Source organism: Cibotium barometz, chromosome 33, assembly GCF_041138505.1.
Source record: "Cibotium barometz isolate CiBa-2024 chromosome 33, ASM4113850v1, whole genome shotgun sequence".
Taxonomy (NCBI): Eukaryota; Viridiplantae; Streptophyta; class Polypodiopsida; order Cyatheales; family Cibotiaceae; genus Cibotium; species Cibotium barometz.
The window spans coordinates 40,075,367-40,219,545 of record NC_141078.1 but is presented as its reverse complement, the minus strand read 5'-3'; the positions used below and the strand labels follow the sequence as shown (position 1 = coordinate 40,219,545).

Here is a 144,179-nt window from a genome sequence, read left to right as displayed (position 1 = left end):
AAAGGATCCTAGAGGGTGCTGACCATACGGTGCTTGGGCTCTGGGTCACCAAAGATACCCACACGTACGTCGGGGAAGATATTGGAACAAGGAGTAAGAGTTGTTTTCTGAATTCGGGCATGGATCTGGTTGGTTGACCTTGCTAGTCCTTAACGGATGAGTCCATGGCTCTTTTATATGGATCCGTTGGTTGATCTTGTTGATCTTCAATGGAGATTCCATTTTGATATGTGAATATATTGCCGGTTACTATGAGCTAGGAACTATCGAAAAGGCCCCTGAGTGAACAGGTGGTGAGCGTTCTGGTTGCCAATGATGATGCCATAGGTACACCGATGAAGGAATGATTGGAAATAAGGATTCAATCGAAGATTTTGAGGATTGTGATCACTGACACAATGGTTTCATTAAATGATTGTTTTAAAGATAGCTGATACTGAGAAAAAGGCAATTTCATATTGGGTGTGTAAGTGGTGTGACCAGTTTTAAGTTTGCATGAATATTCGGCTAGGGGGCCTGGGAACTCTTTTCCTTGGTACCCGGGACAAAACCTAACCAAATTCTTAATTGAATCCTATCACTACAGTGGTTGGGCAGTTGGCTAACCCACGGGACTAGATGGGGTAGGCTGGACTGATGGATCCTTAAATTGAGACTCAATTCTGTTATGGTACGATAGATGAAGTAAATCTCGGACAAAAATTGTTCTATGGAAAAGAATCAACGGCTGTGCCTCTCAATGAGGAAAAAAGCGTTGGTCTCTATGATCCAAGTGCAGTCTTTTCCTTGATCTGATTTGGGACTTACGGGTTCGGTCAGATCAATTCAGTTAGTTAAGGCTTTTGACTACGTTAGAGAAAAGTTATCGTGGAGGAATCGCCCGTGCTTTCCGGGCAAGGGAAGTTTTTCCGGGATCGGTTTTGGAAGAAACGATGGATTAGTCTCTTGTCCGGATATCCGTGGGGCAAGGCCCCGAGTGTGAGACCCTGCCCCGTGCAAGAAATGCTACTTCCGCTGCTAGAACCCCTGAATTCGTTGCGTGGTGGGGATAGGGACCTTACAGATATGCTAGAAGAACCAAGCAGGAATTCAAATTGGAGCCCCATCATTAATTTTCCACTAAATAATATTAACTTTTGCACACTTCATGCATTCATGAGAATCTGCGATCGATTGCTTAAGTGCCATATCGATTATGCATTCACAATGCCTACACAAGAGAGGAAAGTTACAGCCCTTGGTAAATTAGAACATCTTTTGAATTCTTTGGGCTGCTATGGCAGAAACGTGAAAATTGAAGTGAATAAGTAGGCCTCTGGTATGTCATACGAGGTTGCTCAAAAGGTCTCCAAATTGAAGTGAATAAGCAGGCCTATGGTATGTCATACGAGGTTGCTCAAAAGGTCTCCATGACTGGAGCAAAGGCAAGGAGATTTTTGGAGAAGCCAGCAAACATAGAGAATTCAAAGAAGACTTGGAGACTCTGGAGAGACCTGTGTGCAATCACCACAAATGTAGATTGTCCAATGCCAGCTCTTGTAAATATGCACAAACAGCTTTGGATAAATTTCAATAACATGGTTTGCATTATGAATCAAAGTAGCACAACTACCCAAGAACGAGCATCATTCCAACAACATATTGTAAAATTTAGCAAAAGTGTGCTAGGTGCTTTGGGAGAGAGTAAAGTAACACACTATATGGTAAGTTGTACAATAAAAAAATAAACTGGTGTTTTAACCTAGACTTTTTCTAATTAAATTCTATTGTCATGTGTACATCACATAGTTTATGCGCATGGTGCATATTTCATGAACAAGTATGGATCGCTCGTCGACGTGGAGTACCCAAGGGATGGAGAAATCACATTATAAAGCAAGAGGGGTTTATTTCAAAAATACAAGACATGGTTCTACAAAGGAGGAATACGTACAAACTATCTACAAGAGATGTTCAATTGGTTTTATTGCACAACCTTTGGAAGGGTATTGGTTAGGGAGCGGGCTCAACAATCAAAGCTTGCGCAAGAGGCATGCAAGGCTGCAAAAAGTCATGCTCGGCTTGAATGGTTGCAGACCAATGCTCCCCATAGGCATGGTGCTTGGCGTGCACAAATGAGGAGACAAGGGAGGCATTGGGTTGTGCACGCACCAACACAAATCTAGATGTAATAAGGCTAAGAAAATAAGTTTAGTTAGGTTTTTTTTTTGCCCTTAAAAAAAAACTATTAATAGTTCCTTCTCTCACTTCATTTTCATTTCACTTTTTTAGAGAGTTTAAGCTCAAGATCTACGTAGGCACCCACGTAAGGACACCAGTAGATCACCACGTTAGCACAATAGGCATAGTTGTACATGGATATGGCATGCACCAAGAACACCGCACGTGTTACCATGCCTTCACAAAACACAGTGCAAGGCACCCAATGACCACATACTGGCGACACCACAGAAGAGAGTGACCCCATGGATTCTAGGACACGCACAATGGGATCACCAGAGTCCCTAACCCTCCTCCCATAGTAACACCAACGCACACACATGCAGACCCTTCTAGTGGGAGCAGGTGCGTGAAGAAGACCCCACAATGCAGCCACCCCAGAGATCAAGACAGAGAGGCTGATGATGAGCAGTTTGACTGGGTTGGTGAAAACATTCCTACATTATGCAGCACCACAGGTGGCAAGACCCTACTACCAGGACAAGGTTCCCTACCAACTCGGGAGAAACTTGATACACAAGTACCACAACAGGAGGAGGAGGAGGATTCAGACTATGAGAGAGACTAAGAGGAGGTTCTTGCAAGTGTGCGCAAGTGTAGAAAGGTCAAGCTCTTCAAGCCAAGGAAGTCCCAACCTCGCCAATGCACCAACACAACACAGAGAGCTCCAAGGAGAAGGATGCGCCAAGGGCCAAGGGCTCTACAAGAAATCAAGTTTTATTAGAGGAACACTGAGTTGCTGATAAGAAGAGCCCCTTTCGCTTGCACAGTGAAGGAGATTCTCCAACGATATAGAACAGAGTTCCGTGTGTAGGGGATTTCCCTTGAAGCATTGCAAGAAGCCTCCGAAGCTTACCTTGTTGGGCTTTTTGAAGACACCAACCTCCTTGCAATACATGCAAAGAGGATTACCATTTCTGCCAAGGACATGCAACTAGCTCGGCGTATTCGAGGCGAGCGAGACACGATCTAGAGATCTTAGATGTCAACCTTCTTTTTGAAGCAACTCTTTTGTTTCAAAGCCCCCTTTGTAACAAGCCTATCTGGCTTTCATTTGTAACCTTCTGATAATTAAAATTTTAAATTTCTCTTACAATGTCTCGGTGTCATCATGTTTGTTTAACATGGAGTGTCTATCATGTGCCAGTTTGTCACCCAAGGCATCAGAAATGCTCCTGGAGGACTGAGGAAGCTGTGCCAGAACAGTGTGAATTTGGTCTCTACAATGGCGATGTAGGCTAAAAATTTGCACTGTTTTAGCACTTCTCCCCTAGCCACTCAGGATCATTTCTGATGCATTTATAATGAAGTTGAGTACACTAATTGTGAGAAACAGTAGTTTACAAGATAAAAACACCTTTAATCATGTGTAAAAATACATTGTTTGTCATCCAATGCATCAGAATTACTCCTGGAAGACTGGGGAAGCTATGCCAGAACAATGCGAATTTAGGCTCTACAGCGGCGATGCAGGCTCAAAATTTACACTGTTTTGGCACTCCTCCCCTAGCCACTCAGGATCATTTTTGATGCATTTATAATGAAGTTAAGTACACTAATTGTGAGAAACAGTAGTTTACAAGATAAAAACACCTTTAATCATGTGTAAAAATACATTGTTTGTCATCCACCAATGCATCAAAATTGCTCCTAGAGGACTAGGGAAGCAGTGCGAGAACAGTGCGAATTTAGGCTCTGTAGCGGCGGTGCAGGCTCAAAATTCGCATTGTTCTAGCACTGCTCCCCCAGCTACTCAGGATTATTTCTGATGCAATGAAGTTGAGTACATTGATTATGAAAAACAATAATTTACAAGATAAAAACACCTTTAATCATGTGTAAAAATACATTATTTGTCATCCAATGCATCAGAATTGCTCCTGAAGGGCTGGGGAAGTTGTGCCAAAACAGTGCAAATTTGGGCTCTATAGTAGCGTTGCAAGCTCAAAATTCGCACTGTTCTGACACTGCTCTCCCAGATGCATTTCCAAAAAAATTAATGGTTCTCCAAGGGGTAATATAACGCTATCTAGGTGAGGATCGAGGTTGGACGTATTAAGGTCCACCTCACATCGCGTGCATATAATGCCCAAGCATTCATCCATTCTCAGCTAGCTGCCTTTTCAAGGTCATGAAGAATGAAGAAATAAGTATTCTTCACCTTCCACCACAATGGTTCTCAAGAGATTGATGTCAAGCTCTGGCAGCACCTTGCTCTCCTCGTGTGGGAAAGATGGCCCCGCATCTTCTACTATAGTGGGCTGTTCAGCTGCTGCAGATTGTACACCCTCTGGAAAGTGCTCTGATGCAAGCTGCTCTTCCACACTAGCACTCGTATACCTAGTGCCTTCACTTCCTTATCATCCCTCAAATACCTTGCCAACTGCAATGCAGGCATCTCTACTTCCTCATCCGAATCCTCATCTCGCTGATGAGGAACGCAAAAGTGGCGAGCCACGAGAGGAACCTAGCTCCTAAATTGCCCTTCCCTAACCTCTTCACCTCTTGCTTATTGAAGGTACAGTAAGCTCCTATGGGGATGCAAATGTCGATGAAGCATTCAAGGCGCTGGATGTAGGGGCGGGCATATTATTGAATGTACTTAAGTAGCTCAACAGGCACCCATCGATCATTGGGGCAATGGGGAAAGGAGATGGAGTGGGGAGCCAAGTATTGCTCCATGTATGCAATCTGCGTCTCATAATGTTGGGATGCAAGGGCGAGCGACTTTTCAAAGTCGACTTCATGAGCGAACATGACAAAGAGCTTGCTTTGCCCGCCTATAGGGTGGTGGAGAGGAACTAACACAAGTTGTCAAAGTGGGTAGCCATGTGAATGCAAAGAGATAGTGTAAGCTCGTGCTTGGTTTCTATCGCGTCGTGAAAATAAGAAAGAAGGCACCTTTGGCTATTTATAGTTAAAATTTAAAGTTTGGTGGCCTTTTCACACTAGACCACTAGACAAAAAAATCATAGTTTGCAAAAATATTAAGATTTTAATTAAATAAAGATTGGTTAAAAAAGAGCCTGCTACAAAATTACAAGCATGTCATCTAATCTAAAATTGTTATAATGTCTTCATTTTTTGCCTCTCTTATGACATTTACTTCATGTTGATCTCTATCTCCTTGTTGACTTGAAAGCTCATCATTGCCTTCACCTCGATCCTAAAACTCTTGCCCCTCACGTGCATCAGAATAGAGGCTATTTTCCCATATACCCAGTTCATCTTCAAGCTCTTCCACATGCCTACTATGTGTTAGTAGGACTATGCACCTTGCTGCTAAAAATTCAAGGTCCCCCATTTACCATGATTCTAAGACCATGGTTGTCCCCTCCTTACGCTTCCCAATCTGTAAAAATATAGAAAGTGGCACAATAACCAGAAAGTGTAAGGGTTAATTCTAGACATGTAGTGGAATCAGATATACCTTTCTTCTCATCAACTTGAAACTTGACTCTTCCACATTGTCAAAGCCCATGATGACGCAGGTCTACTAGGCTCCAATGCTTGCTTCCTGCCACTCGCTCAATCCATCCATTTTGCATCATCACAACTACCTCAATAGGCACAATTTCTTCTTCTGAGGTGGCTTGAAGTGGGATCCATGTCCCGTGCTTTTGCATCCATCTTTGGTAGTGTAGATGCATGTACAAAATAGAGCGTGCCTTCAAGAACCTGAAAGACACTGTAGAATCTACTACATTGCACTTATACACATCACCTTGATGTGACCCCTCATTAACCTCCCAGTCCTCTCCTAGTAATCCTTGATGAGGTCAGACCGTACCTCCTTACAAATATACATTATTTTTGTTTGGTACATTGGCATGGAATTGAACATGTGCACAAAAACATGTAAAGGACAAAACCAATTTAGCCCTACTGACCTAGATGCCTTTGAAAACTTGATTGATGTCTTGATATTGTTGAAATATACAAGTGAATAGGGTGTGTGTGGGAACAAGCTCTTGGATAGAGGCTGTAAAAGAGAAGATGTAATTGTGAAAGAATCTGTGAAAAGGTGAGAAGAATCTACTGGGAGAGAATAATGGGTAGCATGAGGGAATTTAGGAGTGTGGAGTTATTCTGGGAGATATTCAGGGAAAAGAGAAGAGGTGGAGAGAATCAGGCAAAAGGTGGAGATATTCTGGGAGTTAATCATGGAGAAATCAATGGGATTTGATGCTTGATGTAAACTCTATAAATTGAGGCATAGCCCTAATGAGAATTTGCTGGTTTTTGAGTATCCATGCCTACATTAATCTATTTGCTAATTATTCACTAATTACGTCTTAATCATTTACTAATCACTTTGTTAATGATGTTGATTCTAGTGTATGATCCACCATAGCTCATCATTATGCTCAAATTTCAACATGGTATCAGAGCCATGCCTAGAATCAATTAGGTTTATGAGCCCATTAGTTAATTAATTAGGATTAGTAGATAATTAGCAAAAAATCAAATTTTTAGTGAGTTTTTCACTTCCCCCTTCACCCCCAACCAGTGGAGGATCTCTAGCACCTTGCACAGTCAAAATTAGGTCTTGTGCTTCTAACACAAGCTAGCTAACATCTTTGGCTACAAGCCCATCCAAACGGCGCAGCAAACCGCCAAGCAACGAAGGAGCATTTTGCGTTTTTTCCAGCGCAGATTTTTCTGAGTGATTTGCAGATCTTGTGCTCATCAAGTCAAATCCTTCTAATTCCTCTTAGCCCAAGGGGTAATTAAGCATGCTCTACAAGCTGGTGAAGACAGAATTCAATTTCATCAAGTCTACATTGAGATCCAAGCTCTTCATCAAATCTACAGGTGACTTTGGTAAAACAGAGATTAAGCTTTCAATATTTGGTCAAATCTTGTGTTTCTTGGCTTAATCCTCTACTAGACTCATTGCTATTGATGCCTTTGAAAGCATTTGAGCTCATTTGAAGTGGAAGGCACCAGATCTGGACTCCCCACATACTCTGTTTTTTGCACACAAAACAGAGCATTAATTTGCTAATCAGTGATTAATCAATGCTAATCACTATATTTTGGTACAATTGAGGGTTCAAATTAACCATTAGGTATCTGATACAGATCCCTAAAGCTTCAGATTGCAAATCGGAGTTGGTTTGATACTCCAACCATCCCATACAAATTGGTTACCCTTAATTTAGTGTAATTTCTGGTGATTTTATGCTGATAAAATTGTTGTAATCATCTATTAAACACCAGATTGAGTTGTAAAAGGGTAGACACCACCCTTGAATCTTGAAATTGGATCAAGAGGTAAGACCCCCTTCACATCACCATGAGTTCAGCACAGGAAATAGCCAAATTTAATGGGGAACAGTTTTATACATGGCAGACAAAAACCATGTATTTACTGATGAGGAAAAATCTGTGGGGATTAGTTGAAGGGAGAGATGAATGCCGAGAGAGAGGGAAAAATGAGTGGAAGAGCAGGAATGAAAAAGCATTGGGACTTATTGCACTCAGTTTAAATGATGAAATCATTCATCATATCACAGGGATACAGTGGGCAAAAGATGCATGGGATAAACTCAATAAATTATTTGGTACACAAGCAAAAAATTCCAAGATAAATCTGTTAATGCAATTCTACAAATTGGACATGAAGGAAAGTGAACCTTTAATCACACACTTGAACAAATATAAAAGCATTAAGCAACAGCTGGCAGCTATTGGTAAAAAGGTAGAAGATGATGAAGCATTAGCTGTACTTCTGAAGAGTGTGGACAAAGGAGATTATGAAAACATTGTAGCAACACTAAAGAATGTACTTGAATTGAAGATACACGAGATAGAAGCAGCTCTACTAGAGCAAGAGAGCAGAGGCAAAGAGAAGAAAGGGCTCGACTCAACAGCAGGAGAGGAAAAAGCATTCTTCACCCAAGGAGGATTCTCTCGAGGACGAGGACGAGGAAGAGGCAGAGTAGGAGGGAGGACCTTCACTTGCCACAAATGTGAAAAGCCAGGACACATGGCGAGAGACTGCTACAGCAAACCCAGTGAAGAAGGAACGACATCGGCAAACTTCATGGAGGCTCCAAAGGAAGTGGAGTCGGATCATCTTTTCTGAGAGAGAGAGAGAGAGAGAGACCCCACAACCCAATGTAACCTGCCCCAATAAAGTAAAACCACCTCTGAGCCACCGATGATGTAGGCCACGTGGTAGATGTATGTGTGAGCACTTTAGTCAAGGTCGCGGGCACTTATAGTAGCCTTGGACACATAGAGAGAGAGAGTGTCAAGGACTATGGAGTTTAGGGACTTGAGGCACTGGTTGCGGGCTATCAAGTAAGAGGGAAACTTGATACAGGGTCCAGGTGTGCTAGGATTATTCACTTGAGGGGAGGTGTTGAAATATACAAGTGAATAGGGTGTGTGTGGGAACAAGCTCTTGGATAGAGGCTGTAAAAGAGAAGATGTAATTGTGAAAGAACCTGTGAAAAGGTGAGAAGAATCTACTGGGAGAGAATAATGGGTAGCATGAGGGAATTTGGGAGTGTGGAGTTATTCTGGGAGATATTCAGGGAAAAGAGAAGAGGTGGAGAGAATGAGGCAAAAGGTGGAGATATTCTGGGAGTGAATCATGGAGAAATCAATGGGATTTGATGCTTGATGTAAACTCTATAAATTGAGGCATAGCCCTAATGAGAATTTGCTGGTTTTTGAGTATCCATGCCTACATTAATCTATTTGCTAATTATTCACTAATTACATCTTAATCATTTGCTAATCACTTTGTTAATGATGTTGATTCTAGTGTATGATCCACCATAGCTCATCATTATGCTCAAATTTCAACAGATATCACTTACCATCTTAAACTTTAAGCATAAGATGGTCCAAGCATCAGGTTTGGGCCATTCGGGATTGTTAAGAGGGGGTTGGGGATCTCTTCTAGCTTGCCAAATAAACCTAGCTTTTTTATCTACAAAATACGAGTAAGAGGGGGGTTGGGGATCTCTTCTAGCTTGCCAAATAAACCTAGTTTTTTATCTACAAAATACGAGTGAGAAAAGAAAAAGATATTGTTCTGTACAAGATCACTTGTGTTTGAGATACAAACATTGCCTCTCCAATGGATGCATGCATAGTATAGAAAACTCCAATGAGGCTTTGGAGTGGTTGTTCCTCAACATACTTAGAGGGGAAAATATCTGCAAATAGGGACATAAGAAAATGGAGAATCATAAGAAAATTTGAAACAAAAAATCCAATATTAGCATGTTCTTAAAGTTGTGTTTATATTACACTGACAATTTGAAGGAAACCTTGGTCGTTGGCCTTGAATGTACAGGTCTCCAAGGGTATACACATGTTGCACTATGGCAACTAGTCCTTCCTTCTTAGTATGCTTGAAGCCTTATAGCCGCCCCTTCCAATGATGTAGCCCCCCCTTCCAATGATGTAGCATATTCCCCAATTGACGCACTCGATGTGGTCCCTTAGAGCTTGGCTGCATATAGACCCAAGCCCCAACACTGAATCTTGTTGGAGCCTAAACTCCATTCTCATCTCTTGTGTTATGCAGCACAAGCTCTTCCACCTGTTAAAATTACAGCAATGTGATGAGCTATGGTAGATCAAATGCTAGAATCAATATCACTAACAAAGTGACTAGACGATAATTAAGACGTGATTAGTGAGTAATTAACAAATAGCTTAATGTAGGCATGGATAATAAAAAACCAGCAAATTCTCATTAGGCCAATGCCTCAATTTATAGTGTTTACATCCAAGCATCTAATCCCACTGATTTCTCCTTGATTCACTCCACCTCTTTTGCTTGATTCTCTCCACCTCTCCCAGAATATCTCCACACCTCCTAAGTCTTCTCATGCTACCCTTTATTCTCTCCTAGTAGATTTTTCTCACCTTTTCACAGGTTCTCTCATATTTACATTTTCTCTTTTACAGCCTCTAACCAAGGGCTTGTTCCCACACACACCCTATTCACTTGTATATTTCAACACCTCCCCTCAAGTGAATACTCCTAGCACACCTGGACCCTATACCAAGTTTCTCTCTTACTTGATAGTCCGCGACCAGTGCCTCAAGTCCCTAAACTCATAGTCCTTGACACTCTCTCTCTCTATGTGTCCAAGGCTACTACAAGTGCCTGCGACCTTGACTAAAGTGCTCACACATATATCTACCACGTGGCCTACATCATCGGTGGCTCAGAGGTGGTTTTATTTTGTTGGGGCAGGTTACATTGGGTTGTGGGGTCTCTCTCTCTCTCTCTCTCTCTCTCTCTCTCAGAAAAGATGATCCGACTCCTCTTCCTTAGGAGCCTCCATGAAGTTTGCCGATGTCGTTCCTTCTCCATTGGGTCTGCTGTAGCAGTCTCTTGCCATGTGTCCTGGCTTTCCACAGTTGTGGCAAGTGAAGGTCCTTCCTCCTACTCTGCCTCTTCCTCATCCTCGTCCTCGAGAGAATCCTCCTCGGGTGAAGAATGCTTTTTCTTCTTCTGCTATTGAGTCGAGTCATTTCTTCTCTTTGCCTCTGCTCTCTTGCTCTAGTAGAGCTCCTTCTATCTCGTGTAGCTTCAATTCAGGTACATTCTTTAGTGTTGCTACAATGTTTTCATATTCACCTTTGTCCACACTCTTCAGAAGCAGTGCTAGTGCCTCATCATCTTCTACCTTTTTGCCAATAGCTACCAGCTGTTGCTTAATGCTTTTATATTTGTTCAAGTGTGTGATTAAAGGTTCACTTTCCTTCATATCCAATTTGTAGAATTGCATTAACAGATTTATCTTTGAATTTTTAGCTTGTGTGCCAAACAATTTATTGAGTTCATCCCATGCATCTTTTGCCCATTGTATCCATGTGATGTGATGAATGATTTCATCAGTGCAATAAGTCCCAATGCTTTTTCATTCCTGCTCTTCCACTCATTTTCCCTCTCACCTCTGGGCATTCATCTCTTCCCTCAACTAGCCCCCACAGATTTTCCCTCATGAGCAAATACATGGTTTTTGTCTGCCATGTGTAAAACTTCTCCCCATTAAATTTGGCTATTTCTTGTGCTGTACTCATGATGATGTGAAGGGGGTCTTACCTCTTGATCCAATTTCAAGATTAAAGGGCAGTGTCTACCCTTTTACAACTCAATCTAGTGTTTAAGAGATGATTACAAAACAGATTTATCAGCATAAAATCACCAGAAATTATGTTAAATCAAGGGTAACCAATTTGTACGGAATGGTTGGAGTATCAAACCAACTCCGAATTGAAATTTGAAGTTATATGGATCTGTATTAGATACCTAATGGTTAATTTGAACCCTCAATTGCACCAAAATACAGTGATTAGCACTGATTAATCACTGATTAGCAATTAATCCTATGTTTTGTATGCAAAAACCAGAGTATGCGAGGAGCCTAGATCTGAGGTCTTAGAGTTCAAATGAGCTTAATTCCTTTCAAGGTCATCAATAGCAATTAGTCTAGTAGAGGATTAAGCCAAGAAACACAAGATTTGACCAAACATTGAATTCTTAATCTCTGTTTTACCAAAGTCACCTGTAGATTTGATGAAGAGCTTGGATCTCACTGTAGACTTGATCAAATTGAATTCTGACTTCACCAGCTTGTAGAGAATGCTTGAAAACCCCTGGATCTATGAGGAATTAGAGCAATTTGATTGGAAAAACTATGCTGGAAAAAACGCGATTTCCTCCTGAATGCGCTGGCGGTTTGATGAGATTTTTGCATGGGCTGGAGCCCAATGGTTATGGCTAGCTAGGGCTGAAAGGTTTTGAGCTAATGTTGTGCCTAGAGTGAGAGGGAGCTCCTCCACTGGCTGGGGGTGCAGAGACTAGTTGAAAAAAGAGGTGAAAAATTGGCCTCTTGCATGATCAAAGTTGGAGAGGGAAAAATAGGTTGTGACTTCAACAATTGGGTTCACTTATTCTTTTTCATCCAAAAAACAATCTACCACGTGTCTTATCTCACTCGCGAAGACGTCCTCTCTGAATTCACTTCATAACTCACTGTAGGAGACTCTTCATCAGTATCAAAGTCTTGCAAATCTGAATTACATAGGCATCTAAGAATCCATCATCAGACAAAGGCTCTGACCACCATTTCTTCTCTCCTTTACCTTTTGGCTTGATATGTAGGCATGCACAAATTTGCTAAACACTATGCAATCCCCTTTGCAAGGCATTGATGATCTTCTCATCGGTTGAACACAATCATAGTCACCTAAATTTTCTTCCTGCATGTCCTCTTTGAGATTTAATTCCCTCTACACATGCTCTTGCTTCTTGTGAGCCCTTTTGAATGACACGCCATCCTCCTTGCATTTGAAATGTGCAAGCTTGTTCAAAATTCCTATACTATGTAGCATATCCATCAAGTCATATGAGCACTCCTACCCCACCATGCCTGCAATTTTGTTGAAAAATATTTCAGCCACATCCGAGTCAGTGAGATGTAGTGAGATGTAGAGGATGCTTTAAGCCTAGGTGAAAGTCTTTGAAATATATGATTAACAAAACCACGAAGTGGCATGAGACTTGCACATCCAAGAATGCCTCCTTGCTAATGAAGTTTGTACTCACGTATACTTGGTATGCTGTACAATCCATGATTTCTAAATCTGGAAGAAGAAAGCCGCTTTGGCTGCTAGATGAACTCTCTCCACCAAGCTCAAGTGCGGGGACAATGAAATATCAATGTAGTCACTAGCAACCTCAAGATAGGCTTGTGTTCCTACCATACTCCGCTCTCTTCTATGTAGCCCATTGTTCACAAACTCCCCTAGACACCATTGCACCTGTCTACTACATATCCTTTGAGCTATAACGCTTTTGCCGATCATCCCGCGAACGACTGATATCTCCTTCCCTAAGCATATGCTTATAGTGAAAGAATTATACACAATAATAACATGGTTCAAGGTAATCCAAACATCGCCAAGAGCCAATTGATGCTTTGATTTATCAAGAACATTGACCATCTTCTTTCCATTGTGCATGAAGTCCTGGTCATCACGCATGCCTAAGACATCCCCTTTTGTTGACACTTTGGCTAAAATCGGCCATCCATCCCATCCATGTCGTACCTGGTGCCTTATTTGTTGACATAATCAACAAGCATCAATTTTCTTCAATGATTGTCTCCATCTAATAATAATAGAACCCACTGTAGAATTCAACTTCTCATCCCATAAGCTCGAAATCTTAGCCCACCATTACCTTCACACAAAACATGTAGCAAACCGATTACACGTAAAATGGGCTACCAAAATGAAGCGTGGAAGCGCTTCATGTAGCAAGTTTGCAACAAAAACTCTTGCATAACCACCAATGATACAATTCTCAAACACATCAATAACTTTTCAACTCTACATTGGTGATTCAGCTCAATGGCAATCCCACATTGTCAAATGATAGACTTACAAGGGTATGGCAAGGAGTGTACTACTCTAAAGAAGAGATATCTAATGCAGTCATAAATGAGAATCTACTTGGCATTGGATTTGACTGTGCTATATACTTTCAAGAAGAGAAGACCAATGGGAAGATCACAAGGAGTGTACTACTCTAAAGAAGAGATATCTAATGCAGTCATAAATGAGAATCTACTTGGCATTGGATTTGACTGTGCTATATACTTTCAAGAAGAGAAGACCAATGGGAAGATCACAAGGTCATGCAAGGCAAGCTCTTCAAGAAGTAAGAGGAAAACAAATAACATATGGTACTTGGGATGCGTCCAAAAGATGAGCAGAAAGGTTGGTGGTGCATATGTGGAGTATAAGAGAGGGTTCAGCCTCTCAGTACGAGAGTGGAGGTTTAACTTGGATGGTATCAAAAAGCAAAAGGAACAAGGTGCTTCACATATGATCTAACGGATCTTCAAACGATAAAAAATGAAAGTGTGATTGCTCTTGCGAACCTCACATATGATTGCAATAAGAGTAAGTATGATCTCAATGAAAATGAGTGGAAGGTTTTCAATGACTTTGTGAAGGATCATTAGGGATACTTCAAAGGTGCATCAGTTCTTCTATACTAATGCCTACTGTGTGAAAGGAGTGTGTGAGGAATTTTTTTAAAGCTACATTTCCATCATTTATGTTTCTTGATGTAAAATGCATATCTCTTACGATTTTTACACAAACATGACTTGTGCTACTTGTGGACTCTAATTTTGACCATGTGGTTAAGCAAAAGACAAAGCTTCCTCGAAGCTGAGAAGCAAAGGCGCTATAGATATTTCATTTTGGGCTACAAAAGAGAAATTTGTAAGTACTTTTTTGTAGCTCTACCTCTTAGACCTATGAATGAAGCCGGATGTATCTAAATTTTACAAACAAGGAAGTGGGATCGATGAGGTTTTTGTGTAGATGACAAATTGGGAAGGATTATTATGTTTCCAATATAGCATTAGTATATGGATTATTGTGTATGCTACCTCAAAGCTGAGAATGGGTTGTAAAAAAGCATTTTGTATCTACATTTTTTGTATAGATACCTTTTAGAAATATGAATCAAGCCAAATGTATATAGCTTGTACATTGGAAATCACAAAATGGCCATGGCTGATTACAGTCAAGTGGAGAGTTTGGTGTAACTGTTCATCTATATATCAGCTTGTTTGTCTAGCATAATTTGTTGATTTATAATGCTACATATGTCTTTTTACTTCCATGAGCTTCAAATATTCAACATTATTTCTTTATTTTTAGTGTTTGTAATATGTTTTAACTTACATGAGCTTCAAATCCCTGTTTGTACTCTATGTCTTCCTTTCCTAATGGATAATGTTGGGTTTTTTCTCTTGAAATGCAATCATTGCAAGATAAGCCAAAGAAGTACTAACATGTTTTGAAGATATGCTGACTGCTCAAAACACAAGCTCCGATCATGCTTGGTTATTACTTGGAATGGATTTTTTTTGGTAGGATATGCAGCTCTTGTCATGTAGGAGGATTAAAAAAAAGATTGAAGCCATGACGAGATGCAAAGCACAGAACTTTGATATGGCTTGTCAAGCTTTATATTTGGGAAATGCTCTCTTTGTTTGCTTCAAAATAGAGGTAGGTTGAGAAAGCTCTGGATTGATGTTGATGGATGCAAAGTAAGGGTCTTGTCCACTAGTTGATGCTGTTTGGCATGCTATGATGCCACATGTTGAGCTATGTATGCCCGGTACAACCGCATAGTTTAAGTTTGAGAAACTTGCTCTAACTCGAGGTTCAAGCATCCATCCTTGATGAAACTTTAGGGAGAGGTGAATCATGATTAGTAGAAGCCATGTATATGGGTTACATGCCACTTTGAGCATGTATGTGTAATTGGCAACCAAATTAGCCTTTTTTAATCAGTTGTGAAAAACTTTCCCATACGACATCAGAAGTGATTATTCTCACTTGGGAGGTGTTCTCCTAAGTGTCCCCCCACCATCCCATCAAGTTTGGTGTGATTTTGACACCATTTAGTTATGGCAAAATTAGGGTTTTCAATCGCTCAGTCATGCATGGCTTGATCATGCTAGACTAAATTTCCAAATAACACTTGGATGAGTTCCTCCTAAGTATCCTCTGCATTCGAATCACTCATTGATGAGATATGGGGTTTTTGGCAAACCTGCGTAATTGGACAACTTCACACAAATCCCAAAAGATATTTCCCTATTCATCTTAAGTTCAATCCATCTGAAGTGTAAAATAGACATCAAAAGCTTCCTATCAAGCTCTTGATCATCACACAAATCCGACACTGTTTGGGTCTCCAACACTGAATCGGTCCAAAATGTTACGTAGAAGCTGAGAGCCAGCAACACTCCAAGTGCCACTTCGAGAAGTGGATGATAATAATCCTATCAAAGGAAGACCATGTGAATAACGATGATAATGATCCCATAACCCCGAGTAATGTGTGCACTTAACTGCAAGGGCCACCCCTTTGGACTCTTCCATCATGTGATGATGATAATGCATGATGTGATTGATCAATTGAGCTCCAACATTAAGGCCTTGATCAATGAAGCCATGAGCTTGCTTTTCAGGAGGATATCTCCTCTTTGAGGTCAATGCGTGCAAGTCCATGTGATGGTAATGAAGAAGTGGCACGGAAGGACCATGGGGGTAAAGCCCTTGTTGCTCTCGATCATACTAGGGCATCGAGTGTTCACTTTTATGAGCATCATGAGAGAGCATCCCTCACATGGCATGTCACTGTAAGAGCATCCCTCACATGGTGTGTCATTACTTGGGATGCACTTATTGTAGGACATGCTGTACATGGTGAAGATGAGCAAGTGATAACGAGGTGATTTAATCACATGATAAACATACTTTGGTAGAATGTGTATGCTAAATGCGGCTTAGTCTAGTGATTTCTCAACTTGCCCCTCTTGCGAATCTTTTTCCAAATGCATCTGTAGTGAGGTCCTTCCTCACTTCGCATCCATTCTCTTCTAGTTCTTAGGGTTTGCCATAGCTCCATAGCCTAACTGTCTATGCTCTTGCCCTTCCCCTACTCCTTGAGCTAGCTTCAAAATCTAAGACCCAAGCAACACAATCTCATGACATATGAACTATGGCGTTGTATAAGCGAGCCAAGCTTGCATGCTCATGAATGGATTTCATGGACTGATACTCAAGGTATGCCTAAGATCTTTTGAATGCATAGTTTATGTGGAGTCTAACCCCTTGAAATGTAAGATTTGTGTGTTAGACTATGTGTTGGAAGCGGATTTTATCCTAAAAAGGGATTTGGGCTACCTTGGTGCAAGTTATACTGCACTTCATCAGTCGGACATGTGCCATGAAGATTTCTAACAAAGAAGTGGTGGTGCCATTCTATGAGAAGGATGAAATAACACTCAACGCTCTTTATAACCTTGTTTGAAAAAAGCAGTAATTAGCTTCTACATTAGAAACCTCTCTTGGTGAAGAACCACCATCTCCATCGAGGATCCTTTATGATGAACTATGTAAATCGACCAATCCCCAACAAAGAACGAGTCCCAAATCTACATATTCAGAGTCCTCAAATTGTAGATCTCCATGAAGGTGACCATTTTGTTTCTTCAAAACTCAAAATAAAAACTACATCTTTTTGAAGTAAATGCTACCCAAAAAATAGCCACTATGTTTAAAGAAACTCTTCTAAATGAAGCAACAAGATCTAAAGCATCAAACCTCGTCTACAAAACAACCACTCCTAGAAACAACTCCCAATCACCACCAGTGGCATCAATGGTCAAACCAATGTCTAACAAGAACACAAGGATGAAAATTATGTTGAAAGGGAAATTCCTCAATCAACATCACCTCACACTGAAGGAACCTCATCATTAATCACCTCCCTATTGTCACATCCACAATCCTTGATAATAGCAACCAAGTTTATCACTGCCAGAAGCCGACAAAGGAAAAGCTATCATGGTGACCTCATTACAACGATAAACCCTTTTACTAAAGTTCGTAAGTCTACAATAACAAAAGAGATCCAACTCCCTATTGGATTTAGTAGAATCCAAGCCAAAGCCTCAACATCGGCAGTCCCTTCTATATTGAAGACCCTAGTGTCATCATCTATGTTGCAAAAACCCATATCTAAATCCTCACCAACCAAAACTGGTACAAAAGCTTCAATCACATCAAGAAAAACTCGTTCTTTGCTACCGAGAAGACCATCAAGATATTTTCAAAGCATCAAAAGGTGGGCAGAAAAGCGACTACTCCAAGTACACAAGATCTACAAGGGTAGTAATAATGTTTGGCTACCTAGTCAAAATAAGTTGCATTCATCTAGAGAATTTCAAAGGCTTGAGAAGAAGAAGAAAATAGGATAGCCTTAACGATGGCATTCAAGGCAAACACACAAGAGAATGCCAGTAAAGGACATGGATTCCAAGTGTATTATTGCAAGCCCAAGGATATCATGAAGGTGTAACCCAAATTTGAATCCCAAAAAGGCAAACCATGCTCCAAAGAAGCAGAGGTTTGCAACCAGGAAGATGTTTGTATCAAAATAAAAACTACATCAGCCAAGGTACCACGCTCGACACCCACAAATTCATTCCCATCACTTCCTCTAATGAAGGAATGTAATAAGAGATGTCCCCATGGATCATATACATGAACCCACTCTTTGAACCAGTTTGCTGAAGTTGCAGAAGCTCAGTTGTAGAAGCAGGAACCTACTTTTGGGGACCATGGTGGGTGTATGCCTGACCCATGCTTCAACCCATCACCTGTAATTCCTTAAAGTTTAGTCTCACCAGCATCCAATAAACTTGTCCAAATACCCTCTAATCCTTTTCAACAATTGGCTCCACAACCTTGCAAGTCAACTAAATTCTTTTAATCCTCTCCAAATGTTTCACAATTAGCTCCAACTAAGTTTAAAGAGTCAAATTTTTTGTACTTCATGGTATATCAACTTGACCAATGGTTAAAGAGCATCTAATTGTTCTTAATGGATAAAAAGCACATAGGAAGTAAAGCAGGTCAAATCAACACAATATCCTCTCACAGCCTACAAGGGATGTATTAAACAACAAGATGTGCACATGAAGGCTTGCTTATTCCACGATCCTCGAGATCTTTGCCTCTCTTATTCAATTGCTAATAGCCATAGAATCCCCGCTAACCTCAATAAACATTGTAACCATGCATGTGATTGCCAAAAAAAGAAAAACAAAAGAAGAAGAAGAAGAAGAAGAAGAAGAAGAAACAAGCAAAATGAAGAAAAACTTATGATCAATGTCCGTGATTGTATTGAATCATTACCAACAAAAAGCTAGTAGTGTTTATTCTTAACCTTGCAGTCTCAATGGGTTGCTCAGTTGAACCTTGTTAGAGGATGATTATCTATCCCCCTAATATGAGTGGCATGATTTCCTTTTAACTGGAGTGACTCACTCAAAAGGTCAATGAAGTGTGTAAACCCAGAGTTTGTATGATGCATCATTGCCATTCACTCTCATATATGTTGGAGGTACGCTTGTGGTGGGTGCCGAACAAACACCCTAACAATCAACATTATTACTTGCACACTCATGACATACATCTTATTTGTTTGAAAAGTGATTTTGGAATTTTCTTTTAATACCCCATTACTAAAAGAAAAGAAAGTGGTGATTCATATCTCTTCAAAATCTATCTCGTCAAAGCGTTGGTAACTCTCTTGTAACTCAAGATATAAAGTGCGTTGTACAGCTAGATCATGTGCTCTTGCTATCTCCACTATGTCACTTAAATGATCACTGATGCAAGTGGTTACAAAGGTTCCATCCTCTCTTAAAAACTCATTGGCAAGCACACATGTAGTCTCAGCAAGCTCTTTCTTCCAAACATTCCACTGAGGGACTAGAGGATTGTCCTTCTCTATAGGCAACCTTGTTGGGAAATCTACCCAGACTATTGACCATCCTCCCAAATATGCTTCCTACATTTCTAGACTTGTTTAAGCTTGTAATAATGAACTTTTCCAACCTAGTGTAATGCCTTGGAGATAAGTTAATATTAGAACATACTTTTTTGGAACTAAAAATAGTTATGTTCAAAATACAATTTAGGGTTCAGATGCACTTACTATAATATGTTTCTCCCAATTATATTGTCATCTACAAGTTACGGTTCCAAAAACAAAACATGGTTACACAGTTGGATGCATGCTTAATTAAAAGGAAACGATTATAACAGCTATAAAAGAATGTCAATAACCATTTCTAGTTGGAGGATTGTCTAAACTACCTATGTCACACGTTGCGTTCGATGTGCCATGCTTCAATAAAGCATCATCATCTTCATCCTCCTCCACCTCCTCATCTTCCTCGTCATCGTCCTTCTCTTCCTTGTCATCATTCTCCTCATCTTCTCTTATAACCTTTCTTTTTTGGGTGACTTTATTTCTTTTATGGGGAGCAATTCTCTCCACAGTTGACTCACCCCCACCTTTCTTTTTCGTGCAAAGATTTGTTACATCTTTGACTTGCCCACTTGCTTCTTTTGATCTCATAATTGTGGTGGTACTCTCTGTCTTACCTCTAACATTTGTAGGCAATGCTTGCCGACGAATGATTACCTGTTACACCTTTTTGCCATGGCATGTAGGTTGCTTTAATCCCTCGGCTCTAGACCGCTTAGATTGATGTAAATCTGCATCATAAAATTACGTTAAAGGAATGGATAGCTATGCAAGGCATGCAATATATCACATGGAGCAAGTTGTGGGACTATACCTTTCCACAAGGCCTCCTCATCAGCAGGGGGTATGTCCCATTGGCATAATCGAACCACCATGGGCACAAACTCCAAACCTTTTTTTTGATAAGTTCTTCTATCCATCCTTTTGGATATATGCTAGTATCATCAACCTCATTCAACACCTATTCATCTGCGGCATGGCAAAGCTCGGGGAACGAAACTATGTCTTTGATCAAAACCGACCACCTAGTAATAAATAGGACAATTCAAAAGTAGTCTTATCAGCATAACTATACCTGGTGCATAACTATACCTGGTGCATAAGCTCGAGGAATAAAGGATTCTTTTCTAAACATACCTATATATGATCCGTCTCCATACACATGATGTGTTGCTGAGCCGATGCTTTGATCGAGGACTGCATTACTTTGTGCCAAGACACAAATGCGGTGTTAAAGTGTTTTGCTTTGCAATTGCTCAAATAATCTTTCAAGGGCATTATTCCCTTTGATTCTCCTTCCTAGTGAACCTCTCGTCGCAAGATTGGCTTCTCTTCTTCCATTTTGCACTTCATATCAACTAGTGTGCTTATTAAGTGATGCCAATACATGTGCTTGTTGAAGAATGCACGCAATGCAAGTTCTTCGCATTGTACATGTACAGTCGTCACCATGACATTCTCTCCTCTAGCAATTATTTGAACCAACTTGCTCTTTCTACATAAATAGAGCCACACATTACACTCTCACACATCATTTAAACCAACTTGCTCTTTTTACACAATAGATTAGACTTACTCATTTGGAGGCAAGCTAGAGCGATATTTGAGTTGTAGCTTCTCTATTGTGAATTATTGCTGCTTCTCATGCCAATCCTAGTACTTAAATACAACATCAAAGAAATCCTTCCCATTTTCAAGATTTTTGATGTTTACGAATGTGTAGGCCTTTTTCATGAAAATTAGCTCAGTTTCCTTTGAGTAATTCTGGTACACTTCCTCCTTAGATGCTATGTGTTCCCCTTCCTTAGGCAATTCTCTTATTTTTGTTTGAATCATCTTCTTGAAGTCATCATGTAATAACAAATCAAGATGGAAAATTTTAGGAAAACTAGAGCTAAACAAGCTTGACATAAATATGAGAGGTATGCACAAATATTACCTAAAAAATAAATTAGGATAACACCGCCATTGGGACATTGAACTAACTTGGTTTATCTACTTTTTTATTATTGCGAGCAACTATTGTGGACGCCCACTTTTGTTCCTCCTTTGTTAGCCTCTGTAAGCATATTATTTGGATTTGCAAGGCTGAAACATTGCATAAGAAAAATATCATGCCCTGGTGTATGTGGTACATGCACACGAGTCACCTTGAGAAAAAAAAATTATTAACCCATTCACCACCACCAAATACTTGCATACAAGACATTGAACCTCTTATTAAACTTGCAAAATATTTGTATATCTATTTAGGTTTGTAAGGTTCATTAATAACTTTACCTCTTCTTCCTTTGTGAGAGGAAATGACACGACACCGAACTTGAGGATACATATCCTTTGAATGTAACCATTCTACGCATCCAAGAAAATAAAGAAAATTATATTGGAGCTCTCAAGCGAATTAGAAAACATTTCAAAGAAAGAAGTGTGAATGTAACTTACTTTTTTGTTTGCATTGTATCCATGACATAAGTTTATGTATTTTGTCCCAACTCGCAAGGTGTTCCCACTTCTGTGTTCCTTTGAGCTTTTCATCAAACATACTCATTTGTAACCCATTTTTCCATCTTGGGGCTTAAGGTTATGATTGGGGGCTTCCCCAGGGAAACTCTCTGAAACAAATCAATGGCACATAACCGTGTCTATTGAAGCTCTCTTCAAGTTCCAAAAGATGGCCATATGTAGTTCAAATGGCTGGATTCACACAAAACCTATTCAATGGTACAGGTGGAGTCTCACATCATCAACAAAGTGTGAAGAGACAACAAGTCCTACAACATCTCAATTTGCACTAACCTCCCAAAAATTTCAGGTAATGCGGGCAAGTTATCATCCTCTTCTTTCATCGATTGGTTGATAACTCTTTTTTGAGAGCTTTGTGGGCTAGAGGAGCCTACTACAATAGTTTCTTTGACCACATTTGACACAATATCAGTTGGCCTTGCATTTTCAGTGCTCTTGGATATTGTCAGTTGATAAAATGTTAATGACCTGACGAGCTTTCCGAGATTAGGTTGATGAAGCCATTCTACAACATACAACACTGCAAATGAGTTAAAATTCAAGGGGAGCGGTGTCAGATCATTTGTGTATGTTGAGAGAGAGAGAGAGAGAGAGAGAGAGAGAGAGAGAGAGAGAGAGAGAGAGAGAGAGAGAGAGAGAGAGAAAGATTATGTATGAAAATTGGGAAGTTGTAGCAAACATGTGAGTTGTGCCTTTTGGCTTTCTGAAATTCCAGCGGTGTCCATCGTCTTTTAACTAGCATGTATAGGAGAGATTTGTGTATATAAGAGAGAGAGAGAGAGAGAGAGAGAGAGAGAGAGAGAGAGAGAGAGAGAGAGAGAGAGAGAGAGAGAGAGAGAGAGAGATAGTGATAGAGATCGCGGCAATACACATCTTTTGAGCTTGCATAATGTTTGTGTTTGCCCTAATTTCTTAGTGGGATGAGGGAGAACAGGCTGTGCTGAAGTTTTACCGCCCTTTTGGAGCCATTCTTGTAGACATATTTTCCATATGGGCAGTGGAGAATTCGTGATTGCGACTGTGCATAGATTTACAGCCTCCAGGAGTGTTTATGTTTGCTCCAATTTCTCTGTGGGTGAGCTTGAAGAGTAGTTTCATAGATGTGCTGGAGTTTTACCCCCTTTCGGAGCTATTTGTGTAGACATATTTTCCATCCGGGTAGCGGAACTTCTCCTCTTTATTTGCAGACTGAAACACAACTCTTCTCCTTCTTCTGCTGCTGGAAGCATTAATTTTTGGTGTTGAGTAGTGGAAATGAGTCAGGGAACCATAGAAATGGATTTTGTAGAGGCACATGTGTCAACAGAAGATCCATAGAAGTTTGAGGGTAGAGGGCCAGAGCCAGAGCCCGAAGATCAGGCTAAAAGGTAGAGATTGATCAGAGGTGAATATGGAGGGAAGGAGGCTGGTTAGATGCTTCAGGATACCTTGCTCCTTGATGCACCTCAGGAAGAGAACCATGAGGTGGCTTTTGACTTTTGAGTTGCACAAGCTAATCAGATTTTGCAGCCATATGTGATGGCAAATCATGTTAGGGCTACCAAGGTTCTAATAGAGGAAGTGGTAGATGCCCTAGTGGAAACATGGCGGTTTGTGGCACAAGTGGAATCCTTTTACAACAAGGCCGCAATTTTCTTTTTTTACTAGACGAATTCCATTCTTCAATAGGATTATAGATTGGTTATATGATTTATTAGATGGTAATTTTGTGGAGATGATCTTTAAACGGTCCCAGAGGATTCTATGAGGTCCTATTCTCATCCAAAGAAGTTTGAGTTTTGGTTATGCAGAAAGTCCAGTTATTTCTAGATGGACAGTTGTTGCATGTTGTACCTTGGCACCCTATGGTAGAGTATAGAGATATGTTACACTGGGCATGCCCTATTTGGGTTTAGGTTGTAGACTTTCCATCAACTATGTGGGAATTGTTATCGTTGGCCACCCATGAGTACTATTGGGGAGGTGTTGGTGGAGCCCAGAATGTTGTCCAAGATAAAAAATAGGGTTTGCGTGTTGTGGGATACTGGGAAGCCCATACCTTGATAATTGAGGTTATGTACGGATGGATTTCACCCTTTGTATTTTGAATTAAAGTGGGGATCGTTTGCAGGCCTTTGCTTCCGTTGTGGGGAGATGGGTCACTTCATTTCAAAGTGTCCAGAGGAGGTGAATGCTCAACCACAATTGAATGCGTCCCAGGGTCCGACTCATAAGGATACATTAGCTCCTATTTTGCCATCTGGTAAAAAACAAGTAGTAAAACAAAGTGAGCAAGTGGTAGATAAAGGTAAACAAGTTTTGGGAGATACAGAAGATAGACCTTGGCTTATGGTGGCGAAGAGAGGAGCTCACCAGACAGCACTTCTAGTGGTAATCAAAATGTGGGTGCTGGTCATGGGGCCTCTTCATCATTTCTTCATGGTGCCACAAGATGGACTTGAGAGAAAGATAACCAAGGCAAGGTATCACACTCTTGATATAATATGAGACCTCGAGTTACGAAACTTTCGAGTGCATGTAATCTTAGTTGGGGTGTTATCTCAATATTCAAAAGCTTTCTCGCCCCAGTATAGGCTTCATAATGCATCATATTTTAGAGAGAAGTTGCGAAGCCTACTAGAATTGTTTTTGGTTGATTTGAACCAGGTGGTTGATTTGAACTAGGTGGTTGATTTGAACTAGTAGGTGGTTCAAGAGGATGACTCTGGCCCTGACATTGAGAGAGATATTGATTGGTTGTCCCATCAGGTTGTCGCATTGCACGAGAATCAATATGTGAGATATAAGCTTATGGCTCAAATGGATGCCCTAATGGATTCTAATTATCACTCACAAATGTGCTTTGCTCATTTGCAGCAAAAGCATGCACGTGAGAATATTGTCACGATGCAAGATAGGCAAGGAGTATTGATTACTGATTCTTCTTGTGTTCTAGATGTGTGTATGGACTTTTATTGCCATTTGTTGGGTCTGTAGGAGGTCATATCTCCTAATGTCATTGTAGCTAGAGAGTCTTTGTTTCACTTGGTTCGTCATCTCATCAGGGATCAGATGTTTCTACAAATGAATTAGAAAGAGATATTTATGCAGATGAGGTGGAAGATGTGTTGAAGCATTTGCCTAAAGGGAAAAGTACAGGATGGGATGCGCTCCCCAATGAGATTTTCACACGAAGTATGTTGATGAGTTGAAGGTCCCTCTCGCTTCTATTTTTCAGGAGGTGTGGAATATAGGTATCATGCCTAACTAGCTATGAGTTGGAAGATTAGGTTTGTACGTTTATTGCCTAAAGTTCCATCCCCAGTTAATCCACGTCAATGGAGACCAATCACATTAATGGGGACCATGTATAAGATATTTACAAAGGTCTTGGCCAACAGGTTACAACAACGATTTCTTCCTACTTTGATTCATCCAAGGAAATATGGATTTATTAAAGGTCAGAATGTTTTGCATAATATACTGAATGTACAAATTGGAATTTATTATGCAAGGGCTTCGAGGCAAGAGGTGGTTATTATTCAACTAGATATTGAAAAGGATTATGATCACCTTAGTTGGTCTTTTCTTTCATAGCTTATGATCACCTTAGTTGGTCTTTTCTTTCATAGCTTATGCAGGTTATGGGATTTGGCCCTCACATATCTTCTTTAATTTATATCACCTTAGTTGGTCTTTTCTTTCATAGCTTATGCAGGTTATGGGATTTGGCCCTCACATATCTTCTTTAATTTATACTGTTAGCCAACACATAGTGGCTAGGCTTATGATTAATGGTGGGGTGATTGAGCCCATTTATTTGACGAGATTGGTCAGACAGGATGCCCACTTAGCCCTCTCTTGTTTGCAATTGTTATACATCCAATCTTATCTTGACTGGATAAGCTAGTGGAGGACGGTGAAGTTCTAGGGCTTACTCTTCCAAGTGCAGAGAGCAGATGGGCAGCCATGCATTGGCATTCTTTCATGTTCCTTAAGGCTTAAAGAGACAATGTTTAGAAGGCTATGGCTGTTTGGGATACTTTTAGTCTTGCTTCAGGGTTATACATTAATATGCAGAAATCTACTCTGATAAGCAGTACCGAGAGAAATTTGCTTGGTTTGGGATGGAATGGGTAGGTCATACAAAGGGGATGCATCACATGCCACTTGGGTTATCCGATTGGAGTTGATGTTGATTCACATGCTTTGTTGGCATGGATTTCTGTAAGGATAAATGATAAGTTTGTGTATTGGAAATCTCAAGGTTGGTCTATGCATGTTCGCCTCAAAGTGACACAATCCATTATGATTAGCATGATATCTCTTTTCTTGCCTTTATTGCCATGGATGGGCAAAGCTTTGCATCAGATACAATAGTCTATTAGATTTATGCTACAGAAAAGAGTAGGAAATAAGCCAGGGTAGACGTGGATTTCTTGGTAACATGTTACTACTCCTCCAAAGGGAAGTGGAGGGGCAGCCCTATTAGATGTTAGATTACATATAGTCACTAGGAGATGGCCTTTATTGCAAGATATGTGTGTATATTAAGAGCCATGGGTGGTAATGTCTAAGGCCCTGGAGGTCGCACTTGTGCATGGTAATACCAGGATTGATGGTACATGGTGGGATGTAGTGAATGGTTCCCGAGAAGTTAGAGTGGTGGCTTCATCTCTCCTTTCTCATTTGATGATCGCATGGAAGGAGGTGTTGGCACACACTAAATGGAAGCCTTCACATCAGTCGGTTGTAGTTGAATTCTATGGTGGGCAGGTGAGGTGTTGGCTACTTCATGACTTCTGGAGGAGTGGTCTGACAAACTTGTTGAGCAGCCAAAATTCAATAGAATGGCTTGATTGGGACTAGTGAGAATTATGGATGCTTTGTTGCCACACGTAGAGGCCGCTTATTGTCTTTTTGGAAAATCCATCAATATTTTTGGGTTCCACGTGGATATGTAGTGAGGGTAGGCCTTACACCATTTGGTGATATTCCTTAGTTGGAGGATCAACAACCTTGGTTCGATTGGGTATTTAAAAAGCTTCAAGACACATTATCTAGCGTACAACAAATCAAGTGTACCATATGATGGTGGAAGATAAGCGTTGGATCACTAAGAAGGCTAATAGGGTATGGAACATAAGGAAAGGTAGGGCCTGGTGGAAGGAAGTAATTTTACAAGGCTGGTGGTCTAAGATTCCATATAAAGGGAAGGTGTTTATATGGCGCATGCTAGTTGAAGGCCTACCATTGGGAGACCAGTTTGCGAAAGCAGCGGATTGCTTCCGATAATTGTGTGTTTTGTACTACATACTTGGAAACATGCCCGCATCTTTTCATTTCATGTCTGGTGGCCAAGAAGGTATATGATTTCCTTTCTTGCGCATATGGATTCTGTTAACAGATAGGTCTAAAAGGGTAAAGACTGGATTTTTGTCAAGATTTCGAATGGGCCGGATAACCAAGAACATTCAGTTTTCTTTCATTTTTTCAGGTGGACAGGTTTGTGGCATATCTAGTTTACTAGGAATGCCTTCATATTTGATGCAAAAGCGGGTATTATATCTCACATAGCTTATATAAAAGGGCTACTATTGTGGAAAATCTCTTCCTTGTGGGGTCAACTCATTTGGTGGAGAATGACACAGCTATATATTGGATGAGGGTACTCCGAGTTGCTACACCTGTGGTTCGAAATAATTAGTGAGGGAAAGCTAGTACATCACATGGTGGCCATGTGGCCATTTGTAAAGAATGTTTTGGTAATATATCTTCCATTACGAGAGAGAGAGAGAGAGAGAGAGAGAGAGAGAGAGAGAGAGAGAGAGAGAGAGAGAGAGAGAAGGAGGTGAATCTAACCCAACCCGAATCTTAACCTAACCATGCACTTAAGTTACACAACTAGATCAATTGAGGGAGTTTAGTACTCTTTTTGCGGACATACGTGTGTAAAGTGTAGGCAACTAGAGAGAGACTAGCCTCCTCAGACTACATGCTATTGCCCTCAACTCCAAAATGATGTTAAAAAGGTTTGGTGAAAAAAGTTTTTGTTATTTTGATATATTAAACTCCAAAGCAAGTTCTCCATTTGAGACATGTCAAAATGATAGGCCTTCAAAAAAGTTTTTGTTATTTTGATATATTAAACTCCAAAGCAAGTTCTCCATTTGAGACATGTCAAAATGATAGGCCTTCAAATTTCAATGATAAACCCAACTCTAACCATGAGTTTTACTTACCATTTTAGTTCAATAGGTAGAAATGGTAGTGTAACATGGGTAATCCTACCCTAGCCTATATGCTAGCTTAGCTAGGGTGCCAATATCTTAGGCTCCCTTCATTCCTTTCAGGTCTCTCTCTCACCTCTTAGTAGAAATTCTTAAGTCATGTCTTTTTTGCATGCATAATCATAGGCATCTCTTTCTCTTTCTCAGTCGTCCTAGAAGTAAGGTGTTATCAAGGTGGGGCTATTTCTCATGTGGATTAATATCAGTGATAAAAATTAGCTAGAGTAAAAATTAAGGACTAAGCCTCATTTTCTAATTGTTATTGGATGTGATATATATATATATATATATATATATATATATATATATATTTGCATGTTACAATATAAACTATGGGCTAATCTTATAGTTGTATGCGTTGCTACTCAATATGAATAACTATAGTGTCCTTGCATGGTAATGGATCACTCTCAAACAAACAACGCAGAATACACCATACATTAAGACCTAAGACTACACCATACATTAAGACCTAAGACTGCTATGGGGATTCTCACATACTAAGACTTATCTAGCTAACAATTACTACAACATACTTCCACGTAATGAATTATTTTCAACAAAGAACATGGAATCATTGCAGGACTTTTGGAATGGCATTAATTGCAATTAGTGGGCTACACTCCAAAAGATCATACAAACAGTTACATCATACACTAAGCCTACTATGAGGATGCCCACATTCCAAGTCTTCTCTAGTAACAACTATTACAACATACTAGCATTGCAACGGATCACTTTTAGCAACAACATGGAATACCTCCGCCTGTGTGTGTGTGTGTGTGAGAGAGAGAGAGAGAGAGAGAGAGAGAGACGAGAACTTTGCCTTTGTTACCGTCAGCCTCTTCGTCTCACAACTGATGTAAGAACACCAATCACTCAATGTTGATGCAGCGATCACTCAACGCTGATTTCAAAACGCCGAAGAAAGCAACGAACAAACACTGTCACCAGTTTTAGCATGTTGAGAGGACGTGGCAGTTAACTGCCCTGTCATATGACATGGTAGTTAACTGCCACATCAACTGTCACGTCAATTTCAGCATGTTGAGAGAAAATGGCAGTTAGTCACCATGTCATATTATCAATGCTCATCAGCAATATGACGTGGTAGTTGATTGCCACATCAACCGCCACATCGCAATGGTCTCACCATTGAAGAATTACCAGTAGTGGCTCCAATATCGCAATGGTTACCTCCATTATATTATTGAGCATCATATTACCAGTAGTGGCTCCAATATCGCAATGGTTACCTCCATTATATTATTGAGGTGGCGATGTGATGTGGCTACCACATCATATTATTGAGCATCGACAATATGACACGACAGTTGTTTGACACGTCAGCCATGCTTGCTTGCCTTCTAAACAAGGGTTCCTTTTTATAGTCTCCTTTGACACACACAACAAATGGGGTGAGTGACTTGCTATGGATGCAATGGGGCTTAGTGTGGGGAGAGGTGGATAATGGTTTTTGAGAGTGCACCAGTTTCTTTGATGTCTAATAAGATGTTCCATGTCTCAAAAAGGAACCATAGAACAAATGGTTACTATAAAGAACAAATAACATGGACGTCCACTATAATTGGGAGCTATATAAAGAATTTAAGAGCTATGTGTAATCTTATCGATCCTTTGAGGTTGGCCAAGTTTTGTCTACTTTTAGGACTATAATAAATGAATATGTCTAGTGATGTCAAGGTTTGTTGGAGATTACCTCTTGCTTTGATACGCTTTAAAATAAGACGCACACAGTGATCTCTACACGAACTTAAAGGCTATATTTTTAATAATTTATGTAAAAAGAGGCCTTGAACATATGAATTTAGCCCTAGGTCAAGATTGGAAGATAAGAATTTTTAGTCTATCTTTTGGGGGTTGATGATTCTTTCATCATTGGGTCAAAGAAATTAAAAATAATTAAAATCAACATGATATCAAATGAGAGAAAGACAAATAGGTTTGCTTTTTTGCAGGGCACAAAGTCTCTAGGGAAAATGTATGTAGTGCCTTGGGGAGACCATGATTTCAAATGGTGAACTCTTGTATGGCACTATCATTGTTTTTGGTAAATTCTTGTATGGCACTATCGTTGTTTCTTATGAAAACTTTGACAGTATCTTTGAATGTTTATGTATGTTTCATATGATTAGGTAGTCATGTATGCTTTGAGATGGTAGAGATGCAAGGGTATCAGGTTTTTTCATGGGTTGGCATCTCTTGTGTAGGCTTTAAGGCCATTGTTGGTGCCCTCATAATTTTCCTTGCATGTGGACTTTGTGGAAGTGAAGATGGAGGTAAGGAAGGATATGTTTCATACACTTCATAAGTTTGACTTGACAGACAAGACCAAGAACACACTTGACAATGTCTCGCTCTAAAGGTGGCATAACAGAAATTGCTCTAAAGGTACAATTGCTGGCCCAACGGTTCTATTATTTTCATATTATATAACTAAATGATTTGTGTTATAACACCTATGGAATGCTACTATCTCTCCTTAAATCATGGGTCCATAATAGTTATTGTATCTCATTTGATTTCTCTGCACACATAAACTCTCTTGTCACTTAGCAAAACCAAAGAATGTAATAAAAACTTAACTTTGAGCCAATGTTAATCTAGTTGCTCACTATTTTCTTGCACATTACTCTTGATGCATACATTATCACCAATGTTTGTGTTGATGGTTGCCTTCCTTTTTGTTAACCATTACATATTTTGGGTAATGGCTATCAATCTCCAAAATAACACAATGATTTGAAACGATTATTTACAAAAAAATTCAAAAGAAAATTTAAAAGAATAATAAAAAATATAATTGAAAGAATTAAAAAAGAAATATAATGTTTTTTGGTAAAAAATAAAATTTTAAAATTTTTACATTTTTTACACTGAAGTTAAAAATGTTAACACACTAACCCTAACCCTAATGCAAACGATAACATAAATGATCTTTGGTAATCATTTATTAAGGACCTCCCAAACAACAACAAGATTTGATTCTTTTTCTTATATTAGTGATTTTCTCTCTCTCTCTCTCTCTCTCTCTCTCTCTCTCACACACACACACACACACACACACACACACACACACACACACACACACACACACACACCTCTATCTCTATTATGGAGGCCAAGCTTATTTCCCCCCACAATGAACCATGTGAGATTCAGGTGACTTTGAGCAACGGCAAAGGATTTGTGAATAAGGAATTTATTATTCCAAAATGTTTACCATTGCAGTTGACGGTTTTAGAGGTGATCACAATCACAATAGATAAAGAATCACGTGTTGCCCTTGTTAAACTACAAGATATACAAGGTAAGGACCTTTATATCCTTGATAAACTGATCTCTCTTACATATGAGGAATGTGTAAGCTCAAAATTGAGTACATCAATTGGTGCCTCTAATTATGTGAACATTGAAAGTCCTACCAATTTTGATGATAGTCTGCTACTATAGAAGACATCTCTATTAGATGTAGTGCCTCTATGCACCCAATTTCCTAACCAAGAAGTACTTTCTCCCTTGAAATCGAAAAGCACTATGAAGTTCTTGTTGAACATGAGGAAGGAGAACACTTTGACAAAGTTGGTGAGACGTATACCATGGGTGTTACAAGTGAATGAGATTCCTAGATTATATGATGGGGATGTAATATTTGAGTTTCCTGCCACTATGGGTTCTGGAGCAAGAGTGGATGGCATGGATCATAAGTACGATGGTCACATGTGGACAAAGGCAGCTCCATCGAATGTCAACTTTCCAAGGGTGTGTATGATAAGCCATTGCATTGGTGAAATGCAGTGTTTACACACCACATGCCCTTGGTATTTGAACAATGGCTTCCCTAATGAAATTAGTTTCAAAGGGTGCATAAAGAAAACTTGTGCAGTTGTTGTTGTCCTCGCATTAATGATGGAAAGCTCAATTGTCACTATTGTAAAAAGCCAGCTACTTGCAAGGCATCTTGTGCATGTTATGTGTACTATGTCATGCCTAGTGATGACAGACTTACATGGCTTTTAATACACAACACTAGAATTCATTCACATGGTGTCCAGGCTGGAATATCAAAGACATTTCTTAAAGCAATGGTTCAAAGAGTAATTAAAGTTGATACAACTGCCGGTCCAAGGAAGGTACAGACGTGTGTTGCTAAGGAGTTGGTGCTAACTTCATTAGTCCAAGAAGGAGATCGAGGACATGACCTTGGAGATAAAGAATTCAATAATGTGCTAGAAGAGCTCAGCTCGCTTGAGAACAAGTGTGAGTTAATTTAATGAAGCTTTTGTTAAGGCCATATGTATAAAGTGATTAAAATTTTCTTTCTTATAGGTTTTGAAGGTCAGTAACAAAGGACCACTTGTCTGATATTTTGGCCATGATGACTTGCTACGTTTGAAGAGGGATTGCAATTACGACTTCTTCCATGGAAGCTGATTTCCAAGTCAAGGTAATGAAACTGATCGTTGTTTTGTTTTCAAGATGTCTACTAAAGGACCAACCTCATGCATCGAACTCGTCAATAGAATGAGACATTCAGGGAATGGTGATATAAGGAGAGCTTGGATCCAATTTGATCGCACTAGATTAATCATGGAGGATTGGGTAACAATGTCTTGTCACATTTACAATCCAAGGTCGTGCTAGTAATAATGGTTTTTGGGAAAAAGTAGTTCTTTATTATTACCTCTTTTAGAACATTGACTTTTATTTATAGCCTGCAGGAGCTTCTAACTATTGCAACTTGCGAGATGAAAGACGAGGACAAGACTTCCCAAGTATTATTTTGGGAGTGCATAAATAATGTTATGGCTACACATGGATTTGAAAAGATAGACTTTTTTGGTTTCATGGTAGATGAAGCCCAAGCAAATTGGAATGCCATTAGAGAAGTCTACAATAATGAAGGACGAAATGAAAGGTTAAGAACTCTCTTGTTTATTTCATTGGGCACAAAGCCTAAATATACATATCACAAAGTATGTTATAAAGGCTTTCCAAGGTGTACATAAGAGCATGTGTGAGAAGTGGCAGACCGAGTCAATAAAAAAGGCTACACTAGCTCAAGGTCGACTTATCCGACAATGGCGGCATAGTGGAAATGTAAGAGATTCAGATATACCTGCCATGGACCTTTGGCTAAGCTTGTGGGAAGTGAACATTACACATTGGGCCAACGTAATGATTTCGGTATGTATAAGAATCATTGTCTTAAAAAACAGTGTCTTTAATGATGTTTCAAACTATTGAATAGGTGGAGAAGACTGGTGATCAGTCATGTACGCCAATAACAAACTTGTTAGAGGCTAAACATGGAAGCTGGTTAGCTGGGGAGGGTTCCAAACAAAAAATGACACTCTACAATGCATGTGTATCAGCAGACATGGCTAATGCTTTGTTGCAAAGTGCAAAGCAAAGTTCATAAAGCATATTAGAGCAGATCCAAGTCTTGAAAAGCTCATTGTTGAGAGGGTAAATGTGTATACTCCAAGCCCAATAGAAGTTGTAAGGCCAGTAAAGAGAACCACTGTAGGTACACCCATGTACAAGGCCCCAATTCCATTAGCACGTGATTGAGAATTAGCCCGACACAAGAGACAACAATCTAATGATGTGGATGATGATGCTAGTCATAGACCTGAGTACAATGTGCATGTAAGAGATAGGAGGTCTATCTATTGGATGTCGTAGGAAAATACATTTTATCGATGAAGATGTGGACACAAGATATGAATTGAGTGACATAAGACATTTTGGGAAATTAGGAGAACTCCAATGGGCATCCGAGTAAAGTGTTTGGGTGTCATATAGGGATTAGTAAGTGTGGTCGCATGATTGTAGGATGTGCAAAAGGAGTACTTGCACCATCATTTTTTTCAACAAGGTCCCATGCTACTAGGAAGCCTAGTCAAATGATGTGGTTTTGCAATAATGACATCCCATATACATGGGCTGTGGATAAGAACATTGACCATCCCCCACACAATATGCCCACTATATGGCTAGTGGTTGAAGGCACTAATCTGATTGTTAAGGAGGTCAACGCGTTGGTGCTTTTTGCAGGCTATAATTTACTGAGTAAGACACTCGGAAGGGAGAAACAAACTCCTATGAGCTCAAGTCAAAACAACTAAAAATGCCTAGGGAAGAGGAAAACACATTCAGAAGTGATATATCATGAGATGATCGTCGCACAAGATATAGAACGGGCATTTCAGAAGAAGAAGTTGCAAAAAGGATCAAGAAAGCACTAGATATTAATGCACAAGTTACACAAGTGCAAGTGTTTCAAGCTTCCAAACATGAGGCTTTCACCATTGAGACATTTGGAAAAGGTTCTCATATGGGAAGTTATGATGTGCACATAAAAATGCATCCATCATACTCATGTCTAGATTTCTTGGGAAGGGTTAGAAAACAAAAGCCCTACTTAGCATGCAAGCACTTGTACTTTTTATACATGAGAGTCATGAGATTGAGCCAAACTCAAAATATGCTCATCACCGACTAATTTTGATAGAAAGAGAGGTAAATGAATGTCTATGTAGAGAACAGACTTACCCTAAATTGGTTTAGTGGACAACTCATGTTCCAAGTTTAGCTTTAGAGATGTATGGGATGTCCAGGGTATCATTTTGTTGGAATAATTTTATTTTTCTTTTGATTGGCCTGCATCATTTTATTGGAATAATTTTATTTTTATTTTTATTTTTATTTTGAGAGAGAGAGAGAGAGAGAGAGAGAGAGAGAGAGAGAGAGAGAGAGAGAAAACCTTGCTTAGCAAGTATTTGTACTTTGTCTGGATATGCATACTATGCACATCCAAACCACATGGTATTTGAAGGGAGGTTCGAATATGTATACTATGCTTGAGTTGAGAGATAAAGCTAGAGAAGCACCACTTGTTGTTCAAATGCTCAATTTATTGTATTATGAGAGACACAAGGGAGGTTTCATTGCCTCTTCAAACATTTGATTTGGCCCTCTAGATTGAGTGATGTATTTGCTACAAATAAGATCGACAAGATGCACGGTTAGAGAATTGCTCTAGTTTGTAGGATGAGGATCCAGTGGTTCCCATGATTTGTAGACATCATTGTGGGTGCATCAAGAAGGCATGTCCGTAGTTGCACAAGGTCTATCGACTCCACATTTTAAAATCTAGAGTCCACATCATCAACAATCCAAAATCTAGCACATCTATGTTCACAATCCTTGATGCTTCCCTGATTTTGGTCTTTTCTAGAAACGGGCATGATGGGAGGGAACCTCCCTGTCCCCCCCTCCCCACAAATCATCCTAGCTCAGAATTAGGCTTAGCTCCGCCATGCCCCGTTTACATCCGGGATCATGCCCCTGGAGTAAACATTTCTCGATCTAAATAAATTAACATAATTTCCCATGAGCGTGGAATAAAGTGCTTTGAAAATTGTGGCCAATCAGATTTGCCTTGATTTTGGTGACTAATAACTAATGTACTTTTTCTTTTCTAGAAAGGGACTATATTCAAACTTGTATATTGGATACTAAAACAAGTCTAAGATTTTTTAATGGAACGACAACTTTACAATGTGATGTTGACAAGCCATTATGGGATAATAAAGTAAACTTGGACTGTAAAGGTAAACTCAGGTGAATTTTTAATGGAAGGACAGCTTTGCAATGTGATATTGACAAGCCAATATGGGATAATAAAGTAAACTTGGACTATAAAGGTAAACTCAGGTGGTCCAAGTTTACTTTCCCAGTTCGAGAATTAGGAAATGAAATAGCATCTAGTCATTGACAAAGTAAACTTGGATGTGATATTGATAAGTCAACATGGGATAATAAAGTAAACTCGAACTACAGTAATGGAGTAGTAAACATATCGGTGATTGCATCCTCGTGTCACCCAAGTTAGCGGTGGTGAAGTTGTTGTTACTGGGGTAGAAGGTGTTGAAGCTGTTGTTACTTGGATAGAAGTTGTGGATGGTCTAGGATCATCCATAAAGTGGTATAGTTTGGGACTAATCTATAGGATGATGTAGGGCAAAGTGGTGGGAAGCTTTGGGTAGCCCTAATGGCAGGTAGCATGTCAGGGCAACATGTAAAGTGATAGGTGATGTAGAGGTTCTTCATGCCAGGCCTTTGTTGGGTGTGAAAGTAGCATGGACCCTTCAACATGAGGTAGTTGGTATGCGGTCACCCTGTGATTGGGCGCGGAATGAGTGCTAAGACCACCATAGAAGGATTTGCATTAGGTGGATGGTGATACATGCATGGAAGCTTGTTGAACTACTTGCAAGGTCGAGTGTTGTCCAGGCCATGGGTCGTACCATGGGCCAGGCTTATGCCATGGTCTCTCCATCCAGAGACGTACCTAGAGGGTGGTTGATGGGGTGAGGCTCAATGCATGTTTGTGAAAGAATAGTGTCTATATGTCTATTATATGCATAGCTCGTGTATATATTACAGGTGGCAAGGACATTTGGCAAAAGGTGGGCCCATGTAGAAGCTTCTTCTAGTAAAAACTCCAACACTGCATTCTTTGACACTCATGTGTTTGCTTTCTTGGACTCTTACACATGGTTTGAGATAGGGAATCGGTGGTTGATGTATAACGAGGTTGGCCGGAAAGGGGTGTGAATGAGGTTGGGGTATCCATGGAAGAATTTAGAACACCCTGTATGGTAGGCGCATTGGTAGACCACGAACTACAGGTGGCATGTTGGACATGGCTGAATGGATTTGGGTGCTTCTTGAGCCTCTTTTTGAAACATTGGTGGCTATTCAGCTGGCTTGTTGCCTAAAGCATAATAATGTTGGTAGAAAGAGGGAAGCATTATAGAGCTTCCATGTCTTGGGGTTGAAATTTGGGATTGCCAGACAATGCTGACCTTGGACATGCGGTGTTGCTTTTCTCTACCTTGCTTGCTTGGCACGGATTTTAGGAAAGTTTTATGCCTTAGAGGGAGATGTAGAGAGTGGTTGAATGAATCACCATTGTGTGTGAAGATCACCATTTGGGTGCATGGATCCAATGGCTCCATGGATCAAGATTGGGAGGCCCATTTGATTGGGCAAAGTCCAAGCATGCCGTGCACCAGTGGAAGCCTAGTAGCCCTTGTGAGTGTGCAGATGTTGAAATTGTGATTAACGGATGGAAAGAGGGTTGGACTAAGTAAGAATGAGACTTAATAATGCAGAGAAGACAACTGGATCCAAGGTAAGCATGCAAAGTGTTGGCATGGGACATGGATGCTACATGCAAGAATGGGATTTGGTGTCGGAGTGCCTTGATAAGGGGGGGCTAAGGCCATTGGGTGCAATTGGCAAAAGGCATGAGCGCATGGATAGGTGCCAAATAGACCACAAGGTAGGAAGGACTATCCGAGTCTATGTTCCTAACTGCTGATGGTGGCGAAAGGATGTGAGTGAAGGAGGTTAAATGTACACCAAAAACGTGCAAGGTTCTCGTAAGTGGAAGTTGATTTAAGTTTGTTCTTAGCGAGATTTTCTTTTGGACTTTTGGGTGGTGTAGCGATTAGACTATCCAACGATGTACTACAAGCAAACCTAGTTCGACCTGTTCTACCCTTTGTGGGGGAGCGCTCTACCCACTCACTGTTTGGGACCCAAAATAAGTTGTAAAAGAAAGGTGAGAAGTGTTTTACCTGCACTATGATAAAGCAAGGATAACTTTGCACACTTAATTAAGCTCCCACTTTTTGGATCTCACAGACATAACCATTGCATACGAGGAAAGCAAGGATTCTACCTTGAGTCTCTATTAAGGAAGCTTATGTTGCAGGATACTCATTTCAATTCTTTGAGCCACACCTATCAGGAAATGAGGTGGGTTTCAATCCAGATGACTCTTATAAGGTTGTGGGCAACCAATGAATAGTGCCGTATCAAGAATTGAGAGAGCTTGCTGCTTCCCTCCACGCTACTCCAGAAATGGATACTTTTCAATTAGATCAAAAGTACATTAAGAACTTCCTTGCTTGCAACATTATTGGCTATTCACAGTAATGCTTTTGGTTGTCTCACCACATATGGTTAGACAACCACATTTGCTTGTCTCACCACTTACTCTCTAAGATCCTGATAAGGCTTATAGCAAATGCATATGAGGTGATACTTCCAAGTGACATTTGTTCAAATCTCAATACATTTTTACTTATTTTTGGATTTGGTAAAGGCACATGACAAATGGTGGTCACTTATTGATATGAAAATCCCTTTGTAAACGGGTATCTAACTCTTGGTTGCCAAATCTAGCTTGATACTTTAATAGCCTCTATGTCTCAAAAATAAAGGTTGATATAGCTTGCTAATAATCTAATTATGAAAAATATATTATGTAGCAATTTATGGAATTCCTTTTGCTATCCTTAATGCACGCGCACGCACACACATGCACGCATGCACATGCACACACATGCCTTCACAAATGCACATATGCACCCCATTCCAAATGCATGTGCATGTGCATGTCTACGTATGCACATGCACATGCATGTACACATACATGCAGACATGCACATGTGCTTGTGTGTACACACATGCACATATGAATCCAATTCCAAATGCTTATAAGTAAAATGTTTACTTTGTTTGGCACCATTGTATGGACAATTTAAGGGAGAAGTATAGTGAAGAATGGATTGGTTATGATCATACAATTACTCACATGTAATTGCCAACTTGATCCAAGTAAGTATATGAAGTATAATAGCACTCTCATGGTCTTTGCGCCGTATTGATCACAAATTTTTTTAAGATCTTTGCAAAAATTCTATAAATAGTTTTTTGAAATGGATATGTAAAGGGTATATTGGTGTCAATGGAAGCAAATAAATAGAGGTTCATGGTGAGGTTAGCTATGAAAGAAAGGGACCAATATAAAAATAGCAATGTTGATCATAATGCATTTTACCCTCAAAATGAGGGGTACCACTAGGTTCTACATGGACTGACAAATAGTATTTAATGTGTTGGCTTTTCCATGGCATGTTTGTCCACCCTTAATGTGTAAACCCTTCGGTGTAGCTTGTTGCGTTTGCAAACAATCTTAGTCACACAAGCTAAGCCACTAAGAGAGAATGACATTAGCACATGACTTTTCAACCAAAGTTAGGCCACACGTTTCATGCACTGTGCAATGTGCATACCAAGTGACCCACAAAACATTGTGTTTGAGAAGAAGTACATCTATTTGGATTAGAAAACAACCTAGCTATTTTTTAAAAAAAATTTGTAAAGAATGAAGGGCAATAGACCAATAAATATGTGCTTTGAGTTATTGACATTGTCAAGGGGAAGAAGCACCAAGTTGGCTATGTCATAAGTTTAAAAATGCAATGGAACAGTGGCAAAGGCTTCCTTTGAATTGGCAAGAAGATTCCACCATCAATTTTTTAAAGGGGCATCATAAATCACCTCACAAATTATAGGTGGGCTCTAGAATGATAAAACTCTCAAGTAAACTATAGACAAGTGCGCAATTGTGCTAGCAAGATACGAACCTTAATACTTAGTGCCCATGGTCTCACGAGATGACTCCAAATTCCCAGAAACTTGATGTTCAGTCATCCATTTTGTAACACTCCCTACGTAATAGATTGGGGGTTTTGTTCTGTGTTCATTCTATGCCCCTATTACCTAACACCGAATTTTGCACATAAGAGTTACTGTACTCATTGAGGCCATATTATTTATCATAGGTCATAAATTTGATTTATTAGGTTCAAGGTTGAGTTGGTCTTAATCATCATGTTAGTCTGAGTAAGGTTAGCTCTTCTCTCAATCGATTCTCTAAATGCATCTACTGAAATCACAAAAAGAGAGAAACACAACGTAAAAGTGAAGAGTGAGAGGCACGGAAGAGTCCAACTTGTGAGTCGATCCTTCTGTAGTAGCAACTTGAGTGCCCACTGGAAGGCGGCGGCTTGGTCTCCCACCCGAAGCCGAAGGGGGAACATTTCTAGCTGCAAACGGATTGGATGCTTCAAGCGAGGGAGCCTCTGTAGGGATTTGAACTCAAGACCTTCCCCTTCCCAGACACAAACCCACTATTATGCTAGGCTACACACCCATTGGCTCTCATTGGCAGCGTTCATTGTGTGCATGTAGATATGGTTTCGCTGTACTAGAGGCCCATTCACAAATATTGGAAAATCTTCTATTATACACAGTCTGGATTGAAGTAAAAAAATGATATCGGACACACGTGACAGCCCCATCGATCTTGGTTTTACTTTGCAGAAACTTTTGGGTGCAAAGATTGAACAGGACCAAAATAAGATGAAATTGACTATACTGTACAAGATGAAACCTCAAAAAATACAAGACCAAAAAAACAGCTTTTTCATTCCCTTTTTTGAAACTTAGTGCAAGGCATTCCTCTACACATGTCATGCTCATAAAGGTTCGGAAAACGCTGCCTCCGGGCGGCAAGAACTTCTTGCATTACTTTTTTCTGTGCAAAAAAAATATCAGCTCCTTCCAAGTTAAAGAAAACTTGGACAAGAATATAAAATCAATGAGAAATTTAAAAAGAAGTTTGGTTCTTTCTAAGAGATGTTTTGGGACCTTGTAGAGCGCCCATCGGCAGGTCTTTTGGTATTGCTGAAAGATGTATTCAATCTTTTTGTAGTCCTGTGCATTTAAAAGAACACGGTCATGTTAGTTAAAAAGCATTGAGTTTGTTTCACATAGCTTGACTATGCCTCAGCAGGGTCACTTCAAATTATAAAAGGTAGCGAGTGTGTGAGTGCGTGCATGCGCGTAGGTACATGGGTTCAAACTCATGACCCCTTTTAGGGGCTGAAATGCAAGGGCCTGCCAACACGGGGTAGAGCTTTTAAATCTAAGAAAGAGGAAAAATTTGTACACAAGGGGTACTTTTATTACCCTAAAGTTTACTAAAGGGGAGTCTTTCAAAATCTAAGACTCCTTAGAAAAAGGGTTTTTTTTAGTACCTCTTGAACGCATGTGCTATATGGGCTTTAAATGTAGTGAACCCTTTAAGCATTTTGTATCCTTAGTATACTGAGGGCGTGCAGTTAACCAACTGAAAGAAAAAAATGGCTTACATTAGCAGAAAGACACTCTACAATGTCCCTGTCAACTTGTCTGTTGAAGTCCCACTTGCTAAGAACCAAAACTTCCACGGCAGTGACAGTCAAGATGCTCGCTTTCCTTTGTGAGTGATGTAAAAGACCAATCTGTAACACATATTCAAAGCATGAGATTTAATAAAAGGTGACCAGTAAGAACTGTTAACTTGTAAACTTGTGTACATTGTATAAACCCAACATGCGGGCAGGGAGTCTATGAAAACTCGACTTCATCAGGGTCTACACAAAGCTTCAAGACCCTTCACTGTCATCACATAATATTCATCAGAGTGATGTAGACTGCACAGAGCTACGGCCCTATTCACACCATCAGCAACCAGGAGTAGGTGCAGACTTATGTACACTTCGGTCACATTTTTATACCAAAGCCACGATTCTGAACTTCTATTACTTCTACAAAAGTGACTGGCAGTCTCTGCCATAATGATTATATATGTATTAATGATTTACACAAGAAAGTGTGATCCCTCGATGAATCACATAGATAGCTTAAGTATGCCTCTGGCAAATGGTCTTATATTACTTGTGCATGCCATGCCACACGGACAGGTACATGTATGCGTGCCTGCGTGTTGCCGTGTTATGGGCACCATGTGTACAGCGTGCATGTGTGCATGCCTGCGTGGGTGTCACATGCACGGGCACGTGTGCATCAGCATGTGCATGCATATAAAAAAGTGTGTGTCTGTGCGCGCGCGCGGAGTGTGCATGCATGTGGGGGGAGAGTATGTGTGTAAGTGTCGGTGCTTGGTGTGACCTGCAGCCCCTCTGACGCGACCTGATGCATCTCTGTCACAGATCTGACATGATTCTGACGCAGATCTGTCACATTTCTGATGCCCATCTGACACGGATCTGACACATCTCTTGCTTGCGACCTGCTCTCTCTCCTTTGCTCTGTTTTTCCTCTGTTCAGCACCCGCTCCTCGCTTTTTTCTTCTCTGTACAACCCTGTGTGTGTGTGTGTGTGTGTACTCTTCTCCGGATCAGTTAGTTTCAGACCAGACTGTAAATATCAAGGTTTATCATCATACTCACAAGAATGATGAGCACAAGAACAAGGTTCTCTGTACTGAACTTGGCAAATCTCTTGAGGAAGGTTTTGTTCATGATATGCTGCTTGGTGACTTTATGGACAGTAAAAAGAATTGGCAATTGCCAGAACCTGATTTTCAGTTTGATATCCCTCTCCCTTTGGTGGTCTCACCACTGAAGAAGTTCTTAGAAAATGCTGCAGTCGTTTTTTTCGTAGGAAAAATGCCTCTTGCGAATGAGCTGGCACAATGGATAAAATCAGAATTGCAGGGAAATGTAATTCATGGTGTGTATTGGGCTGCCAGAGGATCTTCTGAGGTTCTTTTTAAAGAACCTAAACACAGAGTAGCTTTGTTGGAGAAATCACCCCTCATGTTTGGCACTCAGTTGGTTCATGTATTACCGTGGTCGGTGAATGAGGACTACGAAAGTGTCATTAAGCATATATGCCTGGTGTGGGTCATAGTGAAGCATTTCCTAGAGAATTTCCGTGAACATTTTGCCTATATTGGCTGCTTCATTGGGTAAGGTAATTTTTCCTCCTCGACCTACTGAAGATGGAAATCGTTTTATGATTCTCTGGGATACAACTAGGCTTGTTGTCCCCTCAGTCTCTATTTTGAATAAAATGTACTGATAATAGGCAGCTTGGGATTGGCCATCGGAACTATGAGCTTATTTGGGGCACCTTTGCTGGAAATGTAAATAATTTGGGCACATCTCCAATAAATGTCCCGTTGTCATTCACAAACCACTAGCTACGGCCTAGCCTCCAGTGGCGTCAGTTTCGCCTTCTACTTCTATTGCAAATGCCATTCCTATGTAGCCCTCTGCTACTATGGTTAAGCAGCAAGAAAAAACAAAAGGTTCATTGCTTGTAGTTAATCAGCAAGCCTCCACCAGTAAGGCTGTGCCATCTGGCAAGACTAAAGGGGAAAGTACAGGGGATTAGGATGGTTTTGTTACCCTGAAAAAGGCTTTCAAGGCGCCCTTGTACAAAACTCATAATTGGACCCAGATCCAGGAGAATGTAGCTCATAATGTGGATTCCTTAGTGGCTAATGTTCTCAATCCAAAAGCAAATCCCATTGCCATTTGTCAACCAGCGATAGGAATTGAAGAAATTTCAAATCCTTTGCTACTCATGGGAAGATTGAGATCCATACACTCCTGCAAACTGGAAAATTTCACCCCACAAAATACATTGTATAATCATACATTGACCCAATGAATCATTATATTCCAATGCTGGCTCCATTTCATGTCGCAAAAAGAAAACCAACACCCAAGAATTGTTTGCTTCCCGCATAGAAGATGTCATATCCAACAAAATGGCCAATTTGGCCACCATACTCATGCTGATTATGTTCTTGCAAACAAACTATATCTGGTCTCAACATATGTACATAATCCCATAAACATCTCCATTTATGAGGATTGCAAATACCTTGTACATATAGGTAACACACTTTATTGGAAGCATCTCATGTACATGACAGAGAAATGAGGGGATTTAACTCTCATCCATATGCACAGATCCCCCCGGATCCTGCAATACATTCCAAATAACATCATGCTTATCAAAGATCTTAGTACCTCCAGTACAAACTTGAACCCAATTATGTGAGACCGCATTGCTTTTGTTTGTGGAGATTTTAACAACTCTCCACAAAGGGAGGATAATACATCTAGCTCTTCTTATATGTTACATGTTGAGCCTCAAGCTTGGGACAATTTCATCCTACAAGTTGATGCCAGTTATCTACAAATTGGCAACTAAAATGCTTACAAATCGTATTGAAGGACTACTTTTTCATGGTTTGCATCCACAACAATATGTTGTCCCCAGAAGACAAATTATGGATAATATTGCTAATGAATATTTGGCGATGGAATATGCCAAATATACTTATCAGAACGTCCTTGTTATGGAAGTGGATGTAGCAAAAGCCGGGAAAAAAAGATCCGTGCGGTACTGTACGACAGTGTCGTATGACGTATGAGAGCAACTATGCGATTGCCACACATCCACTTTTGATGTATATGGATGTCTTGACTGCACAGGGGCAATTACATGGTTTGTAGTTACCCAATGGTTTGCATTTTGTGGCCTAGGCCTATGCAGATGATTCTTTGTTCATGCCCAAAAATCATCCAAATGATCTCAACTGCATCATGAGAACTTTGAAATTATTTGGTAAAGCAACTAGACTTTATATCAATTTTCCTAAGTCTAAATTGCTTCCGTTGACTTCTTGTGACTAGCATGCACTGTTATGGCCACGGCAAATTATTTTACCAGACCACATGGTTAGACATTTGGGATATCCACTGGCATGGTATATGTCTACACAGGATGCCATTCATTGTGTATTGAACAAATTGAAGGCCAAGCTAGCATATTGGTGTGAGAGCAAAAGGACGAAAGGACCAAATGCATGAGAGATAAGAGCAAATCAACACAACATGAAATGAGTGAGTGTATATATGATGAAATCTAGTACAAGAGCTTGGTGGGAGACTTTGAAGGAGCAGAGAGGGCTGCTGTTCCATGATAATGCTGAGGGTGGAGAAGGCCACAATCCAAGGAAGATGGTGGCTGCTGTCCCGAAGAAATGAGCAGAGAGGGCTGCCATCCCAATGTCGAGGTAAAGGAGAAGAGAGGGCTGCTGTCCCGGTGATGATGGATGAGGGCGGAGAGGGGCCGCGATCCTGAGGTAGTAGAAGCTGATGTAAAAAACGCTGAAGAGCTCTACTGTAGCAAGAGGGTTGCTGTCCCATGAGCTGCAAAAGAAAATGCGGGTCGATTGTAGCAGAGAGGGCTGCTGTCCCGTGAGCTGAGGAAGAAAACTCTGATGAGGTCTACTGTAGCAAAGAGGGCTGCTGTCCTGTGAGCTGAGGAAGAAAACGCTGATATGATGCTGCTGCTGCTGATGTAGAGCAGATGCCGGCTGCAGCAGCAGAAGCTCGTCTATGGAGTGGTTGATCTGGGCGCTGCCAACAGGACGCTGTGCTGAAGGTTTTGATGTGAACCAAGCACCTGCAGCAGAGTATATGCGCAAGCAGATCAAGTCGTTTTGTGTTGTCTTGTTTGCAGATTTATGATGCATCTTTTTATATGAAATTTGGGCTGCTGGTTGGCCAAGCAAAGAAGTCGGCCAGCAGCAAGACGTAAAAAAAGGCAAAATAAAACACCGTTTTTGGGCTGGAAATAATACCAATTTAGGTATTTTCACACACCCCCTCTCAGGCCAAAAGGAGGGGGGGGGGGGGGGCATGAGAGAAGATGAGAAGGATGGTGAAGAGTTTGGTTATCGCAGATGTAGATCATAAAACAGAATGCTATGCAAAGGGAATGCAAGATGGTAAATGCAATGTAGTGGGTTTTCACATGAGCCGTGCCCTCATGGGGTTTTCACTGACTCATGCGCTCGATACAATAATGATAAAAATGTGAAGGGAGAGGATGGTTCCCCTCTCAATATGCGAAGGGTGATGGTGGAGGACCGATGCCGATCCGCTCGCAAAGACGCTCGAGGATGGGCCGGTTGACGGACTTTGTAAGGATGTCGGCGTAGAAATGTACTGGAGCCTAATGGTACCAAGCTCAACCTCTTCCCTCGTAAAACATATGGACACCCACATGCTTGGTACGGTTAGAAAAAATAGGATTGCCAGCAAGGGCAATCACACTCTGATTGTTAACGAAGATGGTAGAAGCGGTGTCAATGGTAACACACATCTCCATAAGAAGCTGACGAAGATACATAGTCTCAGTGGTGGCGTCAGAGAGGACCCGGTATTCGGCCTCATCGGAAGAACCTGCAACAGTATCTCGCTTCTTGCTAGGCCAAGAGAAGGGGGCAGATCCAAGGGAGTACAAATAACCACCATGAGAACGCTAGGAATCGATATCACCGGCCCAGTCCGAGTCCATGTAACCATGCAGGGTGATCCCACGATTGTAGTGAAGTCCAAACATATAGGTACCTACTAGATAGCGAACAACCCTCATCGCTGAACTCCAATGTGGCCCCTTAGGAGCATTGAAATACTGACTTAAAATGGATGTGCAATAGGAAATGTGAGGTCGAGAATTTGTGAGCCATATGAGTTTCCCAACCATATGAAAGTAGGAAGTAATGAGTTGAAGACAATACTTTTGTTGTAACACAAAAATACCATTAGGATGTTGGATAATCTCCATGCCAAGGAAATATGAGAGAAGACCGAGATCAGTCATCTCAAAAGTTTGTCTTAGCTGTGCCATGATATCAACCACTTTGGCTTAATTTGAACTAGAAATGATGAGGTCATCGACATACAGCACTAGGTAGCAAACCATCTGCTGATCTGTGTGGATATAGATATTGGGATCATAGTGAGATGGTTGAAAACCTTGGCTACGTAAAAATTTGTCGATGTGATGATACCACACTTGGGGAGCTTGCTTAAGCCCATAAAGAGCTTTATGCAGGCGGAAGACTTTGTCCTCGAACTCATGGAGCGGGAAACCCGAAGGTCGGTCAACATAGACCTCTTCCTCGACAATGCCATTTAGGAAGGCACTCTTGACATCCATCTGATAGACTGGCCATGTGTGGTGTGCAGCTAGATCGAGTAAGAGACGGATTGTCATCATTCGAGCAGTAGGTGCGAAGGTCTCATCGAAGTCAATAACTTCTTTTTGGCGAAAACTTTGCACCACAAACCGGGCTTTGTATTTGTCCAAGGTACCATCGGCTTCAAATTTGATGCAAAAGATCCATTTGGTTCCAATGACCTTCTTACAATGAGGGCGATCCACAAGGGATCACGTGCGATTACGATCAATGCTTTTCGAGTTCTTGTTCCATAGCCTGTTTCTAGGCTGGCTGTTGGATAGCATCTTTCCACGATGTTGGCTCCTCATGTGCCACATAGTTTGCGGAGAAAACAAAGGCAAATGAGGCACGAGGAGTGAGCTTGGTACGACGAGGACCATCCAAAGGGGTATCATGGGGAAGCATGCTAGAACCACGCATGGTCTGTTGGTACCAACGGGGTAAAGGGTCCCTGGGTGGCTGTCAGGAGGAGGAAGGCTCCTCAAGAGGCGGAGTAATAGTTGATTGATTGGGTTCATGTGGCACAGCTGGAGATTCTTGTTCGGATGGTATGGGCAACGGAAGGCGAAGTAAATCTCGCTCATCAAAGACAATGTCTTGACGAACGAAGACTTTGTTCGATCTTGGATCAAAAACTTTGTAAGCCTAGAGTAGCCCACAAAAATGAGCAACTCACCTCTTGGCTCAAGCTTGCCTCTTGTGTCATTCGGAGTGTGAGTGTACGCACAACACCCAAAGACACGGAAATGAAAAACAGTCGGTTTTTCACCATAAAATGCCTCAAACGGGGTCCTGTGAGGAACAATGACCGAGGGGCAACGGTTCAGAAGGTGCACCGCAGTGTTGACCAATTCTAACCAAAGGCGTTCAGGCAGCTCAGCTGCAAAGAGCATGGAGCGTGCCATATCCATCACAGTTCGGTTCTTGCGCTTGACCACTCCATTTTGTGAGGGGGAGTTGGTGGAGGTGAGTTGGCGTTGAATGCCCTATCCTTGCAAGCCCTCAGTAAATTGATGGGAGATAAACTCACCACCATTGTCACTGTGAGCAATCCCAATTGAAACGCCCATTTTATTAGTGACTAACCGAACCCACGTGGAAAAGTATTGGAAGGCATCTAATTTATGCTTCAGGAAATACACCTACATGTACCTCGAATAATCATCAACAATCAGTATGTAGTAGAGAGACCCATTCAAGGACTACCCAAGTGACCGGATGGCCATAGAAGTGTTGGGTGGGCTTCGAGGATGGGCACAGAAAGATCATCAGATAACTGGCAAATCTGAATGAGGGCAGATGCTTCCACATGTTGACTGCCTTATCTAGGTCATTGTTTCCTCTTCTTTCCAGAAGAGTGGCCAAAATCAACCTCCAATGTGACTTGAGCGACATTGGCCGAGGAGTCGGGATGTGGTGTAAGAGATGACCAATCAGACATCTCTTCCGGGGTGGCAAAGGAAACTGATTGGGTGGGGGGGCCTTGAGCGACTTGACCAGTGGGTCACCCCGGAGATGATCTAGGCCAATTTGTACCATTGCCTTGTTGCTGGTTCCTTGGTAGGGAACCCTACAGAGTAGGTTCTGGATTATTACCCCCTCTTGACCGCCAATTAGAGGCATTGCTGCCACCTTGGTTGTTTTGGCGATTCGAGTTAGTGGGGTTGTTACCTCTATTTTCCTTGGCTTTAATCCTACACTCATCATCAACATGTCCAAGCATTTGGCAATGAGTGTAGAATCTATTCTATCGGTAGGGAGTGGGTGTTGAGGCACGGTTTTTGGGATCAGTAGTGTTGCCTTCAGGTTTGCCTTGATTATCTGAGTTGCAGTGTGGTAGTGGACACAAGGGCCCCCTCTTGAGTAGAGGAGGAAGATTTCTAGGGATGAAACTGGGCATGCAGCCAAGCAAAGCGCAAGAGTTGGCACTCACACTCATATAGGTTAGGCATAGGTTCTAGACTAATGGTCTGTGTGACAAAAGTAAGGAAACTAGGACGCAACTTGTTTAGTAAAGTGATAACCTGGTCTTCTTGAGGCTTGGTGGAGCCAATGGTGGCGTACTCCGCATTAAGGCGTCGGTATTCAGCAACCTTAACGATCAGGTCATCACTCTCTTTTATAGAGAAAATTTGGATTTGATGTCCGAGATCAATGCAATGCGTGCGATCACGTGCTGCATATCTCTCTGCAAGGTGTGCCCATTTGTCAGAGACGTAGGGGAATTGCTTGAGTTGTGAATGAAACTCCGGCAAAAGGCCTTGCATGAGCTCCACTATGGTAGTGGCATTCCTAGTCTCTCAATAGCGGATAACTTCAGGAGGCGCTAGCGAGGGGTGGGGTTTTGGTTCAAGTCCCTTCACCAGGTTCCAGGAACCTTGGGAAGTTCCATAAGATTAGCCCAGGTGGTGTAATTAGACCCATTGAAACGAGTCTTTTTTGTGAGAGCATTTTTGGACATAGAGACGTGAAAGGAAGGAGGTGGGGGGGGTCCAGGATGGCTGATACCCATATCCGGAGTGTAAAGAGTGAGGAGGAACTCCAGAAAATCCACTAATAGGCACAAATGTAGGACTTGGCGAGGGTACTCCATAAGATGGAATAAAAGGTTGGGCACTCGGCATAGATGGAATACCTAGTTGAGGCACAAATCCTTGAGTGGGCACATAAGCAGGAAAAGGAGTAGTGCCAGGAGGCATAGTGCTAATACCTCGGAATGCTAGGTGGCACCACAGCGCCAGGAGGCATAGTGCAGATAGATAACTGTGTTGGGTAAAACCCATACGCAGGACCCAATTGGGGTGCAGCCGGTAATGGTTGCATGCCAACAGTAGCAGGAAGAGACATGGGTTGGGTGGGAGGGTTTTGTGCTTGAGGTTGTGCAATATTCCAAAACACATTAGGAGCAGAAACAAAAGATAAACCACAAGAGAAAACAATGTTACCTCCTTAAACACCAGTAATCTGGGAGCGAATTGTGCTCCTAGACCCTCCTCTATTTGGGTTCAAATAATTCCAGGGATCGAGGGTAGTTGATGGTCCCATGTGTTGAACCTGTGCTACAGAAGAAGACACCCAGGTAGAATTAGGAACATAAGTACTCAAAGGTACATACAAACTTGACGCGCTCACCAGCAGGGTTGATGACAATGGATCTCCGAACGACCGAGGAGGTACCTGTCCTTCCTAAGAAAAAGTCCCATACTAAAGCCCAGGCTGTCGGCTAGACTAAGCAACAGGGCTCTCCAGATGAGGCTGGATACCTGGGTCCAGTACTGGCACACTGGCTGTAGGCATGTATCCTCCTCTGGAAGTGAAGTTTGATAAGCTCGGATAAGAAAGATGAGATGCCAAGGGTGTAGACGGTGAGTAGGTGTAAATGGGCTGGTCGTCTCCCAATGAAAGACCTCAAACGGGGCTCTCAAGTGGATAAGAAATCCCATCCTCCGTGTGATCTATATCTGAATAAGGAAAATCAACATCTGGTAAGAAAGCCTGGTCCTCCGGAATCGTGGGTAGACAATGTCATGGCCTTGTGAAATTGGTACAGCATAAGTGTGGGCATGGTGGTCGGTGAGCAAGATAAACATTTAATTGTTCATACTTGGGTGCCCGGACAAAAAGTTAACTTGTTGACATCCCCAAGTGTGAAGGGGGACCAAGGGATTAAAGTTTTTAAAGTTTATAACCTTGGGTGGCCCCTAGGAAAGTTTTAATAAACTTTATGGGCCTTAGGATTTTTATGGGGAGAGGGGGCTACTCTACTTTTAGAGTACACGCCTCCCTCTCTCTCTCTCTCTCTCTCTCTCTCTCTCTCTCTTGCTTTTTCTGAAAGGAGGGCGCATACAGCCTAGGGTGATTGCAGGTGTGGAGAGAAGGCGGCTGCAGCAGAAAACACACAGAGGGCTGCACACGCTTGGAGTTGGCAGTCTGCGCAGGTGCTCACCAAACCAGGTTGCAGGTGGACAGAATTGCAGGCGGCTGTAGGACAGTAGCCGTACAGAGCTGGGCGAGGGAAGACTACTGGCGGGCTGTTGACAGAGCAGTACCTATGATGGGCATGAATGCAGGGGCTAGCAATCTTGTGAGGCCACTTCCTTACGATAATCTAACGCCTATGGGTAGGCGAAGGATTATAAGGGAAGGGGGAGCTGCAGTGAAATTTGACACTTTCAGTGGGGCCAAAGACAAGCTAAAGGCACTTAACTTTTTACAGTAGTTTGATGCTGCTTTTTCTGGTGGAAATTACATGGAATCCTCGAAGGTGAGAAAAGCTGCGACTTTTCTCAAGGGCGATGCATTGCAGTGGTGGTCCACTCTTCTTTTGCAGGGCATAGCACCATCTACTTGGGTACAGTTTAAACAGGTGTTCTCTTCCGTGTGGCTCACATCTACATTTGAGGTGGATGTAATGATAGCATGGCATAAGTTGGATGCATCGAAATGTGAGAATCTTGAGGATTATGATAGCCTATGAGAGTCGTGTATTGTAGAATGCCAAGAAGCATTTACAGGTTTATGAGAAAGAGATGTTGGCTGTAATTTATGCTCTTTCTACATGGCAACACTATTTGCTTGGGGCTGATTTCACTGTGCAGACAGATCATCAGACTTTGCGTTATTTCCTCACGCAAACTAAACTTTCTGAGAAGCATATGAGATGGGCCAACTTTCTGTCTCTGTTTCACTTTCAGATTGTACATGTGGAAGACTCTTACTACGGCTCATTCAGGTTCAGCAGAGCATGGGCCTGAAGCATTGCCTGATGCTCAAGAGGGGGGTAGCACCTCCGCTCCCTTGATACAAATAGGCTTAGATGACATTTAGAGGTACTGTATCACCAGATTGCAATTGAGGACGCTTGTCATTTTTCAAGAGGGGGGTATGTCATGGCCCTGTGAAATTGGTACAGCATAAGTGTGGGCATGGTGGTCGGTGAGCAAGATAAACATTTAATTGTTCATACTTGGGTGCCTGGACAAAAAGTTAACTTGTGGACATCCCCAAGTGTGAAGGGGGACCAAGGGAAAGTTTTTAAAGTTTATAACCTTGGGTGGCCCCTAGGAAAGTTTTAATAAACTTTATGGGCCTTAGGATTTTTATGGGAAGAAGCGGCTACTCTACTTTTAGAGTACACGCCTCCCTCCTATCTCTCTCTCTCTCTTGCTTTTTCTGAAAGGAGGGTGCATACAGCCTAGGGTGATTGCCGGCGTGGAGAGAAGGTGGCTACAACAGAAAACACACAGAGGGCTGCACACGCTTAGAGTTGGCAATCTGCGCAGGTGCTCACCAAACCGGGTTGTAGGTGGACAGAACTGCAGGCGGTTGCAGGACAGTTGGTACACAGAGAGTTGGGCGAGGGAAGACTACTGGCGGGCTGTTAACAGAGCAGTAAGTGCAGCCTAAAACTCTCTCTGTGCCGAGTGGCGATTGGCCAAGCTCAAAGTGTCATCACACCAGCTTGAGATTGAGGTAGGTAGGACAGCACAAATCCCCAGAGCAGAGAGGATATGCAGACTATACCAGGAGGAGGTTGAGAGTGAGGAACATTATGTATGCAGATGCAGAGCATATAGTGTCATTAGAGAGAGATACACCACCATCTCCAGTGGACATCCCTCACTCCGCTAGATCATGGAGTCTGCAGACCAGCGTAGATTTGGCCAGTTCTTGTTAGAGACACAACGCCACAAAGAGACACTGATATGGACTCATACCACAGGGAGAGGTGGGCAATAGCTCCAACTCACTGATTTCTTCTAGAGATCTATCCCAGTGCCTACCTTGACACGGGAGGGGGTTACACTTCAGCGCGCTGCGGACCTCTGAGCCAGACGGAGACCGAGAGCACCAGGCTACCAGACTCCCAGACTACATCAGAGGGAGATCACAGAGATACGGGCTCGACATCAGCACCATATGCAGGAGCGGTTAGCTCACTTACACTCACACCCGGAGATCATGCTCTGAGGTATTTTTGCCTCGCCATCGCCTATGTATCACATATTACACCCCCATTATGGTACTGGTTGGAGCATTGCATTCTTGTATACCCTACGCATATAGGTTGCATACTGAGCCTCTAGCAGTAGTGCTCCATCCATCACACCCCCCCACTAGCTCAGTACTTTCATACTTTATTTCATGTTCATTTTGTCCTTTTATTTTCTGGACATCCAGAAGACATTGATAGTTGTACATTGATTTGTCTCATAGGTCGAGTTCGGCCTCTAGTAGACGTTAATACAACTTTCTTTCTTTCTCTCTCTCTCTCTCTTTCTTACCCTCGTGTGAGCTCTGGAGGGCCAAGGCAGGTGGCTGTAATTCAAGATAGCATACACTATTCCCTCAGGGCTGGTGTATCTGATGAGGACTGGATTGAGGGACAACAGTGTACCGGCTGAATGTCTCTCTCTCTTTCCACTGGCTCACAACTGTTTCAGAGTTGTTTCATTTGGCCCTTTGTGAGAAGAGGGGTTTGGCAGTTTGAAGGGTGGAAACAGAGTAAGATTGTGGATTTGTTCTTTGGGTGAGTTTGAGGCTACGATCATGGAACAGCTAGATGCGTGCTCAAGGCTTCCCTGTTGCATTGTCTTGGTTGATTAGAGAAGACAGCAGTGTGTTGCTTTTGTGGGACACAGATCTGTGTGTGTATCCTCTATGCTAAGAGGTCTTGAGGGTTGCCAAATTGGACATGCAGGTTTCTTTTCCTTGACTGGCTTTGTTGTACTCAGTTAAGCTTTTCCATTGAATTTGAATAAAGAAATACCGAAAGGGGCGCCAAGCTTTGGAGCCAACAGGTGTCGTTTTCTTTCTTGTTTTGGAGCACTCTAGCTCCTGCTTATTTGTTTATTGTCTGGACTACGATTGGATTGGGTGACTGCTAGTCTACTGCACTTTGGTTTCTACCAGAGGTCGGTTTTAGACGATACCTGCTCTGTGCTCTCAACGTCTTCAATCCCTTTGCTCACGATAGCTCTGATACCATGTGAGGGCAAAAGAACGAAAGGACCAAATGTATGAGAGATCAGAGCAAATTAACACAGCATGAAATGAGTGAGTGTATATATGATGAAATCTAGAACAAGAGCTTGGTGTGAGACTCTGAAGGAGCAGAGAGGGCTGCCGTCCCGTGATAATGCTGAGGGTGGAGAAGGCCACAATCCAAGGCAGATGGTAGGCTTCTGTCCCAAAGAAATGAGTAGAGAGGGCTGCCATCCCAATGTCAAGGTAAAGGAGAAGAGAGGGCTGCTGTCCCGGTGATGATGGATGAGGGCAGAGAGGGGCCGTGAAGCTGATGTAAACAACGCTGAAGAGCTCTACTGTAGCAGAGAGGGCTCCTGTCCCATGAGCTGAGGAAGAAAATGCTGACGTGGTCTATTGTAGCAGAGAGGGCTGCTGTCTTGTGAGCTGAGGAAGAAAACGCTGATGAGGTCTACTGTAGCACAGAGGGCTGCTGTCCCGTGAGCTGAGGAAGAAAATGTTGATATGATGATGATGCTGCTGATGTAGAGCAGAGGCCGGCTGCAGCAGCAGAAGCTCGTCTATGAAGTGGTTGATCTGGGCACTGCCAACAAGACGCTGTGCTGAAGGTTTTGATGTGAACCAAGCACCTGCAGAGCAGAGTATATGCGCAAGCAGATCAAGTCGTTTTGTGTTGTCTTGTTTGCAGATTTATGATGCACCTTTTTATATGAAATTTGGCCTGCTGGTCGGCCAGGCAAATAAGTCAGCCAGCAGCAAGACCTGAAAAAAGGCAAATTAAATAACCGTTTTTGGGCTAGAAATAATACCGATTTAGGTATTTTCACACAATTGGAAGCTTTCTACATGGCCTTTACAAGTGCGTCTTAGGATTGTTCAATCGATCATTATGACCTATGTGCAATTTTACTTGCCGTTGTTGATTTCACGTAAAACTGATATTGATATTTTTATGTATGATGCCTTGGAATTGTTGTGGGGAAAACCAACCATCATACGAAATTGCGTCTTTTGAGACGATCTTCCTAAAATGCATGGTGGACTAAATATACTTGATCTGCATTATCATCTCTTGGCGAGAAAGGCCACCATGATTCCCACTTTTTTTCAACTTCGGCAAGCATGGGTCATAATGCTTGCAGACATGTGTGCTTCCATCAAGAGTCAAGACTAGAGCTTATGGCAATTGACACATTTCTCATTGGGAAGCAGTGCTTAGTAAATTTGAAGGAAAAATTCCAAGATGCCCTTATGCATCTTCCCTTCTTTGTAATTGGCAATTAGCCTTGTCTTCTATTTAGTGGCATGGTAGGGATGCGCTGATTGGGAATTCTCTTCGGTTGGAAAGCATTCATTGGTCTTCGGTGTTTCCTCAACCACTTGTAGTAAATGAACCACGAAAGGCCTGCTTTTTGGCCTCCATTGGAGTTAGAACTGTGGCGGATGTCGTAACAGATGAGAGATTTGTGTCGACTTTCCCACAAGCCTGTTTGAAACATAACTTGGGTCTGCATTATAGGCGAGTGTGGAAACTATTACTACATTGTTGTGGCCTTTTGAACCCACCTCAAATAGCGTCTATTCTTATGGAGATGCCTTGTGGGAATACTTCCAATTTCCACCTTTCTGGCAAAACGACATATCTCCAATGATAGATGTTGTAAATGTGGACGACATGCAGAGTCCATTCTGCATCTTCTTTGGCATTGCACAGAGTCCATGACTTTCTTGTAAACACTGACTTGCAATCTCGAAGGACGTTTTCCATCCTTCAAAGGAGGAAAACTCTTCTGGATTTTTGGTGTTTTGCCATCTTGCATGGTTGGATTTGACACTTTCATGGTCTGGATGAGATACTGGGCACTCTAGACTATTTGGAAGGCTAGGAACCATATTATGTTTCGACAACATTCTCTAGATGCTTATGCTTTCTTTCGTGCCAATCTTCGCCAGTCCCTACATGACTGTCGACAGCTGGAGGCTATTGATACCCATTAGTTTGAGGTCTTCTTCCACTATTTCTAGCTTTCTTCATTGGATGACTTCTCTCTGAAGTACATCCTCCCCATGTGCATTGCTCCTTGGTATAGATAAAGGCTACTCGTCAAAATATTTTTTCAAAGGCTTGCATACTTCCCGACAAAAACCAGGCATTGCAAGGATCAAAAGAACAGATGGTACTTGGACATGGCTCAGCTTGCAACGCTTGCCATGAATACTTTTTTGTCATGTTTGCTACCCCTCTACCTCTTTCAGGGAGGCTCTTGCTCGAGAACTTTTCTTACAGTAGGTTATGCCTGTCATCACACTGCAAGAGGCTAATAACATGGATGAGTAGATGATGCTATAAAAGGTCTAGGAAAATGGAAGTCTCCAGGCTGGGATGGCTTGACTTTGGAGTTCTTTCAATTGTTTTGGGATATCTTGAAATCGCTGATCTTACTTACGGTGAATCACTATTGGAATGTTGGACAGTTGCCATGCTCATGGAAAGAAGGTTTGCTGAAATTGCTGCCCCAAAAACAGCTCAGTGAAACTATGGCGTCCCATCTCCTTAATGCCTGTCATATGTAAAATGGTCACCAAGATGCTCGTTAATAGAATAAAGGGTGTCCTACATGTAGGTTTACATCCAGTGTATAATGGATTTGTACCTATAAGACAAATCATTGATAATATAGCAAATGCATGGATAGGCATTGAATATGCCAAGCATACGCAACAGGATGTTCTCATCATGCAGGTTGACATAGCCAAGGTCTTTTACATAGTGCATTGGGACTTTATAGCTCAGGTAATGGACAGAATGGACTTTGGGCTTAGAATGAAAAATGTCATTTTTTGGCTTTACCAAGAGGGGAACAACTACATGCATTTTGGGCAGAGAACTTTCAACCTCTTGGCAGCTTGGGAAATTTGTTCAGCAGGGTTGTCCGCTTAGTGTGCTACTATAAGCCATCGCAATTCACCCAATGCTCCTCTACATGGACAAACTAACACAAGATGGGCAGCTTCATGGTCTTTCCATGGTAGATGGAACACAGTTTGTGGCGCAAGCATGTGCTAATCACTCTTTCTTTTTCCCAAGAATACATAGGCTCTCATGAAAGCATTGTTTAATGACAAAAAGCATTGAGATATTTTGGCGAAATTCTCATTATAAGAAGGCCTTGTGTCTCCTTAAGTACGAGTTCATATGCTTGCCGAAAATGCATGAAGGGTTTAACATTCTGAATATCCATTATTATGTTGTGGCACGCAAAGCCACTCTGCTTCCGACTTTTCTTGCGCAGCAGCAACCCTGGATGCTTATGATTGTAGCTCTTTGCTTTAATGTGAATACAACTGCATTTGGCAAACGGCAGCTAATTCACTAGGAACTTTTATTTGGCCATGTGGAAGGTAAGATTGCTCGATGCCCTTATGTCTCTCATCTCCTTGCAGACTAGAAGCTTATTCTGCAATATATTCAGTGGGCTAAATGCCTTCTTGTCGGCATCAGAAAGAAACAGTGCCACATTCATTTTGGTACTGTCCAGACAATAGATCTTTTTTGCGAAGACTTTTTTGGTTTACTTATTGTAAGATTTCCTGGGATCACTTTTTCCAGGAACTTTTGGATGTTTGGAAAATATGAGTAACAAATGGATAAATATGCTCTCTTTATTGCCTGGCTGCGATTTTGGGCACTATGGACTATATGGATTGCCTGCAATCAAATGGTTTTCCATTCGTCAAAGATTGATGAGTATTTTTACTTCCGTCAATGTTTACGACAATCTTGGCATGACAGCTATCAACTACAACAGATTGATCAAGCTCAGTTTGAATTGTTTTTTCACTGTTTCTAGATGTATATCATAGTGAAGATTCCTCTTTCAGGGCTTCACTCTGTACATTAATATAGACAATGTTTTTACAAAAAAATGTGTGTGTGTGTGTGTGTGTGTGTGTGTGTGTGTGTGTGTGTGCATGCATGCGCACGTGCGTGTTGTGTGCATGTGTCATACACAATACGTACATGCATGAAGTTGCGTGTAAGTATTTTGTAATCATGTAGCCCAATTACCAACAAGCAAAAACTGACCTCTCCGAAAAAGTCCCCCGCATGCAAGGCTCCAACATCCAAGGGCACAGTATCCTGAACAAACGACATACTAGTGCTTAACAAATCTGCTCATTGCAATCAAATTGGCATTAAGAGCAATGCAAGATTATTGTCATCAATTACAATAAACCTTGATTATGAGACTTCATACTAAAGAGATGTTAGACAAGTGTAAACGTAGGAGAGAACACATCATAAACATAATTAATTTACACGCATTGTTAATTGTGACCTAAATGTTAAGAGGTGAGTTTTGAACCTCAGAAAGAGCTGGCTTTTTGGTCCTAGATGGCCATGTATTCCACATCAAATCTTTAGGGGTGTTTGATGCAAACTCATGGTCAATAGCAGCTTCAGCACAAAGCCTTCTCTCTCTTGCCAACACTCTTCTGGCCCAATTCTCAAATTTAGCTTGATAGACAGCTGCATCACTGATGTCCCCTCTAAGCATCCCTGTCAAATTTGTTCCTGTATTCCACGACAAAGCTTGTTTATCCGAAAAACCAAAGTCTGGGATAAGATCACCAGAGTCTCGTCGTTCAAATTCTCTTAAAAATGACTTCAGTGTGTAAGAGGGGCTCAGGTTCTTCACATTCCCAAATGGTTGCAGAGTCCGTTGGGAATGGCTGTGCCCTTTCACGCTATCTCTTGAGTCCAAGTCACTGCCCATAGCCATGCTTGCAAAAGACAAGCGACTCGATGCATGCTGATTTCTTCTCTCTTGGAGTGCAAATGCACCATGACACCCTTCATCTGAACCTAAATAGTATTCAGAGAATTGGGGTGAAGGTCTTCCAAAAGGAGAGAAGGTATCATGCCTTAGACAATTTCTGGATGCACTCGCATACATTGGTTGAAGTGTAACCATCTGCTGCTGAAAAGGGGGGGGCTCTGCTGCGTATTTCAAACCGAAGCCATGTTTTGCTACAAAGGGTGAAACTGCATGTCTGGTCAGCTGTATCTTTGATGAGAGACTGGGCAGCCTGAAAAACAATGAAATTATCAACTGAGACTATAAACTTACCATTAGACAACAAAAGGAGTCGTGCAACCGTACAATGCTGAGAAGCACTAAGTTATTTTGAAAAATTGCCGATGCTAAGCTTCAAACTCAAACTGAATCTTCGGTTATAATTCCTTTCAGCAGTCACCTAAATGGTGACGTTTCCTTTTGAAGTATCCAACCGAAATGAATTGTCAAGAGAGAACCTCCTGTATAGGAGAATTCACCATAAAACACTGGGTGTTCATGAAATCACCAGCAGAGCAGAGACTGTGCTAATGGCACCAAGGAGCTTCAATACCTTGAACTCCTTGTAAGTTGATGGTCCTGGCATATTTAGAACGCCAAATCATTAGCGTAGAGATCACTGAAGCCACTGTCTCTGATAGTATAGAGCCAGTCCTTCCAAAAGAATCCATAAAATCATCCAATTCGTCTATTTAGTGTCCAAAAAGTGTAAGGGAGATTGGGACACCCTTATTTCACCTTTATAATTCCATGTACCGCACTGCATGTAGAAGGCTAGGGTGCCCATAAGCGTGGATGGGGAAAGTGAGTGAGTTATCCCATAAGTCAAAGGGACTGCAAGGCCTTGGTGCATTTTTGTATAAAAGAGGATTTCCCCACTCATGAAGGCAATCAATACGTTTCAGCTTACTCACTCCATTTTCATGTTCTACATAATGGCATTTAGATCTGCACCCCCTTCACACACGGGCAGTCCACTACTTCTTGCCTCCATCACTTGCTAAGGCGGGCCTAACCATTATTTGATGGCCATCTCAACCACTTGCCCCTTCACACACTGCAGCCAACGACGTCTTCGCACACGTAGCCAATTTCACGCCCTCACCACCATTGGCGGCTAGGCCAAGCCGCACCGTCACTGCCAGCAGGCTTCAGCCTCCATCACAGGCCCCACCCTCGCCTCACCAACCGCCTGGTCTGCGCCTTATTCTCTGCTCTTGCTTGGTTCCATGGTAGAGAAGCGGGCATGGAGGCCACTCTGTGCAAAGACGATGGCATCGCTTCTACCCCAAGAAGGGTGCAGCAGCAGCACAGCCGCAGGCAGAGTAGCAGCAGCGTGCATATGGTGACCCCCTTGGCTCATCTCACTCGCCACCATAACTCCACAGCGACCCCCTACACTTATCGCCCCCTCCACCGCCTGCTGCAGAAAGTTGGTCAGGCCGATGGCTGCACTGTAGAATGGATTAGTTGCATCTGATGCGAGGGCGGCCATGCGAGGGAAGCCAAAGCTAATTGGCAGAACTGGCTGCTTCCTTGGCACGTGGACTACACCACCACTACTTCAATTTGGAGTCTGGATTTCATCGCGTGTGCAGAGCTGCCTGCCTGCGTGCGCATATCTGCATGTGTGCAACTGGTTCAAAGGCTGCCTTCTTCCCTTGTAAGGGCTGCGCAGCCAAACAGTCGCCGACCAGCATCCCAATCGTTAACAGCCGTCCCTCTCTCTCTCTTTCTTACAGATTCGCACAGCTGACAGACTTTACACCTCTTTCACTTGTTCAAAAAACACAGCCCTTCTTCTAGCTAAGCAAAACAACCCTTACAAGACCATAATCCCCATCATGGGTTCTTAGGATGCAAAAAAAACATGCTGAGCACGAAAAATCTACTCCAGTCGGCGCTGTTTTCAGAGGAAGTGTGGCAGGTGACGGGCCCTGCAACCGACAGGTGGCGACCAGCCGCTTTTTGTTTATTTAGCTCTCGTTTTTTTTAAAACACACGTTGTTTTTTCGTTTTTAGAACCTGTAGCCTGGGGTTTAAAAAATTCAAATCGAAGAGCTGTTTTTTCAAATTAAAACACAAAAGCCATACAAAAAACAAAGCGCTTTTAGGGGGGCTTATAAAATACCCCTAGAGTGGGCTTCTAGCCACACATCTCCTCAAGCTCTCTAGCACTCTTCCTTATACAAGGCCAAGCTTTTCTCTCATCTTGCCCTCTTCAAGATGTCGACCCAAGAATCCGAGATGGAACCCATTCCCGAACGTGTAGACCTGCCGGCTACAGAAGCCACCAATGGCGATCTTTTCAACGATTTTGTTTCAAAATCTAATTTCCAAGAGTTTAAAGTTGCTCTCGAAGCTTCTTTCTCGGAATGTCAAGGACAAGTCGCCGCGTAGATGCAGGCTTTACAAAACTCCATCTCTTTGTTGACCACTACCCTATCTACTCTTTCGGGTATGGATACTTTGGTATCTGCTTTAGGCCCCAATATTACTCCGAAATAGTTTGGGGGTGAGCAAAAGCAGCGTACCAAAGAGATAGTGGACACTTGGCTACATAAGTGGCAAGTCCATCTTCAGTTTCATCCATATGATGATGGCAAAAAGATTCAGTTAGCAGCAGGTTTCCTCTCAGGTAAAGCTTTGCTTTGGTGGAAAGAACTCAAACCTAAACCAACAACCTGGGCACAGTTTGAAGAAGTATTCAAGAAAGAATTCCTCAAAGAGGATGACTATGATATTGTTGCCCAGTTTGCTACTTTGACCATGACCTCGCAGAACCTCACTTATGAGGTCTACCTCTAGAAATTTCGAGACTTGCATATGAAAGCTACGAAGATGGATTCTACTACTCTTTTGGGTTTCTTCGTAGCCGGTTTATCCGACTCGTACCGTTTACAGGTTAAAAACAACAAATGCAAAACTTTGGACGAGGCCGTTTATTCCACTCGTATTTATGACAATACAATGGTCTCTTCCAAATCTAAACCCGTGACCGAGCAAGGGAACAAGCATAAAAGGAAGTTCTCTGCATCAATGGCTAGCACGACAGAAGGAAAGTCTTCGGACCAACCTTCGAAGATTTCTACTTCGACACCAGCAAAGAAAAACTGTCTCCTCAAGGCTTTGAAGCTCAAGAAGGAGGGACATTGTTTCATCTGCGAAGAAAAAAGACATATGTGTAACGAGTGCTCGAAGAAGAAGGGTGCCAAGACCAACGCAGGACCCAAGCTGAAGGCAGCTAACCAGTTGACTTTGACAGGTACGTCAATTACTGTACTTTCTCGCCCTAGTTCATGTTCTGATTGTATATTCAACTCTAAAGTTTTTGGCTTGCATGATCTTCTCCGAGTTTATGGAGAAGTGAATGGCCATAGAATACACATTCTTCTAGACCCTGGCAGCTCAAACAATTTTGTTGATTACAAACTTGTGTAGAAATTGGGTCTTGACACAACACCCAGCGATCATACCTATAAGGTACGCTTACCTGCGGGTCGGCAAGTATGGAATCGAAAGGTGGAGACGCTACTGATCTGGATCCAGGACTACGAAGATACTTTGAAGTGCTATATTATGCACCTAGAGCATGTAGACTTGTTATTAGGGATTGAGTGGTTTAAGACTCTTCAAGTCCAGATAGATTGGTCTAGTCATTCTTTTTCTTTTGAACATAGGAACACCCAGTATTGTATCTTAGGTGATTGTATACATCCCTCTCAGGGACCTCTTGTAAATACAGTTGATTTTGGAAATATAATGGATTCTTCTTTGTATAATGCTTTCCATTGTGTCTTGATTGCACTTTCTTTATTTCTCATACCTACTATGGATGTTAATGAATTAAGTGTGTTTGAAAGCAATGAATTAAAGAAGATACTTTATTTGTTTCAAGATGTATTTCCTAAGGAACTGCCATCAAGCTTACCACTTGAAAGGGTAGTACATCATTGTATTGACCTGGTCCCTGGTGCTCAACCTGTTAGTATTCCACCTTACAGGATGAGCCAAGCTGAGGAAGATGAGTTGGCCAAACAACTCGAAGATTATTTGAGGATGGGCCAGATCCGTCCAAGTAAATCATCTTGGGGTGCACCTGTGTTACTCAGGAGAAAGAAGGACAACACCTGGAAAATGTGTATAGATGACAAGAGATTGAACAAGCTGACAATTAAGAACCGTTAGTCTCTCCCTAGATCAGATGACCTGATTGACCGGTTAGCCGGAGTGAAGTATTTCACAAAGATAGATTTACGTATTGGCTATCACCAGATACGTATTCATGAAAGGCATGTCGAAAGAACCGCCTTTCGGACTAGGTATGGCCATTACGAGTTTCTCATATTACCTTTTGGATTAACCAATGCTCCAACCACTTTCCAGCAAATGATGAACAATCTTTTTCGTGAACATTTGGAAAAATTTGTGGTTGTGTTCCCGGATGATATTTTAATATATAGTCGTACTCTTGAGGATCACGTTAGACACCTCACGATTGTCTTGACTATTTTAAGACAGAATCGACTATATGCTAAATTAAGTAAATGTGAGTTTTTCATGATAGACATCATTTACTTGGGACACAAGATCACTAGAGACGGGTTGAGCATTGACTATGACCGAGTTTAGAAGGTTCTGGCCTGGCCTATACCGCAGACTGTGAAACAACTTCGTTCTTTTCTTGGTTTTGTTGTTTTTCTTTGGAAATCTATGCGGAAGTACTCTCAGCTCACACTACCGATGACCGACTTATTGAAAGGTCGTGGACGTAAGTCGAATCAGCCTATCACTTGGAATAACGATCTGGATATGGCCTTCAGACTTTTGAAAGATAAAGTCAAGGAAGCATCTATCTTAGCATTACCTCCTAGTCGGCCTTATGTTCTTGAAACTGATGCCAGTGACTGTGCAATCGAGGCTGCTCTATTTCAAGATGGTAGACCTGTTGCTTCGAGAGTAAAAAGCTAGACGACACTCAATTTCGTTGGCCAATCCTTAAGAAGGAGCTTTATGCTGTCATTCACGCTCTCAAGGTTTGGAGACATTATTTATATGGCTCCAAGTTTGTGATATTGACTGATCATCAGTCAATCAAGTATGTGTGTGATGCAGATGATTTGAGAGGAAGGAAAGCTTGATGGAATGAATTAATGCAAGATTTTGATTTTGAGATTCGTTTATCGAAAGGGGTCCATGAATAGTGTCGCAGATGCGCTTAGTCGGATTAGAGAGGTGAATACTTTGTCGTTCACCGCTTACTATTCCGTAATGACAAAATTTGTGTACCACAGATCCCGGACATTAGGTCCAAGATTCTTAATAAGGAGTGTCACGACGCCCCTTCTGCTGGACACCCTGGGGTACACAGGACATTAGCTTTAGTAAAACACACTTTTTATTGGCCAAAGATGAAAGGGTATGTAGAAGATTATGTCCTCAAGTGTCAAGTTTGTCAAGTAAATAAAGCTGAACGCTTTAGACAGGCCAACCTAGATCACCTGTTACAATGCTTATGTATGGTTTTCAACCTAGATCACTTGTTACAGTGGGATTTTCAGGACTTTAGCATGATACAGCACGTAATTTTTTGCAAGAAATGTTACAAGTTGCGAAGGAATCTATTAGAAGTACTTAAGACAGAAACAGATTTTATTCTAATAGACATCGTTCACCCAGAGAGTTCGCTGAAGGAACGATGGTGTATTTGTGAGTTCCGAAAGATTCCGAAACTTTACGGACAGGTCGATCTCCGAAATTATCCCCTAGATACTGTGGACCATTTCATATTACACGACAGATTAGTTCAGTTGCATATGAATTGGATTTGCCTTCTCATGTGAAAGTTCATCCTGTATTTCATGTCAGTAGACTTAAGGAAGTACTGGGTGGAACAGACCAGTTAGTTACTCCTCAAGAAATTATAGATGTCGAGGATATGACATTTGTTCCACACGAACCTGAAAAGATTCTTGGATTTCGTGAAAGACGATTGCGTAATACACTGATCACGGAATACAAGATCAAGTGGAAGGTTCGTGTTGAGGAGGACGCTGCATGGGAGACATTGACTACCCTTCAGAGGGATTACTCTGGCTTTTTAGTGAGCTCTTAGAGGAAGGGGAGTATGTCATGTGCACAGTGTGTATCTACTGTGTGCTACACGCACACAAGACTAGCTTCGAGGTTTGGGAAAGCTTGGAGCTAGGCAGGCTGATTGGTGAGCTGGACTAGGGATAGACCAGGGCGCGGGCACCCAAGTATGGACGAGTGGGAGCCCAAGTGTGGACGCTCGGTGACCGGCCAAGGGCCTATAAAAGGGTGGCCAAGGTTAGTCAATAGTTCATAGAGTCTCGTGTGACTTTGTGAGAGCTCTATGGTCAGGAGACTGGATCTAGTACAGACGTGCACTTGCTTTATGCAGCCAAGGCCGGTAGCAGTCTCGAGGCCCGCGAGGGTAGCTTCGTGGCGGTATGGGACATCACGAGGTAGAGATTGGTTGGCACATCCATCTAGTTAGCTCAACTCATGGCTCGGTGGGGACAGCCAAGACTTGTCAAGGTTGGGAGGTGAGTCAAGCCTGCACCCCCTTCACGTTTGCTTGGTTTGTTTTGCAGGTTTTGAGTCTTGTATCAAGAGCATTCTACGAGGTGATCCTTTGGGGATTTGACAGTGTATGCACATCTCTCCAATCCTGACCACTGCATGTGATGAGATGCACCAAGTGGCCGACCGGCCTCATCCCTAATGAACTCGTTCCACATAATAGGTTGTCGGTCAGCCTCATCCAAAGACCTAGGAAGCCTTTGTCGCAAAAATGGTCTCATGCTTCTCCATGCTCTGAAAATGGCTGCAATAAGAGGGGAAGATTGTGTCCTGATATTAGCCTCTGTGAACAAAAACCGTGCTAGGCAGCCAATCTCTCCCAACATGAGGTGTACATCCGGAAATTTGAGACAAGAAAAAATCCTTCCAAGGCTCAATGCCTGGTAGGAAACCTCTAACCACAAGTTTGCAGAGCAACGCCATGAACTGAACATTCGGATCAATAATATTCAGTCCCCCCTCTTGTCTAGGCTGAATAACTGTGAGCCAAGCTACCCTGCCACGAGTGTCTGTGGTGCCATCCAAACCCAACCAAAGAAAATTGCGGATCAATCTCCACAATTGACCAATGCACGCACGAGAGAAGCACCAACAAGAGGCAATAAACCAAGCTGAGGCAAGCAATACTTTTTGTGGGGTTATTCTTGGGCTTTTTTTAAATCTACACATGCGCACGCATGCACACGCGCACACACTTGGAAACATCTTCGGGCGTAGTGGGAGATACATATGTCATCCCATGTCATCCAAAAAAGAGGATAATGTTAATGAAAAATGGGCACAAAATATTTAGTGTTGTAAGAAGATTTTGATGGGGACAATTAAGGCACAACAGGTCAAATCTTGATAGGTTACAAAGTTGTCTTGTTAAATGATACACAAGGGGGATCCTAACTCATGCATCATCATAAGATGTATGTCATCAATGCACAACTTGTGTATGGGTGTTGTGTCATGGTTCGTAAACTTCCGGAAACTCTTTTGTGTCCAGAACTGCTAGTCTGGCTTCTGCCTTGACTAGCTCCACTTTGTCTTTATCTGCTCTGACCTGCACCTCTTATAATCTTGATGTGCTCTTCTCGGATTAAGAGGGTCTAGCCCTCGGCCCTTGCTTGGCTTTCCTTGGCCCAGTCTATTTCTTCTTTGAGCTCCCTGTTTGCCTCCTCATTCTTGGCCAGGGCCCCTTTTATTACTATCATCTCTTTTTGTCTCTTCATTTTCTTTCTGGAGTTTCAGCAGCTGCTTTTTCATCTCTTCCATCCTGCCAGCTTCCCTCCTCCTTTTGTCCAACTCTTCCTGCAGGGGTTCCTGCTGGCTTCTCATGGTCTGGATGATGCCATCTTGCTCCCTGACGACGCCCCGTCCACACTCAAGAAAAGACGGAATGATTCCTCTTCACACCGGGCTAAGTACATTTGCTTCTTCCTAACAAGTAAGGTGGCAAAAGGATCTCTGCATTGGCGGTAAAAGGATCTCTGCATGCGAAATGCAGAGATCCTTCCACACTCCCTTTTGTGTAAGGGGCGAAGCCGCATGGTTTTGCACTCGTTGCCATACCATCCTTCTAAGGTTGTAAACTGAGGAGGGGTTTGTCCATGGAGCAAGTAGTATGAGGAAAACTGGTGTGTGCAAAGTCATGAATGATGGTGGTGAGTTGTGACATGACGACTGGGAAAGGTGAAGAGAGATCAAGGTCGGCTGTCTGCTAACGGAACACGCGGGCATCATAAACCGAATTGAGGTCGTAATAAAAGTGAATGTGGATGAATGTAGAAATGGGGGGTCGGGGGGTGGGGATTGGCAAGAGATAGTAAAGGAAAAATGTGTGGTCAGCCCCAATGGGTGGTGGGGCATGGTGAAGTCCTAGCTGTGTCGCATGACAGCAGGAGACCCCATCAAGTAGTCCACAGTGCTTGAGCCTCCATCTCTGATGGAAAATGAAGCTCCTATAGACGGACTAGAAACTGGGATCTCGGGGCTGAATTGAAGGCAATTGGAAGATCCACAAAAGCAACAATACACCCAAAGCACTGTCACTCAGTCAACCTTCTGTCCATTTTTTGTGTGTACCAAACTCCTTTTGGCATGCAGTTACTTGAGAATTTCGTTCACTCTTTCTCACTCATGTTTTCCTCCATCTCTCAGCTAATCCATGACACTGCACAACAAACAGGTAAGGGCCCATGCCAGCAGCACACAGCATGGCCCCAATTTCAACCCACTGCTGTTTGACAAATACCAAAACACCATTGAAGAAGATGACTGCAAAAAAAAAAAATGCACACAAAATTGCCTATAACTAAATTACTCTCTGCAACAACACAATCAAGATTCCTGTGGGGGAAAAAATTCATTGCAAAGGACCAATACATGTATTATGGACAAACCTGATACACACACTAAATATGGGAGAGCAAGCGATGAGAAGGTCTGAGAGTCTAGACTGTGTTTTGCCTCGTATTCTGAGTTGGCACTTCATTCATTGATTTATGTATGAAAGTACCTTTTTCTGATGCAAGCATGCATACACAGGAACGCATGCATGCATGCTCATCTTCTAGTTGAGATCGTAAACACACATCTAGAGTTTTAACATAGAGCATGACAACTGAAGTGGACGTGTAGACCCAAGGAGTTTCACAAGTGTTTATTGACTTCGTGGCAAAAATGATACCATCCATGTCCTTAATAGAGAAAATAATACTAACTTTTGGATACAAAAATGCTGCAAGGACAAAACTTTTGAGTGATTAAATGAAGAGAAAGGCTCAAGTGAAACACAAAATGGGCTCTAAAGAAACACTTGCTGCCTTGTCCTTACCGATATGACTTCAAAGCTGCTTGTGGCAGTGGCCTAGGCACATTTTTGGGTTCTTTATGAACTTCCATCACAACCTGCACATAGCAAACTTATTACCCTTGTTATATGTACAAATCACTAACCAAATTCAATAATTTGTTAGTTGGCATTAAAAATTCAGTAATTTTTATTGTATCCCATTACACATGCGCGTTCGCAAACGCATGCAAGGTATGACAAACTCTAATTCGTGTTCAATTAAAAGACACCAAATACACATCTAGTTGATTGCTTAGCATGTTTACATGCCATTGGCAGGTAGCATTATGATCAAACATGATGAAATTCCATGTCTCACCCACCATTACTCTGTCTAGGAGTTTACTGGTCTTTGCTCCCATTGGTAAAAAAATTAGTATTGAAGAAATGTTTACCTTGCTTACGAGAATTTTCTAAACAGTGACCTGATAACACAGCTGATCCATAGCATGATAATCAAGGTCATGGTCATTCCACATGCTATTTGGGATAAAAAGATTACTAATATAGCTGCTTGACACACTAATTTACATCACTGAAAAGAATGATCTTGCAAACAAAGGACTCATGAAGTGCCTCAAGTTCTCACACTCAAGAGAAGATCCTGAGCAAAGATCGATAAATACCAGATTAATGTTGGCTAGAGAGAAAGGGATGTGTGTGTGTGTGTGAAAAAGAAAGAAAGTAACTTTAACATCTACAAAAGACCCCAAGGGTATGAATGATACTATGGTACCATGGGTATACTCGGCCATGGAAAAAGTAACCGAAGGAAAATGGAAACAACTATCACTAGTGCATATACATGTGATATCAGCATAAACGAACCTGTGTATGAGGTAATTAGCCATGATCAACTAATGGTAATGCCCACCTCAGACAATACCAATCTGCTGGCCAAGGGAATATCAAGCCTATGCGATGGAACGATCTATTAATGTCTTCAAAAGACCCAGAGGGTCTATGAGACTAAAAGGGTAGTACAATGTATGCATGATAAATGTGAAACATCGAAAAGAAAAGAAAAATGTGAACAAAACTAGCTACATAAGCTAAAGTATCTATGTGTGTTAATATTGATTAACTTATTTTACATGCTTCATATAATCCTTTGGTGCTCAAGAGTTGTAAGGCGAATTAACTATAAGGCCATTAGTCTACTAGACCCCACTTTTTATGTTTTGGGCGGCCACAATGTGAACACATGCCCAACGTATACGAATGAACTCTCACTATTGTATTGGGAACTCTTATGCATAATTGAAAAGACTCTTGGTTCAAATAGAGAAAGAGAGAGAGCTTGAAAGAGCGTGATTAGGTTATACATTATGCCTCTTGGTTGCTTGTGAGAGGGAGAGAGTGACCATATGTTGATGCGGAGCAACCACAATATGTAAGACACTGGCAGAGCGTGTGGAGGAACGACCAAATGGAAGTAGGACTATGGAGCTCGGCTCGGTACGGCTAACAAATTCGTTCCCAATGATAGTTACATTTCCATTCTAGCCTAGATCAGGGTGGGAAGTAACATCCATGATTTGTGGCCTTCCTTCTTTTGCATTGCTACTTAGCTCAATAGTTGCCCATGACTCTTGTAAGCATAATGGTTATGTGCGTGTGAAGAAAGGGTTTGTTTTATGCTTGTAGAAAGAAGAAAAGTTGATTTGTATTATTTTATTTGCATTGAAGGGTTGTGACTGTGGAAAACCATTGGGAAGCCTTGTCAATGGGTTGCATTGCTTAAAATAGGTTCAATTTCTTTTGTTTTTGCATTTCTTTGTTTGTTGTTCATTTTTAAACCTCCTCCCCCCCCCCCCCCCCCCCCAAAAAAAAAAAAAAGGGATTTATTCTTCAGTTGGTAGATAAATTGGGTGCACACAACTATGATCTATCTCTTGAAACCCAAAAATCCATGAGAAAAACTAAAAAGTGTCCAAAAAGTAAAAAACCTGCAATAGTAAGACAGAAATATATAATTACACAACATACAATTGTATTTGTACGTGATAAAGTTGGGGTCCAATCAAAAGGTCGTACAAGTTTAGAATTGTGCAACTTACAATTGGTTTTGTCTATGTACAATTAGAGTCCGTACACTTCGGGCAGGTATCATTAGAATTCGGACCATTACAGTCCGCATACGATTTTGGAAACTGTCCGCATATTATTAGAATTGTTCATGTACAAGTTCACTTGGTACATGTACCAAAGGAAAAAAAAACTCGCGTACCGTTCTTATTCGGACATGTACCGTTCTCATTTAAAAAATACCAATCTAGTTGTGCGCTGTACCATTCTCATTTGGACGTGTACCAATCCAATTGTGCGACGTACCGATCCTTTTGTACGCATACCATTCAAGGTGCACGATGTAACGATTATTTTGTACAACGTATCAATCATTTTGTACGCATATCGTCTCAATTGTATGCACGCTCTTCAATCATTTTGTACGCATATCGTTTCATTTTGTACGCATCGGTTAGGCGCAAGATAGGGACCAGCTTTCCATGTACAGGTCATTTCATGGCTCCTATGGTTGTCATGATGCACAGATTGACCGCTCCAAAGTTGGTGCCGCTCTATTGTGGAGGACTTTGGTTCGGATGGACCGGAGCTACAGTAGTTGGCCATTCGCATACTTAGCCAAGCCATTAGTTCCTCTTGCTTGGAGCAACTTTGGAGCACCTACAACCACATTGCCTCTAGGAAGAGGAACCAACTCGGGGCAGAGTGTGCCAGTGACCTTGTCTTCGTCAGCGCGAACTTGCGAATGCTTTGCAAGAGCATGACCAAGAAGGCAGATCCCTTCACTGTGTGGGAGATGAGTCAACAAGAAGATGAGGTGCAGCAACAGCATGCCAGTGAGGATGAGAATGAGGATGAGCTTGATGTTCCTTTGGCACAAGCTACCCATGACCATGAGGCGAGCACTTCACGTGGATGATCATTCATGGATCATGATTCATGGGCCTTACTACTTAGCTCTAGGGTTTAACACTTTTGAGTCTTTCCATGTTTTAGCCTTTTTAAGTTTTTTGTCCTTCCATGTATTGTGCCTCCTTAAGGCTTAGTCCCGACTCTTGAGTCATGACTCATTTTGTATCTACTTAATTATTAATACAATCAACCGTCAATGCCTTCACTCTTTGATAGGCGTATTTTGTTAATGTGACTCAAAAGCTTACCATTTTAGTGTAAATTTGTGCTCATTTTGATGTACTTCTAAAGTAGAATAAGTGTAGAGTAGAAAAACTTTAAAAAAAGTATTTTTTAAGTGTCGTTCCCTCCCCCGTTTCCTACTTATGGCCGTCCCCATTCCCGTTCCCGTTCCCATCCCCGTTACCGTCCCCCGCCCCTTGTGACTATGCCCATCTTCCGTCGTGCATTCCTTCATGGTATTAAAGCACTGGTGACTTGCAGCATTAGTTGCTCCCTCCTCTTTCTTGCGTTTTTTTTTTTCTCAGATCTGCTGTTGCTGGTCAGTTTGCCCTCTTCCAGGCGTGTCTTCCAGGCGTGTCACTGTTGCAGTTTTGTGGTCGATCTTCATCAGGATCCGTCCCTGGGACTCCTGTAGTGCTGTCGGCCTACTCTGTGTGCAGGGCAACGACAGTGTATTTGCTGCCTTTTTTCTCCTACAAACTCGTTTGCTGATGTTGTTTGGTTGATCTGAGGCTTGGTGGTACCTTCCAAGATCTGCATTTTCAGATTCTGCCTTATCTACTGCCCCTTTCACTTCTGCGTTTTTAGATTCTGTCTTATCTACTGCCCCCTTCACTTCTGTGTTTTCAGATTTGCAGCCCTGTTTTGCTGTGTTTCTGGACTGTTCCTGTTGGTAGCTCTACCTTCACCTGGGCTTCATCATTTGGACCTGAAGATACCTTCTCTTCAGCATTTTTTCCTCATATGAGGTGTGGAAGCTGGTTGGCCTGTATTTTCAGTTTTGCAGCCTCTCTGTTGGCTGTGTTTTCTTCTCCAGTGGACACATCACTTGCAGAGGGGGTTTTGTGTGGATTGTGGCTTTGATGACAGTTTGGTACCTGAGGAGGAACTGAATTTTCTGATTTCAGTCAGCCTTTTGCTGATTTTGGAGCATCTATACTTGCGTTTTGTTCCTGGCCTACACAGTTCCCTGGTTTCTTCATGTTCCTTGCCTTCTGTCGGCAGTGGAGTGCTGTTTTTTGCTGGACAGTAGTATTTTGGCCGCGTTTTTGCTTCCCAAAAGAGTTTTCTACACTCAGCGGAGGCCCATCTCCAGCTACTTCACTTGAGAATTAGTTTCGGGAGCTATTTTGTATTTGTAGAGACTTTCTTCTACGACTGGAGTTTGCAGATTTTGGAGGAGAGTACTTCTTTCTTGACGACAGTAGTGATCTTTTCAGAGATCCTGAGCAGAGTTTATTTTGTCCGAGCCTATGTTCTTTGCAGTGTTTGCAGAGAAAGGAGGGTGTTTTGCCTCTATTGCTAATTCTTGGGATCTGATTCTATGGAAGAGTCTTCTGCTCTCAATGATGCTTTTGAGGACTTTGTTGGCCTGCCATAGGCAAAGGCCTTAGTGTTTGGTTTCATATTTTTCTCTAGGGGAACTCCTGAGGGTATTTTATCTTCTTCTTTTTTTTTTTTTTGGGAAAAACGATCCTTCTATTAGTTAATGAGAAAACGCCATAAGGCTACAAAGCTCACCTCACAAGGAGGGATAATAAACACAGTGAACCCCGGAGCTCCACCCCCGTGGCTGGCCGCTCTCTGGGGGGGGCTACCTAGTAATACATGCGGGAGGTGAGAAGAGCCAAACTGGAGGCCTGCAGTGCCAAGTGACATCCTCGCCCCTCGCGATGAGGAAAGGGCCAGGCTGCCAAGTGCGGAGGAACGCCTTGCGGCGACCTCTCATGCGATCCGAGTCGCCTTGAAGTTTCCCCCAATGTCCTCTCAAGGTGTGAATGATGTCCACCCAGAGGGCCTGTATGACCTCCGCCGGTGGAGTCGCCTGGCAGTCTATGGCCTCCCTGCATCGGGCTCTCCATATGTGCCAAGCCGTCATGCTGCTGATCATTTCCCATCTGTGCCCGTCCCCCTCCTGGGAGACTGCCGAAGAGAAGTCTGGCGTTGGAACCACCGCCATCGCCCTGTCAAAGACCTGGATGGTCACACTGCCAGGGACGTCCTCGTATCCAAGGGCCGGGCCGCTGTCCGTGGCCCAAGCCACCGCACCCCACGTCACCATCATCTCACCTGGCGAGCCTGCAAAAACCATCTTGAGAGCGCGCTGCCAGACCTGCTGTGTCTGTGGGCAATCCCATAAGCAGTGCCGCTGCGACTCCTGTGCATGGCCGCACTGCGGGCAGGACGCTGGGTGTCTGCCAAAAGCTAGCCAAGCCCCCACATCCAATCCTCTATGCGCTGTAAGCCAGAGAAAAAGCGTCACCTTCCGGGGTCGGAAGCTGGCCTAAAGGCGCTGCCAGAAGTCCCTAAGGAAGGCAGGGGAGAGCCCCTGTCGCCGCCAATGCTCGGCCCCCGCCGGGGTGCCCGCTATCTTGTGCATCTGGATCCGCCGCCCCAGCCTCGCTGTGTACTGAAAAAAGGGGGTGCTTGGGCTGGTAGGGGCCGAGTAGGGATCTCGCCAAAGCCACTCGCCTGGATCCCACTGAAGGCGAATAAGAGGCCTGCTGTCCCAAGCCCATAATCTCCAAGAATAGTCCTCTCCTATCGAGGCCGGTGAGGGGTCTACATGCCATTGTCTCTGATGAAAGCCGACCACCCGCACCCTCTGAAAGATACAACCCTGGAACTCATCCAAATCTAGTCGGGTCCTCTGAAGCAGGCCTCCCTCTCCCACCTCGAAAGTGAGTGGGGCGACTCTCTCTGCTGAGCCGCAGACCGCTAGAAGGATCTCATGCCGAGTAAAGACGCCCATCCACTATGGAGGTGGAGGGTCCTGTACTGGAGTCCACCACTCCCGGGGGATGGCCGCCTCAATGTCCTGCCTCATCAACTCTCTGCTCCTCATCCCGCTGAGTCTCCTCTCTTGAACCTCTAGAGGCAGCTGCTGAAAACATATCCAGTCGTCTAGGGACTGGGCTGGGCCGGAGCTCAACGGGCCCCACGACACGTGAGATCGCGATCCAACCATATGACCACTGGGAAGTCGGATCAAGGGGTTCCAGATCAATGGCTGCCTCAGGCGCTCCTCATCGGTGTCCGGGGGAGTCTGGAAGAGTGACGGCCTCAGATGCTCCCAGGCCCTCAGAAGGCTAGCTGCAAAACGCTCCTCAAAGCCAAGGCCCACTCCTCTGGATCGCTGCTCTGTAAAGATCCACCTGATGCTGGGGGTCCAAGGGCCACTAAGAGAAGGAGTGCGGCTGAGAATCCTGGAAACAAGAAACTCCTTCCACGGCTCAGCGCCTGGTAGGAGGCCACGAACCACCAACTTGCCAAGCAAAGCTCGGCTCTGACAAATAGGATCAACTATGCCCAAGCCGCCTCTCTCCCTCGGCTGAGTGATCACAGCCCATGCCACCTTGGCCCTGGCGGGCCGCCCGTCGCCACCGGACCAAAGAAAGTTCCTGATGAGCCTCTACACCTGGACAATGCACGCCCGAGAGAAGGCCCAGCAAGAAGTGATGTACCACAAGGTAGCAAGCAGAACCTGGTTGGCCACAACCACTCGGCCAGCCAAAGATAAACGAGCGGTACTCCAATACAGAAGCTTCTTCCGAATGCTCAGAAGAAGGGGGGCTATCTGCTGCTCCGGAGATATGTCAATGCCCACATAGCATCCCAAATAGCGCACTGTAGTGCCGGGAGGCAGCCGCTGAAACCCATCAACTGGCCTCCAAGTCGGGGGGGCACAGAACTGACCCACAACCCACACGACTGAATGGGAGAATTAGGGTTTAGGTTAGAGATTCATGTGGGAGACATACACGGAGAGAACAAGGGAGAGAGAGAGAGAGAGTTGTGGGGATAAGTCAACTCACCAAGTGTGAGTGTGTGACTCCCCTATCACACATGTATATTGCACTAGTACACATAGTGCACTTAGTACATTAAAAGTACTAAGTGTACTATGTACTATAACTTATGGGCTTGTACACACTATAAGGGTGGGCATTATGCCTTTACTCCAACAACCTCCCACTTAAAGGCAAAGTGCCCTTAAGTAAAGGAAAAGAAAAAATCAGCATGTACATGATAATATACAAGGCCATATCAAGGCTGAAACTGGCCTCATCCAATGCCCATCAAGTGTCTGCAATGAGCAAACCGCTCCGGAGGCAAACTCTTTGTCAACAGATCAGCCGGGTTGTCATCCGTATGAATCTTAACAAGCTGAATTTGCTTGTTCTCTATCACCTCTCTGATGAAGTGATACTTCACATCCACATGCTTCGTCTTTGCATGAAAGACGGGGTTCTTTGCCAACTGGATGGCACTCTGACTGTCACAATGCAACAATGGAATATCCCCTGTATAACCCAAATCAACCACTAACTGAGATAGCCATAATGCCTCCTTGCAAGCCTCTGTGGCTGCAATATACTCGGCCTCTGTAGTAGATAAGGCAGTGCACTTCTGCATCCTGGATATCCATGACACAGCACCTCCTGTGAATGTAAACACATAACCGGTAGTAGACTTCCGGTTATCTGGATGACCGGCATAATCCGAATCCGTGTAACCATGCACTAATGCATCCTGTTTGCCAAAGCAAATGCACATATCCTGTGTGCCCTTCAGGTATCTCATGACACCTTTCACTGCTTCCCAATGCTTCTTGCCAGGGTTGGCCATGTATCTAGAAACCACTCCCACTGCAAATGCAATGTCCGGCCTAGTAGCAACCATGGCATACATGAGACTGCCACAAGCTGAAGCATACGAAACCTTGGCCATATCAGCCCTGTCTCTATCCGACTGTGGGCTGTCCATAGCACTGAGTTTCACATATGGAGGCAAAGGAGTACTAGTCTTCTTCCCCCCATCCATATTGAACCTCTGCAAGACTTTGCCAATGTATTCCTTCTGAGACAAATACAACACATGCTGATTTCTGTCCCGAAGTATCCGCATACCCAAAATGTGATTTGCATCAAGGCATCCATCTCTTTACGAGATTTCCCGGCAATCAACATATCATCAACATACAAGATGAGGATCAATAGACTGCCATCCAAAGCTTTCTTGGTGTATAAGCAGTGATCTATGTCACTTCTCCTGAATTTCTGAGATTTCATGAATGTATCAAATTTATGATACCATTCTCTTGGTGCCTGTTTGAGCCCATAAAGACTCTTTTTCAGCTTGCATACAAGCTTCTCCTTTCCACTCACTGCATAACCCTCTGGCTGCTGCATATATATCTCCTCATGGAGATCACCGTGAAGAAAAGCAGTCTTCACATCCATCTGAATCAAGTCCAGATCATCATGTGCAACCAAAGCTAACACAGCTCTAAGTGTGGTCATTTTGACCACTGGAGAGAAGATCTCCTCAAAGTCCACACCATATTCCTGCTTGAAGCCCTTAGCCACTAACCTGGCTTTGTATCTTGGCTTTGCATCAGGTGCAACTTTGAGCCTGTAAACCCATTTGCATGGCAAAACCTTCTTGCCTGCAGGCAAAGGCACCAACTTCCATGTTCCATTTTTGTGGAGAGAATCCATCTCTAACTTCATGGCACGCTCCCAAAGAGCCTTGTCTGCCCTCTGTAAAGCCTCCTTATAACATGAGGGCTCCCCACAGTCAGTAAGCATCAAGTAGTCAACCCCTGGAACAAACCTGTCAGGGGCTCTGGAGGGTCTAGTGGACCTCCGTACCCAATGACCATCATTTGCAGGTTGCTGTCCAGCCTGCATATCACCCATTGGTGGCTCCTGTTCCATGCCATAAGGCTGAAAAATCATGCCCGGTATCTCCTCTAACTGTGGTATATCCATAGGGATATCTTCTGCCATCTCTGGCTGTCCATTCGGACCATTTTCAGCACCATTTAAGGGCTGGTTTTCGTGCTGTAATGGCTGATTTACAGCCCTTGGTTGTTGTCCATGATGTCCATCATCATCAAAGATGACTCTGCCAGGCTCCTGTTGCCTTGCAGGCTCCTTATACATGCATGTTTCATCAAAAATGACATCATTGCTGCGTATGATCTTTCTATTCACGGGATCCCAAAGTCTATACCCCATTTCACCTCTGTCACCATATCCTAGGAATATGCATTTGTACTTAGGATCAAGTTTGGTGCGCATTTCCCTGTGTATGTGCACGTACGCAACGCAACCAAACACTCTCAAGTGCTTGTATGACGGAGGCTTCCCTGTCCATACTTCCTCTGGCACTTTCCCACCAAGCCTCGTGTTAGGTGACCTGTTTATAAGGTGAACGGCTGTCATAACAGCTTCAGCCCAAAAACCATGAGGTAACGCAGCATGTGACAACATAGAACGGACCTTTTCCTGAATGGTCCTGTTCATCCTCTCTGCTGTCCCATTTTGTGGAGGATCATAAGGAGTAGAGAGCTCCCTCTTGATGCCTTTAGCATCACAAAAGTCCTGAAACTGTTTGGACATATACTCTCCACCATTGTCGGAACGCAAAGCCTTCAGTGTTTTGCCAGTTTGATTCTCAACAAGAGCAACAAACTTCTCAAACACTGAGAATGTATCACTCTTCAAACGAAGAGGATAAACCCACACCTTACGTGTGGCATCATCAATAAAGGACACAAAATATTTTGCCCCTCCCAAAGAAAGCTGAGGCATCTCACATACATCTATATGCACAAGCTCTAACTGAGCATCTTTCTGTCCAAGAGCTTTCTTGTGGGGGCACTGCAGTTGCCTACCATATATACAATGCTCACAAAACTGAAAACTTGAAAACTTTAGAGAAGGCAAGTAACCCAAACGAGACAATTGCTCCATTCTCTTGACACTCATGTGTCCCAACCGGCTATGCCACATAGAGATTTCCGGCAGCTCGGTTGCATTTACATTAGCATGGTGACAAACACCTGCATGCATAAAGTAAAGAGTGTCCACCTTAGAGCCTCTGGCAACAACCAGTGAGCCCTTACTAATCTTCCACTTTCCACAACCAAATGTGGTAACATAATCAGCATCATCAAGCTGTCCAGTAGAAAGCAGGTTCTTCTTGATCTCAGGCACATGCCTGACATCATGGAGCATAAGCTGTGAGCCATCTGAAAACACAAGCCTCACATCACCTCTGCCAAGAATCTTGCATGCATGGTTATCACCCAAATAAACCACTCCTTCATTGCCAACAGTATACCTGACAAACAAGTCTCTGCAACCTGTGACATGAAAGGAGGCACCTGAATCAATGATCCATGAGTGCATACCATGACCACCTGTAAGAAGTGAATGGGCATGAGTGAAGACGTAAATAGAACCTCATCCTCACTGCCACCTGCATGTGACACATTGATTTCTTCAATCTTGACTCCACTTTTGCCCTTTGGCTTTACATCTTTGGCTTCATCTTTCTCTTTGTCTTTGCCTTTTCCCTTTTCCTTTTGATCATTTTTCCATTTGTAGCATTGCTTTTTAATGTGTCCCTTCTTGCCACAATAATGGCATTCCAAATCCTTTTTGGAGCGAGACTTGCTCCTTCCCCGTTCTTGGCTTTTTCCCCTTTGCTGGGATCTCCCACGTGCATTCATTGCATTGGACTTTCCAACAGAGTTGTTTTTCCTGTTCATCTCTTCTTGAAGAAGAGCACCCTCAACATCTGCATATGACAGCATAGCATGCGAATTGCTAGTGGCTGTCCTGAATGTGTCCCAACTCTCTCGCAAAGTGCATAACAGAAACGTGGCTTTGAACTCATCGTCCATTGCCAACTTTTGATTAATGACCTGGCTGACAATACCATTAAACTCATTTAGATGGGCTGTCATAGACGCCCCTTCCTTCATCTGAAGACCTATGAGTTTCTTCAACCAATACACTTTGCTTGAGGCACTTTGTTGGGCATACAAGTCCTGCAATCTCTGCCACATTCCCCAAGCTGTCTTCTCTTCACGAATGCTGAAAAGTAATGAGTCTGACACAGACAACATGATAGTAGATCTTGCCAGCTCATCCATATCTTCCCACTCTTCAGCAGTAAGAGAAGCGGGCATTACACCCTTTTCTTTGATAGGCTTGTGCTGCTTTTTCTGGAGCAACACATTGTAGCACTGGGTTTGCCAAATATCATAATTATGCGAGCCTTCAAGCTTCTTGATATGAAGCAATGAAGAGCTCTCACCTGTGGTTGCCATAGCAAAATGCAACCTGTCAATGCCTGACTCCCTGCAAAAATGTGCAAACACTGCACCAAAAGCACACAAAGTGCTCACAGGTGTTCTCCCAAGCTTTATCTCCCACTGCGGAAGCAAGAATGCAACTTTTCTCCCACTGTTTGTGATGAAATCACCAAAATCTGGTTGCTGCAGATTTTGGACAGCACCTTAAATGTGCTCTGTTGCCCTTCCAAAGTACTGTACAGCAGTACCAAGGGCTCACCAATGATGTACCAAACCTGTACCGGCAAGTACAGCAGCTGAAATTGAACCTTTTGGTTACTCAAAACAGTGTACAGCCATGCCAAAACTTGCACAAAGCTGTGCCAAATCTGTACCAGCAGGTACAATAGCAATAAATGCTATCCTGGCTGTCCAAATGAGTGAAAATCAGACTTTTACAGTCCCGTACACTGCATACAACAGTCCCGAACAGAAATTGGGCAAAAGCCCCTTGACTGCAAGCTGATTTTTGAGGATTCAAGGCATAAATGTCTTGCCTGCTGCTTTGCCAAGCTCAACAAGCATACGAACTTGAAAAGCCCCTTGATTTAAGATCAATTTCTGATCATACATGGTACATTGACGCACATGAAGGCATCGAGAGTGTTCGCGATGCTTCCCCCTGGCCACATATACATCAAATACATGAAACCCCCTTGATTTACAGGCACATTGAGTGCTTGTAAGGCATCAACACATTATCCACAGCATCAATTGCGAGTGCCTGCATGCAAATCAACCCAATCGGCACAAAAGCCCCTTGATTTGCACTGCAATTTGCTACAATTTTGCCCAAATGTGCGATTTCTCACATCATACAGCATGTATGAGTGCTTAATTGCACAACTACATCAAAAGCCCCAAATTTCAACATTCAATTTCCTGCAAATTGATCCTGATTGTGACCAATGTCACCCAATTTTGCCAATTTTGCTCAAAAATTGAGCAATTCGGCACCTGTACCTGCTCAATTGATGATTGTACCTGCTCAATTGCAAGTCCCAAAAAAAAAATTGAAGCAAGATACCTTGTAATTTCTGATTTTTTGTTGCAGAAAAAAAAAGTTGATGAATTTGGTGCTGATGCTGATGCTCCTGCAGCTGTGCAGGTAGGGACGGCTGGGTCAATTAAGTGCACCTGTAGACGGAGAATTCAGCGCTTTGGCTACCTTGTTATAGTCTTGCCCACGACTTAGCTATGCCAACAACTAGCGCTTGTATGAAGCACATGTACACGTGGGGTAGCAAGGTACACGCTCTGCATCTTCTTTTGCTGCAGGTAAGGTAGCCAAGCACAACGTGTAGGCTACATGTACAGATGTGCTTCATGGCTGAAGCAGAACGCTGCGAGAGCAACGAAGAGCAAGAGCAGCAGCGATGGCATCGAACAAGCCATGAGAGAGACAGAGATCCCTTCGCTAATCCTGCAACAATAGCCCGATTGCTGTGCGCTTAATAGCCTTACGCTACGTGTGTTTTCGCTCGGTGACCAGCGGTCGACTAAAGCCTTCGCCGCCTCCACCTAGTAGCGCTACGGGTGTTTTCGCTACAATGCGAATGCGCTCGCTCACGCCCAGTTGCCGCCTTCGCTCGAATGCGCTGGCCTCCTTCAGGCTTGCCTGCCTTCGCCTAGCGCCTAGTAGCCAGTTGAACGCCCAACGCTCGCCTTCGCTCACTTCAGTGGCTCGCTTGTTCGCCAACGCCTTTGCCAACGCTTCTTCGCTCGCCTGCCTTCGCCTAGCGCCTAGTAGCCAGTTGAACCCCAACGCTCGCCTTCGCTGATGTATGGACGTATGCTGCCCAGCGCTGACACCCCTGCATTTGCCTTCTTCTCCACCTGCGCCTGGGAGAGCAGCACTGCTTAAGCCAGCTGACAGCAGTCACAAGGTACGACCAGCTCTGATACCAGTTGAATGGGAGAATTAGGGTTTAGGTTAGAGATTCATGTGGGAGACATACACAGAGAGAACAAGGGAGAGAGAGAGAGAGAGTTGTGGGGATAAGTCAACTCACCAAGTGTGAGTGTGTGACTCCCCTATCACACATGTATATTGCACTAGTACACATAGTGCACTTAGTACATTAAAAGTACTAAGTGTACTATGTACTATAACTTATGGGCTTGTACACACTATAAGGGTGGGCATTATGCCTTTACCCCAACAACAACTTGTGCCAGTTGATCAAAGCACCCGAAGCTCTGCAAAACCTGTCCATGGCTGAGGCGAAGCGGCGGAGGTTCTCCTCCCCTCCCTTAAGATAGACAGCAGTGTCATCCGCAAACTCCGAGTCTAGGAGCTCCTCCGAGGTGCGGATGGGGAGTTGGAGGCCCCGCAAACCTGTATCTTGTGCCGTCAAGAAAGTGCTCATGGCCTCCGCCACAAAAAGAAAAAGAAAGGGCGCCAAGGGGCACCCCTGCCGTACCGAGCGCAAAGCTGGAACCTCTCTCCGCGCACGCCTTGTATCAGCACCTGGCTGTGAGCCGATGTGTAGAGTGCAGAGACCCACGGATCCACTGCGGGGGGGAGCCCTTCCTCTCCATAGTGCCTTCCAAGAAGGCCCAGTCCACCCGATCATATGCCTTCTCGAAGTCGAGAAGGAGCACTGCCAGATCCTCCTGCCGAAATCTAGCCAAGGCCGTAGCCTCCCAGAAAGAGAAGATGTTATCCAGGATGCTCCTATCCTGGATGAATCCTGTCTGCGTGGAGTGGATGATGTCCGGAAGGTGAGGCTGAAGCCGCCTGCTGATCGCCTTAGCTAGGACCTTGTAGGCCGTGCCTAGCAAGGTGATCGGTCTCCATTGTCTAATCTCCAGTCTGTCTCCTCCCTCTTTGGGGATCAAGTGGATCAACCCCTCTGCCATGCTGTCCGGCATGTCTCCCGACTCCATGATCTCCTGGAATGCCAATCTGAAACCCCTATGCAAGAGACCCCAGTACCTCTGGAAGAAAGCCACTGAAAGACCGTCCTCTCTTGGGCATTTGCCCGGAGGAAGTGCCTGAAGAGCCGCCTCCAGTTCCGTATCCGAGAAGGGGGAGAGAAGGGAGTGCTGCAAATGAGCCGGCACAACCGGTCTCGTGAAGCTCCAGACTGCCTCCCGAGCCTCTCTCACCCTGTCATCTACTGGCTCAGCAGAGAGCAGATTCTTGTAAAAATCTGTGGCGATCGCCCGAACCCTGGGGGGATCCACCACTACCTGGCCATCAACCTGCCGAAGACGCCTGAGACCCTCTCGTCTGAAGCGAGGCCCTATCACCTCAAAGAAATCTCGAGTCACTCTGTTTCCAGCCTGTGTCCAAAAAGAAGCCCGAGCATGGAATCGGATCTCCACCCTCCTCTCCTCGATGGATCTGATCTCTGTGCGAGCTGACTCCATCTGCTCTGAAATCCAAGGGCTCGTAGGATCCCTCTCCTGAAGTCTCTGAAGGGAAGCTAGACTCCTCCGCAGGCTCCTCTCCTGCTCTCTGAAAGCCTCCAGACGGTCCAAGGCAGCCTGTCTGAGCATCCTACTGATCTCCTGCAGACCCCTGTCAAGATCGCTGGCTGCCGATCCTCTCCTGAACTGAAGCTCCTGCCAGACCTGCTCAACTCTGGTCGTAATCTCGGGCTCCTCTATGAGACAATCTGGAATCCGGACGCTCTGGCCTCGCTCTCCTCTCGTAGGGTCCTCAATCTGGAGAAGCACTGGAAAGTGGTCTGAAAACGAGGAGCCTGCAAGTATACCCACAGTGCCACCTCTATCGTAAGCCCACTCATCAATGTAAAACCTGTCGATGCGGGAAAGGTTAACTCATGTGGCCCGTCTATCCGAGCGCGAGAAAGATAAACTCCCCTGCAACCTGCCAAACTCCGGAGAGTCCACGGATCCTGGCCTCTCACCTGCAGCACTAGTTCCTCCCAGGCAGCGAGCTCCGGCCCATGAATGGTCTCCTGGCTGCCCCCCATCCTGTCCTCTGCATCCTCCAGCATGTTGCAATCCCCCCCTAGGCACCAATGGTCTGCCATGGGGAGGGACTGCCTAATGGTGCTCCAGAACTCACCTCTCCCGGTCGCCCCATTAGGGGCGTAGAAGTTGAGGAAGCCAATGCGGTCTTCCCAAACCCGAAGGATGATCCACTGCGCTCGACCCTGGACCAGAGTGCCAGAATCCACAACCTCGGATAGAAGCTGCTCGCTGACTGAGATGCATACTCCACCCTGGTTCCCCTGGGAGCCATATGCCGGTGACCAAAAAGTGTGACTCTTGCCTGGCAAGATCTTCCCGCAGGTGCAGGTACGCCCGGCAGAAAGGTGGTGCTCCTGGATGAAAAGGATATCTATGGGTCCTCCAACGGGAGCCCTCTGGATCTCTTGGCGAAGTCTGCCCCGACCAATGTAGTAGCGAGGTCCACCAAGACCCTGGATGTTCCATGAGAGGATCCTCATGGATGAGCTATGGCAAGTGAAGTAGCCGCCACTGGCTCACCCCTCTCAGCCGGCCCGGATGAGCTGCCCTCCACTCTGTGAGTCTTGGGCCCCGGCTTGGAGGGAGAATAGTCACTGTCTGTCCGGGTGCGGAGTCTCTCCAAAAAGAGGGTGACCTATCTCTGTGTCCAGCCCCACTCCACCTTCGCCCTGTCCAGGGCATAGGCGTGAGACCAATCCTCTGCATATATGTATCTAAAGGTAGGCTGCATCCTCGGGGCGGCGTGGAGGAGAATCAGTAACACCGCCTCAACTGAGGTGTGGACCGGATCCGCCCGTCAATCTCCTATACCAAACAAGCTCATGCGGGCTGAGTGTAATCGGGTCTGCAATAAGTCCGTGAGCCCCAAGTCACTGAAGTGGTGAGAAAACTCCAGTATCTGATCACGCAAAACTTCCTCTACAGAGTTGCAATCCCATGCTGTGTCTGGGGCAACGCTGAGAGGAAATGAGAAGGCCATCATGCTGCTCACCACTGAAGGAGAACGAGAGGGATGGCACACCACGCAAACTCGCAAGGGCGCGACCAGTGTCTCGAACGGGCTAGCATCCAGCTGGAGACACCTGAAAAAACCGTAATCCACTGGGAGCCCCATCACTCGCGGGGGCCCCCAGGGGAGGCTGGAGAGAACTCTGTGGCGGGCGAAGCTAGGATCGCCATCTCCACTGGCCCGGAGTGGCGGTGGAAAAGGCGCTGAACTAAACTCTGGCCTACCCAGCTGCGCTGCCCCGGGGCAGTGGGTGGTCTGGAGGAGTATCTTGGAGAGGCCGAGGGAGGAATGGTGGCTCGCGGAGAGGAGGGGGGAGAGCGAGGAGAGGATGGATAGGCATCTCCCAGAGGAGAGGTGTCAGGGGGGGCCGCTGGGGGAGGCGGGAGGGGGGGGCTGGGGGGGGAGAGGGGGGGTGGAAGGAGTGCTCTCCGAGTGAGGGGAAGAGGGGCCGGGGGTCGCAGAGTGCGGCCCGGGATCCTCAGGAATCTGCTCCATGGAGGGGGCGGGCCCCCCCGCGGGGGGAGGCGGGAGCGGGGTCTCCACGTGGAGGGCTCCACCGGCGGCCTCAACGGGCACTGAGACTGAATCCTCGTCCATCGAGGTGGGACCTGCTGGCCGCCTATCCTTGACTGGAGCATAAGTGCGGGTAGGTGCCTGGACGCCAGCCGGAGTCGCCTGTCCGCCAGCCTGTGCTGCCTCCTGGCGTCTGCGACGGTCCCTGCGGGCCGGGCGTTTCCGTCGGCAAACCTCCTGCCATCTGCCAGCCTCCTGGGTCTACGCGGCATCCTCCGCCGGGGCCTGCTTGTCAGATGATGGCGTCTGCTGAGACGAGCCAGGGATGTCCGGTCTCTGAGGCGGATGGCCACCCCTCGGGCCTCCTGAAGGGGGTCCAGAGGCGGCAGAGCGTGAAGGATGAACCCCCTTGCGGGGACAGGCGCGTGCGAGGTGGCCCATCTCCCGACAGATGTAGCACTGGCCGGGGAGGCCCGAATACTCCACGCGCTGTATCAGATGTCCTCCAGAAAGACAAGGGAGGAGGATCGTCTTCGGGAGGGACTCCGGTGACGGAACCACAACACGAATGGCCGGGAGTCCTACTGTCCGAGCTATCACTGAAGCCGCTGTCTGAGGCGTCTCCACCACCTGCCCGAACGCCTTGCCAATGGATGACAAGAGGGGCAAGTACTCCCTGCGGAGTCCAAGAAAGCAGATAGTGATGGGGAAACCTGTCGCGCCTGCTCTAGCGGGTCAGAAGCAGGGTCGAAACCGTGAGTCCATCGCGCCAGGAACGCCCAAGATGAGCGGAGGGCAATGGGGCTCCGAGCCAGCACCGTCTGAGCTGCCTGGGGGGGACTCGAAATCCACCTGGTAGTAGCCATGTCCCAAAAAATCGACGCTGACGATCTTGGCAGGCACGCGAACGAGGCTGCCTTGCAGAAGGTCGCGAAGCTCTCTCCGCATCGGACGGCTACCCACTATCTTGCAGACCAAGGAGGAGGCCTCAAGAGCGGATACTGTGGAAACAAACAACTGATGATCTGCATCTGTGAACTCCAGACGGAGACCGGAATCGGCAGGGGTAGTCGGAGCGGCTTCCATGGAGTCCTCCAGAGGGAAAAGGCCAGATACCGGGGTCACCAACGGGAGGGACACAGCCCTACGAGGAAACGGAGAGGCGGAAGGAGAGAGGATAGCGGGGGCGGAGCGGGGGGGGGGGGGGGGGGGGGGGAGGGGGGAGCTGAGGCGGGGGAGCTAGCGGTGGGAGGAGGGGCGAGACGGAGGGAGAGGAGAGGGAGAAGGCGGGGGGAAGAGCCGCGAAGTGGAGGAGAAGGCGGGGGGGGGGGGAGATGGCGGGGGAGAGACGGCGGGGGAGGAAGCGAGGAAGGAGGCGGGGGGGGGGAGAGATGGCGGGGGAGAAAACGAGGAAGGAGGCGGGGGGGAGAGAGATGGCGGGGGAGAAAACGAGGAAGGAGGCGGAGGAGAGAGGCGGGGGAGATGGCGGGGGACAGGCGGGGGGGGGGGAGAGGGGGGCGCGCGATGGCGAGAAGCAGCAAGACGGGAGGAGGCGGAGCTCGCGGGAGCAGATCGACAGCGACAGCGAAGTCTTGAGATGGACAACTTAATAACAACTGCAAATTGAAATGAAATAGATGGACACCAGCACTGGGGCCGGAACGGGCCCTCCTGAGGGTATTTTATCATTGCAAGGAAGGGGGATTTATTGAGGGTTATCAATTATTTATTCTCTAGGAGAACTCCCGAGGGTATTTTATCATTGCAAGGAAGGATTTATTGAGAGTTATCAATTATTTATGTCCAATCTCTCTCTCTCTCTCTCTTTTCATTTCGTCATTTCATTTAGTTATTTAATTAATTTCTTTTCATTTCTCTCTCTCTTTAGTTATTTAGTTACTTTCTTTTCCTTTCTCTTTCTCTCTTTTCTTCAGAAACTAATATTAATACTTTCTTTCTTTTCATTTCTTTTTATGGCAGGCCATCTTAAATTGTTACCATTATAGTTCATATTCTTGCTTCCCTTCCTCATTGTGAGGAGTCTACCTCTGCCTCTCTTTGTGATGCTTCTGAGGATGCCCCTCCGTCTGCTAGTTCTGCATTTGATTTGATGCGGCATGCAGGATTGTTTTGGAGGATGGACTTTTGGACCCGGTGGGATACTTTGGATCTGTGGTTGCTAGCTGTGCCTAGGGCACAGTGGTACTTCCAGAGTTTTTTGGATTTGGATCAGAATCACGTAGGGCTTGTACCAGTCCGACGATGTCATTTTTCAGAGGGGCATGTGGAGTCCTTTCATCTGGTGATGCCCACCTCAGTGGAATGTGCTATTGGGCAACTCATGGTATGGAGTTTAAGCAGATGAACCCCATCTTTTCTACAGAGCCTTTACATCTTGCGATGCCGACCTTTCCATAGGATGCTCCTTTTCAGCCTTTGGCAACTCTTGTTACAGAGTTTGAGTAGATGGACTCAGAGGGTTCCAATGAGGAGCAGCCTACTTCTCCTAGGATTGATTATCTATAGGATCTAATCTTGGTTGGTTATGAGGTTTTACAAACCTTCTCCAAGCTCGAAACACGACATTCGACTTCGAGGAGTGTTCTTAGACTTGGGAGTCCTCGGGCAATTTGCCGGTCGACCTCCAATGGCCAACCACGTGCCATCAGCCAAAGAAAGAGGGTGATCTTTCAGGGCCGAAAATTGTCCCAAGCCTCTTCCAAAAATCTAAGAGAAAACACTCGGAGAGGCCTTGTGACTGCCAATGTACTGCTGCTACCGGGGTGCCATCAATCTCTAGCATCTGAATCTTGCGGCCTAGCCGCGCTGTGTATGCAAAAAAGGGGGCATCCAGAGTTTCCTCCCGATCAGCAAGATCACACCAAGTCCACTCTCACGGGTCCCACTGGAGGTGTGTGAGTGGTCAGCTCTCCCATATCCATAGTTGCCAGAATCTCTCCCTGGCCACGGTGGCCGGCGGGGGGTCTATGTGCCACTCACGTGCCTGAAATCCAATCACCCTTACCCTCTGTAAGGTGCAGCCACTGAAATCCTCCAAGGGGGGCTCAGATCTCTCTAATCTGCCATGGGGACCAATAGAAAAAGTGAGCAAACCGCTGCTGTCATCCGCTCCATGGATTGCCAATAGAATATCATTCCTAGTAAACACACCTAGCCACAATGGGGGGGTTGGGTCTGGGATAGGTGTCAGCCACTCTTGAGGAATAGCAGAGTCCATGTCGATGTTGAGCCTGTCTCTACCTTGGATCCCTGCCAGGCCTCTCTCCTGAACCTCTGGGGGTGCCTGTATGCAATCCAATTTGCAAGGGACCTGGCAGGTCCTATGCTCAATGCGCCCCATGATACATGAGGTCGGGCCCCCAACATATGGCCACTGAGTAAATAGATTAGGGGTTCCAGATCAGTGGCTGCCGAAGACGCTCCTCTGAGGCTACTGGAGCTAGCCGTCTTGAGTTGATCCCAAGCTCGACGTAAGCTGGCTGCAAATCTGTCCTCAAAAGCTGGGCTAAATCCGTTGGCCCACATCTCTGTGAAGATCCATCTAGTACTCTGCGGCGGCCAAGCGCCCCCTAGACTCGGGGTGTGGGCTAAAATCTAGGCCAAGAGGAAGTCCTTCCAAGGCTCACCACCGGGAAGGAGTCCTCTAAGCTTGCCCAGCAGGGCACAGCTCTGAATGGTAGGGTCAATGATGCCTAGGCTCCCTCCACGTCGTGGCTGAATGATCACTCTCCATGCCACGGTCCACCTTGGCCCGGGGAGGCCTCCCATCACTGCCGGCCCACAAGAAGTTCCGGATCAGCCACTGTACCTGACCAATACATGCTCGGGAGAAGGCCCAACAAGAAGTAATCTGGGGGGTAGTCGCTTGGTGAGCTCAGGTGTCCCATCCGTGCTTTCTGTCCCCTCAGATATTGCTTAGGTTGAGTATCCGTCACAATCACCTGGGGGACACCAAAAAAGTCTCTGACGAATGTCTGAGTGGTATCCAATTGATCTTGTCTCTTGTTGATGACGCAGCTCTGGTATGTAGAGGCCCAAACACCTCTGATCTCGGTAGTGCATCACCTGTCTCAGAGGGCCAAATCCCTCCTTGCAGAGACAATGAAATCTCCTCCATATCTCATCACATTGGGCATCTTAATAGGTAGTGCTCCTCAGTCTCTATCTCCCTGGTGTCATGCATAGTCTGCAAAACCTCACCTCTTGTAGTATGCCCTCTGCCCTCCCAGTCTCTACCCGAAGGTGGTGGGAGGACAGCCTCAGTTGACCAATGGCAATCCTCATGGCATGGGACACATGTCTGTATAAATATCCAGGTTTCCTAATGGAATCATCCTCCATGGAATCCGAGAAAGTGTTCTCTGTAAAACTATAGCTTTGTGGGAAGCTTTGGTGGGGACAGCCATGTCCTGCTCATGTGAAGGCGAGCCTGGTCAAGACAAATGATGCGGTTGATCTCCTCCCTGGAGAGATTCAAGAAAGGTGCATCTAAGCTATACTCAAACAGGGGAAGGCGATCCATCTGAAGACCGTGTGAGTCAAGCCAACCAGTGATGCTGGAATATCAACAGGTAATATGCATATGCCTCTCCTGTGCAAGCTTCCTGAGAGACTCAAGTACCAACAGTGGGAGACGGCTGCATCACCTCTGTACATGAAAGGTTATCTAAATGCAACCTGGGTTTTACCAAGATTCATTGTGAGGTCCCTCTCATTTTACGAAAACACTGAAGTGCATCGAGATGTCTCTGCACAGTGCAGCCCCTCTGCTGAATCTGATATGAGGACTATAGCATCATCCTCATATAAGAGGATAGGCACCACTATTTGAGCTACCTGGGAACCTCTGCCCCAAATCTGTCGAGAAAATCTAAGAGCCAATCGTTGTACAATCCATACAGTGTAGGGGATAGAGGGCATCCATGTTTGACCCCGATGGTGCTTAGGATCTGCCTGGATAGGCCTCCTGGTGCCTGGACCGGGAAAGGGGAAAGAGGGTATTCCATGAGCATGATGCTGCTGGCCCAATGGCTGGGGATCACAATGCTTCTAGTGCTGTCCATCATGGCATTTTGAGACCCAGCTGGATTCAGGCATGAGGGTGACCGTGCCGGGTGGCTGGTTGGGGGCAACTTGGTGACCATGCCGGGTTGCAAGTCTGTGTCTTACTTTCACCATCTTCTTCCCTCCTCTACCACGCACTCCAGAACCCCCATTTTCCACTTCACCCGCATTCATTTCTATCATGATCTTGACTCCATCTTTCTCTTGGGTTATATGATGGTTTTGTACCATGGGACCCATGGATATGCGTTGGATGATGATTTTGTGCTATGGGACCCATAGAATGGTTTTATGAGTTAGATGATGGTCAATGTACCATAGGACTCATGGAGGTACTGGGTTATATTATGGTTTCACACTAGGACTTATTTTGGCTATATGATGGTACTTGGGGCCCAATGTTAGTACAATCAATGTGAATGGGAGAGTGTCCAATGAAATGTGTACATGTGCATATGCATGTTTTGATGCGTGTGTGCATTTTACTGTTCTCCTGGAGTGTTAGCCGTCATTTTTCTTGCTGTGGTGGGATGGACGTCACCTGTAGAGAGGGCTCTTGCTAGATCTTGTTCATAGCCGAGCCTCTGCTTCTGCTCTGCCTCAAGGCTTTTGTTTGTGTGTGTGTGAGTCTCAGTGTGTGTACAGAGATGGGTCTTCTGAGCAGATTCATAATGTATATACTAGACGCCACTCTGATCCCAAGGTTACAGAAACGCAACGAGCCAAGCTTGCAGAGAATCAGGAAATTCTATTTCTCTATGATGAACTGCACAAAGATTATAACTTGGCCCAAAACAAGTGGAGCAAGGAAAAACTGTTGTTAGGTGAAATTGGCAAACCCCATAACCTTGTACAGAATTAACCAAGGCGGTGTGTGTTGAGCTCTGGTATACTCAAATGAATGTACTTTGTGTTTGTGATTGGAGTAGTAGTAGGATCCTCTGACGGGGATGTACTGATGATCAACTAGTATGCTTGCATTATGGTTTGAGTGATGCATCGATTCATCTTTGTATATATAACATGTTGCTTGTTGCACAATGTGTATGTTTGTAACAAGGCTCAAGCTTCTAAAGAAGCTCTTAATGACATTGCACTCTTGATCTCGGAGACTTTGATGGTATATGGTGCCATTGACTCACTTGGGCATTGGATTGATGATGAAGTTGTAGCTATCATATCTTGAGAAACTTGCTTTCGGGAGAGAGTGGTGGCCGCGGACAAGTGGATGTGGTGGTGTTGTGATGGACTTGTTAAGTGGGAGCCTAGCCATGTGAACAAGGGCTAAGGTTTTAAAAACTTTCGAAAATGGAGACTATGGGCAGTCATGTGGCCGACGACCACGCATTAGCGGCGTGTATGCAGCATGGCAGCTAGTTAATGTACGTGTGATGGCGGCATCAAGAGCTCTTGGAGAGAGAGAAGGATAATGGAGCAGGAGCCCACGTGGGCATGGCGTGGCAATGAGCCGACTGATCCTGGGGGTGTGGAGACTGATTGAGATGGGCATGGGGGGTCCTCTCTTTGGCATGAATGAAGGCGCAGTGTGGCAGCACACAGAAAGGTGATGATGGGGCGACACGGCAGCTGTCCAGCGGCGTTGGGACTGATCGAGAAGTAATGGCTAGCTCCTTGTACACGTGGAGTTATCAGGGATCATGCAGTGTCCCTTTGGAGAGCCAGACAGCCCTGCCCCTCCAGATTCGGGCCATTCTCTCGTCAGCTCCAGATCCGGAAGATACTCAAGCACCACCCCAGTCAGTGGACATTGCCTCCTTGTATGCTGTCACAGAGAAGGATGACCCATGATGAGCCCCATGATTCATTGGCCTTACTACTCTTTGACTATATGGGAACTGCATAGTACGCCGGCCTATTTTGTTTGGCATTTTTATGTTTCCATGTTTATGTTTATGATCTTCACCTTACACATGGAATATATGTAATGCTTTGGTCTCACAGACCCACTAGGTCTCTAGTAGACGTCACTAGAACTTTATTTCTTTCTTTTTCCATTTCCCCCCGTCTTTGGGGTTGCATCACATCCCGCTTCCATGCAGCACCTTGCATTGTACCGTTTGCCGAGCAGCATCGGGCCACAATAATGCATCCAGTCAGCGCCAAGTGCCTTGTGCCATCACACAATATTCTTAGTTTGGCATTGTTTGCATGCAGCTAGGTTTCCTGTGACTTTGAAAACTTCAAATAAGACAGAGGGACAATGGTACTTGCACAAGAGCTTGCTTACCAACAACATTATAATCATATGAAAGCTTGAAGTGCCACAGTTGCAGTTTCAAGTTTAGAGAATTGATACCCGACATTCACCAGACTTCATGAAATACATCTCCATTGCCTCCTCTCCTTGAAAGGCAATCACTGCAAAAATTAGACAGGTTATTCTATTCTTTGTGAACATATTCAAGTATCTGGATTGAACACACATAGCCTTCCAAAAGAGAAGCTAAAGGTGATACCTTAGAATCAGCATAAATTTTTATGCCAAATCAAGGGAATCCTTCATTGATGCGCATAACACGTGAGTGCACAGTATCGGTTCCTTTTTAGTTTTAACAAAAGGGGAATATACGATGCGTGATAGGGTTTCACAGAAGCCTTGTGTATGTAGTAAATAAGGGTATCCATTTGAGAGTTTCCACATATAAGAGGTGTTGTGATGTTTCTCGAGGGGTCGTGCATTAGATGGCATCATATATATACTGAATGAATCCTGTGGGTACCAAATTAATCCAACTACCATAAAGAGCTACATAATAAGTGTCCCTTGAGGTTAAACCTCGGTCAAATCTTGATCGAACCCATAATAAGTGACCCTTGAGGTTTAAACTCGGTCAAATCTTGATTGAACCCACAATAAGTGTCCCCTGAGTTTTAAACTCGGTCTAATCTTGATCAGGCCCCATAATAAGTGTCACTTGAGGTTTAAACTCGGTCAAATCTTGATCAGGCCCCACAATATATCCCGTGAGGTTAAAACTTGGCACATCTTGATCAGGCCCCATAATAAGTGTCCCTTGAGGTTTAAACTCGGTCAAATCTTGATCTGGTGCCGAATTGGGAAACCCTAACCCATTAAATGTAACAGATTTCTTGCTATAGTTGTTTGTGTATCATCATCATACACACAAACTCGTGACAACAAGCAACACCAGCCTTGTTTACCCACCACATCAAACAACACAGCACATAAGTTCAGCAAGGTCTCTTTATTTGTTGCTTACCTCTATTTTTAGCAAAAGTACGTGGAATAAGTAATCTAGCAAGTCGTTGGATACTTTCATCAGAAATGCCACGCAAAACTTTGATGCTCTGCTAGACCCCACCCAAGAAAAAACTGTTAAAACAGATAAAAATCCCATTATATCGTTTTGAAAAAGAAAGAAAAAACCCCATTTTCAAATATGAAAACTTAACATTTTGGCATTCTATTTCACCTTCAATGTTTCCACTTTTTCCTTCACTTCTTGTGAAAGTTCAGTTTTCAAAACATTGTCATAATCTTCCTTGGTCAAAACCACCAGCTCACACTAGGAAACAAAAACCATGCAACTTCAATATTGTGGCACACCTTACAGCTGATAGTTGATGTCAAAAAATCAGTAAGGCAGAGGGTTGAGAAAGAGAGAGTCTATGGAAGGCCAACTTATCCTATGAGAACAAAATATTACAATCTATGCAAACTATAAGAGAAAATGCCCAGAGCATCCCCTAAAAACTAATCACACACACACACACACACACACACACACACAGACACACTGGAATTGCATCCCCTAAAAGCTAAGGGAACACAATTTTCCTCTGTGAGTGTGTGTGCGCGCGCACACGCGCGCATTTGAGTGAATGCGTGTGTGTGTGTGTGTGTGTGTGTGAGAGAGAGAGAGAGAGAGAGAGAGAGAGAGAGAGAGAGAGAGAGAGAGAGAGAGAGAATGAAATGAAATGAAATGTTATATTAACGTCTTCAAAAGGCCATAATGACCTATGAGACCAAAAAGTTACATCATGGTGGATCTGATACAATGTCTGGATAAAAAACCAGAAAATGAAAAATAAAGATGATACTACTGGCACCTAGAAAATGAAACTGGAACTGGAAGGTAAAGAGAGAGAGAGAGAGAGAGAGAGAGAGATTCTAGCTTTTAGAGGGTGCAATTCACATAGCCAGAACATTATGGTACTGAATCATTTAGCCTGCATGATAGAAGTACTGAACCTTGGGCTACACACACACACACACCAGACAAAGGCAATGGATCCCAATGGCCAACCAGCACAGACATCAGACGCATGTGACCTGTCTACTAGAGGACACTAGAGGTAGGGTTTAACAGAGTATTTCAAACCTTTGTGGGCACTCTTGATTAAGATACAGAGGCCACGAGTGTATGTAGTGAGGATAGATTTGCAGAGGAATTCAGACTAGGTGCACACCTGTAAAGGGGTATCCAAGAGCCAGCGACATAAGATCACGTGATTCGAGACCATGTGAACCAAAGAGCAGGAAATGTGTGCACCGAGGGAAGGAGCAGGTTGAACAATCGCTTTGGAGGAGTTTTGGATATGTTTGTGGCAGCCAAAACAACTCCATCCAGGTGCCCAAAGCTCAGCCAAGAGCCATCCAAATTTGGCCGCCCAAAAAGGACATAAAGCCCGTTTTTCTGGTCATGGGCTAATGGGCTAGCCGACAGCAGGTCCACTGACCAGCATAAAATAGGGGATTGCTGACAATAAGTAGGGGGTTTCCCTCCCCACTTAGCCATTGATTTATTCTTCAGCCCAACGACAAAATCCAGAAGCAGAAGAAACTCAGAAATTGTAGCATACAAGTGGACTGCTCCCTTCCCAGTTTGGGAAGCACTGAGAGAGGACAGCGATCTAGTATATTCCAGCATATTGCCTTGTATATTTCTAAAAGCAATTACCCCGCCAAACATGTTGGCTGGTGTTGCGTTTGAGTGCCAGTGCCTTGTGTGAATGTATTCTCTCAAGCTTTTAGCACTTTTATCACACAATCTAAATGATTCAAAACCATGACCAAAGGTTGCTTCAGACGGATAAAGGACCTTTAAGATGAAACTAGCTTCTAACATAACATCCAACCTTCCATAGAGAGAAGATTAGGGAGTGATAACTGGAAGTTTGAACTAATCTCTCTCTTTCCTAGCTATGATCTGGATGCTTTCTGAGTTTTTTTAATTGTAAGTGTCAACCTCAAGCTTATTCTTACCTTTTCTTGAGCAGTTACAGTCTCTCTCCTGGAAGAAAAGGCACAAGTCAAAACCTTTGCCAACCAAAAACAACTGTTTTTTAACTTACCAACATCTTTATATTTGTGTTTGTGTTCATGTTCATAGACCTACTCGTGCTATGAAAGTGGTAGCACAGAAAGAAGTACAGTGGAAGACTTGCAGAAGCACAATCATACACAAGTAATCTACTCTAACTTGTATTGACCTTGAGAAACCAAGCTTAAATATACAATAAATAGAAGTACAAATGGCTATCTGAAAAAGTTGCAAAAGATCAATGCTCAGATTGAAGCCCAAGTGGATGGAATCAAAGTTGCTTTTCTTGCCCAAACATGATAATGAATATTGAGAAAATTCCGCCCTCCATGCATCTTTGGCGAACATATCCATTCACCTCTCAAGAGCCTAAGAACTTTCTTTGGATGGCTGGTTTTCCATAGGACTTCCATGATGGTTTAAGACATAAAAGAAGTGATATGTTTCTTTGTCCATACCAATAGAGGCAAGAAAAATTTTACATAAGCCATCAAGATGGACTGTACTATCCTCAGTTGCACATTGAAAGAACGCAGAGCGCGGAGCACCAAGCGAAATCGAGGCGCAGCACGCGGAAGACGGCCATCAACCGGCCGGGTCCCCCCCCCCCAACATCGTATGAGACCATCAATAAAGGTGGGGGATGAGGGGAGACCAAGGGGCATTTTGCCCTATATAGAGGGGTTAAGTTGACCCAAACCCAATATGTGGGATAATAGACTGCCACATGGCAGCGTGAGAAGCGGAGGGCAAAGCCCGAAGCCGAGCAGCAAGAGCGGAGGAGGCTTTGATACCATGAAAGAACGTAGAGCACACAGCACCAAGCGAAATAGAGGCACAGCACTCGGAAGATGGCCATCAACCGGCCGGCGGGTCCCCCGCCCCCCACCCAAACATCCCATGAGACCATCTATAAAGGTGGGGGATGAGGGGAGACCAAGGGGCATTTTGCCCTATATAGAGGGGTTAAGTTGACCCCAACCCACTATGTGGGATAATAGACTGCCACATGGCAGCCTGAGAAGCGGAGGGCAAGAATCCATTCCAACATATGTGACATCACTAATAGATACACTCCACCCCAATGGGTAACCTAAATGTCTAACAATATCTGTTGGTGGGAAAATCTTTCCAAGCCATAATATATTGTGCCAATCCAATGATGTTAGAGGTAGCTGTTTGGATTTACAAAAACCGATGAACAATCTTGCAACTTCCCCAAACAATTGGAGAGCCCTTACAAGTCTTGTAGAGTGTTTTTGGGGAAGAAAAAGGATTCATCAACATTAGCCTACACCACTAAGTTACGACCATCTAGCAATTGCAAACCATGCAAAAGTCCTTGATCTGTGAGTTTACAAGCGACGGGTGAGTGGCAATTGCATATAGTCATGCACTCAAAGAAAATGCACTAGACTGTCTTGATAGAGCTAGTAAATAACTCGCTACATTTTATGTCCCAAAAAAAGTTTTGTCATCACTATAGCTATGAAATCCCATTTGAACTATATCAAAAGCCTTTGCAACATCTATAGTACATCCTATTGTGAGTATTTGACATACTCAATGCCCACATAAGCTTTACAAATGTTATCTGTGATTTGTCTTCTGGGAACAAAGCCATATTGGGCTTGATGCAATCCTCTGTGCAGTATCTTTTTGACTCTCCGACTTATCATCTTAGTGATGATCTTATAAATAACATGCATAAGTAATTGGACGCCAATTCGAAAGATTCTGACAAGGATGCTTCTTCGGCACTAATCTAACTAGTCCTTTCCAGGATCATGGCATAACACCATTGATCATAAGTAATAATGGATCCTCAAGAAGATCCCAGAATTGCAAAAAGAATTCCATAGTCAACCCATCCCATGCAGGATATTTCCCTATGTCTAAAGCCTTGACTGCATTGTGTATCTCCATAGACATAAATAGGTTGTCTAGTTCAATGGCTTCCTGCACACCATTATTTCTAAGACATTCTAAAGCAATTCTATACGAGCATGTGTCATAGAAGGGTTTCAACAGGAGGCAAAGCAAAAGCTTGTTGAAAGTGAGTCACACATTCCTTCTCAAATTGCAGTACATTTTGCGTCCACTCTCCATTGCCCTGTTGCACTCATGAGATGCATAGTTTTTGTCTCGTTACATGTAAGCTTTTACATAAGGCTTTAGATGAGCAGCCCTTGTCGAGGATAGGCTTGTGTATAGACCTGACTTGCCACTTTTGCAACTTTCTATTCAATTCAAGCTGATGCTTGGCATAACATATCTGGTCCTCTTTTTGAGGAGACAAGGGACAAACATGGCTAGTTTCTTCAAGAGTTTGCAGCTGATTTTTCAGCTGCTGAATTTTCTCTCTCAATACCATTTGCCATAATCTGTAATCATCCCTTCCATTCGAGATGTAAAATGGTACCAACCAATCTCCATATCTTCATAAATTCAGTTGTGAAAGCAAGGACTACATCGGCAACCATGTCTCTGAAGTACTGATGCGTCAAAAAACTATTGTTAATCAGCAGTAATCTCTTAACTGAGAGCTGTAAATCATCTACTAGCATGTCAAAGTATAAACCCAGCCATAGAGGAGCATGATCAGAGAGCTACAAAGAGTAATCCTGTAACTCGTGGCGGTGCCCGGGGAACTAGGGCCTTTGACACACTTGTTGATACCATCAATGCATATTAAAACACTTAAACATGGCCACAGTCTTAACACATATCCATCATCACTTTGCATAAAACATAAAAGCTGGACAAAACATCCACAAATGCTGAAAATGGAGCTTGCATGTGTAACACCACATAGAGGCCGGAATGGGCCGACCCCCCCTCCTTGGAGTATTTTATTACCCAAGGAGAATAATATCATGTACAAGCTTTGAGGGCCTTACTCTCCCCACGGGAGATGCCGGATTATCCATATACAAATGCCATAACACAGCCCAACACGGGGCCACCAAGCCGGAACATAGCCTGTAGAAATGCCGAGCCAACAACATAATCCATATACCTCCGTGTGGGTACTCATTCTTCCCCAAAAACCACGGGTCTTCATGCAATAGAGCTGGTACAGCAAGTACAACTCTCCTATTAGGGGTGTATGCTCCAAATAATGCTCGTGCACCCATTTGCTGTGGAATGACTTGTGTGCTCTTTCAATCTCTCATCCTGGCTTTGTCATGGGAGACTTTAATATGTGTGTCTCCAGGGAGCAAGCCACGTCGCTGAATGGGAGAATGAATTAGGGTTAAGAGTTCATGTGGGAGACATACACAGAGAGAACAACAGGGGAGAGAGAGAGAGAGAGTTGTGGGGATAAGTCAACTCATGGGAATGAGTGTGTGACTCCCCTATCACACATGTATATTGCACTAGTATACATAGTGCACTTAGTACATTAAAAGTACTAAGTGTACTATGTACTATAACTTATGGGCTTGTACACACTATAAGGGTGGGCATTATGCTTTTACCCCAACAACCTCCCACTTAAAGGCAAAGTGCCCTTAAATGAAGGAAAAGAAAAATCATCATGTACATGATAATATACAAGGCCATATCAAGGTTGAAACTGGCCTCATCCAATGCCCATCAAGTGTCTGCAATGAGTAAACCGCTCCGAAGGCAAATTCTTTGTCAACAGATCAGCCGGGTTGTCATCCGTATGAATCTTAACAAGCTGAATTTGCTTGTTCTCTATCACCTCTCTGATGAAGTGATACTTCACATCCACATGCTTCGTCTTTGCATGAAAGACAGGGTTCTTTGCCAACTGGATGGCACTCTGACTGTCACAATGCAACAATGGAACATCCCCTGTATATCCCAAATCAACCACTAACCGAGATAGCCATAATGCCTCCTTGCAAGCCTCTGTGGCTGCAATATACTCGGCCTCTGTAGTAGATAAGGCAATGCACTTCTGCATCCTGGATATCCATGACACAGCACCTCCTGTGAATGTAAACACATAACCGGTAGTAGACTTCCGGTTATCTGGATGACCGGCATAATCCGAATCCGTGTAACCATGCACTAATGCATCCTGTTTGCCAAAACAAATGCACATATCCTGTGTGCCCTTCAGGTATCTCATGACACCTTTCACTGCTTCCCAATGCTTCTTGCCAGGTTTAGCCATGTATCTAGAAACTACTCCCACTGCAAATGCAATGTCCGGCCTAGTAGCAACCATGGCATACATGAGACTGCCACAAGCTGAAGCATACGGAACCTTGGCCATATCAGCCCTGCCTCTATCCGACTGTGGGCTGTCCATAGCACTAAGTTTCACATATGGAGGCAAAGGAGTACTAGTCTTCTTCCCCCCGTCCATATTGAACCTCTGCAAAACTTTGCCAATGTATTCCTTCTGAGACAAATACAACACATGCTGATTTCTGTCCCGAAGTATCCGCATACCCAAAATGTGATTTGCATCACCCAAATCCTTCATATTAAAGGTTTGATGCAGCCTCTGCTTCAAGGCATCCATCTCTTTACGAGATTTCCCGGCAATCAACATATCATCAACATACAAGATGAGGATCAATAGACTGCCATCCAAAGCTTTCTTGGTGTACAAGCAGTGATCTATGTCACTTCTCCTGAATTTCTGGGATTTCATGAATGTATCAAATTTATGATACCATTCCCTTGGTGCCTATTTGAGCCCATAAAGACTCTTTTTCAGCTTGCATACAAGCTTCTCCTTTCCACTCACTGCATAACCCTCTGGTTGTTGCATATATATCTCCTCATGGAGATCACCGTGAAGAAAAGCAGTCTTCACATCCATCTGAATCAAGTCCAGATCATCATGTGCAACCAAAGCTAACACAGCTCTAAGTGTGGTCATTTTGACCACTGGAGAGAAGATTTCCTCAAAGTCCACACCATATTCTTGCTTGAAGCCCTTAGCCACTAACCTGGCTTTGTATCTTGGCTTTGCATCTGGTGCAACTTTGAGCCTGTATACCCACTTGCATGGCAAAACCTTATTGCCTACAGGCAAAGGCACCAACTTCCATGTTCCATTTTTGTGGAGAGAATCCATCTCTAACTTCATGGCACGCTCCCAAAGAGCCTTGTCTGCCCTCTGTAAAGCCTCCTTATAACATGAGGGCTCCCCACAGTCAGTGAGCATCAAGTAGTCAACCCCTGGAACAAACCTGTCAGGGGCTCTGGAGGGTCTTGTGGACCTCCGTACCCAATGACCATCATTTGCAGGTTGCTGTCCAGCCTGCATATCACCCATTGGTGGCTCCTGTTCCATGCCATAAGGCTGAAAAATCATGCCCGGTATCTCCTCTAACTGTGGTACATCCATAGGGATATCTTCTGCCATCTCTGGCTGTCCATTTGGACCATTTTTAGCACCATTTAAGGGCTGGTTTTGCTGCTGTAATGGCTGATTTACAGCCCTTGGTTGTTGTCCATGATGTCCATCATCATCAAAGATGACTCTACCAGGCTCCTGTTGCCTTGCAGGCTCCTTATACATGCATGTTTCATCAAAAATGACATCATTGCTGCGTATGATCTTTCTATTCACGGGATCCCAAAGTCTATACCCCATTTCACCTCTGTCACCATATCCTAGGAATATGCATTTGTGAGACTTAGGATCAAGTTTGGTGCGCATTTCCCTGCGTATGTGCACGTACGCAACGCAACCAAACATTCTCAAGTGCTTGTATGACGGAGGCTTCCCTGTCCATACCTCTTCTGGCACTTTCCCACCAAGCCTCGTGTTAGGTGACCTGTTTATAAGGTGAACGGCGGTCATAACAGCTTCAGCCCAAAAACCATGAGGTAACACAGCATGTGACAACATAGAACGGACCTTCTCCTGTATGGTCCTGTTCATCCTCTCTGCTGTCCCGTTTTGTGGAGGATCATAAGGAGTAGAGAGCTCCCTCTTGATGCCTTTAGCATCACAAAAGTCCTGAAACTGTTTGGACATATACTCTCTGTAAGATTCCTCCCCCAACCCCCTTTTTTGATGTCTAGTATCTTTCCCTGTAATCAATCACTCTTCAGAAATATAAAGACCTTGTTTCTAACTGTTTTAACCTAGAGAGAGAAAATATTCTAGAGAGAGAATATTCAGATTTTGAATATTTTTGGATAGAAAAATATCTCATATAATTAAGATGAATTCACCTGAAACAGAAATTCAAAAAGAATTTTCAAATGTGCAATTGGAATTAATTGAAAATAGGTATAAAGAACCTTAGTCTAAGGGTCTAGATTTTCAGAAATCTTTAGACTATGGTCCAATTAAGGTTCCTATGGGCCAATAGCATCAATACATGTGTAGGGAGGAGATAAATCCAATTTGTAAAAAGAAGATACCCAAAAATGAGTAAATGCTCACATAAGATGAAGAGTTGAAAATGTACAAGGTTTATTAGTAAAAAAAAACTATGAGCATTATTAAAAAAATGAGATATTTTGGGTATCCAAAAAGGAGTAAATGCTCACATAAGATAAAGAGTTGAAAATGTACAAGGTTTATTAGTAAAAAAAAACTATGACACATATGTAAGGAAGAGGAGTTCTTTAAAGGAGGTGCATATTTCACATAAGATGAAGAGTTGAAAATGTACAAGGTTTATTAGTAAAAAAAAAACTATGACACATATGTAAGGAAGAGGAGTTCTTTAAAGGAGGTGCATATTTCACATAAGATGAAGAGTTGAAAATGTACAAGGTTTATTAGTAAAAAAACTATGAGCAATATTTAAAAAAATGAGATATTGTGGGTATCCAAAAAGGAGTAAATGCTCACATAAGATGAAGAGTTGAAAATGTACAAGGTTTATTAGTAAAAAAAACACATATGTAAGGAAGGGGAGTTCTTTAAAGGAGGTGCATATTTCACATAAGATGAAGAGTTGAAAATGTACAAGGTTTATTAATAAAAAAACTATGACACATATGTAAGGAAGGAGAGTTCTTTAAAGGAGGTGCATATTTCACATGCTTGAATGAGTTTTAAACTCATAAAAATTGAGATATTTCATCTCTCCTCTCTCCTCATTCAAGTCTAGTTCCAAAAAGTTAGCTTAACTGACCTAAAAATGGTCAAAAAGTGACCAAACTGACTTGGAAAATTCTAGAATCAGTTTGTTTGGTTAGGAGCTCAACTTTTCCTATAAATAGAAGCCTCCCCTTGTTGAAAAATATATAGTGTCTTATGCTTGTTACTCTACTCCACCTAAGCCAAGATATATAGTGTCTTATGCCTTGTTACTCTACTCCACCTAAGCCAAAATATATAGTGTCTTATGCTTGTTACTCTACTCCACCTAAGCCAAAATATATAGTGTCTTATGCTTTGTTACTCTACTCCACCTAAGCCAAAATATAGAGTGTCTTATGCATTGTTACTCTACTCTACCTAAGCCAAGAGCTGTGAATTCTTTAATAATTCACTAGTTTTTGATACTTCTCTCTTTCTTCAATCCCCATTGGTGGCTCCATCAACATACTAAACCAATTGATTGGTTGGGGGCCTCTACCGTGAATAAAGAGTCAAGCAAATTATAAGGTAAGTATATTGAATTTTGATCTTTTCTATAATTTCTCAATGATTCTCTCTTCTCAACCCCTCTCAAGCTTGAGAAGCTTAATTGGTATGGTTTTTTAAATGCTATTGAAGTTAAGTGGTGAATAGTAGTGAAGAGTTACATAATTTAATAAATGCTATTGAAGTTAATTTCCATTTATGTTTAAATTCTAATGGTTTTTATGTAATTTCTCTCTCTCACTCAAGAAATGGTCATACTCATGACCCATTCTCAATCCAAATGAAGCTTTTCATAAAGCTTTTCCTTAATCCAAGATTAAGCTATCCTTGAGGCCAAATTAATGGTTTTTTTTCTATGCTTTTAGTTTATGTATAATGATGATTCAATCCATTATGGATTGATGATCCAATTAGAGACCATTCTAATTATTTTCTTAATGATAAGCTTTATCCCTTAGAAAAAATTGAGATTTATCAGTCATAGTAGCGGAGCTATGGCAAAATTTTTATAGAAATTACGCATAAAATAAATTTATTCAAAGCATAAAAAGAGGACTTCCTACCATATTCTAGGAACTATCATCCTAGATTAAGTAAAAGAATTTTATTATGCATGGAGATGTGGATGTTTGCATGTAGATGTAGATGTATGGATGTGAGTGTGAATGTGGAGGTGGATGTATGCATGGAGATGTGGATGTATGCATGTAGAAGTAGATGTATAGATGAGGATGTAAATAGAGATGTGGATGGATGCATGTAGATGTAGATGTATAGATGTAGATGTGAATGGAGATGTAGATGTATGCATGTAGATGTAGATGTATAGATGTGGATGTGGATGTATGCATGTAGATGTAGATGTATAGATGTGGATGTGGATGTGGAGGTGGATGTATGCATGTAGATGTAGATGTGGATGTGGATGTGGAGGTGGATGTATGCATGTAGATGTAGATGTATAGATGTAGATGTGAATGTGGAGGTGGATGTATGCATGTAGATGTAGATGTATGGAGGAGAATGTGAATGTGGATGTGGATGTATACATAGAGATGTGGATGTATGCATGTAGATGTGAATGTACGCATATAGATGTGGATGTATGGATGTGAATGTGCATGTAGATGTGGATGTATGGATGTGGATGCATGAATGTACATGTAGATGTGGATGTGAAAATAGATGTATGGATGTAGATGTGGATGTATGGATGTGAATGTGGATGTGGATGTGGATGTATGAATGTGGATGTGGATGTGGATGTATGGATGTGGATGTGGATGTGGATGTATGGATGTGAATGTATGGATGTGGATGTGGATGTGGATATATGTATGGATGTGAATATATGATATGTGATGTGAAGGAATCTGAAGTGATGAGATGGAAAATGATGTGATGGGATGAGTACACATATAACTGGAATGTGGGATAAGCCATGTGGATTGATGAGGGATAATGTGAAAAAAATGAGAGTTAATATAGAAACTATATTTTGTGACTGTTTGTAAATGCTGTTTGTAAATGACTGTTTTATGTCAAGATTGCTGGGAAAGCATTGTGACCATCTTGTGATTAAGGTCGTGAAGACCTAACTGATAAAGTTGCAACTGCTGATGGAGAGTCAATGAAGGACGTCTCGCGTAGCAAGGTCGGCCGAGGTCTTGACCAGCCTCGGTGCGATTAAAATGGTGAGCTTCCGGTACGGTGGATGAGGGGCCAAGGAAGCGGCCTATGAGTGAAGCGCTAGGTCACCTGCGAAGGATCCTAGAGGGTGCTGACCATACAGTGCTCGGGCTCTGGGTCGCCTAGGATACCCACGCGTGCGTCGAGGAAGATATTGGAACAGAGTTGGAGTTGTTTTCTGAAATCGGGCATGGATCTGGTTGATTGACCTTGCTGGTCTTCAATGGATGAGTCCATGGCCCTTTATATGGATCTGTTGGTTGATCTTGCTGATCTTCAACGAGAGTCCATCTTGATAAGTGATTATATTGCCGAGTATTATGGGCTAGGGATTAGGAAACGGCCCCTGTGTGGACAGGTGGTGAGCGTCCTAGTTGCCAATGATGCCATAGATACTCTGATGAAGGAATGATGGGAAAATTAAGAATCAACTGGATAAATTGGAAGATGGTGATCAGTGATACTATGGTTTTATTAAAGGATTGTTTTAAACTGGTTGAATCTGTGAAAAGGCAATTTCATATTGGGTATGTGAGTGGTGTGACTAGTTTTATTTTTGCATGAACATCCGGCTAGGGGGCCTTGGAACTCTTTTCCTTGGTACCCGGGACAAAACCTAACCAAATTCTTAATTGGATCCCATCACTACAGTGGTTGGGCGGTTGGCTAACCCATGGGACTGGATGGGGTTAGGCTGGACTGATGGATCCGTAAATCGAGACTCAAACTTTTGTTTTTACGATAGAAAAAATAAATCCCGGACAATAACTGTTCTATGGATAGGAATCAACGGCTGTGCCTCTTGAATGGGGAAAAAAGCGTTGATCCCAATGATCCAAGTGCAAGTTTCTTCCTTGAACTGACTAAGTATCTTATAGATGTAATTGGATCATCTCGATCAGAAATGATCTTGACTACGTTAGAGTAAAAAGTTATCCTGGTGGAATCGTCCGTGCTTTCCGGTTAAGGAAGTTTTTCCGGGTTCGGTTTTGGAACAAATGACGGATTAGTCTCTTATCCGGATATCCGTGGGCGAGGCCCCGAGTGTGGGACCCCTGTCCCGCGCGAGAAGCGCTACTTCCGCTGCCAGTACCCCGAATCCGTTGCTCCGTGGGAACAGGGATCTTACACTCTCCACCATTGTCGGAACGCAAAGCCTTCAGTGTTTTGCCAGTTTGATTCTCAACATGAGCAACAAACTTCTCAAACACTGAGAATGTATCACTCTTCAAACGAAGAGGATAAACCCACACCTTGCGTGTGGCATCATCAATAAAAGACACAAAATATTTTGCCCCTCCCAAAGAAAGCTGAGGCATCTCACATACATCTGTATGCACAAGCTCTAACTGAGCATCTTTCTGTCCAAGAGCTTTCTTGTGGGGGCACTGTAGTTGCCTACCATATATACAATGCTCACAAAACTGAAAACTTGAAAACTTTAGAGAAGGCAAGTAACCCAAACGAGACATTGCTCCATTCCTTTGACACTCATGTGTCCCAACCGGCTATGCCACATAGAGATTTCCGGCAGCTCGGTTGCATTTACATTAGCATGGTGACAAACACCTGCATGCATAAAGTAAAGAGTGTCCACCTTAGAGCCTCTGGCAACAACCAGTGAGCCCTTACTAATCTTCCACTTTCCACAACCAAATGTGGTAACATAATCAGCATCATCAAGCTGTCCAGTAGAAAGCAGGTTCTTCTTGATCTCAGGCACATGCCTGACATCATGGAGCATAAGCTGTGAGCCATCTGAAAACACAAGCCTCACATCACCTCTGCCAAGAATCTTGCATGCATGGTTATCACCCAAATAAACCACTCCTTCATTGCCAACAGTATACCTGACAAACAAGTCTCTGCAACCTGTGACATGAAAGGAGGCACCTGAATCAATGATCCATGAGTGCATACCATGACCACCTGTAAGAAGTGAATGGGCATCAAGTGAAGACGTAAATAGGACCTCATCCTCACTGCCACCTGCATGTGACACATTGATTTCTTCAATCTTGACTCCACTTTTGCCCTTTGGCTTTACATCTTTGGCTTCATCTTTCTCTTTGTCTTTGCCTTTTCCCTTTTTCTTTTTGAGTTAGAGAAAGCTGAACAGGTCACTTATGCTCTGATGTCTCGTCGTGTTCGGGACATAGAACTTCCAGTAGTTGAGGATGTTCTTTCCACGGGGACCTTTCGGAAAGCCAGGCAGGTAGCAGGTGATTACTTGCAGAAGGAGGTGTTTTCTCCAGGCTTTGTGGTTCCGGATTCAGAGGGGGTGGTTGACAGGTTTCATCAGGTTTCCAGGACTTGCTTGTGCACCGTAACAGGTGTTGATCCTTGTGAGCAATGTGATGTCTCTAAGATTCAGAAGCTGTATGGTTCATGGATATGGTCGATGGACACCGGATTGGACGGGAGCTTCTTGATGAGGCAGTTGAGCTCATTGTTGCAGATGTCTCTTTGTGAGGCAGGATCGCGTTTCCTGTGGTTTCTGCGGCATGCGAAGGATCATGGACTCTTGTACACAGGAGGGGGATTGTTGGATGGAGTCCGACTCCACGGTTGGAGTGACTCGGTTTGGGGAGGAGATCCGGACACGAGGAGATCTACTTATGCCCCAGGAGCAGTTTTACGGAGCAAGAGGAGGTTACATTGCAGGTTTGGGCTTCCACTGGAGGAACCCTTGGTCATCCAGAGGCACTTTGTTCGTGAACAGATTGTTGCTGATGACACCTTGCTGGAGTTCTGTTCGACGGAGGACAGTACGGTGGACCTCTTCACGAAGTCGCTCTCTCAGGACTTGCTCAGGCGGCACCCCAGCTCCCAGTGGTTGGTTACACAGCCAGGAGCTGAGAGGGGGTGTTAGAAGTCATCTCCTGTCTAGATTTATACACCAAGGCCTTTGTTGTGGGTGTGCCCGCCCTTATGAGGTGTTTTCCCATTTTTCCCCACTCTCCGTATTTTTCCCCTATTTTTTCCATTTTTTCTGAGGCTTGGGAGGGCTGCCAGAGGGTGCCAAGAGCAGTACAGTGCTGGCCGACTGGGTGTTTATCAATCGTGGGCACTCTTGCTGCTGGCCGACTGGTTTTGATCAGTTTTGGGCACCAGATCGCTGGCCGACTGCATTCATGCAGTCGGCTGGACACCAGATCGCTGGCCGACTGCATTCATGCAGTCGTGGACCTTTTTATCAGTCGTGGGCTTTTCCTTATGCTGGCCGACTGCCCTCTAGGGGGGTATATATAGTTCCTCAGCCCCCATACCTCATTTGTATCATTCCTCGGGATCTTCTTGTGTATATAGAGCAGAGTTACACGCCTACATCTCTCTCTCTCTCGTGCTGTTTTTCCGCCTGCGTTTTCGCTCGTGTTCCCAGATTTGGTCATCATCTCCACTGCGTATTCTGACAGTGGGGGTGGCTGGGGCCGAAGCTCTCTCAAGAAGGTGTCCCTGTGTCTGCGGAGCTCAAGCAAGAAGAGGCCTAGGCAACGCTAGTCCTAGAAGTCAATGATCCTGGAGAGTGGACCAAATCCCTCACGAAATAGATAGTGAAACCTCCCACGGATCTCATAGTATACTGGGCAGCGGCATATGTAATGCTCCTCCATCTCAACCTCTGTGTGGCATAATCGGCAGATCCTCTCCTCTCTTGATCTGCGTATGAGCTTCCCGGCTCTGAAGATGCATTAGCTCCACCTGTCTCCACTCTGAGGCGATGGGATGAAACCTGTACCTGGCCAATCACAATCCGCATGGCATGGGACAAGTGAATACTCAAGTAGCCCGGCTGCTGGATGAATCCATCCTCAGTGAGTGTGAGGAAGTGATCTCTGTAGAAGTTCATCTTCGTGGTGGGGAGCTCCGAAGGTGTGATCCATGTGAGAGAGAGAGAGGAAATTGTGGAAACTTGCCCAATATCGAAACACCATTGACATCAAAAGCATTCAAAATGAGCTCAAAAATCTGTTTGCATTGCAAGAGTTTCAAAAAGTACATACCTCAAGCGGTCCTTTTTCAAAAGAGCAGCTTCGCCAAAGTGGTCACCAGGTTTTAGAAGAGAGAAATCATGTGCTCTTTTACCAACAGTTGTGACCTGATCAAGTGCAGTGAAAACCATCATTCCTTGTAAATTCATACTTAACTTCATTTTTGTCACATGGACAGAAAAACATATAAATATACATACATATATCATTGAGCTTTAAAGCTTCCAGTCGTTTCCATGTGTAATATTGTGTATTTTGAACATAATCAACTGTATAGCTATGTATAGTACCTTGACAGAACCTGTGAAGATTAAATACAAAGAAGTTGCCAGATCCCCCACTTTGTAAACTGTACAAGAGGGTGAGAGCCACCAGGATTTTAATACACAACCATCCTCATACCAGCGTTCTTACAAATGCATAACCATTATGAATACATTTAATCTTACCAACAGTGTTTGCTTCAGTTTGCTTGTATTTGAAGAGCTTGCAGACCTGTCATTAAAGGAAGCAATAAAGTTGGCCATGAAGTAACAGACGGATTGCATTTATTTTGTATCTTCAGCCTTTTACATGATAATAGTTGCTCAGTGTATGCAACTTGGACACACCCCTTAGAAGTCATCTCTTGTCTTTATCAGACACCAGGGCCTCTGTTGTGGGTGTGCCCGCCCTGTATAGGTGTTTTCTCATTTTTCCTCACTCCCCATATTTTTTCCCCATTTTTCCCATGGTGTGGGAGGCAGTTTTCTGCACCCCGGCTGATCCAGATGGTGGCCGACTGCTGGTCGGATGATCTGGATGCTGGCCGACTTCCCTGTGTGGTCCCCGACCTCTCCTGCATACTGGCCGACTATGCGCAGCTGGCCGACTGCTGGAGTGGGCTCTGGTCGTGGACATGTAGGCCAAGTCGGCTGTTTTTTCACAGGCCGACTGCATGTATGGGGCCATATAAAATGGCCCCATGGCCCCCACATCATTGTATCCAGTTTTTCAGATTCGGGATCTTGTGTATAGAGAAGAGTTACACGCCTATCTCTCTCCTTCTCTTGTGCTGTCTATTTTCTGTACTCTAATTGCTCTGGTGGTCTCAGATTTGGTTACCATCTCCGCTGCGTATTTTGACACACACTAGATGACATCATCTCCCTTTTTCCCCTCACTTCTCTAGCAACACCAAGGAATCCAAGTCTACAAAAGGTCTACCTCCCTCGTTTCTCGAGCAAGATCAGCAGTAGAGAGCTCAAATGCCACTGCTTCTATATTCCAGTTTTGAACTTGCTCATCAAACCTGGACTACATGAAGATATAGTTTGTCTTTACTGCATAATTTGTTGTAAATCTGATTGCTCTCCTTTTCGAAGACTTGGGCATCTGCAGCACTGGTAGAGCAGTGACAAACATTGGAGCTGAAATCAACACTACAGAGCTTCCTTGACCTTTCAACAAGAGAGATCCAGCCCAAGTAAACAATCCCAAACACACTAGATCTTCCATAGATTGAAACTACTTCATTTATCAACTAGTACTCAATTTCACACATTCTACCATGAGCACTAAGCTGCATGGTTTTTGTAGCGTTTAGTTGGTTTCATTGTATGATACATGTAAAATTGTTTTTATAATTGATCGTGCATATAATTTCTAGGTAGTTGGAGAAGAAACTTGTAAACTCAGCAACTGAGGAGCTCCCCGTACTGCAGCGCCCCCTCTTACCCACCATTCAGCCCACCCATCTCCTCCCTGCCTGCGCACCTGTGCGCCCCTTCTTACCCGCCTCCAGCACCACCATCTCCTGTCCACCATCCAGCCCTCCTCCATCCTCCCTGAGCACCTGTGCTCCCCCACCATTCAGCCCCCTCTCTGACTGCCCGCCCCCTCCCTCTCTGCAACCCACCGTCCTCTCCCCTCTCTTGCGTATCCAGCCCATTCTCCTGCCTCTCCTGCTTCTTTGTCTACATCAATTATTACTGTGTTCAAGTCGGCCATTCCGTTATGATTGGCATTATAGCCTCCACCAAAGCCAATACCTCTTCCTCCCCATCGGCCGGGAAAACTATCAACTTCTCCAAAGACGAACTCCAGGTCCTCCAGCAAGATATTGAACAGGAAACGCGACAAGCCCTTATCGGCTGGATTTATGGCTCTCATCCTGCCCGTTCTCAAGGATGGGATTGGCTTCTGGCAGCTCTCCTCACTGAGCTGACTGAGTATTTCCAGGATACTACTCTACGTCGTAGAGGCTTCTTCCATGTAGACTTCGATTCTCTGGAAACCACATCCCGGGCACTAGGCTGCAGCCCTCTTCCCCTTGGTCAGCCCTTTTATGCTGCTTTCCACCTCCTTTTCCCCTCCACCAATCGCCACCCTCATTCCTTCCCATCCGTCGTCCCCCTTTTCTCCTGCTTCCTTATCAGCACGTTTTTGCGCTCGGGCTGCTGTTCTTTCGGCAAGCGTCGGCTCCCTTTGGTCTTTACCCCTTCACGAGGACTCCATGGCAAACACTCAGTCATCCCCAACCGAGATTGTGGATAGCCGCAACCAGCTGCAAGACTTGCTCCAGCCCAACCTCTTTGGCGAGCAAGGCAAGAGAATAGATATCCATACCCTTGGGTGCGGCTACTACTAGGTGGGGTTGGACACCCCAGCAGCTTTAGATCGCGTGCTTCAGCTGAGCCCCGCTGCATTGTACATGGCCCAAGCATTTTCACATGCTGGCAGCACGGCTTTGTTCCCGCCTCCAACCCTCTTACTAGAGTATCCGGCTTCCCAGTCAGAGTCTGTTTTCCAGCAGGCCTCGTGAAGGAGTACCTTCCGCTTCTCCCTATCATTGCGAGAACGATAGGGCAAGTGTTGGAATCCCAGGCAACACCAGCCTCGATGTTGGCACGCGTGGCTGGGATCCCTTCACTTTTTATAAGCATTTCCTCATGGGAGACAGTACCGCACATCATCTCCCTTCAATGCCTCCGGGGGGAACCCATCCTTCACAGGTGTACTCAGGCCTTCCTGGCCAATGCTTCATTTGCCATCAGATGGGTCACCTCATCAGAGCTTGCCCTCGTGACCGGTCTAGGTGAGATCTGCATGCTGGTCCAGCCCCTTCCCCCCACACAATGGAGAGAGCGGACCGAGCACCCCAATGCCGCCTCCCCCCTCAAGCAAGACATAACCCCAACACCCTACTCCCGAGGACGATGATGGGGATAGGTGGCAGATGACGGGGTGGAGCCAGCGCCAATGCCTTGCCAGAACAGCACACCGCACTAGGCGAGCCAGCCCAATGCGACCCAGGCGGAAACGGTCATGTTAGAGAACTGATTCGAGCATTTACCTGAGGATCACCTGTCTGAAGTGGAGGCCCCACCCACCCCCCAATAGGGTCCCAACGCCAGCTTCAATCTGGAGACCAATCCCACAGAGTGTTCCAGTACCAGTCTTCCTGATTTTTGGAAAAAACCCCGCACACACATCCCCCCCCCGGCCCTCCCTCTTTTCCCCTTTCAGGAGGATCTGATCCCCCAGCGCCCTCTCAGGATTAGGAGCAATTTCCATCTTCCTCCTCTCCCCAGGAGCCTCTCCTACCCCCCTCCTCTCTCAGTGCTTCCCTCTTTTGAACGACGACCCCCCCCCCCCTCTCCCGCCCTCACCCCACCCCCACCCTCCCCTTCGGAGCCTCCTCTGCACACCCCCCACCCCCCCCCCCCCAAAAAAAAACCTATCCAAAGCACTCCCACTAACTGCCACCAGCCCCTAACCCTAGGAGGAATAATCATTTGGGTTCTGTCCGCCGCAAAGACTAGTGAGAGCCCTGCCCCCAGAGTCTACACGTGGTCCCCCTCAAGTCATGGGGAGCATGTGGACTACAGCTTCTCCATATGCCTACCAATGGATGTGGGTGCCTTTGGAGAGACTTCGGCCTTCAACCGAGTCTTTGTCATCTTTCACTGATCCAGACTGATCTCTCCTTAGAGTGGTGTAGTGATGTTCTTCCCACTGAGTGTAGCAGCAGAGCGAATCTCTCCTCCACTATTCATGGACATGTGATAGAGCTATCTCATCACCTAGGGAACCTCTGCCTCACCGACATTGTCACTCACTTTGCATGGAGCTTAGAGGATCACGCCACGGAAACCGGGATGGCGAGAGCTACAATTTGGAGGTGGTCCTTTTCGTCCACCTTCATGTATTTTTGGCGGTCCGCCTCCCCCCCTCCTACAAATACCTCTACTGTGATAGTTGGAGCCCAGTGTATGCATGCCACTGAGCCAAAGTGGAGTGCGCCTACATGGAGCACAAGATCAGGGAACAAATGCAGATCAGTTTGATGCCTTTACTTGCACTATGTCCATAGACTTCTTTATGCAAACTTCAGATCATTTCCCTTTATGGATGACTTTGTATTTTGGCATGACCACACAAGATGTACCCTTGCCTCACAAGAAATTGCTTATGGTCAATAACAGCTACATGACACATCAGCAATTCAACGTTTTGGTGGAGGCTGAAATTCAGCCTGTAAAGGTCCACATGCAAATAGATGTAGATTTGGCGTGGTAAAAATTTGCAATCAGACTCCAGGATGTTATTCAAAAATATGGGAAATGGTATATGGGCATGGAAAGGCAAAATGTGTTGAATGCAAAATCAACAATACAATTACTGGCAGAGTATAGTCAATATAGGAGATTCGATGCTTAGGATTAGGATGATCTTCTAGAGGCCCAAAATTGCCTGAAATGCAATGATGCCTGGAAACTTCAAAAATGGCAAATTAGGGCAAGACAAAAAACTCTCAAGGATAAAGGTTGCTCTTCAAAGGCTTTCTTTAAGAATCTGCATACTTCTAGGCAGAGTCAGTCCATTTATAGACTCAAAAAGGGCAATGGGCAATGGACTCAAAATAAACATCAGCTAGAGACAAAAGTAATGAACCATTTTACTGCCCTTTTTGCTGACCCTACACAGCCATCACAGCAAACCCTGCATGCGTGCTGCGTTTTTTTGTGGCAGGTTAACCAAATTGTTACACCTCAGAAAGCAATGGAAATGGAAGTGTCTTTTACAGAGGAAGACTTGCATGATGCCCTGTGGTTTAGGGAAATGGAAATCTCCTGGCTGGGATGGCTTTACAATAGAGTTCTTTCTTGAGTATTGGGATTTACTCAAAAATAAAGTGCTTTATGGATTAATATTTGTTGGCACTTTGGTGCGCTTCCAGCATCTTGGAAACACGGGCTGGTGCATTTGCTCCCTAAAAAACAGCTATGTGATAAACTGACAGATTGGAGACCTATCACCCTTATGCCTGTCATTTACAAGCTAGTTGCTAAAATGCTGGTCAACAGATTGAAAGATGTCCTCCATGATGGACTGCACCTTGCTCAATATGGTTTTGTGCCTAGGCGACAAATCATGGATAACATTGCAAATGCCTACATAGGCATTGAATATGCTAAATACACAAATCAAGATGTACTCATAATGGAAATAGATATTGAAAAGGTGCTTAACACAGTTCAATGGCAATTCATAGCTCACGTGATGGACAAAATGGGTTTTGGTCCAAAAATGAGGAATATCATATATTGGCTGTATGAGGCAGGTGCAGCCCAATGTGTTATTGGAAATGAACTCTCTGCTCCATGGAAGCTTGGACGATCCATGAGACAGGGATGTTCACTGAGTGGCTTGCTTTATGCGATAGCTACTCACCCAATGCTCTTGTACATGGACAATTTGATTGTAGAAGGAAGGTTACATGGAATTGACATTACAGGAGCCAAACAATTTGTTAGTCAAGCGTATGGAGATGATTCCTTCTTCTTTCCCAAGAACACACAACATGATGTCCATGCAATCATGGATGCGTTGAAGCTATATGGATTAGCTACTAGTCAAAGTTGTTATCTCTTAAAGAATGTGACTGGCATTCCATGCTTCAGCCAGGACTCATATTGCCTCTAGACCAGATAGCACGGCATCTTGGATATCTATTTCATATGCTTGCTGAAAATGTATGGAGGGCTTAACATTCTGAATATCCATTATCATGTTTTGGCATGCAAAGCCACTTTGCTTCTGACTTTTCTCGCGCAACAACCACCGAGGGACGCTTATGATTGCAGCTCTCTGCTCCAAATGCATTTGGCAAATGGCAGCTAACTCATTGGGAACTTTTAATTGGCTATGTGGAGGGTAAGATTTATGGATGCCCTTATGTCTCTTGCCTCCTTACAGACTGGAAGCTTACACTACAATATATTCAATGGTCAGGTAGACCTCTTGAGATTGGCAATATTTTGAGACAAGAAAGTATCTTTTGGAGCCGATCATTCCTTGCTCCTTTGGCTCTCCATTCGCCTTGGTGAGCTTACTTTCTTTCTACAAAATCATTCGGGTTTGCCAAGATGTTGTTGATGCTGAAGGAAATGTTGTCCTTTCCTCGAGCTCAAAGCCGTTGGCAGTTGGGTATGCACTACAAACCTTTAGGGCGCATGTTACAGGAACAATTGTAGCCTTTTACTCCTCTTACGGTTGTTCCGAATTGTGAAAGGATAGAGGATTGGATTTTCAATAGGGCAGATCCTGAACCTTATCCTAATTTCTTTCCTCAAGTTTCGGCTGCTTTGATCTACAAGTTGATTATTCTTGCACCTTGGTTTGTCGATCAAGTTAATAAGATTTGGCTCCTCACTAAGACAACCCGTTGGTGGAAACAAAACCTAAAGAAAATCTGACATAGTAAATTGCCACTCAAATCTAGACTGTTTTTATGGCGATGCTTGTTGGGAATGCTCCAGTTGGAGAATTTCTTGAAAAAAGACATATAGCTGCTGCAAAATGCCCTTCTTGTCGTTGCATAAAGAAAACAGTGATGCATCTTCTTTGGTCTTGTCCCCATAACAAACACATTCTCTTCGACTCATATTTCCAGGGTATTCCTTCTATAGAATTTTTTGGCTCTTTGGCAAGTGGCCTTCTAGATTGGATCATGCACAGCCCTTTCCAATCTGGACTAGATATTGGGCTTTGTGGACAATATGGCATGCAACAAATCAGTTGGTTTTTCATTCCGTAAGGATTGCATGCTATCACTACTTTCGTCAATCCTTGCTTCAATCTTTGTTTGACAGCATCCATCTGGATCAAATCAATGATGGCCAATTGGCTTTGTTTTTTCAATGCTTTTAACTTTTGTGACTGCTCTTTAAGAAGTTTGCCTCTTTTTTGAGGACTTCTTTCTTTGTACAGTGAAGCAATAGAACAAAGCTTTTTACCACAAAAAAAAGTGTGTGAGATTATTTTTTATTTATATTTAAATTTGTATCTAAATTTGATACCCCTACTGTAAGTCAAAATAAATTAAAAGCTAATAAAAAATGAATTATACACCTATAAACAAACGTGTGGGCCATAGGTAGACCTAACAGTCTCCAATGCATTCAAGTATACTCCCCAAGGTACAAATAGACAAAGGTGGTCAAAAGGAAAGAGTGGGTGTTGAGCAAAATAGTAGAAACCAAATTCTAATATTGTTTTAAGTTTCTAAAGGTGGTCAAAAGAAAAAGCATGTGGGTCTTGAGCAAAACAGTAGAACCAAATTCTAATATTGTTTTAAGACTTCAAAGTGAATTGCTCACTTTACAAGGAGAAACTCAATTTACCTCTAGACGTTTTGAGAATGGAAGGTTGCATATGAACTTGACATTTGAAGCGATCTCTTCAAGAATATAGAGCTCATTGAAGGTCCTCTCTTGAGAGCTTTCATCGGCACCAAGAAAAAATGTTAGAATATCTCTCTTAAAGGTTCTCTCTTGAGAGCTTTCATCAACACTAATAAAAAATGTAGATCTACACATTACTATGCATCACGCCAGTATTCAATGCATAAGTGATGAGGAAATTAAGATAGCCTGAAAGTTCTCTTTTTAACATCGTTCATAAATATGACTAAGAAAAAGCTACATGTTTTCACAAATAAAGGTTTGCTTTTTTGCATGTTTAGATGGTCATAAATCTGCACAACTCCAACCCAGAGTCTTCTATGTGACACACAACAAAGCCAAAAATGCTCTTTTCCAAAAATTGCTTTAACAGAGCATATCAGCTAACCACTTTTTGGCCCTCAGTATTTATTTTGACTCCAAGCAAAGCAAACGTGCTCTTTTTTTGCAAAAAAATGCTTTCTGATAGCACATGTTAGCTAATCACTTTTCGGTTTTGAGGGAAGTTTATGAAGGAATACGCATGGCATGTTACAAAGCCTATAGCACAGAAGCTTCCCACTAATAAATCAATTAAGAGATATAGACAGTAAAGTGGTATCTGGTAGCATTTGAAACAAAAACAAAATCCATTTCAGTTTTCAAATACATGGGTATTGCTTTACAAGAAGATATGCCAATGGAAAGTTTAGGTTCTTTTTCCAAACTTAACAAAAACCAAAGTGCATTTTTTACTCCATGAGAAAGCATAATAGACTACATGCTATGGCATCCCACTCACGTCATGAGTGCCCAATGTAGATGCAAGTTCATGTATAAGGATATGTCCACCCTACTGGACAAATCTTCATAAATAAACCACCAGGCTGAGTTTCTATCAATTATCCAGAGGTGAAGGGCAGACTTGGCCATGATGAAAGCTAGTACTAAAGAGAACACACATGCGTGCAAACACGCACAACTAAACAGCTTTGGATAGAAAGAATTAGCTAGCCGCAACTTGGACGGAGACTTCAATAGAAATCTGCATGTCCGATAATATGGCAAAAAGATATATCAATGGCTGAGTGAGCGACGGGAAAATCTGGCAGCTTCTACATCATAATCTTCACCAATGCATTTTCAAAGACTTGTACCCACAGTCTAATCCAATGAATAAAAGTAAAATTATGTTCTTGATTTTTATCTAAATCATGAAATGACTGGATCACTTTATGCAGAGTAATGTGAAACTCCACTAATGGTAACACGGTGAGGACTAGAGAAAGCATTTACAAGAGAAAAAGGCCTTACCACTTTCTCAAAACACTCCGCCGGCTTTCTAGTTGAAAATGTGCCAAACCACGCCATCCTTCTGGCAAGGCTAGTGCCTGCATTCAAAAAAATTGAGTGGTTTTAACCACCAAAGTTGCAAACTTTAGCTGTTCAGGCATAAGCAACAAAACATTATCCTAAGTAAGCATCTCCTTCAAAATCTGCATCCTTTGACATATCATAGAAAAAGAAAAAACAAGTTTCTCCTATTGCAAGAAAAAACCCAAAAAAATGAAGCAAAAGCAATCATATAACATGGCAGGTTGTAAGATGGTGTAGAAATAATTTGAATCAATAAAAAGTAATATTGGAGCTTGCTACTCCATAACACATGTATCACATGCACCCGCTCCACTAGGGTGCCACATGGCCATTCTCTAGAAGAGTGCACAATTAGGAACCTTTTCGATGAGCAAGATAGGTCTCCAATTGCCATCAAGTTGAAAAGGGTATTGCGTTGTCCCGCACATAAATACAATTGTCACCAACCCAAACATTTTAGGGGTCTAGTGGACTCCAGGACGTCTAAATATTTGGAAAGTACAAGCTTTGGGAATGGGAGATTCTGCAGTACAATTGTCACCAACCCAAACATTTTAGGGGTTTCTGGACTCTAGGACGTCTAAATATTTGGAAAGTACAAGCTTTGGGAATGAGAGATTATCCAATACAAAAGATATAGCACCTGAAGCTTGGTCTAGGCCCTTGAGATGGTTTCTTGGACACAAATGGGCATTGGAGCTCAAGTGTCAAGTGGAAAGCATGTATGGCAAGCTCCCGAGGATTTGGGAGAGATCTAGTATTGAAACATGGTTCTACATGGTGCTCACATTTCTAATTACAAAGGATCACACTCGACTCCCAATGGAAATTCCATTCGCGTCATTACATCTGTAACTAAGCAAATAAGGGGGACTTGCTAAAACACATTTGATAGAAGGTCTACAAGTTGAGATATTTTTAGAGATGAAGTTTATGGGTGGGAACCATCTCTTAAATAAGGACATGTGGCACAACAGTGGATCAAAGTAAGACAAGTGGCCTCACACTCCACCTCAGCTCTACACTTATCATTATAGCTTTTACTTGCTGCTCTAGCTCATGAGAGACCCAAATCTATAAATTGCAGCCCTCTTTCTTCATTTGAGTAGGCTCTATTGCTGCAAATAGCCTCTATCATGTTGGCAACTCTTCTCTATTCTTGTTGGTTCTCTACTCCAAGGTTATGACTCTCTACCACCGCTATAGGTTGCCCTAATGATGGTTGCTCTCTTTCTCTCTCTCTTGAAGGTTGCCCATGAAGTATACCGGCTGTTGGGGACTGTTTTGAAGGCTTCAATCACTAAGGAAATATTGAAGGCAAGGGTATTTAATCATTGTATTATGATTTCCAGCCATTGTACTTGTTGTACCAATCAATGTACCTATTGTACCACCACTATACTTGCTATACCAGCCATTGTACGTGCTATACCAGCCACTATACTTGCTATACCAGTTATTGTACTTACTGTACCGCCACTGTACCTACTGTACCAGTAACACGGTTTTCAACTCTCGTGCGTGGGTAAAGATAACGTGTGGTTTTTCCAATTTTCTCGGGTCTTTTCTTGCGTAAAAGCATGCTTTCCTCTCTTTACTTTCTGAAATTCAGAATTGGCACATAGTTTTCTTGGAGCAACATCCGCTTCATTATCTTCGCTTCATCTATGGAGCCCGAACTTCAGTTTGATGATAACCTATTGTCATGTGCAAGACATGCACTGGTTAATCCCAGGCTAATCCTAAAGAGGCAACAAGATAAAGAACCAAACTTGGAGCAAGTGTTGCTGATTTGGCAGAAATGCCTGATGGAGGACATGGGGTTACTGTCGGCCAGCGCTTGATATCACACGGGATCTCCAAAAAGCCTGAATTTTGTCCTGGACCTGGCCGACCAGCAGTTGGCCAGTCCATTAGTGCATTGAAAGCCTATAAAAGGCAATATTGCTCAACGATTTGAAGCATTCAGTCCTTGCTTGGGCTGAGTCATAGAACTAAGATTAGATTAGGGTTTTTCTACCTTTTCAAGAAGGCAGCCTATGGCTGCAAGAACACTTGTACCTTTTTGTACATTATGAATATAATGAATACTCAGCTATCTCTCTCTCTTCTGCATGCGTTTTGCATCAGCGTGTTCCCAGATGGTGTTTAGGGCTGAAAGAAGACTATAAGAGCTTCCGCACGTAACATTGGTATCAAAGCATCAGGCTCAGCAAGTGTCACGTGCATCCTGCACTTGGATGCCACGTAGACATTTCTCTACAGAAGGTGCAGGACCTGGGATGGTGAACTGGTCCCATGTGAGCCCAGTCCGGGACGAGTCAGCCAGGGATCCATCTCAGTCGTCCGAGGTCAGGTGTGCATTGTCCTGCACATGAGTCCAAGGTCAGGTGTGCACTGTCCTGCACATGAAACAGTGCCACTCCGTGCTGTGAGTCTCCCTCTAGAATGATGTCAGTGATTCTGTGTATCTGGTATGGTACCGGATGCCAGATCACTGAGTAGTTAGTGTTTAGGACAAGGGGCCAGCCCATAGGGCACCCCGGATCTTAGTGTGGGCATGGGAATGGTGTGGAACCACCCCCATGAGGGCCAGGAAGGCCCAAGCTGAACCCACCAGCCATGGAGGGGCTGTAGGACAGCCCTAGGGCAAGAATAAGGCAATTTCCAGGAGTTTACAGCCTTTATATGGCTGTAGGGCAAGTATGGGGCAGCCCATACAGGCTGCCCAGCCCTTGGATTGTGGGCAAAGGCTGTGCCCAGCACTCTGGAAGCAGGCGCATGATGCCCAGCACTCTAGGGAGTAATGCGCAGTATTTTAGGTGATTTTTCCAGCATTTATTGCTGAATTTTCACAAGTCGTGGGACATTTGTGCTGGCCGCCTGTTTATCTACTGGCCGACTGCTCTTGGGAAGTAGTATAAATAGTGGAGGCCACAATCCCATTCATTGATCTCATTCTCCACCAAGAGCTCAAGCATAAGAGGCTAGACAAAGCCAAGAGGGTGCTAAGCTAAGGGGTGAAGGATTCAGGTCAAGGGCAGGGTATTCCCAGCCAAGAAAAGGTCCAAGATTGCTGTATTTTCTTTCAGATTTTCTCATCATTCTAATAAAGCAAATACACCATCCGTGGTGGGGGCCCTACAGAGGGTAATTGGGACCCAATACTGTGTCCTCTCCATCTCTCCCTCTCTCTCTCTCTATTTTCAGCACATCTCCTTTCAGTTTGTGCGTTAATTTCCGTCGCGAAAAGAGTGCTGAATTCTGAGTATTGAAGTTACCGATTCTTCTCTGAAGCTTCCGCATATTACAGTGGTATCAGAGCCTACTTCAAGTACAAAGATTCAGCAAAGAAACCAGAATTTTTTCTCGCTCGTGTGGTTGGATTTTAGACACCGGTGGACTACCCCTTTCGGAGTGACTCCTGTCCCTCGAAGGACAGTTGGTTTTTAGCCTCCGGAAGTCTCCCACACAGATAGTGGATGGTCACATTGCGTTCCGGAAAGGAATTGCATTTTCCTGCTATGGCGAGCTTCGACGACGAGAGAGACCAAGAACCATGGGACCAGACTGCACCAGGCAGCCCAGCTAGGGCACCAGGCTTGAGTGTCACAGACATGTTCTAGCAGATGATGCGAGCAATCGCAAAACAGACAGCCAAGTTGGATGAGCAGAAGGCACAGAACTTGGCTCTGGAGGAGCGTACCCGCTCTCCAACGTCGCATTTTCCATCTCCTCCTCCCTCTCCTTCCGTATCCCAGATACCAGATCCTCCACATAGGGACCCTCTCGCGGGGTCACAGCCGCAGCCAAGCTCCTTGCTTGAGTTGCAGATGCGTGCATTGGAGATCCGACAACAAGAAGACGACACCATGCGACGCGTGGAACACGAGCGTTACCTCAAAGCATTGGACGCCAGATTGACACCGGCGGCGCCCTTGAATCATTTTCCCGAGAAAATGAACTTCAGTAAGTATAATGGTAAACTCGATCCCACAACTCTTTATTCATGGTTACATCAATTTGAAGCTTACTTTGCCGCAGTTAGAAAAAAAGATACTGACAAAGTGATCTTAGCCAGTTGGTACTTGGAAGGTGAGGCCATTCCTTGGTGGACTCAGTGGGCTCATGCCCACACCAGAGCAGGTATGGCAGTTTATGTGTGGGATGAGTTTATCCGCGACCTTAAGCAGCGGTTTCTACTGCCCCACTACCTTGAGCGACTCGAAGACGAGTTCAGGGGAGCGCATCAGAACGCGCAACCAGTCCTTCAGTTTGCCAATAGAATTTCGACTTTATGTCTGCAATTAGGCTTATTTGATACGGACAAGAAAGGGCAGTTTTTGTATGGCCTGGACACGCAAATCCAATGGGAGGTGCGTATGTTTAGGCCAGCCACCTTTGAGGACGCACTCTCGCTTGCGCAGAGTGCAGAAATGAAACATAATGGTGGCAAGCCCCCGACTTCCCAGCCGGCTTCTCCCAAGGCTAATACCTCAGGGGGTAAAAGCCAGAACCAAACGGGGTCTTCCCCAGGACAAAGCCCGGGAGCCTCTGGCTCCAAGAACTCGAACAATGCGTCTAAGCTTACTCCAGACCAGAAAGCAGAGGCAGGCAAGACAAGTGGCAAGTTGAGTGCTGACGAGTTTTCTCAGTACAAGAAGGAGGGTAGATGTTTCTTTTGTCATACAAAAGGACATACTTCTCGAGATTGACCTAAGAAGCCTCCAAAGCCCGTCGCCGCCGCCTCCACAGCTTCCGTGGTGAGCTCAGCTCCCACACAGACCCCAGTGGCTACCCCTAGTTCTTCAAACCCCGGTGCTTCAGTTGGAGCAATTATTAGCCGGGAGCTCAAAGATAAGCAGAAGGGTGCCCATGACCAGGAGTATGAGCGCAACGAATTGCTCAAGTCCTTTGGCTACATACGTGGCCAGAGAGTCGTCGTCTTATTTGACAGCGGCAGCACGGAGGATGTGGTCACGGAACAGGCCGCTAGGTGTGCCCGTTTCGAGCTGACTTCGGTGGACAAACAGGTTGAGGGTTTTAGCACAGGTATGACAACGAGCGTCAAGTATGAAGCTCTAGGTGCTAAGTTAGTGATTCAGGGCATAGAGTTTGTGCGTGACTTTATGGTTGCCCCTCTTGTAGGAGCAGACATAATTTTGGATATTCAGTGGTTTCACAAGTTTCTCCCTAATGTCAAGTGGGACAAGCACACATTCCAGATCAATCGGAATGTGTCAAACACCCCGGTGACCATTAAGTGTGAGCTAGGAATTCCGAACTTTCTGCTCATAAGCCACTTGCAGGCTAAGCGAGCAGTCAGGAAAGGCGCACAGTGTGCGATGATTTACATCCAGACAGCCCAGACGATGGCCAGTGCTTCCGAGAAGTACTCGGTTCTCCATGAAAAGTTCCAAAAGATTTTTCTTCGGAACAGCCTCTGTCACATGCATCCCGCACTTGGATGCCACGTAGACATTTCTGTACAGAAGGTGCAGGACCTGGGATGGCGAACTGGTCCCATGTGAGCCCAGTCCGGGACGAGTCAGCCAGGGATCCATCTCAGTCGTCCGAGGTCAGGTGTGCATCGTCCTGCACATGAGTCCAAGGTCAGGTGTGCATTGTCCTGCACATGAAGCAGTGCCAGTCCGCGCTGTGAGTCTCCCTCTGGAATGATGTCAGATGTTCTGTGTATCTGGTTTGCAACTGGATGCCAGGCCTCTGTAGGCATGTAGGTTTGCATGTAGAGATGGGGCCAGCCCATAGGGCTACCCCAAGTGAGAAGATCTTGCATTTGCACTCTTAGTGTGGGCATGGGGGAGGTATAGAACCACCCCCAAGGGGCCAGGAGGGCCCACATTGTGCCCACCAGCCATGGCTTGGGCTGGAAGGGCTGTCGGCCAGCCCTAGGGCTGCTGGACAGGCAGCCGACAGGGTTAGAAACCCTACCCAGCCAGTCGGCCAGGTGTGGGGGGCAGTCCCACACCCATGCGCATGGTGCCCAGCAGTCAGGATGCTGTCCCAGAATATATGCGCAGGCTGGACAGTATTTGGCATAGTGTGAAAGCATTAATTATAGTGTGCAAGCACTTTATTAACAAGACACAGTCGTGGAGCTCCCTGAAGCCAGCCGACTGCATATGGTAGAGGGTATAAATACCCAAGTCATAAATCATTTCACTCATCTCATAATTCACCAAGTGCTCCAAGCAACCAAGGGCCAGGACAGCCAAGAACATTGCTAAAGCAAAGGGGTGAAGGACTGAAGGTCAAGGGCAGGTTTTCCAACCAAGAAAAGGTCAAGTACTTTGTATTTGTTTTCAGATTTACATCATTCTAATAAAGCAAATACACCATCCGTGGTGGGGGCCCTACAGAGGGTAATTGGGACCCAATACTGTGTCCTCTCCATCTCCCCTTTCTCTCTCTATTTTCTGCACATCGTCTTTCAGTTTTGTGCGTTAATTCCGTCGCGAAAAGAGTGCTGATTTCTGAGTTTTGAAGTACCGATCCTTCTCCGAAGCTTCCGCATATTACAGTGGTATCAGAGCTCACTTCAAGGACAAAGATTCAGCAAAGAAAACCAGAAAATTTTTTTCGCTCGTGTGGTTGGTTTTTAGACGCCGGTGGACTACCCTTTTCGGAGTGACTCCTCTCCCTCGAAGGACGGTTGGTTTTTAGCCTCCGGAAGCCTCCGGAAGTCTCCCACACAGATAGTGGATGGTCAGATTGGGTTCCGGAAAGGAATTGCATTTTCCCGCTATGGCGAACTTTGGCGACGAGAGAGAACCAAAACCATGGGACCAGAGTGCACCAGGCAGCCCAGCGAGGGCACCCGGCTTGAGTGTACAAGACATGTTCCAGCAGATGATGCGAGCAATCGCAGACCAGACAACCAAGTTGGATGAGCAGAAGCGCGGATTTTGGCTCTAGAGGAGCGTTCTCGCTCTCCAGCGTCGCGTTTTCCATCTCCTCCTCCCTCTCCTTCCGTATCCCAGATACCAGATCCTCGTCACAGGGACCCCTTGCAGGGTCACAGCCGCAACCAAGCTCCTTGCTTGAGATGCAGATGCGCGCATTGGAGATTCGACAACGCGAAGACGACGCCATGCGACGAGTGGAACACGAGCGTTACCTCAGAGCTTTGGACGCCAGATTGACACCGGCGGCGCCCTCGAATCATTTTCCCGAGAAAATGAATTTCAGTAAGTATAATGGTAAACTCGATCCCACTACTCTGTATTCATGGTTACATCAATTTGAAGCTTACTTTGCCGCAGTTAGGAAATCAGATATTGACAAAGTGATCTTAGCCAGTTGGTACTTGGAAGGTGAGGCCATTCCTTGGTGGACTCAGTGGGCTCATGCCCACACCAGATCAGGTATGGCAGCTTATGGGTGGGACGAGTTCGTCCGTGACCTTAAGCAGCGGTTTTTACCGCCCCACTACCTTGAGCGACTCGAAGACGAGTTCAGGGGTGCGCGTCAGAATGCGCAACCAGTCCTTCAGTTTGCCAATAGAATTTCGACCTTGTGTCTCCAATTAGGCTTATCTGATGCGGACAAGAAAGGGCAGTTTTTGTATGGCTTGGACACGCAAATCCAATGGGAGGTGCGTATGTTTAGGCCAGCCACCTTTGAGGACGCACTCTCGCTTGCGCAGAGTGCAGAAATGAAACACAATGTGGCAAGCCCAAGACTTCCCAGCCGGCTTCTCCCAAGGCTAACGCCTCGGGGGGCAAAAGCCAGAACCAGACGGGGTCTTCCCCAGGACAGAGCCCGGGAGCCTCTGGCTCCAAGAACTCGAACAATGCGTCTAAGCTTACTCCAGACCAAAAAGCGGAGGCAGGCAAGACAGGTGGCAAGTTGAGTGCTGAGGAGCTTGCTCAGTACAGGAAGGAGGGTAGATGTTACTTTTGTCACACAAAAGGACATACTTCTCGGGATTGTCCGAAGAAGCCTCCAAAGGCCGCCGCCGCCTCCACAGCTTCCGTGGTGAGCACAGCTCCCACACAGACCCCAGTGGCTATCCCTAGTTCTTCAACCCCCGGTGCTTCAGTAGGAGCAATTATTAGCCGGGAGCTCGAAGATAAGCAGAAGGGCGCCCATGACCAGGAGTATGAGCGCAACGAATTGCTCAAGTCCTTTGGCTACATAGGTGGCCAGAGAGTCGTCGTCTTGTTTGACAGCGGCAGCACGGAGGATGTGATCACGGAAGAGGCCGCTAGGCGTGCCCGTTTCGAGCTAACTCCGGTGTACAAACAGGTTGAGGGTTTTAGCACAGGTATGACAACGAGCGTCAAGTATGAAGCTCTAGGTGCTAAATTAGTGATTCAGGGCATAGAGTTTGTGCGTGACTTTATGGTTGCCCCTCTTGTAGGAGCAGACATAATTTTGGGTATCCAGTGGTTTCACAAGTTTCTCCCTGATGTCAAGTGGGACAAGCACACGTTCCAGATTGATCGGAATGTGTCAAACACCCCGGTGACCATTAAGTGTGAGCCAGGTATTCCAAACTTTCCGCTCATAAGCCACTTATTGCAGGCTAAGCGAGCAGTCAGGAAAGGCGCACAGTGTGCGATGATTTACATCCAGACAGCCCAGAGGGTGGCCAGTGCTTCCGAGAAGTACTCGGTCCTCCATGAAAAGTTCCAGAAGATTTTTCTTCGGGACAGTCTCCCTCCCCAGCTTCCCCCGTCCAGACCGGAGGATCACAAGATTGACCTCCTCCCAGGCTCGAAACCCCCGAGCAAGTTTCCGTATCGCCTTTCTAAGGCAATGGAATCGGAGTTGGACCGCCAACTCCAAGAATTGTTGCAAGCTGGCTTCATCCGTCCCAGCGTGTCGCCATTTGCAGCACCGATCTTATTTGTCAAGAAGAAAGATGGGTCTTCTCGGTTGTGTGTCGATTATCGTGCACTCAACAAGCTGACTATCAAGAGCAGATTCCCGATGCCTCGAATTGACTATATTCTCGAGAGGCTGAATGGAGCTAAGGTGTTCTCTAAATTGGATTTAAAGAGTGGGTACTGTCAGAATACGCAGCGGAAATGATATCCAAACTTGGGTAGACAAGAGCAAGTAGACTGCAGAAAATAATCAGCACAAGAAACACTGAGAGATGTGTGTAAACTCTTCTCTATACACAAGATCCCGAAGAAACTGAAATGAGAAAGTGGAGGAGGATGGGGGGGAATATATACAAGCCCATGAGGGCAGTCGGCCAGCTCTGGAAGAGGCCCACGACTGACAAAATGTCCACGACTGCTGAAAAACAGCAGTCGGCCAGCATCTGGTCCCCACATCTGCACAGATCAAGTCGGCCAGCACTCAGATAGCCCAGGACTGCTACAGATGCAGTCGGCCAGCCTCAGAGTGGTCCTGGCATCACCTGGCAGCCCTCCAGCCACTAGGAAAAAATGGGAAAAATAGGGAAAAAATACGGGGAGTGTGGAAAAATGATATACGGGCGGGCACACCCACAACAGAGGCCCTGGTGTATACAAATAGACAGGAGATGACTTCTAACACCCCCTCTCAGCTCCTGGCTGTGTAACCAACCCCAGGGAGCTGGAGTGCCGCCTGAGCGTAGCCTGAGGTAGAGACTTCGTGAAGAGGTCCGCCGCATTGTCCTCCGTCGAACAATAAAGTAGCAAGATGTCACCCGCCAAGATCTTCTCACGAACAAAGTGATACTGTATCTCTATATGCTTGGTCCGGGCATGGAAAACCGGGTTCCGAGCAATAGCTATACAACTCTGGTTATCACACTGGATGACTGTGGGCTCCCTCTGTGGAAACCCCATCTCGCCAAGCAGCCTCCGCAGCCATACAACCTCACAAGCAGCACCACAAGCAGCCCGATACTCTGCCTCTGTCGAAGAAAGGGCAATAGTCGGCTGCTTCTTGCTGCTCCAAGAAACCGCTCCTGAGCCGAGGGTAAAAGTGTATCCTGAAGTAGATCTCCTCGTGTCTGGATCTCCTCCCCAATCTGAGTCACTCCAACCTTGGAGCTTGACTCCATTCCCTCCTGTGTAAAAGAGTCCCAGATCCTTCGTACTCTGCAGATACCGCAAGATCCGCAATCCTGCGTCCCAATGAGTCTTCAATGGCGTCTGCATAAAAGAGCTCAACAGCCCCACGGAGAAGCTCAAGTCCAATCTGGTGTTCAGCAACCAGATCAATGAACCAACCAGCTTCCGGTACTGCGAGGCATCAACTGGCTCACAAGGATCTGTAACGGTTAACTTTGTGTTCGGGTCCATCGGCGAAGTAATAGGCTTGCAGTTCTCCATCCCAAAGGCCTCAAGCAACTCATGAACATACCGCTGCTGAGAGACGAAAAACCCCCTCTGGGTCTGCCAGATCTCCAATCCCAAGAAGAAGTGGAGTAAGCCTAAGTCGGTCATCTCAAACTCCTGTGACAAGGCAGCCTTCGTCACTCCGATGTGCTCCACATGACCGCCGGTGAGAATGAGATCATCCACATAAAGGATGATGAGTGTGACCATGCCGCGTTCCCGAAAGAGATACAGGTTCGGATCTGCAACCGATCTCTGGAATCCAGTCCGAATAAAGAAGGAATCAATCTTCTGATTCCAAGCCCGCGGAGCCTGCTTAAGACCATACAAGGCCTTACGTAACCTGTAAACCATCCCTTCCGATCCTGGAACAATGAAGCCTCGAGGCTGCTCTACGTACACCTCCTCCTGCAGGTCACCATTAAGGAACGCCGATTTTACATCCATCTGGTACACGGGCCACCTCTGAGAAGAAGCAAGGGCAAGAACGGTCCGAATCGTGGTCATCCGCGCTGTCGGTGCAAAGGTATCCTCGTAGTCGATGCCTGGCCGCTGAGCATAACCCTTAGCCACGAGCCTGGCTTTGTGTTTGTCCACCGACCCATCAGCCGCGTACTTGGTCTTAAAGACCCATTTGACACCAATGACTGACCGCTTCGACGGCCTCGGTACCAACTCCCAAGTGTTGTTCTTCTCGATGGCGTCAAGTTCCACCTGCATGGCTTCCCTCCAAGTTTCCTGTGAAAGGGCTTCCTTTACGGAAGTGGGCTCCTTATCCCGCATGATACGAGACATAAGAGCATAGTTCACCTGAAGAAGCTCCGCCGTGTTGCTTTTATCTCGAACTCGATGTGATCTTCGAGGGCCGTCCTCTGTGGTCCACTCGGAGGGTAGCTCCGTGACACCTGACTCCCGTAGGGTGTCTATCAACCACCTAGGTACTCGAACAGATCGTGGAGCCTCCTGTGGTCGCGGGGGCTCAACTCCAGCTGCGGGCTCAACCTCCTGTGATGACTGAGGTGGATCAACTGGAGTGGTAGACTGGGAATCATCATCAGACTCTGGATCTCCAAGAAGTGGCGGCTCCTCGACAGTGGATGCTGGAACATGCTCGTCAAAGACCACATCCCGGCTGACAATAATCTCGTTCCTCTCTGGATCATACAACCTGTATCCCTTGGAAAGAGAGTTATACCCCACAAAAACCAGCTTGCGGGACTTGGAGTCAAGCTTCCCCCTCTGCTTCTTCGGAATATGTACATACGCGTCACTCCCAAAGACACGGAAGTGCGAGACATCGGGTTTCTTGCCAAAATATGCCTCAAATGGAGTCATATGGGGTACAGAAGTCGTCGGAGAGCGGTTAATGGTATGGACAGCTGTCGCCACAGCCTCACCCCAAAGTGGACGAGGAAGATCTCGATGCTCCAGCATGGTCCTCGCCATCTCCACCACAGTCCTGTTCTTACGTTCAACAACTCCATTCTCCGAAGGCGATCCGGTATTGGCCAATTCCCGCTTGATGCCATGATCTGCACAAAACCGAAAGAATACAGTCGAGGAGAATTCCCCTCCTTTGTCAGCCCTGAGAGTCTTGACCTGAAATCCAGACTCTTTCTCCACCATCACGTGCCAATCCTTGAACCGAGCAAAAGCCTGGTCCTTCTGTGAAAGAAAGTAGACCCACGTGAATCTGGTACAATCATCAACAAGCAGCATGAAGTAGAGAGATCCTCCCAAGGATGGTATCTGCTGTGGTCCACACAAGTCAGTGTGAATCAACTCCAAGGGTTTCGAAGCCCGCCTGGAAGCCTGCTTCGGAAAGGATTCCCTGTGCTGCTTACCACGTATGCAAGAACTGCAGCGTCCTTGCCTACTACCAACATCTGGCAAGCCAACCACCATCTGGTCCCGGAAGGCGCGCCGCAAAGCATCCACATTTAAGTGGCCAAAACGAAAGTGCCACAAGTCTCCGACCTGAGAGCCTGTCAGTGAGGAGAGTGCAGAGAGTTTGTAGATACCGTTCTCCACACCGCCTTCCCAAACAACTTTGCCTGTCTCACGGTCCCTTAGAGCAACTGAGTGCTCCTCAAATTCCACCCGAAAGCCAGTCTTGCATACCTCATGCACTGACAAAAGATGAAAGCCCAGAGCAGGGACATAAAGAACACGGGAAGCATGCTTGCCCACCTTGCCGTCGGGAATGATCTCCATCCGGCCCTCACTATGTATCGGAATAGTGGAGTTATCACCAATAAAGATACGACCTGACTGCCGCTTCAGATCCAGGAAGAAGTCACGGGATGGAGTCATGTGCCTGGAAGCACCACTGTCGAGAATCCATTCCCGAGTATCCTTTGCGGTGAAGCCAACTGCCTCCTCGCTTGAAGACGATGAATCATCGGAGTCCACCATCTCCAAGTGCACAAATGCCGGAGTCTTCGCAGCTGAGGCTGAGGACTCAGCACTCTTCCCTGTCCGCTTAGGGCACTTCCTCCAGTAGTGGCCTTTCTCGCCACAATCATTACAAGATCTTTCGGCCTTCAGCTTCTCTCGTTCTGGATCAGGCTTCTTCTCGGAAGACTTATCTGGTGAAGCCTTCCCTTTGCCCTTGTTGGTATTACGGCCTTTCGACCGTTGGCCAGTTAAGGCCTCCGAACCTCTGCCGTGAGGAGGGTTCGTGAAACGTTCCTCCTGGTCCAAGACCATTGGCACAAGCTCCTCCCAAGTAATGGTGCTGAGCCTGCCACTCGTGATCAACGAAGAATAGAAAGCAGAATACTGACCAGGCAAGTGGGAAAGTAACGTGATGGCCATATCTTCGGACGATATCTCTTTCCCAGCTTGAAGGACTTCCTGCTGAAGGGCCTGCAGCTTGTTAATGTGTTCCCGCATCGTCGAAGACTTTGCAGGGTTCATAACCCGCATCTGCACTTCCAAGGATATCCGCTTCATGGGTGATACCCTGTTGTACAAAGAAGCCAAGTGCTCCCATATGCCTCGTGCCAGCGTCATGTGCTTCACATGGTTGATCACCTGTGGTGTGCAATTGAGGAATATAAATGACCGGACCCTGGCGTTGACACGGTCCCACATTTGTGCCTGTGCCTCTCGGTCCTTCCTCGCTGATAAAACCTCCCCTTCCTCAGCTTCCGGCCTTGGCACCCCTTTGATAATAAAATCAGCAAGATCATATGACTCCAAAACTGACTCCATCATGACCTTCCAGATGCCATAATTGGACCCGTCCAACTGACGATCCACTGGGAACGTGGGGAGAGTCGGAATCTTCACGTGCTTCTCTGCCATCTCGAGTAAATCCGCCATCTCGGAGAGTAACCTGAAAGGGTGGGTGGGTGGGAAAAATCTGAAAATCAGAATATATGCAAGTGGCTGTCCAGCCCCTCTGCCCGCCTTCCTCTTGCACCTTCACTTCCCGTTCAGCCCGAAACAGTCCACCGATCAGCAACCTGTTGCTCCCCCTCTTGCTCAGAAAAACGCCCAAGATCTGCTAGAGCCTAGGGCTCTGATACCATGTCAGAATACGCAGCGGAAATGATATCCAAACTTGGGTAGACAAGAGCAAGTAGACTGCAGAAAATAATCAGCACAAGAAACACTGAGAGATGTGTGTAAACTCTTCTCTATACACAAGATCCCGAAGAAACTGAAATGAGAAAGTGGAGGAGGATGGGGGGGAATATATACAAGCCCATGAGGGCAGTCGGCCAGCTCTGGAAGAGGCCCACGACTGACAAAATGTCCACGACTGCTGAAAAACAGCAGTCGGCCAGCATCTGGTCCCCACATCTGCACAGATCAAGTCGGCCAGCACTCAGATAGCCCACGACTGCTACAGATGCAGTCGGCCAGCCTCAGAGTGGTCCTGGCATCACCTGGCAGCCCTCCAGCCACTAGGAAAAAATGGGAAAAATAGGGAAAAAATACGGGGAGTGTGGAAAAATGATATACGGGCGGGCACACCCACAACAGAGGCCCTGGTGTATACAAATAGACAGGAGATGACTTCTAACAGGTACCACCAGGTTCGGATTGTTGAGGGGGACATCCCCAAGACAGCTTTCCGTACAGAACGGGCCCACTATGAATTTGTGGTCATGCCATTTGGTTTGACGAACGTCCCAGCTACATTTAACCGCATGATGATGCGTATTTTCCGGGAGTTGATTGGAGTGTGTGTGTTCATATTTCTGGACGACATACTCATATTTTCAGCTACAGTTGAGCAGCATGACATTGATGTGGAGAAAGTCCTTAAGTTGCTGGAAAGCAACGAGCTCTATATCAATGAAAAGAAGTCAGAATTTTATCTGTTCCAGGTACATTACTTGGGATATATAATCAGTGCCGAAGGCATTCGACTTGATCCGGCTAAAGTGGCCGAGATTGTTAACTGGGAAGTACCTCAGACTGCTTATGACATTAGATCATTTGTGGGTATATGCCAGGCATATTCCACCCACATTGACAAGTTTTCTGATCTCTCGGCAGACCTCACCGATCTGCTAAAGGGAGTGAAAACCAGGAGGCAAAAGATTCGAATGACTCCACGAGCGTTGGAGGCATTCCAGAACCTCAAGGTGGCTTTGTCTGAAGCGCCTTGTTTAGCCCTTGCCTCGTGGGACGAACCATTTCAAGTGATCACCGATGCGAGTAACATCGCAATTGGAGGTGTATTACAACAGAATGGTCATCCAGTAGCTTACATGTCTCGTAAGTTACTGCCCGCCGAAAAGAACTACTCAGTCTATGATCGTGAACTCCTAGCAGTCATACAGGCCTTGAAACATTGGAAACATTTCCTGTATGGCCGTGACTTCGAGGTCCGCACTGACCATCAGGCATTGCGCTGGATTCAGACGATGCCAAGTGCACAGTGGAGTGATCGACAACACCGCTGGAGTCAGATTTTCCAGCAGTTTGGTGGCATGATTGAGTACCTTCCAGGAAAGGCCAATCCAGTGGCCGATGCTTTGAGCCGGAAGGGACAAGTATCTGCGATTCAGACCACTAGACTGGACCTTGTTGGTACAGGACTAGAAGACATGAAGCACACGTACGCGGATTCCGAGGAATTCGGTACTCAGTGGGAACAGGCATTGGATGCCACAGGACCATGCCATTTTCTGATACGCGATGGTTGGCTTTACTACAAAGGCCGACTATGTGTCATGAAATCATTCCGGGCAGCTCTTCTCCATGATGCCCATGACGCCATTACAGGTGGTCATAGGGGCATGAATTCGACTCTGGAGAAATTAGAACGGCAATACTACTGGCCAAAGATGAGGCGTGATGTGTTTACATATGTACAACGCTGTGACATTTGTCAAAAGGTGAAAGCTCCTCGTGGACAGAAGATAGGGTTGTTACAGCCTTTGCCAATTCCTGAGGGTCCTTTCCAGGACATTTCGATGGACTTTGTCACGAATCTGCCTCCCAGTCCGAGTAAGCGTAATACACAGTGTTTGACTATTGTTGACAGGTTCAGCAAATTTGTGATGCTTAATCCTTGCAGGGCCAATGTGACCGCCGAGGATGTTGCCCAGCTATTCATTCGGCATTGGTACCCGATTGGTGGGATTCCTAGGACCATAGTGTCAGACCGAGATGCCAAGTTTACCAGTCATTTTTGGAGGGCATTGTTTGATAATTTTGGTACTAAGTTGAATTTTTCCAGTGCATTCCACCCACAGACGGATGGCCAGACAGAGATATACAACCAATTGGCCTTTGATGTGCTGAAGTGTTATGTCCACGATCAGCAAGGTAAGTGGGAATCGTTTTTGCCTTTAGTTCAAGCTGTTTTGAATGACTCTTTTTCTTCAGCTATTGGCAGGACTCCATATGAGGCAGCGTTTGGAAGGCCTTTCCAGTCGTTGTTAACCAGGACTTCGTCTTCAGTACCGGAGGCAAACAGGGTGACGGAGTCTTACCAGGAGATCCTAGAGTCCGTTAAAGACAGATTGGCTAAAGCGCAAGAGGCCTACGCTCGACAGGCCAATAAAGACCGAAGGGACATGAAGTTTTCGGAAGGAGATTGGGTATATCTTCGGATTATGAAGCAAAGATTGAAGCAGGTGGGCAAGCGATGCCCAAAGTTGTCTTTCAGGAGCTTCGGACCATTTCCCATCCGGAAAAAGATTAATGAGGTGTCTATGCAGTTAAAGCTACCTCCGAGTTGGACTATGCACGATGTATTTCATGTCAGTTGGTTAAAGCCATATGCAGGTCCACCCCCTTCAGAGGTCAAAGACGAAGCGGAACCAGACATCATTGATGAAGCAGAAGTAATGGTTCCAGAACAGATCCTTCTGCACCGTTTCAAGCATGGCTCAAGCCGAAGACTACGACAGTTCCTCACGAAGTTTCAGGACCGAGGAACTCATGAAGCGGTATGGCTCGACAAGGAATTTTTCGAAGACTATCCGGCATTATTGACAGATTATTTGGAGGCTATGCAGCTTCCGTCAAGTTAAGCAGAAGGGGATGTCACGTGCATCCCGCACTTGGATGCCACGTAGACATTTCTGTACAGAAGGTGCAGGACCTGGGATGGCGAACTGGTCCCATGTGAGCCCAGTCCGGGACGAGTCAGCCAGGGATCCATCTCAGTCGTCCGAGGTCAGGTGTGCATCGTCCTGCACATGAGTCCAAGGTCAGGTGTGCATCGTCCTGCACATGAAGCAGTGCCAGTCCGCGCTGTGAGTCTCCCTCTGGAATGATGTCAGATGTTCTGTGTATCTGGTTTGCAACTGGATGCCAGGCCTCTGTAGGCATGTAGGTTTGCATGTAGAGATGGGGCCAGCCCATAGGGCTACCCCAAGTGAGAAGATCTTGCATTTGCACTCTTAGTGTGGGCATGGGGGAGGTATAGAACCACCCCCAAGGGGCCAGGAGGGCCCACATTGTGCCCACCAGCCATGGCTTGGGCTGGAAGGGCTGTCGGCCAGCCCTAGGGCTGCTGGACAGGCAGCCGACAGGGTTAGAAACCCTACCCAGCCAGTCGGCCAGGTGTGGGGGGCAGTCCCACACCCATGCGCATGGTGCCCAGCAGTCAGGATGCTGTCCCAGAATATATGCGCAGGCTGGACAGTATTTGGCATAGTGTGAAAGCATTAATTATAAGTGTGCAAGCACTTTATTAACAAGACACAGTCGTGGAGCTCCCTGAAGCCAGCCGACTGCATATGGTAGAGGGTATAAATACCCAAGTCATAAATCATTTCACTCATCTCATAATTCACCAAGTGCTCCAAGCAACCAAGGGCCAGGACAGCCAAGAACATTGCTAAAGCAAAGGGGTGAAGGACTGAAGGTCAAGGGCAGGTTTTCCAGCCAAGAAAAGGTCAAGTACTTTGTATTTGTTTTCAGATTTACATCATTCTAATAAAGCAAATACACCATCCGTGGTGGGGGCCCTACAGAGGGTAATTGGGACCCAATACTGTGTCCTCTCCATCTCCCCTTTCTCTCTCTATTTTCTGCACATCGTCTTTCAGTTTTGTGCGTTAATTCCGTCGCGAAAAGAGTGCTGATTTCTGAGTTTTGAAGTACCGATCCTTCTTCGAAGCTTCCGCATATTACAGCCTCCCTCCCCTGCTCCCCCCGTCCAAACCAGAGGACCACAAGATTGACCTCCTCCCAGGCTCGGAACCCCCAAGCAAGTTTCCGTATCGCCTTTCCAAGGCAATGGAATCGGAGTTGGACCACCAACTCCAAGAACTGTTGCAAGCTGGCTTCATCCGCCCCAGCGTGTCGCCATTTGCAGCACCGATCTTGTTTGTCAAGAAGAAAGATGGGTCTTCCCGTTTATGTGTCGATTATCGTGCACTCAACAAGCTGACTATCAAGAGCGAATTCCCAATGCCTCGAATTGACTATATTCTCGAGAGGCTGAATGGAGCAAAGGTGTTCTCAAAACTGGATTTAAAGAGTGGGTACCACCAGGTGCGGATTGACTCTATGTCAATGAAAAGAAGTCGGAATTTTATCTGTTCCAGGTGCATTACTTGGGATATACAATAAGTGCTAAAGGCATTCGACTTGATCCGGCTAAAGTGGCCGAGATTGTCAACTGGGACGTACCTCAGACAGCCTATGACATTAGATCTTTTGTAGGTATATGCCAGGTATACTCCACTCACATCGACAAGTTTTCTGACCTCTCGGCAGATCGGTGAACGATCTGCTAAAGGGAGTGAAAACAAGAAGGCAAAAGATTCGAATGACTCCATGAGCGTTGGAGGCATTCCAGAACCTCAAGGTGGCTTTATCAGAAGTGCCTTGTTTAGCTCTTGCCTCGTGGGACAAATCATTTCAAGTGATCACCGATGCAAGTAACATCGCAATTGGAGGTGTATTGCAACAGAATGGTCATCCAGTAGCTTACATGTCTCGTAAGTTACTGCCCGCCGAGAAGAACTACTCAGTCTATGATCGTGAACTCCTAGCAGTTATACAGGCCTTGAAACATTGGAAACATTTTCTGTATGGTCGTGACTTCGAGGTTCGCAGTGACCATCAGGCATTACGCTAGATCCAGACAATGCCAAGTGCACAGTGGAGTGATCAACAACACCGCTGGAGTCAGATATTCCAACAGTTCGGTGGTATGATTGAGTACCTTCCAAGAAAAGCCAATCCAGTGGCCGACGCTTTGAGCAGGAAGGGACAAGTGTCTACGATTCAGACCACTAGACTTAACCTTGTTGGTACAGGACTAGAGGACATGAAGCACACGTACACGGATTCCGAGGAATTCGGTACACAGTGGGAACAGGCATTGGATGCCACAGGACCATGCCACTTTCTAGTACACGATGGTTGGCTTTTCTACAAAGGCCGACTGTGTGTCATGAAGTCGTTCAGGGCAGCTCTTCTCCATGATGCCCATGACGCCATTACAGGTGGTCATAGGGGCATGAATTCGACTATGGAGAAATTAGAACGGCAATACTATTGGCCAAAGATGAGGCGTGATGTGTTTACCTATGTACAACGCTGTGACATTTGTCAAAAGGTGAAAGCTCCTCGTGGAAAGAAGATAGGCATTCAATCCCAGATGAAGGTGCACAAGTCCAAGGCACAGGAAGGTGCACAAGTACGAGGCCCAAGGCAAAGAACACAAGACAAGGAAGAATTCCTAGGAGGTTGGTTGGTGGTGTTCCACAGAGCCCAAGGGGATGTCAGTCCTATGAGTTAGGTGCCACTTGGGGCACACCAGGAAAGGCTTTCAAGCAACAGTTCCAGGGGAGGTTGATCCTCCAAGAGGTGGAGTGAGAGTGCCAGACTCATTTCTTAGGAAAGAAGACCAGAGACAGTGTTCAGGGACAGGGCAGGAACGGAATGGGGACTGGATGGAACAGATGCATAGATTTTCATCAGAGTTAGAGTGGATTTGGAGACCGGGTCGGGTGTTCAATGAAAAGGTTGCCAGAGAAGAAGGACGACAGGGGGACTCCGTGAATAGACAATGGAATGATTACAGTCATCCAAGAATACAGATTGAAATCCCATCATCAAGTTTGGATGTCATGTGCAAGACATGCCTAGGCTAATCCTGAAGAGGCAACAAGATAAAAAACCAGACTTGGGGCAGGTGTTGCTGATTTGGCAGAAATGTCTGATGGAGGACATGGGGTTGCTGTCGGCCAGCACTTGATATCACAGAGGATCTGTCGGCTGCAGCAAAAAGCCCACAACGATTTGAAGCATTCAATCCTTGCTTGGGCTGAGTCATAGAACTAGGATTAGATTAGGGTTTTTCTACCTTTTCAAGAAGGCAGTCTATGGCTGCAAGAACACTTGTACCTTTTTGTACATTATGAATATACTGAATACTCAGCTATCTCTCTCGCTCTTCTACATGCGTTTTGAATCAGCATGTTCCCAGATGGTGTTTAGGGCTGAAAGAAGACTATCAAAGCTTCCGCATGTAACACCTATCAGACCATGAGGAGCATCCTCAACCCGATGGGGAAGTCACAAAAACAGATGAGGTTTTGCTCGTCGATCAGATGTATCCATGAAGGGCAGAAAAAATCCCACCACCAAAAACACAACTGGCAAATTTGTTGGTAGCGCATGCACCTCCTTGCTAGAGATGCATAGGGGAAGTTGATTGGGTAGGTTGCTTTATTGTGTTAGGGAAAAGAGGCTTGCAATTTTCCAACTTGGTGTGGAAACTCAAAACAAACTTTCCCTTGCATCAAATTCCAAGCTATTAACTTGACAGATTGAAGCACACTCCCTCCAAATTACACACAGGCGTATGGCAAGTGATGTTGGCATGTAATGTTTGTCAAGAGTTGGCTTATGTGCATCCCTTGCAATGCAGAGCAAAAAGATTTCGCTTGGGTATGACAATTTAATTCAACATACATATGGCATTAGGCTCATCTGGTTCAGATGAATGGATGCATAAACACACATGTGATGAGACTAGTCATTCGTGGGGCCATGACTAGATTCCTTGCGGCCATGACATCAAACCTTATGTTGGGGAGGGAAGACAGTGCCTGCCAGCGAATCATCCCACGGCCGCATTGTGTTACCCTCTTTTGGAAAAGTTGCAGGCCATCTGACAGTTTGAAAAGAGGAGGAGGCCGGCCCTCCTGAATGGGGCTCAAGGTAAAAATGACATGTATGAGGTGGTGGCAGGGCATGAACTATCATGTTGAATTGCATGCCACCCTCTTGCAAGCCATGTGGAAGTGTCATAGAGGAGAAGGGCTGCCAGCGGCACCATGCGGCTGCTGGATTTGCTAGTCATGGCCTCGAGGAATCTAGGCATGCCCCCTCAAATGTGTTTTTAGACATCCATGCCATACATGTTAGCCTTAACATTGAAGATTGTTAGCTTGATCTAAAATGGTGACATAGAATTAAGGTTTAAATTTTGAGAAGAAAATAAGTGGTTTCTTTCTTCCAATGGAGCCCTGCGTACCATTTGGATGAATGTGAGAAATCGAAACGTATCTCCTCATGAGCAGCAGGGCGCATCAGTAGGGCATCTTCAGTGGCCGCCACCGCCACCACCACCACCACCACCGTGCACCTGAGATGGTGTGATGGAACCTCTCCGATCATCAGGCAATCGCAGATATGAGATGTACATCTGTTTTGGGTGCAAAAATCAATCAAAAACAGATGCTGTCTGCAAGGGTTATGGTAATGGCGTTAGGGTTTTTCTCTCTAAAACTGTTAGGGTTTTTTTTTATGGCTCGGTTTCGGGTTTCGTTCCAAAATGCAATCCTTCTGTGTTCAATTATTGAACGCTCGACGGATAAACTCTTCAAAAATGCATCACGCTGTTTCACAAGCAAATCAGGAAGGGTCGTCACGTAGGAAAAACCTACTAGCGTCATAAAATGTTTCATTCACAAATTTTGAATTAATTAAGGTTGCTTTTTTTAAAGACTAAGGAAAGGGGGTGGTTGTGTGTGTGTTGTTTGTGTTTTTATGGAGATTCAAGAGAGAGGGAGGGGGAGTTGTCCCCCACCAAAGGTCTTTATCCATTCATGATGTGTTTCCAAATTTAAGTATTTAGTTTTCATAAAGTTGTGGTCCCACATACACTCGTCTCTAAGAAACTCTCTCAGCGGCTTGACACATTGTGTCTATCCTTTCCACAATTCTTTAAGGGGCTCTCTGAGAGGATTGACACTCTCCCTATCCTTTGCACAAGTCACCTATTTTCACATCGAGCATAAGCTTACAAAACTTGTGTGACCCAACTTGTACACAAACCAAATCCAATCATATATGGACCAAATGATATTGTATGTATATGAATGCATGCGTATGGAATGATAATGTATGTGGACCGAATCAACCATACGTGGGCCCAATGATGTTATACTCATACGAAATGGATTTGTATGTGTGCCAACTGATACGCACATGCACTCGAACCAAATGAAATTGTATGTGCACTAAATGATATTATACATGGACCAAATCCAATGATGCGCCTTGGGTTTGTATGCCCTAGAATTATACATTATGAAATTGTACATTGTACTCCTTCTTACATTGAACAACTCCAATCATATACGTACAATTTAACTTGTACGCATTCAACTTGTACGACCTTTTAGATTTATTAAACCATTTTAGATTACTTTATTCTTATCATGTACAATTGTAATTATAATTGTATGGCTTTTTGGTTAGACCATTTTAGATTACTTTATTCTTATCACTCACGTACAATTGTAATTATAATTGTATGGCTTTTTGGCTAGATCGTTTTAGATTACTTTATTCTTATCATGCACAATTATAATTATAATTGTATGGCTTTTTGGTTGGACTATTTTAGATTACTTTATTCTTATCATGTACAATTGTAATTATAATTGTACATTGTGAAAGTGCAACTTTTAGCCATGTACAATTACGTTCCTATAGGTTTCTATCGTACATTACAGGTTTCACAACTTTTTGGCCTAAATTTTTAGTTTTTCCTTGTGGATTTTTGGGTTTCAAGAGATAGACCGAGGTTATATGCATCCAATTTATCAACCAATTAAAAGAATTAAGCCTCTTTTTTATAAATTTTTAAAACTTTTGTGGTGAAAATTATAAAATTATAAGATGAATGAAAAAATGGAACTTTAAGGAATACAATCCATTGACATGCCTTCTCTATGGTTTGCCATAGTCACAACCCTTAGTAATGCAATAAAAATAACACCAAAAAGCAAATAAAATAACCCCCAAAAAAAACCATTTTTACAAGCAAAAGAATGCCTTTTCTTCTTCACATGTACTTAAGAAATGATGGCCAAATTATCAAAGTTGATTTTAAGACTTGTCGAACTCATCCCATGGGTGGAGGATTGTTTGGAGATGAGTCTGACGCAACTAACCAAGTTTGCAAGGTGTGTCATCAGAGAAGTGATGTCAAAGAGAATGTCATCACTTTTTGCCACCATAGAAGTGATGCCAAAGAGAATGTCATGGCTTTTCACCACCATAGATGTGATGCCCAAGGTAGGCCACAAAGTATCTGAATGCCTATAACTTCAATCAACATAATGAGTGTAAAGAACAATTCCAATAGAACTCGTGGCACTCAAATTGTGGATTCAAGCCACAAAAGCTACTACCCAATTGTGCCACTTAACGTCTTGAGTGCAAGTGAGAATTCCTCACTATGAACCTCACCTACTATTAAGGTTTGGTTAAGCCAAAAAGTAAATACAAAGAAACTCTAAAGGTAGCCATGCTATTTTATCATGGGAAACACGGGTGTCCCTTGGTTGAATTGGCCAATGCTCATGTGCATGCTAAAAATAACAACAAAATCAAAAGCTTAGGGTGTTGTACACATAGTAGCTAACCCTTTACAATGTAGCACGAAGTACAATCAAGGAAGAAATCATGCTTAGAACCCCAGTGTCCTATCAGCATTGTTGATAACCTGGCTACCCCACTAGCAAAGTGACCATACTTCTCCAAGAAGAAAAGTCTAATCAAAGCCACCTTCTCTAACCCATTTATTAACACCTAAGCAAAACCAGTCAATCTCTTGTTAACTTCTCTCAAAACCACCTAAGGCCTGAGCATTGGTGGCAACCGATGAGACTCTTGTTAACTTCTATCAAACCCACCTAAGTCTTGAGCATTGGTGACAACCAGTGAGACTCTTGTTAACTTCTCTCAAACCCACCTAAGTCTCGAGCATTGGTGGCAACCTATGAGTCTCTTATTAACTTCTCTCAAAACCACTTAAGGCCTGAGCATTCGTGGCAACCGGTGAGTCTCTTATTAACTTCTCTCAAAGTGCAAATGATCATCAAGGTTGAGAGTATGGCTAGGATTTACCACACCAAGGAAGGTATGCAATTAAGTCAAGATATTATCCATCCAAATTTAGAATATGTCCTTGGGAAGCTTGCACTAACTTCTTCTAAATCTTACATTACTCTTAATCATGAAGTGAGAATACGTTGAGTTAGATTTTTTAAATAAATATAATACACACTCGCAATAATATATGGAGGTGTATATTTTTATGATTGATGCTAGTGTGATCCAAGACATAATAATGCTCGGACATGAGTGGATTAAAGCCACTAACTACCATCTCAACTGATGTTAGTGTGATCCGTAATGCTTTGACATGAGAGTGGATTAAAGCCACTAAATGACTTCTCAATGACTAAGAGCACACTATAGTTTGATTACTGTGACGATATGCCCTAAAATGGTAATCGTGCAGCAATGTTATCGCAAAGAAGAATCGTCTAACCTCATCATGCCCTCCCAAATCAAGTCCCATCTTCAACATTGATTATTCTCTCACAAAAAGATGAAGTTTTCCATGAACTTTGACAACATTCCCTCTCAACGCAAATTAAACCTCACTGGCAACAAATATCGTTGAATCAAGACCCTTAACCATCAAGATCCCTACTTTGACATCCAATGAGCAAACTAACCAAGCCTATTTATAAAATAAAACCCTAACCCTATACTGCTATCTACAAAACCCCAATGGTGGGTGCTAATAAATTTATTACCTAAGGCTATTATGATGGATACACAGAACTACGGTGTGTTCTCATGAACTTATTACCTAAGGCTGGATAACGGAACTGTGGATCCCTAAAGGTCGTGTCAAGTTGAAAGCTTACCTGAAACATGTGTTGTCCTTAAAGCCATGATGTAACTTCTTGATTGTGGGTATGCTAACCCATTGTCCGTTTTGGGATCCTCTCTCCATTGTCACATAAGAGAGCTCCATAGCCATGGGGGTGGAGGAAGAGCTTGATAAAGGTGAAAAGAAGGTGTATGGATCAATCCCACACGAGGTGAACAATTTAGATGTATTCAGAGCCTTCATCCACATGACTACTTCCATTAATAACTTTTCAGTAGCAAAAACCCTATTTTTCCTCTTTGCATAAATTCCCCCTTTCAATGCCAAATTGACACAAGCTCATGTAAAAATCTTCTAAATGCTAAAAAGGTTTATTGTATCAACTCTTATGTCATTCTGAGCACCCTAAGTCAGTCTACTAGTCTTAGATATTCTAAATGTTAGAAAGGTTATCAATGATTATTGTCATTAATCACTTCTCGTTAGCAAAAACCTTGTTTTTACTCTTTGCCTAAGCACCCCCTATCAATGTTTTTCTTTGTTCTCCCTCTAAAGCATCATTCTTTGAGATTTTTAGTGTGTTTTGAAGCTAATATTGAGCTCTATCATAACCTTAAGAGGGTTGGCCCAACTTGAAGAGAGGTGGCAAAAACATAACACAAATCGGCATAAAAATGCAAAAATTGGGAGCTACAGGTCAAATTTCTTTTAGATTCTTCTAATTAGTGTACAAGCTATCTAGAGATTAAGTAATCGCACCCACTGGCGGCATATCAACCATAATCGCACCAACCATGACATAAGTGCGAAAGTTATCACCTAGGCGGGTCATCAATGACCGTCATAGCACTAGTTGAGCTCCATATCTCAACACTCCCCCTCGAGCTCAACTCCACACATTACACTCCAAGTAAGCTCCTAAACGTGTGGAGCTTCTCTATGCCCAATGACTTCGTGAAGATATCAACCACCTGATCCTCTGTGTGCTGACATATACTAGATCTACATCACCTGCTAGAACCTTCTTCCTCTCCCAAAGTGATAATGCACCTCAATGTGCTGACATATACTAGATCTACATCACCTGCTAGAACCTTCTTCCTCCCAAAGTGATAATGCACCTCAATGTGCTTCGTTTTAGCATGGTATACTAGGTTACTAACCAACTGTATGCTACTCAAGTTGTCACAATAAATGACAACTTCCCTATCCACGGACTCACTCATAGAAAAGTCCATAATCAATTGTGGACTTTATGTACCTGAGA

The 144,179-nt window shown here is 44.3% G+C and overlaps 1 protein-coding gene across 2 annotated transcripts; it reads right to left on the bottom strand.

Moving 5' to 3' along the window:
* Positions 1-40,786: 40,786 nt before the first annotated feature.
* Positions 40,787-139,655, bottom strand: LOC147619562 (uncharacterized). Of its 2 annotated transcripts, XM_086773237.1 has the most exons (16): positions 139,250-139,655; positions 117,914-117,990; positions 116,561-116,657; positions 109,343-109,388; positions 109,184-109,242; positions 108,906-109,000; positions 95,612-95,639; positions 93,819-93,911; positions 93,606-93,693; positions 92,681-92,742; positions 68,483-68,556; positions 58,564-59,287; positions 58,284-58,337; positions 41,529-41,660; positions 41,026-41,091; positions 40,787-40,912 (listed from the first exon to the last, which is right to left on the bottom strand). In XM_086773237.1, exons 1-16 carry the CDS (start codon positions 139,250-139,252, stop codon positions 40,802-40,804), a joined length of 1,809 nt encoding a protein of 602 aa, XP_086629363.1. In that variant the 5' UTR covers positions 139,253-139,655; the 3' UTR covers positions 40,787-40,801. The 2 variants fall into 2 exon arrangements, with proteins under 2 accessions (XP_086629363.1, XP_086629364.1); XM_086773238.1 differs by lacking the exons at positions 109,343-109,388; positions 116,561-116,657; positions 117,914-117,990; positions 139,250-139,655 and having other exon boundaries at positions 109,094-109,225.
* Between the last annotated feature and the right edge of the window lie 4,524 nt (positions 139,656-144,179).

Excerpts from the sequence above, each read along its gene's own strand:
- LOC147619562 (XM_086773237.1), bottom strand. Across the intron at positions 93,694-93,818 it reads AAAAAGTGGAAACATTGAAG|AGCATCAAAGTTTTGCGTGG; the intron begins GTGAAATAGAAT and ends GGGGTCTAGCAG. Across the intron at positions 41,092-41,528 it reads TAGAGTGTCTTTCTGCTAAT|GACTACAAAAAGATTGAATA; the intron begins GTAAGCCATTTT and ends TTAAATGCACAG.